The sequence below is a fragment of the Melospiza melodia genome, chromosome 4 (assembly GCF_035770615.1).
Source record: "Melospiza melodia melodia isolate bMelMel2 chromosome 4, bMelMel2.pri, whole genome shotgun sequence".
NCBI lineage: Eukaryota > Metazoa > Chordata > Aves > Passeriformes > Passerellidae > Melospiza > Melospiza melodia.
This window is the reverse complement of record NC_086197.1, coordinates 39,558,327-39,701,757: the sequence shown is the minus strand read 5'-3', so window position 1 is coordinate 39,701,757 and position 143,431 is coordinate 39,558,327.

The window sequence follows — 143,431 nt, the reverse complement described above, 5'->3', positions numbered from 1 at the left end:
TTTTGTTTTCCAGGGAAAAGTGCCGTTGTTTGTGTTTGGGGGCCTGTGGGTGGGAGTGACCGGCTGGCTCCTTAGAATCCACGATACGCAGGATGGTTCCCAGACCAGAGGTGGCACCAGTGCCAAGTCGGGCCAGTTTGATGGTGCAAAGTGGCTCCTGCAATCTGCCATCCAGAAGCGGGGTAGCTTACTTTTGTTTGCCAGGGAAACGGGCCGAGTTTTGTGTCTGGGAGCCTATGGCTTGCAGTGACCGGCTAGGTCCTGAAAAGGTACGATAGGCAGGATGGTGACCAGATCCATGGTGGCACCAGTGCCAAGTTGGGCTGGTTTGATAGTACCAAGTGGCTCCTGCAATCTGCCATCAAAAAGTTGTCAGGCGAGTTTTGTTTTCCAGGGAAAAGCGCTGTGGTTTGTGTTTGGGGGCCTGTGGCTGGGAGTGGCCGGCTGGCTCCTTAGAATCCACGATACGCAGGATGGTTCCCAGACCAGAGGTGGCACCAGTGCCAAGTCGGGCTGGTTTGATGGTGAAAAGTGGCTCCTGCAATCTGCCATCCAGAAGCGGGATAACTTACTTTTGTTTGCCAGGGAAACGGGCCAAGGTTTTTGTCTGGGGGCCTAAGGATGGGAGTGACCGGCTGGCTCCTGAAAAGCTACGATAGGCAGGATGGTGACCAGACCCATGGTGGCACCAGTGTCAAGTTGGGCTGGTTTGATAGTACCAAGTGGCTCCGGCAATCTGCCATCAAAATTTGGCAGGCGAGTTTGGTTTTCCAGGGAAAAGCGCCGTTGTTTTTGTTTGGGGGCCTGTGGGTGGGAGTGGCCAGATGGCTAATTAGAATCCACGATACGCAGCATGGTTCCCAGACCTGAGGTGGCACCAGTGCCAAGTCGGGCTGGTTTGATACTATCAAGTGCGTCCTGCAATCTGCCATCCAGAAGCGGGGTAGCTTACTTTTGTTTGCCAGGGAAACGGGCCGAGGTTTGTGTCTGGGGGCCTATGGCTGGGAGTGACCGGCTGGCTCCTGAAAAGCTACGATAGGCAGGATGGTGACCAGACCCATGGTGGCACCAGTGCCAAGTTGGGCTGATTTGATAGTAGCAAGTGGCTCCTGCAATCTGCCATCTAAAAGTTGGCAGGCGAGTTTTGTTTTCCAGGGAAAAGCGCCGTTGTTTTTGTTTGGGGGCCTGTGGGTGGGAGTGGCCGGCTGGCTCCTTAGAATCCACGATACGCAGGATGGTTCCCAGACCAGAGGTGGCACCAGTGCCAAGTCGGGCTAGTTTGATGGTGAAAAGTGGCTCCTGCAATCTGCCATCCAGAAGCGGGATAACTTACTTTTGTTTGCCAGGGAAACGGGCCGAGGTTTTTGTCTGGGGGCCTATGGCTGGGAGTGACCGGCTGGCTCCTGAAAAGCTACGATAGGCAGGATGGTGACCAGACCCATGGTGGCACCAGTGCCAAGTTGGGCTGATTTGATAGTACCAAGTGGCTCCTGCAATCTGCCATCAAAAAGTTGGCAGGCGAGTTTTGTTTTCCAGGGAAAAGCGCCGTTGTTTGTGTCTGGGGGCCTGTGGCTGGGAGTGGCCAGCTGGCTCCTTACAATGAACGATACGCAGGATGGTTCCCAGACCTAAGGTGGCACCAGTGCCAAGTCGGGCTAGTTTGATGGTGCAAAGTGGCTCCTGCAATCTGCCATCCAGAAGCGGGGTAGCTTACTTTTGTTTGCCAGGGAAACGGGCCGAGGATTTTCTCTGGGGGCCTATGGCAGGGAGGGACCGGCTGGCTCCTGAAAAGCTACGATAGGCAGGATGGTGACCAGACCCATGGTGGCACCAGTGCCAAGTTGGGCTGATTTGATAGTAGCAAGTGGCTCCTGCAATCTGCCATCAAAATGTTGGCAGGCGAGTTTTGTTTTCCAGGGAAAAGCGCCGTTGTTTGTGTTTGGTGGCCTGTGGCTGGGAGTGACCGGCTGGCTCCTTAGAATCCACGATACTCAGGATGGTTCCCAGACCCAAGGTGGCACCAGTGCCAAGTTGGGCTGGTTTGATAGTACCAAGTGGTTCCTGCAATCTGCCATCCAGAAGCGGGGCAGCTTACTTTTGTTTGCCAGGGAAACGGGCCGAGGTTTTTCTCTGGGGGCCTATGGCTTGGAGTGACCGGCTAGGTCCTGAAAAGCTACGATAGGCAGGATGGTGACCAGATCCATGGTGGCACCAGTGCCAAGTTGGGCTGGTTTGATAGTACCAAGTGGCTCCTGCAATCTGCCATCAAAAAGCTGGCAGGCGAGTTTTGTTTTCCAGGGAAAAGCGCTGTGGTTTGTGTTTGGGGGCCTGTGGCTGGGAGTGGCCGGCTGGCTCCTTAGAATCCACGATACGCAGGATGGTTCCCAGACCAGAGGTGGCACCAGTGCCAAGTCGGGCTGGTTTGATGGTGAAAAGTGGCTCCTGCAATCTGCCATCCAGAAGCGGGATAACTTACTTTTGTTTGCCAGGGAAACGGGCCAAGGTTTTTGTCTGGGGGCCTATGGCTGGGAGTGACCGGCTGGCTCCTGAAAAGCTACGATAGGCAGGATGGTGACCAGACCCATGGTGGCACCAGTGTCAAGTTGGGCTGGTTTGATAGTACCAAGTGGCTCCGGGAATCTGCCATCAAAATTTGGCAGGCGAGGTTTGTTTTCCAGGGAAAAGCGCCGTTGTTTTTGTTTGGGGGCCTGTGGGTGGGAGTGGCCAGATGGCTAATTAGAATCCACGATACGCAGCATGGTTCCCAGACCTGAGGTGGCACCAGTGCCAAGTCGGGCTAGTTTGATGGTGCAAAGTGGCTCCTGCAATCTGCCATCCAGAAGCGGGGCAGCTTACTTTTGTTTGCTAGGGAAACGGGCCGAGTATTGTTTCTGGGGGCCTATGGCTGCGAGTGACCGGCTGGCTCCTGAAAAGCTACGATAGGCAGGATGGTGACCAGACCCATGGTGGCACCAGTGCCAAGTTGGGCTGATTTGATAGTAGCAAGTGGCTCCTGCAATCTGCCATCAAAAAGTTGGCAGGCGAGTTTTGTTTTCCAGGGAAAAGCGCCGTTGTTTGTGTTTGGGGGCCTGTGGCTGGGAGTGGCCGGCTGGCTCCTTAGAACCACGATACGCAGGATGGTTCCCAGACCAGAGGTGGCACCAGTGCCAAGTCGGGCTGGTTTGATAGTACCAAGTGGTTCCTGCAATCTGCCATCCAGAAGCGGGGCAGCTTACTTTTGTTTGCCAGGGAAACGGGCCGAGCTTTGTGTCTGGGGGCCTATGGCAGGGAGTGACCGGCTGGCTCCTGAAAAGCTACGATAGGCAGGATGGTGACCAGACCCATGGTGGCACCAGTGCCAAGTTGGGCTGATTTGATAGTACCAAGTGGCTCCTGCAATCTGCCATCAAAAAGTTGGCAGGCGAGTTTTGTTTTCCAGGGAAAAGCGCCGTTGTTTGTGTTTGGGGGCCTGTGGGTGGGAGTGGCCGGCTGGCTCCTTAGAATCCACGATACGCAGCATGGTTCCCAGACCAGAGGTGGCACCAGTGCCAAGTTGGGCTGGTTTGATAGTACCAAGTGCGTCCTGCAATCTACCATCCAGAAGCGGAGCAGCTTACTTTTGTTTGCCAGGGAAACGGGCCGAGGTTTGTGTCTCAGGGCCTATGGCTGGGAGTGACCGGCTGGCTCCTGAAAAGCTACGATAGGCAGGATGGTGACCAGACCCATGGTGGCACCAGTGCCAAGTTGGGCTGGTTTGATAGTACCAAGTGGCTCCTGCAATCTGCCATCAAAAAGTTGGCAGGCGAGTTTGTTATCCAGGGAAAAGCGCCGTTGTTTGTGTTTGGGGGCCTCTGGCTGGGAGTGGCCGGCTGGCTCCTTAGAATCCACGATACGCAGGATGGTTCCCAGACCAGAGGTGGCACCAGTGCCAAGTCGGGCTGGTTTGATGGTGAAAAGTGGCTCCTGCAATCTGCCATCCAGAAGCGGGATGACTTACTTTTGCTTGCCAGGGAAACGGGCCGAGGTTTTTGTCTGGGGGCCTATGGCTGGGAGTGACCGGCTGGCTCCTGAAAAGCTACGATAGGCAGGATGGTGACCAGACCCATGGTGGCACCAGTGCCAAGTTGGGCTGGTTTGATAGTACCAAGTGGCTCCTGCAATCTGCCATCAAAAAGTTGGCAGGCGAGTTTTGTTTTCCAGGGAAAAGTGCCGTTGTTTGTGTTTGGGGGCCTGTGGGTGGGAGTGACCGGCTGGCTCCTTAGAATCCACGATACGCAGGATGGTTCCCAGACCAGAGGTGGCACCAGTGCCAAGTCGGGCTAGTTTGATGGTGCAAAGTGGCTCCTGCAATCTGCCATCCAGAAGCGGGGTAGCTTACTTTTGTTTGCCAGGGAAACGGGCCGAGTTTTGTGTCTGGGGGCCTATGGCTGCGAGTGACCGGCTGGCTCCTGAAAAGCTACGATAGGCAGGATGGTGACCAGACCCATGGTGGCACCAGTGCCAAGTTGGGCTGATTTGATAGTAGCAAGTGGCTCCTGCAATCTGCCATCAAAAAGTTGGCAGGCGAGTTTTGTTTTCCAGGGAAAAGCGCCGTTGTTTGTATTTGGGGGCCTGTGGCTGGGAGTGGCCGGCTGGCTCCTTTGAACCCACGATACGCAGGATGGTTCCCAGACCCAAGGTGGCACCAGTGCCAAGTCGGGCTGGTTTGCTACTTCCAAGTGCGTCCTGCAATCTGCCATCCAGAAGCGGGGCAGCTTAATTTTGTTTGCCAGGGAAACGGGCCGTGGGTTTTGTTTGGGGGCCTATGGCTGAGAGTGGCCGGCTGGCTCCTGAAAATCCACGCTAGGCAGCATGGTTCCCAGATGCAAGGTGGCACCATTGCCAAGTCGGGCTGGTTTGATGGTGCAAAGTGGCTCCTGCAATCTGCCATCCAGAAGCGGGGCAGCTGATTTTTGTTTGCAAGAGAAAAATTCCGTGGATTGTTTTTGGGGGCATATTGCTGGGAGTGGCCGGCTGGCTCCTTAAAATGCTCGATACGCATGATGGTTCCCAGGTCCAAGGTGTCACCACTACCAAGTCGGCCTGCGGTTTTAGTATCAAGTTCATCCTGCAATTTGCCATCCAGAAGAGGGGCAGTTGAGTTTTGTTTGCCAGAGAAACGGGCCGAGGTTTCTGTTTGGGGACATATGGCTGAGAGTGGCCGGCTGGCCCCTGAATATCCACGATACACAGCATGGTTCCCAGATCCAAGGTGGCACCAGTGCCAAGTTGGGCTGGTTTGATAGTCCCAAGTGTCTCCTGCAATCTGCCATCCAGAAGCGGGGCAGCTTACTTTTGTTTGCCAGAGAAATAGGCCTAGGTTTTTGTCTGGGGGCCTGTGGCTAGGAGTGGCCGGCTGGCTCCTAAGAATCCACGATACGCAGGATGTTTCCCAGACCCAAGGTGGCACCAGTGCCAAGTCGGGCTGGTTTGATAGTACCAAGTGGCTCCTGCAAACTCCATCAAAAAGTTGGCAGGCGTGTTTTGTTTTCCAGGGAACAGCGCCGTTGATTTTGTTTGGGGGCCTGTGGCTGGGAGTGGCCGGCTGGCTCCTTAGAATCCACGATACGCAGGATGGTTCCCAGACCCAAGGTGGCACCAGTGCCAAGTCGGGCTGGTTTGATTACACCAAGTGGCTCCTGCAATCTGCCATCCAGAAGTGAGGCAGCTAAGTTTTGTTTGCCAGAAAAAAGGGCCGTGGTTTTTGTTGGGGGCCTGTGGCTGGGAGTGGCCGGCTGGCTCCTTAGAATCCACGATAGGCAGGATGGTTCCCAGACCCAAGGTGGAACCAGTGCCAAGTCGGGCTGGTTTGATAGTACCAAGTGGCTCCTGCAATCTGCCATCCAGAAGCGGTGCAGTTGAGTTTTGTTTGCCAGAGAAAAGGGCCGTGGGTTGTGTTTGGGGGCATATGGCTGGGAGTGGCCGGCTGTCTCATTAAAAAGATCGATACGCAGGATGCTTCCCAGACCCAAGGTGGCACCAGTGCCAAGTCGGGCTGTTTTTATAGTACCAAGTGCGTCCTGCAATTTGCCATCCAGAAGAGGGGCAGTGGAGTTTTGTTTGCCAGAGAATAGCGCCGTTGTTTGTGTTTGGGGGCTTGTGGCTGGGAGTGGCCGACTGGCGCCTTAGAATCTGTGTTACGCAGCATGGTTCCCAGACCAGAGGTGGCACCAGTGCCAAGTTGGGCTGGTTTGATAGTACCAAGTGGCTCCTGCAATCTGCCATCCAGAAGCGGGGCAGCTTACTTTTGTTTGCCAGGGAAACGGGCCGAGGTTTGTGTCTGGGGGCCTATGGCTGGGAGTGACCGGCTGGCTCCTGAAAAGCTACGATAGGCAGGATGGTGACCAGACCCATGGTGGCACCAGTGCCAAGTTGGGCTGATTTGATATTACCAAGTGGCTCCTGCAATCTGCCATGAAAAAGTTGGCAGGCGAGTTTTGTTTTCCAGGGAAAAGCGCCGTTGTTTCTGTTTGGGGGCCTGTGGCTGGGAGTGGCCGACTGGCTCCTTAGAATCCACGATACGCGGCATGGTTCCCAGACCAGAGGTGGCACCAGTGCCAAGTTGGGCTGGTTTGATAGTACCAAGTGCGTCCTGCAATCTGCCATCCAGAAGCGGGGCAGCTTACTTTTGTTTGCCAGGGAAACGGGCCGAGGTTTGTGTCTCAGGGCCTATGGCTGGGAGTGACCGGCTGGCTCCTGAAAAGCTACGATAGGCAGGATGGTGACCAGACCCATGGTGGCACCAGTGCCAAGTTGGGCTGGTTTGATAGTACCAAGTGGCTCCTGCAATCTGCCATCAAAAAGTTGGCAGGCGAGTTTGTTATCCAGGGAAAAGCGCCGTTGTTTGTGTTTGGGGGCCTGTGGCTGGGAGTGGCCGGCTGGCTCCTTAGAATCCACGATACGCAGGATGGTTCCCAGACCAGAGGTGGCACCAGTGCCAAGTCGGGCTGGTTTGATGGTGAAAAGTGGCTCCTGCAATCTGCCATCCAGAAGCGGGATAACTTACTTTTGTTTGCCAGGGAAACGGGCCGAGGTTTTTGTCTGGGGGCCTATGGCTGGGAGTGACCGGCTGGCTCCTGAAAAGCTACGATAGGCAGGATGGTGACCAGACCCATGGTGGCACCAGTGCCAAGTTGGGCTGGTTTGATAGTACCAAGTGGCTCCTGCAATCTGCCATCAAAATGTTGGCAGGCGAGTTTTGTTTTCCAGGGAAAAGTGCCGTTGTTTGTGTTTGGGGTCCTGTGGGTGGGAGTGACCGGCTGGCTCCTTAGAATCCACGATACGCAGGATGGTTCCCAGACCAGAGGTCGCACCAGTGCCAAGTCGGGCCAGTTTGATGGTGCAAAGTGGCTCCTGAAATCTGCCATCCAGAAGCGGGGTAGCTTACTTTTGTTTGCCAGGGAAACGGGCCGAGTTTTTTGTCTGGGGGCCTATGGCTGCGAGTGACCGGCTGGCTCCTGAAAAGCTACGATAGGCAGGATGGTGACCAGACCCATGGTGGTACCAGTGCCAAGTTGGGCTGATTTGATAGTAGCAAGTGGCTCCTGCAATCTGCCAACAAATTGTTGGCAGGCGAGTTTTGTTTTCCAGGGAAAAGCGCCGTTGTTTGTGTTTGGTGGCCTGTGGCTGGGAGTGACCGGCTGGCTCCTTAGAATCCACGATACGCAGGATGGTTCCCAGACCCAAGGTGGCACCAGTGCCAAGTTGGGCTGGTTTGATAGTACCAAGTGGTTCCTGCAATCTGCCATCCAGAAGCGGGGCAGCTTACTTTTGTTTGCCAGGGAAACGGGCCGAGGTTTTTCTCTGGGGGCCTATGGCTTGGAGTGACCGGCTAGGTCCTGAAAAGCTACGATAGGCAGGATGGTGACCAGATCCATGGTGGCACCAGTGCCAAGTTGGGCTGGTTTGATAGTACCAAGTGGCTCCTGCAATCTGCCATCAAAATGTTGGCAGGCGAGTTTTGTTTTCCAGGGAAAAGCGCTGTGGTTTGTGTTTGGGGGCCTGTGGCTGGGAGTGGCCGGCTGGCTCCTTAGAATCCACGATACGCAGGATGGTTCCCAGACCAGAGGTGGCACCAGTGCCAAGTCAGGCTGGTTTGATGGTGAAAAGTGGCTCCTGCAATCTGCCATCCAGAAGCGGGATAACTTACTTTTGTTTGCCAGGGAAACGGGCCAAGGTTTTTGTCTGGGGGCCTATGGCTGGGAGTGACCAGCTGGCTCCTGAAAAGCTACGATAGGCAGGATGGTGACCAGACCCATGGTGGCACCAGTGTCAAGTTGGGCTGGTTTGATAGTACCAAGTGGCTCCGGCAATCTGCCATCAAAATTTGGCAGGCAAGGTTTGTTTTCCAGGGAAAAGCGCCGTTGTTTTTGTTTGGGGGCCTGTGGGTGGGAGTGGCCAGATGGCTAATTAGAATCCACGATACGCAGCATGGTTCCCAGACCTGAGGTGGCACCAGTGCCAAGTCGGGCTGGTTTGATACTATCAAGTGCGTCCTGCAATCTGCCATCCAGAAGCGGGGTAGCTTACTTTTGTTTGCCAGGGAAACGGGCCGAGATATTTGTCTGGGGGCCTATGGCTGGGAGTGACCGGCTGGCTCCTGAAAAGCTACGATAGGCAGGATGGTGACCAGACCCATGGTGGCACCAGTGCCAAGTTGGGCTGGTTTGATAGTACCAAGTGGCTCCTGCAATCTGCCATCAAAAAGTTGGCAGGCGAGTTTTGTTTTCCAGGGAAAAGCGCCGTTGTTTTTGTTTGGGGGCCTGTGGGTGGGAGTGGCCGGCTGGCTCCTTAGAATCCACGATACGCAGGATGGTTCCCAGACCAGAGGTGGCACCAGTGCCAAGTCGGGCTAGTTTGATGGTGCAAAGTGGCTCCTGCAATCTGCCATCCAGAAGCGGGGCAGCTTACTTTTGTTTGCCAGGGAAACGGGCCGAGTATTGTTTCTGGGAGCCTATGGCTGCGAGTGACCGGCTGGCTCCTGAAAAGCTACGATAGGCAGGATGGTGACCAGACCCATGGTGGCACCAGTGCCAAGTTGGGCTGATTTGATAGTACCAAGTGGCTCCTGCAATCTGCCATCAAAAAGTTGGCAGGCGAGTTTTGTTTTCCAGGGAAAAGCGCCGTTGTTTGTGTTTGGGGGCCTGTGGCTGGGAGTGGACGGATGGCTCCTTAGAATCCACGATACACAGCATGGTTCCCAGACCAGAGGTGGCACCAGTGCCAAGTCGGGCTAGTTTGATGGTGCAAAGTGGTTCCTGCAATCTGCCATCCTGAAGCGGGGCAGCTTACTTTTGTTTGCCAGGGAAACGGGCCGAGGTTTGTGTCTGGGGGCCTATGGCTGGGAGTGACCGGCTGGCTCCTGAAAAGCTACGATAGGCAGGATGGTGACCAGACCCATGGTGGCACCAGTGCCAAGTTGGGCTGATTTGATAGTACCAAGTGGCTCCTGCAATCTGCCATCAAAAAGTTGTCAGGCGAGTTTTGTTTTCCAGGGAAAAGCGCCGTTGTTTGTGTTTGGGGGCCTGTGGCTGGGAGTGGCCGGCTGGCTCCTTAGAATCCACGATACGCAGGATGGTTCCCAGACCAGAGGTGGCACCAGTGCCAAGTTGGGCTGGTTTGATAGTACCAAGTGCGTCCTGCAATCTACCATCCAGAAGCGGAGCAGCTTACTTTTGTTTGCCAGGGAAACGGGCCGATGTTTGTGTCTCAGGGCCTATGGCTGGGAGTGACCGGCTGGCTCCTGAAAAGCTACGATAGGCAGGATGGTGACCAGACCCATGGTGGCACCAGTGCCAAGTTGGGCTGGTTTGATAGTACCAAGTGGCTCCTGCAATCTGCCATCAAAAAGTTGGCAGGCGAGTTTGTTATCCAGGGAAAAGCGCCATTGTTTGTGTTTGGGGGCCTCTGGCTGGGAGTGGCCGGCTGGCTCCTTAGAATCCACGATACGCAGGATGGTTCCCAGACCAGAGGTGGCACCAGTGCCAAGTCGGGCTGGTTTGATGGTGAAAAGTGGCTCCTGCAATCTGCCATCCAGAAGCGGGATAACTTACTTTTGTTTGCCAGGGAAACGGGCCGAGGTTTTTGTCTGGGGGCCTATGGCTGGGAGTGACCGGCTGGCTCCTGAAAAGCTACGATAGGCAGGATGGTGACCAGACCCATGGTGGCACCAGTGCCAAGTTGGGCTGGTTTGATAGTACCAAGTGGCTCCTGCAATCTGCCATCAAAATGTTGGCAGGCGAGTTTTGTTTTCCAGGGAAAAGTGCCGTTGTTTGTGTTTGGGGTCCTGTGGGTGGGAGTGACCGGCTGGCTCCTTAGAATCCACGATACGCAGGATGGTTCCCAGACCAGAGGTCGCACCAGTGCCAAGTCGGGCCAGTTTGATGGTGCAAAGTGGCTCCTGAAATCTGCCATCCAGAAGCGGGGTAGCTTACTTTTGTTTGCCAGGGAAACGGGCCGAGTTTTTTGTCTGGGGGCCTATGGCTGCGAGTGACCGGCTGGCTCCTGAAAAGCTACGATAGGCAGGATGGTGACCAGACCCATGGTGGTACCAGTGCCAAGTTGGGCTGATTTGATAGTACCAAGTGGCTCCTGCAATCTGCCATCAAAAAGTTGGCAGGCGAGTTTTGTTTTCCAGGGAAAATCGCCGATGTTTGTGTCTGGGGGCCTGTGGCTGGGAGTGGCCGGCTGGCTCCTTAGAATGAACGATACGCAGGATGGTTCCCAGACCTGAGGTGGCACCAGTGCCAAGTCGGGCTAGTTTGATGGTGCAAAGTGGCTCCTGCACTCTGCCATCCAGAAGCGGGGTAGCTTACTTTTGTTTGCCAGGGAAACGGGCCGAGGTTTTTCTCTGGGGGCCTATGGCAGGGAGGGACCGGCTGGCTCCTGAAAAGCTACGATAGGCAGGATGGTGACCAGACCCATGGTGGCACCAGTGCCAAGTTGGGCTGATTTGATAGTAGCAAGTGGCTCCTGCAATCTGCCAACAAATTGTTGGCAGGCGAGTTTTGTTTTCCAGGGAAAAGCGCCGTTGTTTGTGTTTGGTGGCCTGTGGCTGGGAGTGACCGGCTGGCTCCTTAGAATCCACGATACGCAGGATGGTTCCCAGACCCAAGGTGGCACCAGTGCCAAGTTGGGCTGGTTTGATAGTACCAAGTGGTTCCTGCAATCTGCCATCCAGAAGCGGGGCAGCTTACTTTTGTTTGCCAGGGAAACGGGCCGAGGTTTTTCTCTGGGGGCCTATGGCTTGGAGTGACCGGCTAGGTCCTGAAAAGCTACGATAGGCAGGATGGTGACCAGATCCATGGTGGCACCAGTGCCAAGTTGGGCTGGTTTGATAGTACCAAGTGGCTCCTGCAATCTGCCATCAAAAAGTTGGCAGGCGAGTTTTGTTTTCCAGGGAAAAGCGCTGTGGTTTGTGTTTGGGGGCCTGTGGCTGGGAGTGGCCGGCTGGCTCCTTAGAATCCACGATACGCAGGATGGTTCCCAGACCAGAGGTGGCACCAGTGCCAAGTCAGGCTGGTTTGATGGTGAAAAGTGGCTCCTGCAATCTGCCATCCAGAAGCGGGATAACTTACTTTTGTTTGCCAGGGAAACGGGCCAAGGTTTTTGTCTGGGGGCCTATGGCTGGGAGTGACCAGCTGGCTCCTGAAAAGCTACGATAGGCAGGATGGTGACCAGACCCATGGTGGCACCAGTGTCAAGTTGGGCTGGTTTGATAGTACCAAGTGGCTCCGGCAATCTGCCATCAAAATTTGGCAGGCAAGGTTTGTTTTCCAGGGAAAAGCGCCGTTGTTTTTGTTTGGGGGCCTGTGGGTGGGAGTGGCCAGATGGCTAATTAGAATCCACGATACGCAGCATGGTTCCCAGACCTGAGGTGGCACCAGTGCCAAGTCGGGCTGGTTTGATACTATCAAGTGCGTCCTGCAATCTGCCATCCAGAAGCGGGGTAGCTTACTTTTGTTTGCCAGGGAAACGGGCCGAGATATTTGTCTGGGGGCCTATGGCTGGGAGTGACCGGCTGGCTCCTGAAAAGCTACGATAGGCAGGATGGTGACCAGACCCATGGTGGCACCAGTGCCAAGTTGGGCTGGTTTGATAGTACCAAGTGGCTCCTGCAATCTGCCATCAAAAAGTTGGCAGGCGAGTTTTGTTTTCCAGGGAAAAGCGCCGTTGTTTTTGTTTGGGGGCCTGTGGGTGGGAGTGGCCGGCTGGCTCCTTAGAATCCACGATACGCAGGATGGTTCCCAGACCAGAGGTGGCACCAGTGCCAAGTCGGGCTAGTTTGATGGTGCAAAGTGGCTCCTGCAATCTGCCATCCAGAAGCGGGGCAGCTTACTTTTGTTTGCCAGGGAAACGGGCCGAGTATTGTTTCTGGGAGCCTATGGCTGCGAGTGACCGGCTGGCTCCTGAAAAGCTACGATAGGCAGGATGGTGACCAGACCCATGGTGGCACCAGTGCCAAGTTGGGCTGATTTGATAGTACCAAGTGGCTCCTGCAATCTGCCATCAAAAAGTTGGCAGGCGAGTTTTGTTTTCCAGGGAAAAGCGCCGTTGTTTGTGTTTGGGGGCCTGTGGCTGGGAGTGGACGGATGGCTCCTTAGAATCCACGATACACAGCATGGTTCCCAGACCAGAGGTGGCACCAGTGCCAAGTCGGGCTAGTTTGATGGTGCAAAGTGGTTCCTGCAATCTGCCATCCTGAAGCGGGGCAGCTTACTTTTGTTTGCCAGGGAAACGGGCCGAGGTTTGTGTCTGGGGGCCTATGGCTGGGAGTGACCGGCTGGCTCCTGAAAAGCTACGATAGGCAGGATGGTGACCAGACCCATGGTGGCACCAGTGCCAAGTTGGGCTGATTTGATAGTACCAAGTGGCTCCTGCAATCTGCCATCAAAAAGTTGTCAGGCGAGTTTTGTTTTCCAGGGAAAAGCGCCGTTGTTTGTGTTTGGGGGCCTGTGGCTGGGAGTGGCCGGCTGGCTCCTTAGAATCCACGATACGCAGGATGGTTCCCAGACCAGAGGTGGCACCAGTGCCAAGTTGGGCTGGTTTGATAGTACCAAGTGCGTCCTGCAATCTACCATCCAGAAGCGGAGCAGCTTACTTTTGTTTGCCAGGGAAACGGGCCGATGTTTGTGTCTCAGGGCCTATGGCTGGGAGTGACCGGCTGCCTCCTGAAAAGCTACGATAGGCAGGATGGTGACCAGACCCATGGTGGCACCAGTGCCAAGTTGGGCTGGTTTGATAGTACCAAGTGGCTCCTGCAATCTGCCATCAAAAAGTTGGCAGGCGAGTTTGTTATCCAGGGAAAAGCGCCATTGTTTGTGTTTGGGGGCCTCTGGCTGGGAGTGGCCGGCTGGCTCCTTAGAATCCAAAATACGCAGGATGGTTCCCAGACCAGAGGTGGCACCAGTGCCAAGTCGGGCTGGTTTGATGGTGAAAAGTGGCTCCTGCAATCTGCCATCCAGAAGAGGGGCAGTTGAGTTTTGTTTGCCAGAGAAACGGGCCGAGGTTTCTGTTTGGGGACATATGGCTGAGAGTGGCCGGCTGGCCCCTGAATATCCACGATACACAGCATGGTTCCCAGATCCAAGGTGGCACCAGTGCCAAGTTGGGCTGGTTTGATAGTACCAAGTGTCTCCTGCAATCTGCCATCCAGAAGCGGGGCAGCTTACTTTTGTTTGCCAGAGAAATAGGCCTAGGTTTTTGTCTGGGGGCCTGTGGCTAGGAGTGGCCGGCTGGCTCCTAAGAATCCACGATACGCAGGATGTTTCCCAGACCCAAGGTGGCACCAGTGCCAAGTCGGGCTGGTTTGATAGTACCAAGTGGCTCCTGCAAACTCCATCAAAAAGTTGGCAGGCGTGTTTTGTTTTCCAGGGAACAGCGCCGTTGATTTTGTTTGGGGGCCTGTGGCTGGGAGTGGCCGGCTGGCTCCTTAGAATCCACGATACGCAGGATGGTTCCCAGACCCAAGGTGGCACCAGTGCCAAGTCGGGCTGGTTTGATTACACCAAGTGGCTCCTGCAATCTGCCATCCAGAAGTGAGGCAGCTAAGTTTTGTTTGCCAGAAAAAAGGGCCGTGGTTTTTGTTGGGGGCCTGTGGCTGGGAGTGGCCGGCTGGCTCCTTAGAATCCACCATACGCAGGATGGTTCCCAGACCCAAGGTGGCACCAGTGCCAAGTCGGGCTGGTTTGATAGTACCAAGTGGCTCCTGCAATCTGCCATCCAGAAGCGGTGCAGTTGAGTTTTGTTTGCCAGAGAAAAGGACCGTGGGTTGTGTTTGGGGGCATATGGCTGGGAGTGGCCGGCTGTCTCATTAAAAAGATCGATACGCAGGATGGTTCCCAGACCCAAGGTGGCACCAGTGCCAAGTCGGGCTGTTTTTATAGTACCAAGTGCGTCCTGCAATTTGCCATCCAGAAGAGGGGCAGTGGAGTTTTGTTTGCCAGAGAATAGCGCCGTTGTTTGTGTTTGGGGGCTTGTGGCTGGGAGTGGCCGACTGGCGCCTTAGAATCTGTGTTACGCAGCATGGTTCCCAGACCAGAGGTGGCACCAGTGCCAAGTTGGGCTGGTTTGATAGTACCAATTGGCTCCTGCAATCTGCCATCCAGAAGCGGGGCAGCTTACTTTTGTTTGCCAGGGAAACGGGCCGAGGTTTGTGACTGGGGACCTATGGCTGGGAGTGACCGGCTGGCTCCTGAAAAGCTACGATAGGCAGGATGGTGACCAGACCCATGGTGGCACCAGTGCCAAGTTGGGCTGGTTTGATAGTACCAAGTGGCTCCTGCAATCTGCCATCAAAAAGTTGTCAGGCGAGTTTTGTTTTCCAGGGAAAAGCGCCGTTTTTTGTATTTGGGGGCCTGTGGCTGGGAGTGGCCGGCTGGCTCCTTTGAACCCACGATACGCAGGATGGTTCCCAGACCCAAGGTGGCACCAGTGCCAAGTCGGGCTGGTTTGATACTACCAAGTGCGTCCTGCAATCTGCCATCCAGAAGCGGGGCAGCTTAATTTTGTTTGCCAGGGAAACGGGCCGTGGGTTTTGTTTGGGGGCCTATGGCTGAGAGTGGCCGGCTGGCTCCTGAAAATCCACGCTAGGCAGCATGGTTCCCAGATGCAAGGTGGCACCAGTGCCAAGTCGGGCTGGTTTGATGGTGCAAAGTGGCTCCTGCAATCTGCCATCCAGAAGCGGGGCAGCTGATTTTTGTTTGCCAGAGAAAAATTCCGTGGATTGTTTTTGGGGGCATATTGCTGGGAGTGGCCGGCTGGCTCCTTAAAATGCTCGATACGCATGATGGTTCCCAGGTCCAAGGTGTCACCACTACCAAGTCGGCCTGCGGTTTTAGTATCAAGTTCATCCTGCAATTTGCCATCCAGAAGAGGGGCAGTTGAGTTTTGTTTGCCAGAGAAACGGGCCGAGGTTTCTGTTTGGGGACATATGGCTGAGAGTGGCCGGCTGGCCCCTGAATATCCACGATACACAGCATGGTTCCCAGATCCAAGGTGGCACCAGTGCCAAGTTGGGCTGGTTTGATAGTACCAAGTGTCTCCTGCAATCTGCCATCCAGAAGCGGGGCAGCTTACTTTTGTTTGCCAGAGAAATAGGCCTAGGTTTTTGTCTGGGGGCCTGTGGCTAGGAGTGGCCGGCTGGCTCCTAAGAATCCACGATACGCAGGATGTTTCCCAGACCCAAGGTGGCACCAGTGCCAAGTCGGGCTGGTTTGATAGTACCAAGTGGCTCCTGCAAACTCCATCAAAAAGTTGGCAGGCGTGTTTTGTTTGCCAGGGAACAGCGCCGTTGATTTTGTTTGGGGGCCTGTGGCTGGGAGTGGCCGGCTGGCTCCTTAGAATCCACGATACGCAGGATGGTTCCCAGACCCAAGGTGGCACCAGTGCCAAGTCGGGCTGGTTTGATTACACCAAGTGGCTCCTGCAATCTGCCATCCAGAAGTGAGGCAGCTAAGTTTTGTTTGCCAGAAAAAAGGGCCGTGGTTTTTGTTGGGGGCCTGTGGCTGGGAGTGGCCGGCTGGCTCCTTAGAATCCACCATACGCAGGATGGTTCCCAGACCCAAGGTGGCACCAGTGCCAAGTCGGGCTGGTTTGATAGTCCCAAGTGGCTCCTGCAAACTGCCATCCAGAAGCGGGGCAGCTGAGTTTTGTTTGCCAGGGAAATGGGCCGTTGTTTGTGTTTGGGGGCCTGTGGCTGGGAGTGTTCGGCTGGTTCCTGAATATGTACGATACGCAGGATTGTTCCCAGACCCAAGGTGGCACCAGTGCCAAGTCGGGCTGGTTTGATGGTGCAAAGTGGCTCCTGCAAACTGCCATCCAGACGCGGGGCAGCGGATTTTTGTTTCCATGAGAAATGGTCCGTGGTTTGTTTTTGGGGGTATATGGCTGGGCCTGGCCGGCTGGCTCCTTAAAAAGCTCGATATGCAGGATGGTTCCCTGACACAAGGTGGCACCAGTGCCACGTCGGGCGGTTTTCGTAGTACAAAGTGCGTCCTAAAATTTGCCATCCAGAAGAGGGGCAGTTGAGTTTTGTTTGCCAGAGAAAAGGTCCGTGGTTTGTTTTTGGGGGCATATGGCTGAGAGTGGCTGGCTGGCCCCTGAAAATCCACGATACACAGGATGGTTCCCAGACCCAAGGTGGCACCTGTGCCAAGTCGGGCTGATTTGATAGTACTAAGTAGCTCCTGCAATCTGCCATCCAGAAGCGGGACAGCTTACTTTTGTTTGCCAGGGAAACGGGCCGAGGTTTGTGTTTGGGGGCCTATGGCTGAGAGTGACCGGCTGGCTCCTGAAAAGCTACAATAGGCAGGATGGTGACCAGACCCATGGTGGCACCAGTGCCAAGTTGGGCTGGTTTGATAGTACCAAGTGGTTCCTGCAATCTGCCATCCAGAAGCAGGGCAGCTGAGTTTTGTTTGCCAGAGAAAAGGGCCTTGGTTTGTGTTTGGGGGCATATGGCTGGGTGTGGCCAGCTGGCTCCTTAAAATGCACGATATGCAACATGGCTCCCAGACCCAAGGTGGCACCAGTGCCAAGTTGGGCTGGTTTGATAGTACCAAGTGGCTCCTGCAATCTTCCATGATCACGTGGAGAAATACTTTCTGGTTTCAGCCTCATGCTCTTTCTTCTCTCCCTCAACTTCTCTATCACCTCTCATCTGGTTCACATGCGCTGTCTTCAAGGTCCACAGGCTACTTTTCACAGAATCTTCTGGCCTGATGAAGTAAGAATGATGAATAGAACAGAGCTGGGATCTATTTTCCAGTTTGGATAAAATGCATTCTGCACACAAATCCAAGGAGAACGTGCTGCCCCAATGCCCAGAAAATCTTTCACTCCTGCTAGTGTTCTACGTCAACCGCAACTTAGTCTGAAAGAAAAGCTTTTTCTCTGAGAGCATCTGAGAGGTTTGCATGAAGCACTGATATCTGACATATGCAATTTTGAATAGGAGAGGAAAAAGAAAATGGCAAGGAGTTTTTAATTTTAGTGGTTTCAATTTTAATTTCCGTGCACTTTTTCAAAACTTGTCAGCTCAAATGCCCATCAACATCTTTTAGTCATCTGTAAGTCAGTATTCATATAAAATGTGCTTCAAATCCAAAGAATTTCAAATTTGCACTCCAAGCTTCTATGCCTAGATTTATGATTTCCTACACATATTAGATGAAAGGAAGGCCTTTTTTACTGTGGGAGTGCTGGAACACTGGAACAGGTTGCCCAGAGAAGTTGTGGGTGTCCCATCCCTGAAAGTATTCAAGGTCACCTTGGACGGGGCTTGGAGCAGCAACAAAGGAGAAGCTTGATGGTAGAGAAACAAAGTTGGACTATAGAAGAAACTCGGATTGAAGTATAGGATCAAGTTTTCTCTCAGCTCTTGGGGTAAATTCAAAGTTGTACAAAATGACATTTATCTGTGCTATTCACTACTGTAACAGAAAGTTTCATGAAAACTGTACAGAAGATAGTAAATTTTAAAAGAGATAAGAATTACAGCATAAAATCCATGGGATAGGTTACAACATGAGACACTCTCTAAGAGAAAATCTCTTTGTTTCAGCACTTCATCGGGGTAAGATTTCATGAAGTGCCAAAGAAGGCGGCAAAATATCATTCGGGACATTATTTACTGGAATTCAGCCTGGCCATTAGTAGGAACTGCCTTTGAACATATCATGTAGATATACCACACACACTTTCCCTTCACTGAAAAATTACTGTTTACAACAAATAAGCAATTGACGATCAAAATTGATTGAAAGCATCTTAAACATGTCAAGTATTTCATTGTAGATGATCTGTGATCCAAATGCTTCTTCCACCTTCGAGAGGGACAGAAGAATTCTTCCATATCATGATGGTTTAAAATTGTATCAACCAATGTTTTCTGCTGAAAAGATATCATCTATTTTTTTCTATTTTTGGAAGAAAATATTCCTAGACATACAACAGGTGAGAACTAAGTAATTTTAAAGAAACAAATGAAATGAAAATATTCTGTAAATAGAATGAAATGAAAAGCTGTGTTTTAAATAGGAGCTAAATATTAAACAGAATTTTTGTACCAGGCATTTGAATTACTGCACCAGCTCTTTTGCCCATCAAGAGAGGCATTTAGCATTTCAGTCTTTTCCAAGGTGTTCATGATCTGCTATGCTGATCTCTGTGTGTGCCTAGGTGTGTGTGGAGGGGGGGGCATATGAAGGGGAGTGTGTATGTTTGCTTTACAATTGTTGTGGCAGATTCATGCCTCAGCTCCACATTTTGTTTTAAAAAGGTCACACCGAGTGGATATGAAGTTTACTATCAACAAGAGATCGATTCCCAAATCATCCATTTGACTCTCCCTTATAAATCATGTGCTTTGTTGCATATTTTATCAAATATACTTTCAAGCCAGATGGAGGAAGGAGGATGTGGGAATCCCTCCACCATCTTGCAACTTTTATGTAAGTAGGTTTTCAAGAAAATCATCATTTCTCTTTTAAATATGTCTGGAACAGGCATGATGGTAGTGTCAACCTGTTGGAGTTTTTGTTGCTGGAAGAAGTTGTACAAAAGGATTGGTTTTTACATTGACCAGTTACTGAATCAAGCGCAGGAATACATTGGAAATTTAGCTGGGGGTTCCTTTTCCCAGCAGACTACTTCTAGAACGAGCTTGTACACTGAAGCTGACTCTTTTGCTCTCTTTTTGTTTCTTTCCTATTTTCTTGGCTTCTTTGCCACTATCTAGACAATTTTGGAACTTTGTTCCCAACTAAAATGGTTTCAATAGTCTGATTGTGATCATACATTTTTACAAGGAATTTTTAAAATCTTTCCTCGAGTCCAGAAAGTCAAGGACTTAGATCTTTTTCTTCCCTTATCAATATTGCCATGAAATTGATAAATAAAGACCAACTCTTTATTTTTGTTTTTAACCCACGTAGATAATTCCCATCCATTAATCCATTTTGTGGACCAATAGCTGCCATTCTGATGGAAGCTGTCACTTCTTAACAATAGGCATTCTGTGACTATGTTGACTGCACTTTGGGTGAAGATCCTAACTGGTCTTAGATATACATAGGGAGAAATTTGCTCAGCCAGTGTCAGTCTTAAGCATGCGTATCAGAAGATCTTTCTAGAGCTGGGAATTTTCCCATGAAAGGGATTCAGTTAGGGAAGAGACACTTGTGCCAGAGTTTTACATTCTTCTTGAACACTGCTTAAGGAACTTAGATGCCATGTCCATTTGGATCTCTGTCTGCACAGAACTTTGTCATGCCAGCGCTTTGAAATGCATCTTGAAGAGAATTCACTAGCACAGAATGAAAGAGAGTGGAAGGGGTTGGTGGGGCTAACCAGGCCCAACCCCCCTGCCTAAACCAGGATACCTAGAGCCTCTTGCCCAGGATTCTATCTGGGTGTACTTTTAATGTCTTCAAAGATCCAGGCTCCACAATCTTTCTGGGCAGTCTGTGCCGTGGTTCAGTCACCCTGACAGTAAAGAAACATTTACTGATGTTCAAAGGCAATCTCCTGTATTTCAGTGTGTGCCCACTGCCTCTTGTCTTTTCCCTCAGCATCACTGAAAAGACACTGATTCCCTCCCCTTTGCACTATTGCTTCCATATGTATGTGTGATGCCATGTAGAGGTATGTCAAAAACCTCCCTGAAGCCCAGGCAGATAATATTCCCTTCATCTACCAGTCAAGTTGATTCATCAGAGGAGTTTAAAGTGATGTTCAGCATGAAATTCCCCTGAAAAATCATGCTAACTACATTATTTGGTCATCTGTCATGTGCCTGGCAAGGATTTCCAGGAAGAGCTGCTTCATCAACTTCCTGGGGATAAAAAAGAGGCTGGCTGGTTTGTACTATGGCGAGTCCTCTTAATTGCCTTTTTTGAAGATGGGTGTCATTTGCTAACATCCACTCTTTAGCTCCTCTTCTCATCTACACCTCGGCAAAAAGCTTTTCCACTATGTCTGGCTAGGAAAAACTGTGCCAGCACAGAAAACATCTCCCATCGTGTTCTAGAAGTTGCACGGATGTCTGCCAAGTGTTTGGCAGGAAGAAAAGAAAAGTTGTCCAAAACAGCTTCCAATCGAATGTTCCTGTGATTGGAAAAGTCAGGAGAGTGAAAAGGTACTGTTTTCTATCAGTTGGCAAGGTGCGCACACAATCCCAGTGTTGTACAGCTTGCTTCTTCACCTTCCCGAAGCTGCCGCTCTCGCCGGCTGCCGGAGCCCAGGAAGCGGCTTATTCGCGCAAAGACGATTGTGCCGCTCACAGTGCTCTCCTTAGCGCGGCTTCTGCCGAAAGACGCCCGGCAGCGGCTCTTACCTCCGGAGAGCATCCTACCTTCGTCTTTAGCTCCTCTTCTCATCTACACCTCGGCAAAACGCTTTTCCACTATGTCTGGCTAGGAAAAACTGTGCCAGCACAGAAAACATCTCCCATCGTGTTCTAGAAGTTGCACGGATGTCTGCCAAGTGTTTGGCAGGAAGAAAAGAAAAGTTGTCCAAAACAGCTTCCAATCGAATGTTCCTGTGATTGGAAAAGTCAGGAGAGTGCAAAGGTACTGTTTTCTATCAGTTGGCAAGGTGCGCACACAATCCCAGTGTTGTACAGCTTGCTTCTTCACCTTCCCGAAGCTGCCGCTCTCGCCGGCTCCCGGAACCGAAGAAGCGGCTTCTTCGCGCAAAGACGATTGTGCCGCTCACAGGGCTCTCCTTAGCGCGGCTTCTGCCGAAAGACGCCCGGCAGCGGCTCTTACCTCCGGAGAGCATCCTACCTTCGTCTTTCGCGTCTTTTGTAGTCTACATCTTAGCAAAACGCTTCTCCACTATGTCTGGCTAGGAAAAACTGTGCCAGCACAGAAAACATCTCCCATCGTGTTCTAGAAGTTGCACGGATGTCTGCCAAGTGTTTGGCAGGAAGAAAAGAAAAGTTGTCCAAAACAGCTTCCAATCGAATGTTCCTGTGATTGGAAAAGTCAGGAGAGTGCAAAGGTACTGTTTTCTATCAGTTGGCAAGGTGCGCACACAATCCCAGTGTTGTACAGCTTGCTTCTTCACCTTCCCGAAGCTGCCGCTCTCGCCGGCTCCCGGAACCGAAGAAGCGGCTTCTTCGCGCAAAGACGATTGTGCCGCTCACAGTGCTCTCCTTAGCGCGGCTTCTGCCGAAAGACGCCCGGCAGCGGCTCTTACCTCCGGAGAGCATCCTACCTTCGTCTTTCGCGTCTTATGTAGTCTACACCTCGGCAAAACGCTTCTCCACTATGTCTGGCTAGGAAAAACTGTGCCAGCACAGAAAACATCTCCCATCGTGTTCTAGAAGTTGCACGGATGTCTGCCAAGTGTTTGGCAGGAAGAAAAGAAAAGTTGTCCAAAACAGCTTCCAATCGAATGTTCCTGTGATTGGAAAAGTCAGGAGAGTGCAAAGGTACTGTTTTCTATCAGTTGGCAAGGTGCGCACACAATCCCAGTGTTGTACAGCTTGCTTCTTCACCTTCCCGAAGCTGCCGCTCTCGCCGGCTGCCGGAGCCCAAGAAGCGGCTTCTTCGCGCAAAGACGATTGTGCCGCTCACAGTGCTCTCCTTAGCGCGGCTTCTGCCGAAAGACGCCCGGCAGCGGCTCTTACCTCCGGAGAGCATCCTACCTTCGTCTTTCGCGTCTTTTGTAGTCTACATCTTAGCAAAACGCTTCTCCACTATGTCTGGCTAGGAAAAACTGTGCCAGCACAGAAAACATCTCCCATCGTGTTCTAGAAGTTGCACGGATGTCTGCCAAGTGTTTGGCAGGAAGAAAAGAAAAGTTGTCCAAAACAGCTTCCAATCGAATGTTCCTGTGATTGGAAAAGTCAGGAGAGTGCAAAGGTACTGTTTTCTATCAGTTGGCAAGGTGCGCACACAATCCCAGTGTTGTACAGCTTGCTTCTTCACCTTCCCGAAGCTGCCGCTCTCGCCGGCTGCCGGAGCCCAAGAAGCGGCTTCTTCGCGCAAAGACGATTGTGCCGCTCACAGTGCTCTCCTTAGCGCGGCTTCTGCCGAAAGACGCCCGGCAGCGGCTCTTACCTCCGGAGAGCATCCTACCTTCGTCTTTCGCGTCTTATGTAGTCTACACCTCGGCAAAAAGCTTTTCCACTATGTCTGGCTAGGAAAAACTGTGCCAGCACAGAAAACATCTCCCATCGTGTTCTAGAAGTTGCACGGATGTCTGCCAAGTGTTTGGCAGGAAGAAAAGAAAAGTTGTCCAAAACAGCTTCCAATCGAATGTTCCTGTGATTGGAAAAGTCAGGAGAGTGCAAAGGTACTGTTTTCTATCAGTTGGCAAGGTGCGCACACAATCCCAGTGTTGTACAGCTTGCTTCTTCACCTTCCCGAAGCTGCCGCTCTCGCCGGCTGCCGGAGCCCAAGAAGCGGCTTCTTCGCGCAAAGACGATTGTGCCGCTCACAGTGCTCCCCTTAGCGCGGCTTCTGCCGAAAGACGCCCGGCAGCGGCTCTTACCTCCTGAGAGTGGCAGCTTCGGGAAGGTGAAGAAGCAAGCTGTACAACACTGGGATTGTGTGCGCACCTTGCCAACTGATAGAAAACAGTACCTTTGCACTCTCCTGACTTTTCCAATCACAGGAACATTCGATTGGAAGCTGTTTTGGACAACTTTTCTTTTCTTCCTCCCAAACACTTGGCAGACATATCTGCAACTTCTAGAAAACGATGGGAGATGTTTTCTGGGCTGGCACGGTTTTTCCTAGCCAGACATAGTGGAAAAGCGTTTTGCTAAGATGTAGACTACATAAGACGCGAAAGACGAAGGTAGGATGCTCTCCGGAGGTAAGAGCCGCTGCCGGGCGTCTTTCGGCAGAAGCCGCGCTAAGGAGAGCCCTGTGAGCGGCACAATCGTCTTTGCGCGAAGAAGCCGCTTCTTCGGTTCCGGGAGCCGGCGAGAGCGGCAGCTTCGGGAAGGTGAAGAAGCAAGCTGTACAACACTGGGATTGTGTGCGCACCTTGCCAACTGATAGAAAACAGTACCTTTGCACTCTCCTGACTTTTCCAATCACAGGAACATTCGATTGGAAGCTGTTTTGGACAACTTTTCTTTTCTTCCTGCCAAACACTTGGCAGACATCCGTGCAACTTCTAGAACACGATGGGAGATGTTTTCTGTGCTGGCACAGTTTTTCCTAGCCAGACATAGTGGAAAAGCGTTTTGCTAAGATGTAGACTACAAAAGACGCGAAAGACGAAGGTAGGATGCTCTCCGGAGGTAAGAGCCGCTGCCGGGCGTCTTTCGGCAGAAGCCGCGCTAAGGAGAGCACTGTGAGCGGCACAATCGTCTTTGCGCGAAGAAGCCGCTTCTTGGGCTCCGGCAGCCGGCGAGAGCGGCAGCTTCGGGAAGGTGAAGAAGCAAGCTGTACAACACTGGGATTGTGTGCGCACCTTGCCAACTGATAGAAAACAGTACCTTTGCACTCTCCTGACTTTTCCAATCACAGGAACATTCGATTGGAAGCTGTTTTGAACAACTTTTCTTTTCTTCCTGCCAAACACTTGGCAGACATCCGTGCAACTTCTAGAACACGATGGGAGATGTTTTCTGTGCTGGCACAGTTTTTCCTAGCCAGACATAGTGGAAAAGCGTTTTGCCGAGGTGTAGACTACATAAGACGCGAAAGACGAAGGTAGGATGCTCTCCGGAGGTAAGAGCCGCTGCCGGGCGTCTTTCGGCAGAAGCCGCGCTAAGGAGAGCCCTGTGAGCGGCACAATCGTCTTTGCGCGAAGAAGCCGCTTCTTGGGCTCCGGCAGCCGGCGAGAGCGGCAGCTTCGGGAAGGTGAAGAAGCAAGCTGTACAACACTGGGATTGTGTGCGCACCTTGCCAACTGATAGAAAACAGTACCTTTGCACTCTCCTGACTTTTCCAATCACAGGAACATTCGATTGGAAGCTGTTTTGGACAACTTTTCTTTTCTTCCTGCCAAACACTTGGCAGACATCCGTGCAACTTCTAGAACACGATGGGAGATGTTTTCTGTGCTGGCACAGTTTTTCCTAGCCAGACATAGTGGAAAAGCGTTTTGCCGAGGTTTAGACTACATAAGACGCGAAAGACGAAGGTAGGATGCTCTCCGGAGGTAAGAGCCGCTGCCGGGCGTCTTTCGGCAGAAGCCGCGCTAAGGAGAGCACTGTGAGCGGCACAATCGTCTTTGCGCGAAGAAGCCGCTTCTTGGGCTCCGGCAGCCGGCGAGAGCGGCAGCTTCGGGAAGGTGAAGAAGCAAGCTGTACAACACTGGGATTGTGTGCGCACCTTGCCAACTGATAGAAAACAGTACCTTTTCACTCTCCTGACTTTTCCAATCACAGGAACATTCGATTGGAAGCTGTTTTGGACAACTTTTCTTTTCTTCCTGCCAAACACTTGGCAGACATCCGTGCAACTTCTAGAACATGATGGGAGATGTTTTCTGTGCTGGCACAGTTTTTCCTAGCCAGACATAGTGGAGAAGCGTTTTGCTAAGATGTAGACTACAAAAGACGCGAAAGACGAAGGTAGGATGCTCTCCGGAGGTAAGAGCCGCTGCCGGGCGTCTTTCGGCAGAAGCCGCGCTAAGGAGAGCACTGTGAGCGGCACAATCGTCTTTGCGCGAAGAAGCCGCTTCTTCGGTTCCGGGAGCCGGCGAGAGCGGCAGCTTCGGGAAGGTGAAGAAGCAAGCTGTACAACACTGGGATTGTGTGCGCACCTTGCCAACTGATAGAAAACAGTACCTTTGCACTCTCCTGACTTTTCCAATCACAGGAACATTCGATTGGAAGCTGTTTTGGACAACTTTTCTTTTCTTCCTGCCAAACACTTGGCAGACATCCGTGCAACTTCTAGAACACGATGGGAGATGTTTTCTGTGCTGGCACAGTTTTTCCTAGCCAGACATAGTGGAAAAGCTTTTTGCCGAGGTGTAGACTACATAAGACGCGAAAGACGAAGGTAGGATGCTCTCCGGAGGTAAGAGCCGCTGCCGGGCGTCTTTCGGCAGAAGCCGCGCTAAGGAGAGCCCTGTGAGCGGCACAATCGTCTTTGCGCGAAGAAGCCGCTTCTTGGGCTCCGGCAGCCGGCGAGAGCGGCAGCTTCGGGAAGGTGAAGAAGCAAGCTGTACAACACTGGGATTGTGTGCGCACCTTGCCAACTGATAGAAAACAGTACCTTTGCACTCTCCTGACTTTTCCAATCACAGGAACATTCGATTGGAAGCTGTTTTGGACAACTTTTCTTTTCTTCCTGCCAAACACTTGGCAGACATCCGTGCAACTTCTAGAACACGATGGGAGATGTTTTCTGTGCTGGCACAGTTTTTCCTAGCCAGACATAGTGGAGAAGCGTTTTGCTAAGATGTAGACTACAAAAGACGCGAAAGACGAAGGTAGGATGCTCTCCGGAGGTAAGAGCCGCTGCCGGGCGTCTTTCGGCAGAAGCCGCGCTAAGGAGAGCACTGTGAGCGGCACAATCGTCTTTGCGCGAAGAAGCCGCTTCTTGGGTTCCGGGAGCCGGCGAGAGCGGCAGCTTCGGGAAGGTGAAGAAGCAAGCTGTACAACACTGGGATTGTGTGCGCACCTTGCCAACTGATAGAAAACAGTACCTTTGCACTCTCCTGACTTTTCCAATCACATGAACATTCGATTGGAAGCTGTTTTGGACAACTTTTCTTTTCTTCCTGCCAAACACTTGGCAGACATCCGTGCAACTTCTAGAACACGATGGGAGATGTTTTCTGTGCTGGCACAGTTTTTCCTAGCCAGACATAGTGGAAAAGCGTTTTGCCGAGGTGTAGATGAGAAGAGGAGCTAAAGACGAAGGTAGGATGCTCTCCGGAGGTAAGAGCCGCTGCCGGGCGTCTTTCGGCAGAAGCCGCGCTAAGGAGAGCACTGTGAGCGGCACAATCGTCTTTGCGCGAAGAAGCCGCTTCTTGGGCTCCGGCAGCCGGCGAGAGCGGCAGCTTCGGGAAGGTGAAGAAGCAAGCTGTACAACACTGGGATTGTGTGCGCACCTTGCCAACTGATAGAAAACAGTACCTTTGCACTCTCCTGACTTTTCCAATCACAGGAACATTCGATTGGAAGCTGTTTTGGACAACTTTTCTTTTCTTCCTGCCAAACACTTGGCAGACATCCGTGCAACTTCTAGAACACGATGGGAGATGTTTTCTGTGCTGGCACAGTTTTTCCTAGCCAGACATAGTGGAAAAGCGTTTTGCTAAGATGTAGACGACAACAGAGGCTAAAGAGTGGATGTTAGCAAATGACACCCATCTTCAAAAAAGGCAATTAAGAGGACTCGCCATAGTACAAACAAGCCAGCCTCTTTTTTATCCCCAGGAAGTTGATGAAGCAGCTCTTCCTGGAAATCCTTGCCAGGCACATGACAGATGACCAAATAATGTAGTTAGCATGATTTTTCAGGGGAATTTCATGCTGAACATCACTTTAAACTCCTCTGATGAATCAACTTGACTGGTAGATGAAGGGAATATTATCTGCCTGGGCTTCAGGGAGGTTTTTGACATACCTCTACATGGCATCACACATACATATGGAAGCAATAGTGCAAAGGGGAGGGAATCAGTGTCTTTTCAGTGATGCTGAGGGAAAAGACAAGAGGCAGTGGGCACACACTGAAATACAGGAGATTGCCTTTGAACATCAGTAAATGTTTCTTTACTGTCAGGGTGACTGAACCACGGCACAGACTGCCCAGAAAGATTGTGGAGCCTGGATCTTTGAAGACATTAAAAGTACACCCAGATAGAATCCTGGGCAAGAGGCTCTAGGTATCCTGGTTTAGGCAGGGGGGTTGGGCCTGGTTAGCCCCACCAACCCCTTCCACTCTCTTTCATTCTGTGCTAGTGAATTCTCTTCAAGATGCATTTCAAAGCGCTGGCATGACAAAGTTCTGTGCAGACAGATATCCAAATGGACATGGCATCTAAGTTCCTTAAGCAGTGTTCAAGAAGAATGTAAAACTCTGGCACAAGTGTCTCTTCCCTAACTGAATCCCTTTCATGGGAAAATTCCCAGCTCTAGAAAGATCTTCTGATACGCATGCTTAAGACTGACACTGGCTGAGCAAATTTCTCCCTATGTATATCTAAGACCAGTTAGGATCTTCACCCAAAGTGCAGTCAACATAGTCACAGAATGCCTATTGTTAAGAAGTGACAGCTTCCATCAGAATGGCAGCTATTGGTCCACAAAATGGATTAATGGATGGGAATTATCTACGTGGGTTAAAAACAAAAATAAAGAGTTGGTCTTTATTTATCAATTTCATGGCAATATTGATAAGGGAAGAAAAAGATCTAAGTCCTTGACTTTCTGGACTCGAGGAAAGATTTTAAAAATTCCTTGTAAAAATGTATGATCACAATCAGACTATTGAAACCATTTTAGTTGGGAACAAAGTTCCAAAATTGTCTAGATAGTGGCAAAGAAGCCAAGAAAATAGGAAAGAAACAAAAAGAGAGCAAAAGAGTCAGCTTCAGTGTACAAGCTCGTTCTAGAAGTAGTCTGCTGGGAAAAGGAACCCCCAGCTAAATTTCCAATGTATTCCTGCGCTTGATTCAGTAACTGGTCAATGTAAAAACCAATCCTTTTGTACAACTTCTTCCAGCAACAAAAACTCCAACAGGTTGACACTACCATCATGCCTGTTCCAGACATATTTAAAAGAGAAATGATGATTTTCTTGAAAACCTACTTACATAAAAGTTGCAAGATGGTGGAGGGATTCCCACATCCTCCTTCCTCCATCTGGCTTGAAAGTATATTTGATAAAATATGCAACAAAGCACATGATTTATAAGGGAGAGTCAAATGGATGATTTGGGAATCGATCTCTTGTTGATAGTAAACTTCATATCCACTCGGTGTGACCTTTTTAAAACAAAATGTGGAGCTGAGGCATGAATCTGCCACAACAATTGTAAAGCAAACATACACACTCCCCTTCATATGCCCCCCCCTCCACACACACCTAGGCACACACAGAGATCAGCATAGCAGATCATGAACACCTTGGAAAAGACTGAAATGCTAAATGCCTCTCTTGATGGGCAAAAGAGCTGGTGCAGTAATTCAAATGCCTGGTACAAAAATTCTGTTTAATATTTAGCTCCTATTTAAAACACAGCTTTTCATTTCATTCTATTTACAGAATATTTTCATTTCATTTGTTTCTTTAAAATTACTTAGTTCTCACCTGTTGTATGTCTAGGAATATTTTCTTCCAAAAATAGAAAAAAATAGATGATATCTTTTCAGCAGAAAACATTGGTTGATACAATTTTAAACCATCATGATATGGAAGAATTCTTCTGTCCCTCTCGAAGGTGGAAGAAGCATTTGGATCACAGATCATCTACAATGAAATACTTGACATGTTTAAGATGCTTTCAATCAATTTTGATCGTCAATTGCTTATTTGTTGTAAACAGTAATTTTTCAGTGAAGGGAAAGTGTGTGTGGTATATCTACATGATATGTTCAAAGGCAGTTCCTACTAATGGCCAGGCTGAATTCCAGTAAATAATGTCCCGAATGATATTTTGCCGCCTTCTTTGGCACTTCATGAAATCTTACCCCGATGAAGTGCTGAAACAAAGAGATTTTCTCTTAGAGAGTGTCTCATGTTGTAACCTATCCCATGGATTTTATGCTGTAATTCTTATCTCTTTTAAAATTTACTATCTTCTGTACAGTTTTCATGAAACTTTCTGTTACAGTAGTGAATAGCACAGATAAATGTCATTTTGTACAACTTTGAATTTACCCCAAGAGCTGAGAGAAAACTTGATCCTATACTTCAATCCGAGTTTCTTCTATAGTCCAACTTTGTTTCTCTACCATCAAGCTTCTCCTTTGTTGCTGCTCCAAGCCCCGTCCAAGGTGACCTTGAATACTTTCAGGGATGGGACACCCACAACTTCTCTGGGCAACCTGTTCCAGTGTTCCAGCACTCCCACAGTAAAAAAGGCCTTCCTTTCATCTAATATGTGTAGGAAATCATAAATCTAGGCATAGAAGCTTGGAGTGCAAATTTGAAATTCTTTGGATTTGAAGCACATTTTATATGAATACTGACTTACAGATGACTAAAAGATGTTGATGGGCATTTGAGCTGACAAGTTTTGAAAAAGTGCACGGAAATTAAAATTGAAACCACTAAAATTAAAAACTCCTTGCCATTTTCTTTTTCCTCTCCTATTCAAAATTGCATATGTCAGATATCAGTGCTTCATGCAAACCTCTCAGATGCTCTCAGAGAAAAAGCTTTTCTTTCAGACTAAGTTGCGGTTGACGTAGAACACTAGCAGGAGTGAAAGATTTTCTGGGCATCGGGGCAGCACGTTCTCCTTGGATTTGTGTGCAGAATGCATTTTATCCAAACTGGAAAATAGATCCCAGCTCTGTTCTATTCATCATTCTTACTTCATCAGGCCAGAAGATTCTGTGAAAAGTAGCCTGTGGACCTTGAAGACAGCGCATGTGAACCAGATGAGAGGTGATAGAGAAGTTGAGGGAGAGAAGAAAGAGCATGAGGCTGAAACCAGAAAGTATTTCTCCACGTGATCATGGAAGATTGCAGGAGCCACTTGGTACTATCAAACCAGCCCAACTTGGCACTGGTGCCACCTTGGGTCTGGGAGCCATGTTGCATATCGTGCATTTTAAGGAGCCAGCTGGCCACACCCAGCCATATGCCCCCAAACACAAACCAAGGCCCTTTTCTCTGGCAAACAAAACTCAGCTGCCCTGCTTCTGGATGGCAGATTGCAGGAACCACTTGGTACTATCAAACCAGCCCAACTTGGCACTGGTGCCACCATGGGTCTGGTCACCATCCTGCCTATTGTAGCTTTTCAGGAGCCAGCCGGTCACTCTCAGCCATAGGCCCCCAAACACAAACCTCGGCCCGTTTCCCTGGCAAACAAAAGTAAGCTGTCCCGCTTCTGGATGGCAGATTGCAGGAGCTACTTAGTACTATCAAATCAGCCCGACTTGGCACAGGTGCCACCTTGGGTCTGGGAACCATCCTGTGTATCGTGGATTTTCAGGGGCCAGCCAGCCACTCTCAGCCATATGCCCCCAAAAACAAACCACGGACCTTTTCTCTGGCAAACAAAACTCAACTGCCCCTCTTCTGGATGGCAAATTTTAGGACGCACTTTGTACTACGAAAACCGCCCGACGTGGCACTGGTGCCACCTTGTGTCAGGGAACCATCCTGCATATCGAGCTTTTTAAGGAGCCAGCCGGCCAGGCCCAGCCATATACCCCCAAAAACAAACCACGGACCATTTCTCATGGAAACAAAAATCCGCTGCCCCGCGTCTGGATGGCAGATTGCAGGAGCCACTTTGCACCATCAAACCAGCCCGACTTGGCACTGGTGCCACCTTGGGTCTGGGAACAATCCTGCGTATCGTACATATTCAGGAACCAGCCGAACACTCCCAGCCACAGGCCCCCAAACACAAACAACGGCCCATTTCCCTGGCAAACAAAACTCAGCTGCCCCGCTTCTGGATGGCAGTTTGCAGGAGCCACTTGGGACTATCAAACCAGCCCGACTTGGCACTGGTGCCACCTTGGGTCTGGGAACCATCCTGCGTATGGTGGATTCTAAGGAGCCAGCCGGCCACTCCCAGCCACAGGCCCCCAACAAAAACCACGGCCCTTTTTTCTGGCAAACAAAACTTAGCTGCCTCACTTCTGGATGGCAGATTGCAGGAGCCACTTGGTGTAATCAAACCAGCCCGACTTGGCACTGGTGCCACCTTGGGTCTGGGAACCATCCTGCGTATCGTGGATTCTAAGGAGCCAGCCGGCCACTCCCAGCCACAGGCCCCCAAACAAAATCAACGGCGCTGTTCCCTGGAAAACAAAACACGCCTGCCAACTTTTTGATGGAGTTTGCAGGAGCCACTTGGTACTATCAAACCAGCCCGACTTGGCACTGGTGCCACCTTGGGTCTGGGAAACATCCTGCGTATCGTGGATTCTTAGGAGCCAGCCGGCCACTCCTAGCCACAGGCCCCCAGACAAAAACCTAGGCCTATTTCTCTGGCAAACAAAAGTAAGCTGCCCCGCTTCTGGATGGCAGATTGCAGGAGACACTTGGTACTATCAAACCAGCCCAACTTGGCACTGGTGCCACCTTGGATCTGGGAACCATGCTGTGTATCGTGGATATTCAGGGGCCAGCCGGCCACTCTCAGCCATATGTCCCCAAACAGAAACCTCGGCCCGTTTCTCTGGCAAACAAAACTCAACTGCCCCTCTTCTGGATGGCAAATTGCAGGATGAACTTGATACTAAAACCGCAGGCCGACTTGGTAGTGGTGACACCTTGGACCTGGGAACCATCATGCGTATCGAGCATTTTAAGGAGCCAGCCGGCCACTCCCAGCAATATGCCCCCAAAAACAATCCACGGAATTTTTCTCTGGCAAACAAAAATCAGCTGCCCCGCTTCTGGATGGCAGATTGCAGGAGCCACTTGGTGTAATCAAACCAGCCCGACTTGGCACTGGTGCCACCTTGGGTCTGGGAACCATCCTGCGTATCGTGGATTCTAAGGAGCCAGCCGGCCACTCCCAGCCACAGGCCCCCAAACAAAATCAACGGCGCTGTTCCCTGGAAAACAAAACACGCCTGCCAACTTTTTGATGGAGTTTGCAGGAGCCACTTGGTACTATCAAACCAGCCCGACTTGGCACTGGTGCCACCTTGGGTCTGGGAAACATCCTGCGTATCGTGGATTCTTAGGAGCCAGCCGGCCACTCCTAGCCACAGGCCCCCAGACAAAAACCTAGGCCTATTTCTCTGGCAAACAAAAGTAAGCTGCCCCGCTTCTGGATGGCAGATTGCAGGAGACACTTGGTACTATCAAACCAGCCCAACTTGGCACTGGTGCCACCTTGGATCTGGGAACCATGCTGTGTATCGTGGATATTCAGGGGCCAGCCGGCCACTCTCAGCCATATGTCCCCAAACAGAAACCTCGGCCCGTTTCTCTGGCAAACAAAACTCAACTGCCCCTCTTCTGGATGGCAAATTGCAGGATGAACTTGATACTAAAACCGCAGGCCGACTTGGTAGTGGTGACACCTTGGACCTGGGAACCATCATGCGTATCGAGCATTTTAAGGAGCCAGCCGGCCACTCCCAGCAATATGCCCCCAAAAACAATCCACGGAATTTTTCTCTGGCAAACAAAAATCAGCTGCCCCGCTTCTGGATGGCAGATTGCAGGAGCCACTTTGCACCATCAAACCAGCCCGACTTGGCACTGGTGCCACCTTGCATCTGGGAACCATGCTGCCTAGCGTGGATTTTCAGGAGCCAGCCGGCCACTCTCAGCCATAGGCCCCCAAACAAAACCCACGGCCCGTTTCCCTGGCAAACAAAATTAAGCTGCCCCGCTTCTGGATGGCAGATTGCAGGACGCACTTGGTAGTATCAAACCAGCCCGACTTGGCACTGGTGCCACCTTGGGTCTGGGAACCATCCTGCGTATCGTGGGTTCAAAGGAGCCAGCCGGCCACTCCCAGCCACAGGCCCCCAAATACAAACAACGGCGCTTTTCCCTGGAAAACAAAACTCGCCTGACAACTTTTTGATGGCAGATTGCAGGAGACACTTGGTACTATCAAACCAGCCCAACTTGGCACTGGTGCCACCATGGGTCTGGTCACCATCCTGCCTATCGTAGCTTTTCAGGAGCAAGCAAGCCACCCCCAGCCAGAGGCCCCTAGACAAATATTTCGGCCCGTTTCCCTGGCAAACAAAAGTAAGCTACCCCGCTTCTGGATGGCAGATTGCAGGAGCCACTTTGCACCATCAAACTAGCCCGACTTGGCACTGGTGCCACCTCAGCTCTGGGAACCATCCTGCGTATCGTTCATTGTAAGGAGCCAGCCGGCCACTCCAGCCACAGGCCCCCAGACACAAACAACGGCGCTTTTCCCTGGAAAACAAAACTCGCCTGCCAACTTTTTGATGGCAGATTGCAGGAGCCACTTGGTACTATCAAACCAGCCCAACTTGGCACTGGTGCCACCATGGGTCTGGTCACCATCCTGCCTATCGTAGCTTTTCAGGAGCCAGCCGGTCACTCCCAGCCATAGGCCCCAGACACAAAACTCGGCCCGTTTCCCTGGCAAACAAAACTAAGCTACCCCGCTTCTGGATGGCAGATTGCAGGAGCCACTTTGCACCATCAAACTAGCCCGACTTGGCACTGGTGCCACCTCTGGTCTGGGAACCATCCTGCGTATCGTGGATTCTAAGGAGCCAGCCGGTCACTCCCACCCACAGGCCCCCAAACACAAACAACGGCACTTTTCCCTGGAAAACAAAACTCGCCTGCCAACTTCTTGATGGCAGATTGCAGGAGCCACTTGGTACTATCAAACCAGCCCAACTTGGCACTCGTGCCACCATGGGTCTGGTCACCATCCTGCCTATCGTAGCTTTTCAGGAGCCAGCCGGTCACTCCCAGCCATAGGCCCCCAGACAAAAACCTCGGCCCGTTTCCCTGGCAAACAAAAGTAAGCTGCCCCGCTTCTGGATGGCAGATTGCAGGAGCCACTTTTCACCATCAAACCAGCCCGACTTGGCACTGGTGCCACCTCTGGTCTGGGAACCATCCTGCGTATCATGGATTCTAAGGAGCCAGCCGGCCACTCCCAGCCAGAGGCCCCCAAACAAAAACAACGGCGCTTTTCCCTGGATAACAAACTCGCCTGCCAACTTTTTGATGGCAGATTGCAGGAGCCACTTGGTACTATCAAACCAGCCCAACTTGGCACTTGTGCCACCATGGGTCTGGTCACCATCCTGCCTATCGTAGCTTTTCAGGAGCCAGCCGGTCACTCCCAGCCATAGGCCCTGAGACACAAACCTCGGCCCGTTTCCCTGGCAAACAAAAGTAAGCTGCCCCGCTTCTGGATGGTAGATTTTAGGACGCACTTGGTAGTATCAAACCAGCCCAACTTGGCACTGGTGCCACCTCTGGTCTGGGAACCATCCTGCGTATCGTGGATTCTAAGGAGCCAGCCGGCCACTCCCAGCCACAGGCCCCCAAACACAAACAACGGCGCTTTTCCCTGGAAAACAAAACTCGCCTGCCCACTTTGTGATGGCAGATTGCAGGAGCCACTTGGTACTATCAAATCAGCCCAACTTGGCACTGGTGCCACCATGGGTCTGGTCACCATCCTGCTTATCGTAGCTTTTCAGGAGCCAGCCGGGCACTCCCAGCCATAGGCCCCCAGACACAAACCTCGGCCCGTTTCCCTGGCAAACAAAAGTAAGCTGCCCCGCTTCTGGATGGCAGATTGCAGGAACCACTTTGCACCATCAAACTAGCCCGACTTGGCACTGGTGCCACCTCTGGTCTGGGAACCATGCTGTGTATCGTGGATTCTAAGGAGCCATCCGTCCACTCCCAGCCACAGGCCCCCAAACACAAACAACGGCGCTTTTCCCTGGAAAACAAAACTCGCCTGCCAACTTTTTGATGGCAGATTGCAGGAGCCACTTGGTACTATCAAACCAGCCCAACTTGGCACTGGTGCCACCATGGGTCTGGTCACCATCCTGCCTATCGTAGCTTTTCAGGAGCCAGCCGGTCACTCCCAGCCATAGGCCCCCAGACACACACCTCGGCCCGTTTCCCTGGCAAACAAAAGTAAGCTGCCCCGCTTCTGGATGGCAGATTGCAGGACGCACTTGGTAGTATCAAACCAGCCCGACTTGGCACTGGTGCCACCTCTGGTCTGGGAACCATCCTGCGTATCGTGGATTCTAAGCAGCCAGCCGGCCACTCCCAGCCACAGGCCCCCAAACAGAAACAACGGCGCTTTTCCCTGGAAAACAAAACTCGCCTGCCAACATTTTGATGGCAGATTGCAGGAGCCACTTGGTACTATCAAATCAGCCGAACATGGCACTGGTGCCACCATGCGTTTGGTCACCATCCTGCCTATCGTAGCTTTTCAGGAGCCAGACGGTCACTCCCAGCTATAGGCCCCCACACAAAAACCTCGGCCCGTTTCCCTGGCATACAAAAGTAAGCTGCCCCGCTTCTGGATGGCAGATTGCAGGAACCACTTGGTACTATCAAACCAGCCCGACTTGGCACTGGTGCCACCTCTGGTCTGGGAACCATCCTGCGTATCGTGGTTCTAAGGAGCCATCTGTCCACTCCCAGCCACAGGCCCCCAAACACAAACAACGGCGCTTTTCCCTGGAAAACAAAACTCGCCTGCCAACTTTTTGATGGCAGATTGCAGGAGCCACTTGGTACTATCAAATCACCCCAACTTGGCACTGGTGCCACCATGGGTCTGGTCACCATCCTGCCTATCGTAGCTTTTCAGGAGCCAGCCGGTCACTCGCAGCCATAGGCCCCCAGAAACAATACTCGGCCCGTTTCCCTGGCAAACAAAAGTAAGCTGCCCCGCTTCTGGATGGCAGATTGCAGGAGCCACTTTGCACCATCAAACTAGCCCGACTTGGCACTGGTGCCACCTCTGGTCTGGGAACCATCCTGCGTATCGTGGATTCTAAGGAGCCAGCCGGCCACTCCCACCCACAGGCCCCCAAACAAAAACAACGGCGCTTTTCCCTGGAAAACAAAACTCGCCTGCCAATTTTTTGATGGCAGATTGCAGGAGCCACTTGGTACTATCAAACCAGCCCAACTTGGCACTGGTGCCACCATGGGTCTGGTCACCATCCTGCCTATCGTAGCTTTTCAGGAGCCAGCCGGTCACTCCCAGCCATAGGCCCCCAGACACAAACCTCGGCCCGTTTCCCTGGCAAACAAAAGTAAGCTACCCCGCTTCTGGATGGCAGATTGCAGGACGCACTTGATAGTATCAAACCAGCCCGACTTGGCACTGTTGCCACCTCAGGTCTGGGAACCATGCTGCGTATCGTGGGTTCAAAGGAGCCAGCCGGCCACTCCCAGCCACAGGCCCCCAAATACAAACAACGGCGCTTTTCCCTGGAAAACAAAACTCGCCTGACAACTTTTTGATGGCAGATTGCAGGAGACACTTGGTACTATCAAACCAGCCCAACTTGGCACTGGTGCCACCATGGGTCTGGTCACCATCCTGCCTATCGTAGCTTTTCAGGAGCCAGCCAGCCACCCCCAGCCAGAGGCCCCTAGACAAATATTTCGGCCCGTTTCCCTGGCAAACAAAAGTAAGCTACCCCGCTTCTGGATGGCAGATTGCAGGAGCCACTTTGCACCATCAAACTAGCCCGACTTGGCACTGGTGCCACCTCAGCTCTGGGAACCATCCTGCGTATCGTTCATTGTAAGGAGCCAGCCGGCCACTCCAGCCACAGGCCCCCAGACACAAACAACGGCGCTTTTCCCTGGAAAACAAAACTCGCCTGCCAACTTTTTGATGGCAGATTGCAGGAGCCACTTGGTACTATCAAACCAGCCCAACTTGGCACTGGTGCCACCATGGGTCTGGTCACCATCCTGCCTATCGTAGCTTTTCAGGAGCCAGCCGGTCACTCCCAGCCATAGGCCCCAGACACAAAACTCGGCCTGTTTCCCTGGCAAACAAAACTAAGCTACCCCGCTTCTGGATGGCAGATTGCAGGAGCCACTTTGCACCATCAAACTAGCCCGACTTGGCACTGGTGCCACCTCTGGTCTGGGAACCATCCTGCGTATCGTGGATTCTAAGGAGCCAGCCGGTCACTCCCACCCACAGGCCCCCAAACACAAACAACGGCACTTTTCCCTGGAAAACAAAACTCGCCTGCCAACTTTTTGATGGCAGATTGCAGGAGCCACTTGGTACTATCAAACCAGCCCAACTTGGCACTGGTGCCACCATGGGTCTGGTCACCATCCTGCCTATCGTAGCTTTTCAGGAGCCAGCCGGTCACTCCCAGCCATAGGCCCCCAGACAAAAACCTCGGCCCGTTTCCCTGGCAAACAAAAGTAAGCTGCCCCGCTTCTGGATGGCAGATTGCAGGAGCCACTTTTCACCATCAAACCAGCCCGACTTGGCACTGGTGCCACCTCTGGTCTGGGAACCATCCTGCGTATCATGGATTCTAAGGAGCCAGCCGGCCACTCCCAGCCAGAGGCCCCCAAACAAAAACAACGGCGCTTTTCCCTGGATAACAAACTCGCCTGCCAACTTTTTGATGGCAGATTGCAGGAGCCACTTGGTACTATCAAACCAGCCCAACTTGGCACTTGTGCCACCATGGGTCTGGTCACCATCCTGCCTATCGTAGCTTTTCAGGAGCCAGCCGGTCACTCCCAGCCATAGGCCCTGAGACACAAACCTCGGCCCGTTTCCCTGGCAAACAAAAGTAAGCTGCCCCGCTTCTGGATGGTAGATTTTAGGACGCACTTGGTACTATCAAACCAGCCCAACTTGGCACTGGTGCCACCTCTGGTCTGGGAACCATCCTGCGTATCGTGGATTCTAAGGAGCCAGCCGGCCACTCCCAGCCACAGGCCCCCAAACACAAACAACGGCGCTTTTCCCTGGAAAACAAAACTCGCCTGCCAACTTTGTGATGGCAGATTGCAGGAGCCACTTGGTACTATCAAATCAGCCCAACTTGGCACTGGTGCCACCATGGGTCTGGTCACCATCCTGCTTATCGTAGCTTTTCAGGAGCCAGCCGGGCACTCCCAGCCATAGGCCCCCAGACACAAACCTCGGCCCGTTTCCCTGGCAAACAAAAGTAAGCTGCCCCGCTTCTGGATGGCAGATTGCAGGAACCACTTTGCACCATCAAACTAGCCCGACTTGGCACTGGTGCCACCTCTGGTCTGGGAACCATGCTGTGTATCGTGGATTCTAAGGAGCCATCCGTCCACTCCCAGCCACAGGCCCCCAAACACAAACAACGGCGCTTTTCCCTGGAAAACAAAACTCGCCTGCCAACTTTTTGATGGCAGATTGCAGGAGCCACTTGGTACTATCAAACCAGCCCAACTTGGCACTGGTGCCACCATGGGTCTGGTCACCATCCTGCCTATCGTAGCTTTTCAGGAGCCAGCCGGTCACTCCCAGCCATAGGCCCCCAGACACAAACCTCGGCCCGTTTCCCTGGCAAACAAAAGTAAGCTGCCCCGCTTCTGGATGGCAGATTGCAGGACGCACTTGGTAGTATCAAACCAGCCCGACTTGGCACTGGTGCCACCTCTGGTCTGGGAACCATCCTGCGTATCGTGGATTCTAAGCAGCCAGCCGGCCACTCCCAGCCACAGGCCCCCAAACACAAACAACGGCGCTTTTCCCTGGAAAACAAAACTCGCCTGCCAACATTTTGATGGCAGATTGCAGGAGCCACTTGGTACTATCAAATCAGCCGAACATGGCACTGGTGCCACCATGCGTTTGGTCACCATCCTGCCTATCGTAGCTTTTCAGGAGCCAGACGGTCACTCCCAGCTATAGGCCCCCAGACAAAAACCTCGGCCCGTTTCCCTGGCATACAAAAGTAAGCTGCCCCGCTTCTGGATGGCAGATTGCAGGAACCACTTGGTACTATCAAACCAGCCCGACTTGGCACTGGTGCCACCTCTGGTCTGGGAACCATCCTGCGTATCGTGGTTCTAAGGAGCCATCTGTCCACTCCCAGCCACAGGCCCCCAAACACAAACAACGGCGCTTTTCCCTGGAAAACAAAACTCGCCTGCCAACTTTTTGATGGCAGATTGCAGGAGCCACTTGGTACTATCAAACCAGCCCAACTTGGCACTGGTGCCACCATGGGTCTGGTCACCATCCTGCCTATCGTAGCTTTTCAGGAGCCAGCCGGTCACTCGCAGCCATAGGCCCCCAGAAACAATACTCGGCCCGTTTCCCTGGCAAACAAAAGTAAGCTGCCCCGCTTCTGGATGGCAGATTGCAGGAGCCACTTTGCACCATCAAACTAGCCCGACTTGGCACTGGTGCCACCTCTGGTCTGGGAACCATCCTGCGTATCGTGGATTCTAAGGAGCCAGCCGGCCACTCCCACCCACAGGCCCCCAAACAAAAACAACGGCGCTTTTCCCTGGAAAACAAAACTCGCCTGCCAATTTTTTGATGGCAGATTGCAGGAGCCACTTGGTACTATCAAACCAGCCCAACTTGGCACTGGTGCCACCATGGGTCTGGTCACCATCCTGCCTATCGTAGCTTTTCAGGAGCCAGCCGGTCACTCCCAGCCATAGGCCCCCAGACACAAACCTCGGCCCGTTTCCCTGGCAAACAAAAGTAAGCTACCCCGCTTCTGGATGGCAGATTGCAGGACGCACTTGATAGTATCAAACCAGCCCGACTTGGCACTGTTGCCACCTCAGGTCTGGGAACCATGCTGCGTATCGTGGATTCTAATTAGCCATCTGGCCACTCCCACCCACAGGCCCCCAAACAAAAACAACGGCGCTTTTCCCTGGAAAACAAACCTCGCCTGCCAAATTTTGATGGCAGATTGCCGGAGCCACTTGGTACTATCAAACCAGCCCAACTTGACACTGGTGCCACCATGGGTCTGGTCACCATCCTGCCTATCGTAGCTTTTCAGGAGCCAGCCGGTCACTCCCAGCCATAGGCCCCCAGACAAAAACCTTGGCCCGTTTCCCTGGCAAACAAAAGTAAGTTATCCCGCTTCTGGATGGCAGATTGCAGGAGCCACTTTTCACCATCTAACCAGCCCGACTTGGCACTGGTGCCACCTCTGGTCTGGGAACCATCCTGCGTATCGTGGATTCTAAGGAGCCAGCCGGTCACTCCCAGCCACAGGCCACCAAACACAAACAACGGCGCTTTTCCCTGGAAAACAAAACTCGCCTGCCAACATTTTGATGTCAGATTGCAGGAGCCACTTGGTACTATCAAATCAGCCCAACTTGGCACTGGTGCCACCATGGGTCTGGTCACCATCCTGCCTATCGTAGCTTTTCAGGAGCCAGCCGGTCCCTCCCTGCCATAGGCCCCCAGAGAAAAACCTCGGCCCGTTTCCCTGGCAAACAAAAGTAAGCTACCCCGCTTCTGGATGGCAGATTGCAGGAGCCACTTTGCACCATCAAACTAGCCCGACTTGGCACTGGTGCCACCTCAGGTCTGGGAACCATCCTGCGTATCGTTCATTGTAAGGAGCCAGCCGGCCACTCCCAGCCACAGGCCCCCAAACACAAACAACGGCGCTTTTCCCTGGAAAACAAAACTCGCCTGCCAACATTTTGATGGCAGATTGCAGGAGCCACTTGGTACTATCAAATCAGCCCAACTTGGCACTGGTGCCACCATGGGTCTGGTCACCATCCTGCCTATCGTAGCTTTTCAGGAGCCAGCCGGTCACTCGCAGCCATAGGCCCCCAGACACAAACCTCGGCCCGTTTCCCTGGCAAACAAAAGTAAGTTATCCCGCTTCTGGATGGCAGATTGCAGGAGCCACTTTTCACCATCAAACCAGCCCGACTTGGCACTGGTGCCACCTCTGTTCTGGGAACCATGCTGCGTATCGTGGATTCTAAGGAGCCAGCCGGCCACTCCCACCCACAGGCCCCCAAACACAAACAACGGCGCTTTTCCCTGGATAACAAACTCGCCTGCCAACTTTTTGATGGCAGATTGCAGGAGCCACTTGGTACTATCAAATCACCCCAACTTGGCACTGGTGCCACCATGGGTCTGGTCACCATCCTGCCTATCGTAGCTTTTCAGGAGCCAGGAGGTCACTCCCAGCCATAGGCCCCCAGACACAAACCTCGGCCCGTTTCCCTGGCAAACAAAAGTAAGCTGCCCCGCTTCTGGATGGCAGATTGCAGGACGCACTTGGTAGTATCAAACCAGCCCGACTTGGCACTGGTGCCACCTCTGGTCTGGGAACCATCCTGCGTATCGTGGTTCTAAGGAGCCATCCGTCCACTCCCAGCCACAGGCCCCCAAACACAAACAACGGCGCTTTTCCCTGGAAAACAAAACTCGCCTGCCAACTTTTTGATGGCAGATTGCAGGAGCCACTTGGTACTATCAAATCAGCCCAACTTGGCACTGGTGCCACCATGGGTCTGGTCACCATCCTGCCTATCGTAGCTTTTCAGGAGCCAGGCGGTCACTCCCAGCCATAGGCCCCCAGACACAAACCTCGGCCCGTTTCCCTGGCAAACAAAAGTAAGCTGCCCCGCTTCTGGATGGCAGATTGCAGGACGCACTTGGTAGTATCAAACCAGCCCGACTTGGCACTGGTGCCACCTCTGGTCTGGGAACCATCCTGCGTATCGTGGTTCTAAGGAGCCATCCGCCACTCCCAGCCACAGGCCCCCAAACACAAACAACGGCGCTTTTCCCTGGAAAACAAAACTCGCCTGCCAACTTTTTGATGGCAGATTGCAGGAGCCACTTGGTACTATCAAATCAGCCCAACTTGGCACTGGTGCCACCATGGGTCTGGTCACCATCCTGCCTATCGTAGCTTTTCAGGAGCCAGCCGGTCACTCGCAGCCATAGGCCCCCAGAAACAATACTCGGCCCGTTTCCCTGGCAAACAAAAGTAAGCTGCCCCGCTTCTGGATGGCAGATTGCAGGAGCCACTTTGCACCATCAAACTAGCCCGACTTGGCACTGGTGCCACCTCAGGTCTGGGAACCATCCTGCGTATCGTGGATTCTAAGGAGCCAGCCGGCCACTCCCACCCACAGGCCCCCAAACAAAAACAACGGCGCTTTTCCCTGGAAAACAAAACTCGCCTGCCAATTTTTTGATGGCAGATTGCAGGAGCCACTTGGTACTATCAAACCAGCCCAACTTGGCACTGGTGCCACCATGGGTCTGGTCACCATCCTGCCTATCGTAGCTTTTCAGGAGCCAGCCGGTCACTCCCAGCCATAGGCCCCCAGACACAAACCTCGGCCCGTTTCCCTGGCAAACAAAAGTAAGCTACCCCGCTTCTGGATGGCAGATTGCAGGACGCACTTGATAGTATCAAACCAGCCCGACTTGGCACTGTTGCCACCTCAGGTCTGGGAACCATGCTGCGTATCGTGGATTCTAATTAGCCATCTGGCCACTCCCACCCACAGGCCCCCAAACAAAAACAACGGCGCTTTTCCCTGGAAAACAAACCTCGCCTGCCAAATTTTGATGGCAGATTGCCGGAGCCACTTGGTACTATCAAACCAGCCCAACTTGACACTGGTGCCACCATGGGTCTGGTCACCATCCTGCCTATCGTAGCTTTTCAGGAGCCAGCCGGTCACTCCCAGCCATAGGCCCCCAGACAAAAACCTTGGCCCGTTTCCCTGGCAAACAAAAGTAAGTTATCCCGCTTCTGGATGGCAGATTGCAGGAGCCACTTTTCACCATCTAACCAGCCCGACTTGGCACTGGTGCCACCTCTGGTCTGGGAACCATCCTGCGTATCGTGGATTCTAAGGAGCCAGCCGGTCACTCCCAGCCACAGGCCACCAAACACAAACAACGGCGCTTTTCCCTGGAAAACAAAACTCGCCTGCCAACATTTTGATGTCAGATTGCAGGAGCCACTTGGTACTATCAAATCAGCCCAACTTGGCACTGGTGCCACCATGGGTCTGGTCACCATCCTGCCTATCGTAGCTTTTCAGGAGCCAGCCGGTCCCTCCCTGGCATAGGCCCCCAGAGAAAAACCTCGGCCCGTTTCCCTGGCAAACAAAAGTAAGCTACCCCGCTTCTGGATGGCAGATTGCAGGAGCCACTTTGCACCATCAAACTAGCCCGACTTGGCACTGGTGCCACCTCAGGTCTGGGAACCATCCTGCGTATCGTTCATTGTAAGGAGCCAGCCGGCCACTCCCAGCCACAGGCCACCAGACACAAACAACGGCGCTTTTCCCTGGAAAACAAAACTCGCCTGCCAACATTTTGATGGCAGATTGCAGGAGCCACTTGGTACTATCAAATCAGCCCAACTTGGCACTGGTGCCACCATGGGTCTGGTCACCATCCTGCCTATCGTAGCTTTTCAGGAGCCAGCCGGTCACTCGCAGCCATAGGCCCCCAGACACAAACCTCGGCCCGTTTCCCTGGCAAACAAAAGTAAGTTATCCCGCTTCTGGATGGCAGATTGCAGGAGCCACTTTTCACCATCAAACCAGCCCGACTTGGCACTGGTGCCACCTCTGTTCTGGGAACCATGCTGCGTATCGTGGATTCTAAGGAGCCAGCCGGCCACTCCCACCCACAGGCCCCCAAACACAAACAACGGCGCTTTTCCCTGGATAACAAACTCGCCTGCCAACTTTTTGATGGCAGATTGCAGGAGCCACTTGGTACTATCAAATCACCCCAACTTGGCACTGGTGCCACCATGGGTCTGGTCACCATCCTGCCTATCGTAGCTTTTCAGGAGCCAGGAGGTCACTCCCAGCCATAGGCCCCCAGACACAAACCTCGGCCCGTTTCCCTGGCAAACAAAAGTAAGCTGCCCCGCTTCTGGATGGCAGATTGCAGGACGCACTTGGTAGTATCAAACCAGCCCGACTTGGCACTGGTGCCACCTCTGGTCTGGGAACCATCCTGCGTATCGTGGTTCTAAGGAGCCATCCGCCACTCCCAGCCACAGGCCCCCAAACACAAACAACGGCGCTTTTCCCTGGAAAACAAAACTCGCCTGCCAACTTTTTGATGGCAGATTGCAGGAGCCACTTGGTACTATCAAATCAGCCCAACTTGGCACTGGTGCCACCATGGGTCTGGTCACCATCCTGCCTATCGTAGCTTTTCAGGAGCCAGCCGGTCACTCGCAGCCATAGGCCCCCAGACACACACCTCGGCCCGTTTCCCTGGCAAACAAAAGTAAGCTGCCCCGCTTCTGGATGGCAGATTGCAGGAGCCACTTTGCACCATCAAACTAGCCCGACTTGGCACTGGTGCCACCTCAGGTCTGGGAACCATCCTGCGTATCGTGGATTCTAAGGAGCCAGCCGGCCACTCCCACCCACAGGCCCCCAAACAAAAACAACGGCGCTTTTCCCTGGAAAACAAAACTCGCCTGCCAATTTTTTGATGGCAGATTGCAGGAGCCACTTGGTACTATCAAACCAGCCCAACTTGGCACTGGTGCCACCATGGGTCTGGTCACCATCCTGCCTATCGTAGCTTTTCAGGAGCCAGACGGTCACTCCCAGCCATAGGCCCCCAGACACAAACCTCGGCCCGTTTCCCTGGCAAACAAAAGTAAGCTACCCCGCTTCTGGATGGCAGATTGCAGGACGCACTTGATAGTACCAAACCAGCCCGACTTGGCACTGGTGCCACCTCAGGTCTGGGAACCATGCTGCGTATCGTGGATTCTAATTAGCCATCTGGCCACTCCCACCCACAGGCCCCCAAACAAAAACAACGGCGCTTTTCCCTGGAAAACAAACCTCGCCTGCCAAATTTTGATGGCAGATTGCCGGAGCCACTTGGTACTATCAAACCAGCCCAACTTGACACTGGTGCCACCATGGGTCTGGTCACCATCCTGCCTATCGTAGCTTTTCAGGAGCCAGCCGGTCACTCCCAGCCATAGGCCCCCAGACAAAAACCTTGGCCCGTTTCCCTGGCAAACAAAAGTAAGTTATCCCGCTTCTGGATGGCAGATTGCAGGAGCCACTTTTCACCATCAAACCAGCCCGACTTGGCACTGGTACCACCTCTGGTCTGGGAACCATCCTGCGTATCGTGGATTCTAAGGAGCCAGCCGGCCACTCCCAGCCACAGGCCCCCAAACACAAACCACAGCGCTTTTCCCTGGAAAACAAAACTCGCCTGCCCACTTTTTGATGGCAGATTGCAGGAGCCACTTGGTACTATCAAACCGGCCCAACATGGCACTGGTGCCACCATGGATCTGGTCACCATCCTGCCTATCGTAGCTTTTCAGGACCTAGCCGGTCACTCCAAGCCATAGGCCCCCAGAGAAAAACCTCGGCCCGTTTCCCTGGCAAACAAAAGTAAGCTGCCCCGCTTCTGGATGGCAGATTGCAGGAACCACTTGGTACAATCAAACCAGCCCAACTTGGCACTGGTGCCACCTTGGGTCTGGGAACCATCCTGCGTATCGTGGATTCTAAGGAGCCAGCCGGTCACTCCCAGCCACAGGCCACCAAACACAAACAACGGCGCTTTTCCCTGGAAAACAAAACTCGCCTGCCAACATTTTGATGGCAGATTGCAGGAGCCACTTGCTACTATCAAATCAGCCCAACTTGGCACTGGTGCCACCATGGGTCTGGTCACCATCCTGCCTATCGTAGCTTTTCAGGAGCCAGCCGGTCCCTCCCTGCCATAGGCCCCCAGAAAAAAACCTCGGCCCGTTTCCCTGGCAAACAAAAGTAAGCTACCCCGCTTCTGGATGGCAGATTGCAGGAGCCACTTTGCACCATCAAACTAGCCCGACTTGGCACTGGTGCCACCTCAGGTCTGGGAACCATCCTGCGTATCGTTCATTGTAAGGAGCCAGCCGGCCACTCCCAGCCACAGGCCCCCAGACAAAAACAACGGCGCTTTTCCCTGGAAAACAAAACTCGCCTGCCAAATTTTTGATGGCAGATTGCAGGAGCCACTTGGTACTATCAAATCAGCCCAACTTGGCACTGGTGCCACCATGGGTCTTGTCACCATCCTGCCTATCGTAGCTTTTCAGGAGCCAGCCGGTCACTCCCAGCCATAGGCCCCCAGACACAAAACTCGGCCCGTTTCCCTGGCAAACAAAAGTAAGCTACCCCGCTTCTGGATGGCAGATTGCAGGAGCCACTTTGCACCATCAAACTGGCCCGACTTGGCACTGGTGCGACCTCTGGTCTGGGAACCATCCTGCGTATCGTGGATTCTAAGGAGCCAGCCGGTCACTCCCACCCACAGGCCCCCAAACACAAACAACGGCACTTTTCCCTGGAAAACAAAACTCGCCTGCCAACATTTTGATGGCAGATTGCAGGAGCCACTTGGTACTATCAAACCAGCCCAACTTGGCACTGGTGCCACCATGGGTCTGGTCACCATCCTGCCTATCGTAGCTTTTCAGGAGCCAGCCGGTCACTCGCAGCCATAGGCCCCCAGACAAAAACCTCGGCCCGTTTCCCTGGCAAACAAAAGTAAGTTATCCCGCTTCTGGATGGCAGATTGCAGGAGCCACTTTTCACCATCAAACCAGCCCGACTTGGCACTGGTGCCACCTCTGGTCTGGGAACCATCCTCCGTATCGTGGATTCTAAGGAGCCAGCCGGCCACTCCCAGCCACAGGCCCCCAAACACAAACAACGGCGCTTTTCCCTGGATAACAAACTCGCCTGCCAACTGTTTGATGGCAGATTGCAGGAGCCACTTGGTACTATCAAACCAGCCCAACTTGGCACTGGTGCCACCATGGGTCTGGTCACCATCCTGCCTATCGTAGCTTTTCAGGAGCCAGGCGGTCACTCCCAGCCATAGGCCCTGAGACACAAACCTCGGCCCGTTTCCCTGGCAAACAAAAGTAAGCTGCCCCGCTTCTGGATGGCAGATTGCAGGACGCACTTGGTACTATCAAACCAGCCCAACTTGGCACGGGTGCCACCTCTGGTCTGGGAACCATGCCGCGTATCGTGGATTCTAAGGAGCCAGCCGGCCACTCCCAGCCACAGGCCCCCAAACAGAAACAACGGCGCTTTTCCCTGGAAAACAAAACTCGCCTGACAAATTTTTCATGGCAGATTGCAGGAGCCACTTGGTACTATCAAATCAGCCCAACTTGGCACTGGTGCCACCATGGGTCTGGTCACCATCCTGCCTATCGTAGCTTTTCAGGAGCCAGCCGGTCACTCCCAGCCATAGGCCCCCAGACACACACCTTGGCCCGTTTCCCTGGCAAACAAAAGTAAGCTGCCCCGCTTCTGGATGGCAGATTGCAGGAGCCACTTGGTACTATCAAACCAGCCCAACTTGGCACTGGTGCCACCTCTGGTCTGGGAACCATGCTGCGTAACACAGATTCTAAGGCGCCAGTCGGCCACCCCCAGCCACAAGCCCCCAAACACAAACAACGGCGCTATTCTCTGGCAAACAAAACTCCACTGCCCCTCTTCTGGATGGCAAATTGCAGGACGCACTTGGTACTATAAAAACAGCCCGACTTGGCACTGGTGCCACCTTGGGTCTGGGAACCATCCTGCGTATCGATCTTTTTAATGAGACAGCCGGCCACTCCCAGCCATATGCCCCCAAACACAACCCACGGCCCTTTTCTCTGGCAAACAAAACTCAACTGCACCGCTTCTGGATGGCAGATTGCAGGAGCCACTTGGTACTATCAAACCAGCCCGACTTGGCACTGGTGCCACCTTGGGTCTGGGAACCATCCTGCGTATGGTGGATTCTAAGGAGCCAGCCGGCCACTCCCAGCCACAGGCCCCCAACAAAAACCACGGCCCTTTTTTCTGGCAAACAAAACTTAGCTGCCTCACTTCTGGATGGCAGATTGCAGGAGCCACTTGGTGTAATCAAACCAGCCCGACTTGGTACTGGTGCCACCTTGGGTCTGGGAACCATCCTGCATATCGTGGATTCTAAGGAGCCAGCCGGCCACTCCCAGCCACAGGCCCCCAAACAAAATCAACGGCGCTGTTCCCTGGAAAACAAAACACGCCTGCCAACTTTTTGATGGAGTTTGCAGGAGCCACTTGGCACTATCAAACCAGCCCGACTTGGCACTGGTGCCACCTTGGGTCTGGGAAACATCCTGCGTATTGTGGATTCTTAGGAGCCAGCCGGCCACTCCTAGCCACAGGCCCCCAGACAAAAACCTAGGCCTATTTCTCTGGCAAACAAAAGTAAGCTGCCCCGCTTCTGGATGGCAGATTGCAGGAGACACTTGGTACTATCAAACCAGCCCAACTTGGCACTGGTGCCACCTTGGATCTGGGAACCATGCTGTGTATCGTGGATATTCAGGGGCCAGCCGGCCACTCTCAGCCATATGTCCCCAAACAGAAACCTCGGCCCGTTTCTCTGGCAAACAAAACTCAACTGCCCCTCTTCTGGATGGCAAATTGCAGGATGAACTTGATACTAAAACCGCAGGCCGACTTGGTAGTGGTGACACCTTGGACCTGGGAACCATCATGCGTATCGAGCATTTTAAGGAGCCAGCCGGCCACTCCCAGCAATATGCCCCCAAAAACAATCCACGGAATTTTTCTCTGGCAAACAAAAATCAGCTGCCCCGCTTCTGGATGGCAGATTGCAGGAGCCACTTTGCACCATCAAACCAGCCCGACTTGGCACTGGTGCCACCTTGCATCTGGGAACCATGCTGCCTAGCGTGGATTTTCAGGAGCCAGCCGGCCACTCTCAGCCATAGGCCCCCAAACAAAACCCACGGCCCGTTTCCCTGGCAAACAAAATTAAGCTGCCCCGCTTCTGGATGGCAGATTGCAGGACGCACTTGGTAGTATCAAACCAGCCCGACTTGGCACTGGTGCCACCTTGGGTCTGGGAACCATCCTGCGTATCGTGGGTTCAAAGGAGCCAGCCGGCCACTCCCAGCCACAGGCCCCCAAATACAAACAACGGCGCTTTTCCCTGGAAAACAAAACTCGCCTGACAACTTTTTGATGGCAGATTGCAGGAGCCACTTGGCACTATCAAACCAGCCCAACTTGGCACTGGTGCCACCATGGGTCTGGTCACCATCCTGCCTATCGTAGCTTTTCAGGAGCCAGCCAGCCACCCCCAGCCAGAGGCCCCTAGACAAATATTTCGGCCCGTTTCCCTGGCAAACAAAAGTAAGCTACCCCGCTTCTGGATGGCAGATTGCAGGAGCCACTTTGCACCATCAAACTAGCCCGACTTGGCACTGGTGCCACCTCAGCTCTGGGAACCATCCTGCGTATCGTTCATTGTAAGGAGCCAGCCGGCCACTCCAGCCACAGGCCCCCAGACACAAACCACAGCGCTTTTCCCTGGAAAACAAAACTCGCCTGCCAACTTTTTGATGGCAGATTGCAGGAGCCACTTGGTACTATCAAATCAGCCCAACTTGGCACTGGTGCCACCATGGGTCTGGTCACCATCCTGCCTATCGTAGCTTTTCAGGAGCCAGCCGGTCACTCCCAGCCATAGGCCCCCAGACACAAAACTCGGCCCGTTTCTCTGGCAAACAAAAGTAAGCTACCCCGCTTCTGGATGGCAGATTGCAGGAGCCACTTTGCACCATCAAACTAGCCCGACTTGGCACTGGTGCCACCTCTGGTCTGGGAACCATCCTGCGTATCGTGGATTCTAAGGAGCCAGCCGGTCACTCCCACCCACAGGCCCCCAAACACAAACAACGGCACTTTTCCCTGGAAAACAAAACTCGCCTGCCAACTTTTTGATGGCAGATTGCAGGAGCCACTTGGTACTATCAAACCAGCCCAACTTGGCACTGGTGCCACCATGGGTCTGGTCACCATCCTGCCTATCGTAGTTTTCAGGAGCCAGCCGGTCACTCCCAGCCATAGGCCCTGAGACACAAACCTCGGCCCGTTTCCCTGGCAAACAAAATTAAGCTGCCCCGCTTCTGGATGGTAGATTGCAGGACGCACTTGGTACTATCAAACCAGCCCAACTTGGCACTGGTGCCACCTCTGGTCTGGGAACCATCCTGCGTATCGTGGATTCTAAGGAGCCAGCCGGCCACTCCCAGCCACAGGCCCCCAAACACAAACAACGGCGCTTTTCCCTGGAAAACAAAACTCGCCTGCCAACATTTTGATGGCAGATTGCAGGAGCCACTTGGTACTATCAAACCAGCCCAACTTGGCACTGGTGCCACCATGGGTCTGGTCACCATCCTGCCTATTGTAGCTTTTCAGGAGCCAGCCGGTCACTCCCAGCCATAGGCCCCCAGACACAAACCTCGGCCCGTTTCCCTGGCAAACAAAAGTAAGCTGCCCCGCTTCTGGATGGCAGATTGCAGGAACCACTTTGCACCATCAAACTAGCCCGACTTGGCACTGGTGCCACCTCTGGTCTGGGAACCATGCTGTGTATCGTGGATTCTAATTAGCCATCCGTCCACTCCCAGCCACAGGCCCCCAAACACAAACAACGGCGCTTTTCCCTGGAAAACAAAACTCGCCTGCCAACTTTTTGATGGCAGATTGCAGGAGCCACTTGGTACTATCAAACCAGCCCAACTTGGCACTGGTGCCACCATGGGTCTGGTCACCATCCTGCCTATCGTAGCTTTTCAGGAGCCAGCCGGTCACTCCCAGCCATAGGCCCCCAGACACAAAGCTCGGCCCGTTTCCCTGGCAAACAAAAGTAAGCTGCCCCACTTCTGGATGGCAGATTGCAGGACGCACTTGGTAGTATCAAACCAGCCCGACTTGGCACTGGTGCCACCTCTGGTCTGGGAACCATCCTGCGTATCGTGGATTCTAAGCAGCCAGCCGGCCACTCCCAGCCACAGGCCCCCAAACACAAACAACGGCGCTTTTCCCTGGAAAACAAAACTCGCCTGCCAACTTTTTGATGGCAGATTGCAGGAGCCACTTGGTACTATCAAATCAGCCTAACTTGGCACTGGTGCCACCATGCGTTTGGTCACCATCCTGCCTATCGTAGCTTTTCAGGAGCCAGACGGTCACTCCCAGCTATAGGCCCCCAGACAAAAACCTCGGCCCATTTCCCTGGCATACAAAAGTAAGCTGCCCCGCTTCTGGATGGCAGATTGCAGGAACCACTTGGTACTATCAAACCAGCCCGACTTGGCACTGGTGCCACCTCTGGTCTGGGAACCATCCTGCGTATCGTGGTTCTAAGGAGCCATCCGTCCACTCCCAGCCACAGGCCACCAAACACAAACAACGGCGCTTTTCCCTGGAAAACAAAACTCGCCTGCCAACTTTTTGATGGCAGATTGCAGGAGCCACTTGGTACTATCAAATCACCCCAACTTGGCACTGGTGCCACCATGGGTCTGGTCACCATCCTGCCTATCGTAGCTTTTCAGGAGCCAGCCGGTCACTCGCAGCCATAGGCCCCCAGAAACAATACTCGGCCCGTTTCCCTGGCAAACAAAAGTAAGCTGCCCCGCTTCTGGATGGCAGATTGCAGGAGCCACTTTGCACCATCAAACTAGCCCGACTTGGCACTGGTGCCACCTCTGGTCTGGGAACCATCCTGCGTATCGTGGATTCTAAGGAGCCAGCCGGCCACTCCCACCCACAGGCCCCCAAACAAAAACAACGGCGCTTTTCCCTGGAAAACAAAACTTGCCTGCCAATTTTTTGATGGCAGATTGCAGGAGCCACTTGGTACTATCAAACCAGCCCAACTTGGCACTGGTGCCACCATGGGTCTGGTCACCATCCTGCCTATCGTAGCTTTTCAGGAGCCAGCCGGTCACTCCCAGCCATAGGCCCCCAGACACAAACCTCGGCCCGTTTCCCTGGCAAACAAAAGTAAGCTACCCCGCTTCTGGATGGCAGATTGCAGGACGCACTTGATAGTATCAAACCAGCCCGACTTGGCACTGGTGCCACCTCAGGTCTGGGAACCATGCTGCGTATCGTGGATTCTAATTAGCCATCTGGCCACTCCCACCCACAGGCCCCCAAACAAAAACAACGGCGCTTTTCCCTGGAAAACAAACCTCGCCTGCCAAATTTTTATGGCAGATTGCCGGAGCCACTTGGTACTATCAAACCAGCCCAACTTGACACTGGTGCCACCATGGGTCTGGTCACCATCCTGCCTATCGTAGCTTTTCAGGAGCCAGCCGGTCACTCCCAGCCATAGGCCCCCAGACAAAAACCTTGGCCCGTTTCCCTGGCAAACAAAAGTAAGTTATCCCGCTTCTGGATGGCAGATTGCAGGAGCCACTTTTCACCATCAAACCAGCCCGACTTGGCACTGGTGCCACCTCTGGTCTGGGAACCATCCTGCGTATCGTGGATTCTAAGGAGCCAGCCGGCCACTCCCAGCCACAGGCCCCCAAACACAAACCACAGCGCTTTTCCCTGGAAAACAAAACTCGCCTGCCAACTTTTTGATGGCAGATTGCAGGAGCCACTTGGTACTATCAAACCAGCCCAACTTGGCACTGGTGCCACCATGGGTCTGGTCACCATCCTGCCTATCGTAGCTTTTCAGGACCTAGCCGGTCACTCCAAGCCATAGGCCCCCAGAGAAAAACCTCGGCCCGTTTCCCTGGCAAACAAAAGTAAACTGCCCCGCTTCTGGATGGCAGATTGCAGGAACCAATTGGTACTATCAAACCAGCCCAACTTGGCACTGGTGCCACCTTGGGTCTGGGAACCATCCTGCGTATCGTGGATTCTAAGGAGCCAGCCGGTCACTCCCAGCCACAGGCCACCAAACACAAACAACGGTGCTTTTCCCTGGAAAACAAAACTCGCCTGCCAACATTTTGATGGCAGATTGCAGGAGCCACTTGGTACTATCAAACCAGCCCAACTTGGCACTGGTGCCACCATGGGTCTGGTCACCATCCTGCCTATCGTAGCTTTTCAGGAGCCAGCCGGTCCCTCCCTGCCATAGGCCCCCAGAGAAAAACCTCGGCCCGTTTCCCTGGCAAACAAAAGTAAGCTACCCCGCTTCTGGATGGCAGATTGCAGGAGCCACTTTGCACCATCAAACTAGCCCGACTTGGCACTGGTGCCACCTCAGGTCTGGGAACCATCCTGCGTATCGTTCATTGTAAGGAGCCAGCCGGCCACTCCCAGCCACAGGCCCCCAGACACAAACAACGGCGCTTTTCCCTGGAAAACAAAACTCGCCTGCCAACTTTTTGATGGCAGATTGCAGGAGCCACTTGGTACTATCAAATCAGCCCAACTTGACACTGGTGCCACCATGGGTCTGGTCACCATCCTGCCTATCGTAGCTTTTCAGGAGCCAGCCGGTCACTCACAGCCATAGGCCCCCAGACACAAAACTCGGCCCGTTTCCCTGGCAAACAAAAGTAAGCTACCCTGCTTCTGGATGGCAGATTGCAGGAGCCACTTTGCACCATCAAACTGGCCCGACTTGGCACTGGTGCGACCTCTGGTCTGGGAACCATCCTGCATATCGTGGATTCTAAGGAGCCAGCCGGTCACTCCCACCCACAGGCCCCCAAACACAAACAACGGCACTTTTCCGTGGAAAACAAAACTCGCCTGCCAACATTTTGATGGCAGATTGCAGGAGCCACTTGGTACTATCAAACCAGCCCAACTTGGCACTGGTGCCACCATGGGTCTGGTCACCATCCTGCCTATCGTAGCTTTTCAGGAGACAGCCGGTCACTCCCAGCCACAGGCCCCCAGATAAAAACCTCGGCCCGTTTCCCTGGCAAACAAAAGTAAGTTATCCCGCTTCTGGATGGCAGATTGCAGGAGCCACTTTTCACCATCAAACCAGCCCGACTTGGCACTGGTGCCACCTCAGGTCTGGGAACCATCCTGCGTATCGTGGATTCTAAGGAGCCAGCCGGCCACTCCCAGCCACAGGCCCCCAAACACAAACAACGGCGCTTTTCCCTGGATAACAAACTCGCCTGCCAACTTTTTGATGGCAGATTGCAGGAGCCACTTGGTACTATCAAACCAGCCCAACTTGGCACTGGTGCCACCATGGGTCTGGTCACCATCCTGCCTATCGTAGCTTTTCAGGAGCCAGGCGGTCACTCCCAGCCATAGGCCCCCAGACACAAACCTCGGCCCGTTTCCCTGGCAAACAAAAGTAAGCTGCCCCGCTTCTGGATGGCAGATTGCAGGAACCACTTGGTAGTATCAAACCAGCCCAACTTGGCACTGGTGCCACCTCTGGTCTGGGAACCATCCTGCGTATCGTAGTTCTAAGGAGCCATCCGTCCACTCCCAGCCACAGGCCCCCAAACACAAACAACGGCGCTTTTCCCTGGAAAACAAAACTCGCCTGCCAACTTTTTGATGGCAGATTGCAGGAGCCACTTGGTACTATCAAATCAGCCCAACTTGGCACTGGTGCCACCATGGGTCTGGTCACCATCCTGCCTATCGTAGCTTTTCAGGAGCCAGCCGGTCACTCGCAGCCATAGGCCCCCAGAAACAATACTCGGCCCGTTTCCCTGGCAAACAAACGTAAGCTGCCCCGCTTCTGGATGGCAGATTGCAGGAGCCACTTTGCACCATCAAACTAGCCCGACTTGGCACTGGTGCCACCTCTGGTCTGGGAACCATCCTGCGTATCGTGGATTCTAAGGAGCCAGCCGGCCACTCCCACCCACAGGCCCCCAAACAAAAACAACGGCGCTTTTCCCTGGAAAACAAAACTCGCCTGCCAATTTTTTGATGGCAGATTGCAGGAGCCACTTGGTACTATCAAACCAGCCCAACTTGGCACTGGTGCCACCATGGGTCTGGTCACCATCCTGCCTATCGTAGCTTTTCAGGAGCCAGCCGGTCACTCCCAGCCATAGGCCCCCAGACACAAACCTCGGCCCGTTTCCCTGGCAAACAAAAGTAAGCTACCCCGCTTCTGGATGGCAGATTGCAGGACGCACTTGATAGTATCAAACCAGCCCGACTTGGCCCTGGTGCCACCTCTGGTCTGGGAACCATGCTGCGTATCGTGGATTCTAATTAGCCATCTGGCCACTCCCAGCCACAGGCCCCCAAACAAAAACAACGGCGCTTTTCCCTGGAAAACAAACCTCGCCTGCCAAATTTTGATGGCAGATTGCAGGAGCCACTTGGTACTATCAAACCAGCCCAACTTGACACTGGTGCCACCATGGGTCTGGTCACCATCCTGCCTATCGTAGCTTTTCAGGAGCCAGCCGGTCACTCCCAGCCATAGGCCCCCAGACAAAAACCTTGGCCCGTTTCCCTGGCAAACAAAAGTAAGTTATCCCGCTTCTGGATGGCAGATTGCAGGAGCCACTTTTCACCATCAAACCAGCCCGACTTGGCACTGGTGCCTCCTCTGGTCTGGGAACCATCCTGCGTATCGTGGATTCTAAGGAGCCAGCCGGCCACTCCCAGCCACAGGCCCCCAAACACAAACCACAGCGCTTTTCCCTGGAAAACAAAACTCGCCTGCCAACTTTTTGATGGCAGATTGCAGGAGCCACTTGGTACTATCAAACCAGCCCAACTTGGCACTGGTGCCACCATGGATCTGGTCACCATCCTGCCTATCGTAGCTTTTCAGGACCTAGCCGGTCACTCCAAGCCATAGGCCCCCAGAGAAAAACATCGGCCCGTTTCCCTGGCAAACAAAAGTAAGCTGTCCCGCTTCTGGATGGCAGATTGCAGGAACCACTTGGTACTATCAAACCAGCCCAACTTGGCACTGGTGCCACCTTGGGTCTGGGAACCATCCTGCGTATCGTGGATTCTAAGGAGCCAGCCGGTCACTCCCAGCCACAGGCCACCAAACACAAACAACGGCGCTTTTCCCTGGAAAACAAAACTCGCCTGCCAACATTTTGATGGCAGATTGCAGGAGCCACTTGCTACTATCAAATCAGCCCAAATTGGCACTGGCGCCACCATGGGTCTGGTCACCATCCTGCCTATCGTAGCTTTTCAGGAGCCAGCCGGTCCCTCCCTGCCATAGGCCCCCAGAGAAAACCTCGGCCCGTTTCCCTGGCAAACAAAAGTAACCTACCCCGCTTCTGGATGGCAGATTGCAGGAGCCACTTTGCACCATCAAACTAGCCCGACTTGGCACTGGTGCCACCTCAGGTCTGGGAACCATCCTGCGTATCGTTCATTGTAAGGAGCCAGCCGGCCACTCCCAGCCACAGGCCCCCAGACACAAACAACGGCGCTTTTCCCTGGAAAACAAAACTCGCCTGCCAACTTTTTGATGGCAGATTGCAGGAGCCACTTGGTACTATCAAACCAGCCCAACTTGGCACTGGTGCCACCATGGGTCTGGTCACCATCCTGCCTATCGTAGCTTTTCAGGAGCCAGCCGGTCACTCACAGACATAGGCCCCCAGATACAAAACTCGGCCCGTTTCCCTGGCAAACAAAAGTAAGCTACCCCGCTTCTGGATGGCAGATTGCAGGAGCCACTTTGCACCATCAAACTGGCCCGACTTGGCACTGGTGCGACCTCTGGTCTGGGAACCATCCTGCGTATCGTGGATTCTAAGGAGCCAGCCGGTCACTCCCACCCACAGGCCCCCAAACACAAACAACGGCACTTTTCCCTGGAAAACAAAACTCGCCTGCCAACATTTTGATGGCAGATTGCAGGAGCCACTTGGTACTATCAAACCAGCCCAACTTGGCACTGGTGCCACCATGGGTCTGGTCACCATCCTGCCTATCGTAGCTTTTCAGGAGCCAGCCGGTCACTCCCAGCCATAGGCCCCCAGACAAAAACCTCGGCCCGTTTCCCTGGCAAACAAAAGTAAGTTATCCCGCTTCTGGATGGCAGATTGCAGGAGCCACTTTTCACCATCAAACCAGCCCGACTTGGCACTGGTGCCACCTCTGGTCTGGGAACCATCCTGCGTATCGTGGATTCTAAGGAGCCAGCCGGCCACTCCCAGCCACAGGCCCCCAAACAAAAACAACGGCGCTTTTCCCTGGATAACAAACTCGCCTGCCAACTTTTTGATGGCAGATTGCAGGAGCCACTTGGTACTATCAAACCAGCCCAACTTGGCACTGGTGCCACCATGGGTCTGGGAACCATCCTGCCTATCGTAGCTTTTCAGGAGCCAGGCGGTCACTCCCAGCCATAGGCCCTGAGACACAAACCTCGGCCCGTTTCCCTGGCAAACAAAAGTAAGCTACCCCGCTTCTGGATGGCAGATTGCAGGACGCACTTGGTACTATCAAACCAGCCCAACTTGGCACTGGTGCCACCTCTGGTCTGGGAACCATGCCGCGTATCGTGGATTCTAAGGAGCCAGCCGGCCACTCCCAGCCACAGACCCCCAAACAGAAACAACGGCGCTTTTCCCTGGAAAACAAAACTCGCCTGCCAACTTTTTCATGGCAGATTGCAGGAGCCACTTGGTACTATCAAACCAGCCCAACTTGGCACTGGTGCCACCATGGGTCTGGGCATCATCCTGCCTATCGTAGCTTCTCAGGAGCCAGCCGGTCACTCGCAGCCATAGGCCCCCAGAAACAATACTCGGCCCGTTTCCCTGGCAAACAAAAGTAAGCTGCCCCGCTTCTGGATGGCAGATTGCAGGACGCACTTGATAGTATCAAACCAGCCCGACTTGGCACTGGTGCCACCTCTGGTCTGGGAACCATCCTGCGTATCGTGGATTCTAAGCAGCCAGCCGGCCACTCCCAGCCACAGGCCCCCAAACACAAACAACGGCGCTTTTCCCTGGAAAACAAAACTCGCCTGCCAACATTTTGATGGCAGATTGCAGGAGCCACTTGGTACTATCAAATCAGCCCAACTTGGCACTGGTGCCACCATGCGTTTGGTCACCATCCTGCCTATCGTAGCTTTTCAGGAGCCAGACGGTCACTCCCAGCCATAGGCCCCCAGACAAAAACCTCGGCCCGTTTCCCTGGCATACAAAACTAAGCTGCCCCGCTTCTGGATGGCAGATTGCAGGAACAACTTGGTACTATCAAACCAGCCCGACTTGGCACTGGTGCCACCTCTGGTCTGGGAACCATCCTGCGTATCGTGGTTCTAAGGAGCCATCCGTCCACTCCCAGCCACAGGCCCCCAAACACAAACAACGGCGCTTTTCCCTGGAAAACAAAACTCGCCTGCCAACATTTTGATGGCAGATTGCAGGAGCCACTTGGTACTATCAAACCAGCCCAACTTGGCACTGGTGCCACCATGGGTCTGGTCACCATCCTGCCTATCGTAGCTTTTCAGGACCTAGCCGGTCACTCCAAGCCATAGGCGCCCAGACAAAAAGCTCGGCCCTTTTCCCTGGCAAACAAAGTAAGCTGCCCCGCTTCTGGATGGCAGATTGCAGGAACCACTTGGTAGTATCAAACCAGCCCGACTTGGCACTGGTGCCACCTTGGGTCTGGGAACCATCCTGCGTATCGTGGATTCTAAGGAGCCAGCCGGTCACTCCCAGCCACAGGCCCCCAAACACAAACAACGGCGCTTTTCCCTGGAAAACAAAACTCGCCTGCCAACTTTTTGATGGCAGATTGCAGGAGCCACTTGCTACTATCAAATCAGCCCAACTTGGCACTGGTGCCACCATGGGTCTGGTCACCATCCTGCCTATCGTAGCTTTTCAGGTGACAGCCGGTCCCTCCCTGCCATAGGCCCCCAGAGAAAAACCTCGGCCCGTTTCCCTGGCAAACAAAAGTAAGCTACCCCGCTTCTGGATGGCAGATTGCAGGAGCCACTTTGCACCATCAAACTAGCCCGACTTGGCACTGGTGCCACCTCAGGTCTGGGAACCATCCTGCGTATCGTTCATTCTAAGGAGCCAGCCGGCCACTCCAGCCACAGGCCCCCAGACACAAACAACGGCGCTTTTCCCTGGAAAACAAAACTCGCCTGCCAACTTTTAGATGGCAGATTGCAGGAGCCACTTGGTACTATCAAATCAGCCCAACTTGGCACTGGTGCCACCATGGGTCTGGTCACCATCCTGCCTATCGTAGCTTTTCAGGACCTAGCAGGTCACTCCCAGCCATAGGCGCCCAGACACAAAGCTCGGCCCGTTTCCCTGGCAAACAAAAGTAAGCTGCCCCGCTTCTGGATGGCAGATTTCCGGAGCCACTTGGTACTATCAAACCAGCCCGACTTGGCACTGGTGCCACCTCTGGTCTGGGAACCATGCTGCGTATCGTGGATTCTAAGGAGCCAGCCGGCCACTCCCAGCCACAGGCCCCCAAACACAAACAACGGCGCTTTTCCCTGGAAAACAAAACTCGCCTGCCAACATTTTGATGGCAGATTGCAGGAGCCACTTGCTACTATCAAATCAGCCCATCTTGGCACTGGTGCCACCATGGGTCTGGTCACCATCCTGCCTATCGTAGCTGTTCAGGCGCCAGCCGGTCACTCCCAGCCATAGGCCCCCAGAGAAAAACCTCGGCCCGTTTCCCTGGCAAACAAAAGTAAGCTGCCCCACTTCTGGATGGCAGATTGCAGGAGCCACTTTGCACCATCAAACCAGCCCAACTTGGCACTGGTGCGACCTCTGGTCTGGGAACCATCCTGCGTATCGTGGATTCCAATTAGCAAGCCGGCCCCTCCCAGCCACAGGCCTCCAAACAAAAACAACGGCGCTTTTCCCTGGAAAACAAAACTCGCCTGCCAACTTTTTGATGGCAGATTGCAGGAGCCACTTGGTACTATCAAACCAGCCCAACTTGGCACTGGTGCCACCATGGGTCTGCTCACCATCCTGCCTATCGTAGCTTTTCAGGACCTAGACGGTCACTCCCAGCCATAGGCCCCGTGACACAAAGCTCGGCCCGTTTCCCTGGCAAACAAAAGTAAGCTGTCCCGCTTCTGGATGGCAGATTGCAGGACGCACTTGGTAGTATCAAACCAGCCCGACTTGGCACTGGTGCCACCTCTGGTCTGGGAACCATCCTGCGTATCGTGGATTCTAAGCAGCCAGCCGGCCACTCCCAGCCACAGGCCCCAAAACACAAACAACGGCGCTTTTCCCTGGAAAACAAAACTCGCCTGCCAACATTTTGATGGCAGATTGCAGGAGCCACTTGGTACTATCAAACCAGCCCAACTTGGCACTGGTGCCACCATGGGTCTGGTCACCATCCTGCCTATCGTAGCTTTTCAGGAGCCAGCCGGTCACTCCCAGCCATAGGCCCCCAGACACAAACCTCGGCCCGTTTCCCTGGCAAACAAAAGTAACCTACCCCGCTTCTGGATGGCAGATTGCAGGAACCACTTTGCACCATCAAACTAGCCCGACTTGGCACTGGTGCCACCTCTGGTCTGGGAACCATGCTGCGTATCGTGGATTCTAAGGAGCCATCCGTCCACTCCCAGACACAGGCCCCCAAACAAAAACAACGGCGCTTTTCCCTGGAAAACAAAACTCGCCTGCCAACTTTTTGATGGCAGATTGCAGGAGCCACTTGGTACTATCAAACCAGCCCAACTTGGCACTGGTGCCACCATGGGTCTGGGCACCATCCTGCCTATCGTAGCTTTTCAGGAGCCAGCCGGTCACTCGCAGCCATAGGCCCCCAGAAACAATACTCGGCCCGTTTCCCTGGCAAACAAAAGTAAGCTGCCCCGCTTCTGGATGGCAGATTGCAGGACGCACTTGATAGTATCAAACCAGCCCGACTTGGCACTGGTGCCACCTCTGGTCTGGGAACCATCCTGCGTATCGTGGATTCTAAGCAGGCAGCCGGCCACTCCCAGCCACAGGCCCCCAAACACAAACAACGGCGCTTTTCCCTGGAAAACAAAACTCGCCTGCCAACATTTTGATGGCAGATTGCAGGAGCCACTTGGTACTATCAAATCAGCCCAACTTGGCACTGGTGCCACCATGCGTTTGGTCACCATCCTGCCTATCGTAGCTTTTCAGGAGCCAGCCGGTCACTCCCAGCCATAGGCCCCCAGACAAAATCCTCGGCCCGTTTCCCTGGCATACAAAACTAAGCTGCCCCGCTTCTGGATGGCAGATTGCAGGAACAACTTGGTACTATCAAACCAGCCCGACTTGGCACTGGTGCCACCTCTGGTCTGGGAACCATCCTGCGTATCGTGGTTCTAAGGAGCCATCCGTCCACTCCCAGCCACAGGCCCCCAAACACAAACAACGGCGCTTTTCCCTGGAAAACAAAACTCGCCTGCCAACATTTTGATGGCAGATTGCAGGAGCCACTTGGTACTATCAAATCAGCCCAACTTGGCACTGGTGCCACCATGGGTCTGGTCACCATCCTGCCTATCGTAGCTTTTCAGGACCTAGCCGGTCACTCCAAGCCATAGGCGCCCAGACAAAAAGCTCGGCCCGTTTCCCTGGCAAACAAAGTAAGCTGCCCCGCTTCTGGATGGCAGATTGCAGGAACCACTTGGTACTATCAAACCAGCCCGACTTGGCACTGGTGCCACCTTGGGTCTGGGAACCATCCTGCGTATCGTGGATTCTAAGGAGCCAGCCGGTCACTCCCAGCCACAGGCCCCCAAACACAAACAACGGCGCTTTTCCCTGGAAAACAAAACTCGCCTGCCAACTTTTTGATGGCAGATTGCAGGAGCCACTTGCTACTATCAAATCAGCCCAACTTGGCACTGGTGCCACCATGGGTCTGGTCACCATCCTGCCTATCGTAGCTTTTCAGGAGACAGCCGGTCCCTCCCTGCCATAGGCCCCCAGAGAAAAACCTCGGCCCGTTTCCCTGGCAAACAAAAGTAAGCTACCCCGCTTCTGGATGGCAGATTGCAGGAGCCACTTTGCACCATCAAACTAGCCCGACTTGGCACTGGTGCCACCTCAGGTCTGGGAACCATCCTGCGTATCGTTCATTCTAAGGAGCCAGCCGGCCACTCCAGCCACAGGCCCCCAGACACAAAAAACGGCGCTTTTCCCTGGAAAACAAAACTCGCCTGCCAACTTTTAGATGGCAGATTGCAGGAGCCACTTGGTACTATCAAATCAGCCCAACTTGGCACTGGTGCCACCATGGGTCTGGTCACCATCCTGCCTATCGTAGCTTTTCAGGACCTAGCAGGTCACTCCCAGCCATAGGCGCCCAGACACAAAGCTCGGCCCGTTTCCCTGGCAAACAAAAGTAAGCTGCCCCGCTTCTGGATGGCAGATTGCAGGACGCACTTGGTACTATCAAACCAGCCCGACTTGGCACTGGTGCCACCTCTGGTCTGGGAACCATGCTGCGTATCGTGGATTCTAAGGAGCCAGCCGGCCACTCCCAGCCACAGGCCCCCAAACACAAACAACGGCGCTTTTCCCTGGAAAACAAAACTCGCCTGCCAACATTTTGATGGCAGATTGCAGGAGCCACTTGCTACTATCAAATCAGCCCATCTTGGCACTGGTGCCACCATGGGTCTGGTCACCATCCTGCCTATCGTAGCTGTTCAGGAGCCAGCCGGTCACTCGCAGCCATAGGCCCCCAGAGAAAAACCTCGGCCCGTTTCCCTGGCAAACAAAAGTAAGCTGCCCCACTTCTGGATGGCAGATTGCAGGAGCCACTTTGCACCATCAAACCAGCCCAACTTGGCACTGGTGCCACCTCTGGTCTGGGAACCATCCTGCGTATCGTGGATTCCAATTAGCAAGCCGGCCACTCCCAGCCACAGGCCTCCAAACAAAAACAACGGCGCTTTTCCCTGGAAAACAAAACTCGCCTGCCAACTTTTTGATGGCAGATTGCAGGAGCCACTTGGTACTATCAAACCAGCCCAACTTGGCACTGGTGCCACCATGGGTCTGCTCACCATCCTGCCTATCGTAGCTTTTCAGGAGCCAGCCGGTCACTCCCAGCCATAGGCCCCGTGACACAAAGCTCGGCCCGTTTCCCTGGCAAACAAAAGTAAGCTGTCCCGCTTCTGGATGGCAGATTGCAGGACGCACTTGGTAGTATCAAACCAGCCCGACTTGGCACTGGTGCCACCTCTGGTCTGGGAACCATCCTGCGTATCGTGGATTCTAAGCAGCCAGCCGGCCACTCCCAGCCACAGGCCCCAAAACACAAACAACGGCGCTTTTCCCTGGAAAACAAAACTCGCCTGCCAACATTTTGATGGCAGATTGCCGGAGCCACAGGGTACTATCAAACCAGCCCAACTTGACACTGGTGCCACCATGGGTCTGGTCACCATCCTGCCTATCGTAGCATTTCAGGAGCCAGCCGGTCACTCCCAGCCATAGGCCCCCAGACAAAAACCTTGGCCCGTTTCCCTGGCAAACAGAATAAGTTATCCCGCTACTGGATGGCAGATTGCAGGAGCCACTTTTCACCATCAAACCAGCCCGACTTGGCACTGGTGCCACCTCAGGTCTGGGAACCATGCTGCGTATCGTGGATTCTAAGGAGCCAGCCGGCCACTCCCAGCCACAGGCCCCCAAACACAAACAACGGCGCATTTCCCTGGATAACAAACTCGCCTGCCAACTTTTTGTTGACAGATTGCAGGAGCCACTTGGTACTATCAAACCAGCCCAACTTGGCACTGGTGCCACCATGGGTCTGGTCACCATCCTGCCTATCGTAGCTTTTCAGGAGCCAGCCGGTCACTCCCAGCCATAGGCCCCGAGACACAAACCTCGGCCCGTTTCCCTGGCAAACAAAAGTAAGCTACCCCGCTTCTGGATGGCAGATTGCAGGACGCACTTGGTACTATCAAACCAGCCCAACTTGGCACTGGTGCCACCTCTGGTCTGGGAACCATCCTGCGTATCGTGGATTCTAAGGAGCCAGCCGGCCACTCCCAGCCACAGGCCCCCAAACAAAAACAACGGCGCTTTTCCCTGGAAAACAAAACTCGCCTGCCAACATTTTGATGGCAGATTGCAGGAGCCACTTGGTACTATCAAACCAGCCCAACTTGACACTGGTGCCACCATGGGTCTGGTCACCATCCTGCCTATCTTAGCTTTTCAGTAGCCAGCCGGTCACTCCCAGCCATAGGCCCCCAGACACAAACCTCGGCCCGTTTCCCTGGCAAACAAAAGTAAGCTGCCCCGCTTCTGGATGGCAGATTGCAGGACGCACTTGGTACTATCAAACCAGCCCAACTTGGCACTGGTGCCACCTTGGGTCTGGGAACCATCCTGCGTATCGTGGATTCTAAGGAGCCAGCCGGTCACTCCCAGCCACAGGCCCCCAAACACAAACCACAGCGCTTTTCCCTGGAAAACAAAACCCGCGTGCCGACATTTTGATGGCAGATTGCAGGAGCCACTTGCTACTATCAAACCAGCCCAACTTGGCACTGGTGCCACCATGGGTCTGGTCACCATCCTGCCTATCGTAGCTTTTCAGGAGCCAGCCGGTCACTCCCAGCCATAGGCCCCCAGACACAAAGCTCGGCCCGTTTCCCTGGCAAACAAAAGTAAGCTGCCCCGCTTCTGCATGGCAGATTGCAGGAGCCACTTGGTACTATCAAACCAGCCCAACTTGGCACTGGTGCCACCATGGGTCTGGTCACCATCCTGCCTATCGTGGATTCTAATTAGCCATCCGTCCACTCCCAGCCACAGGCCCCCAAACAAAAACAACGGCGCTTTTCCCTGGAAAACAAAACTCGCCTGCCAAATTTTTGATGGCAGATTGCAGGAGCCACTTGGTACTATCAAACCAGCCCAACTTGACACTGGTGCCACCATGGGTCTGGTCACCATCCTGCCTATCGTAGCTTTTCAGGAGCCAGCCGGTCACTCCCAGCCATAGGCCCCCAGACACAAAGCTCGGCCCGTTTCCCTGGCAAACAAAAGTAAGCTGCCCCGCTTCTGGATGGCAGATTGCAGGAACCACTTGGTACTATCAAACCAGCCCAACTTGGCACTGGTGCCACCTTGGGTCTGGGAACCATCCTGCGTATCGTGGATTCTAAGGAGCCAGCCGGTCACTCCCAGCCACAGGCCCCCAAACACAAACCACAGCGCTTTTCCCTGGAAAACAAAACTCGTCTGCCAACTTTTTGATGGCAGATTGCCAGAGCCACTTGGTACTATCAAACCAGCCCAACTTGGCACTGGTGCCACCTTGGGTCTGGGAACCATGCTGCGTATCGTGGATTATAAGGAGCCAGCCGGCCACTCCCAGCCACAGGCCCCCAAACACAAACCACAGCGCTTTTCCCTGGAAAACAAAACCCGCCTGCCGACATTTTGATGGCAGATTGCAGGAGCCACTTGCTGCTATCAAATCAGCCCAACTTGGCACTGGTGCCACCATGGGTCTGGTCACCATCCTGCCTATCGTAGCTTTTCAGGAGCCAGCCGGTCACTCCCAGTCATAGGCCCCCAGACACAAAGCTCGGCCCGTTTCCCTGGCAAACAAAAGTAAGCTGCCCCGCTTCTGGATGGCAGATTGTAGGACGCACTTGGTACTATCAAACCAGCCCGACTTGGCACTGGTGCCACCTCTGGTCTGGGAACTATGGTGCGTATCGTGGATTCTAAGGAGCCAGCCGGCCACTCCCAGCCATAGGCACCCAAACACAAATAACGGCGCTTTTCCCTGGAAAACAAAACTCGCCTGCCAACTTTTTGATGGCAGATTGCAGGAGCCACTTGGTACTATCAAACCAGCTCAACTTGGCACTGGTGCCACCATGGGTCTGGGAACAATCCTGCCTATCGTAGCTTTTCAGGAGCCAGCCGGTCACTCCCAGCCATAGGTCCCCAGTCACAAACCTCGGCCCGTTTCCCTGGCAAACAAAAGTAAGCTGCCCCGCTTCTGGATGGCAGATTGCAGGAGCTATTTCGTACTATCAAACCAGCCCGACTTGGCACTGGTGCCACCTCAGGTCTGGGAACCATCCTGCGTATCGTGGATTCTAAGGAGCCAGCCGGCCACTCCCAGCCACAGGCCCCCAAACACAAACAACGGCGCTTTTCCCTGGAAAACAAAACTCGCCTGCCAAATTTTGACGGCAGATTGCAGGAGCCACTTGGTACTATCAAATCAGCCCAACTTGGGACTGGTGCCACCATGGGTCTGGTCACCATCCTGCCTATCGTAGCTTTTCAGGAGCCAGCCGGTCACTCCCAGCCATAGGCCCCCAGACAAAAACCTCGGCCCGTTTCCCTGGCAAACAAAAGTAAGCTGACCCGCTTCTGGATGGCAGATTGCAGGAACCACTTGGTACTATCAAACCAGCAAAACTTGGCACTGGTGCCACCTTGGGTCTGGATACCATGCTGCGTATCGTGGATTCTAAGGAGCCAGCTGGCCACTCCCAGCCACAGGCCCCCAAACACAAACAACGGCGCTTTTCCCTGGAAAACAAAACTCTCCTGCCAACTTTTTGATGGGAGATTGCAGGAGCCACTTGGTTTTATCAAATCAGACCAACTTGGCACTGGTGCCACCATGGGTCTGGTCACCATCCTGCCTATCGTAGCTTTTCAGGAGCCAGCCGGTCACTCCCAGCCATAGGCCCCCAGACACAAACCTCGGCCCGTTTCCCTGACAAACAAAAGTAAGTTATCCCGCTCCTGGATGGCAGATTCCAGGAGCCACTTGGTACTATCAAACCAGCCCGACTTTGCACTGGTGCCACCATGGGTCTGGTCACCATCCTGCGTATCGTGGATTCTAATTAGCCATCCGTCCACTCCCAGCCACAGGCCCCCAAACAAAAACAACGGCGCTTTTCCCTGGAAAACAAAACTCGTCTGCTAACTTTTTGATGGCAGATTGCCAGAGCCACTTGGTACTATCAAACCAGCCCAACTTGGCACTGGTGCCACCTTGGGTCTGGGAACCATGCTGCGTATCATGGATTATAAGGAGCCAGCCGGCCACTCCCAGCCACAGGCCCCCAAACACAAACCACAGCGCTTTTCCCTGGAAAACAAAATTCGCCGGCCAACTTTTTGATGGCAGATTGCAGGAGCCACTTGGTACTATCAAATCAGCCCAACTTGGCACTGGTGCCACCATGGGTCTGGTCACCATCCTGCCTATCGTAGCTTTTCAGGAGCCAGCCGGTCACTCCAAGCCATAGGCGCAAAGACACAATGCTCTGCCCTTTTCCCTGGCAAACCAAAGTAAGCTGCCCCGCTTCTGGATGGCAGATTGCAGGAACCACTTGGTACTATAAAACCAGCCCGACTTGGCACTGGTGCCACCTCTGGTCTGGGAACCATGCTGCGTATCGTGGATTCTAAGGAGCCAGCCGGCCACTCCCATTTAAAGGCCCCCAAACACAAACAACGGCGCTTTTCCCTGGAAAACAAAACTCGCCTGCCAACTTTTTGATGGCAGATTGCAGGAGCCACTTGGTACTATCAAACCAGCCCAACTTGGCACTTGTGCCACCATGGGTCTGGTCACCATCCTGCCTACCTTAGCTTTTCAGGACCTAGCCGGTCACTCCCAGCCATAGGCCCCCAGACACAAAGCTCGACCCGTTTCCCTGGCAAACAAAAGCAAGCTGTCCCGCTTCTGGATGGCAGATTGTAGGACGCACTCGGTACTATCAAACCAGCCCGACTTGGCACTGGTGCCACCTCTGGTCTGGGAACCATCCTGCGTATCCTGGATTCTAAGGAGCCAGCCGGCCACTCCCAGACATAGGCACCCAAACACAAACAACGGCGCTTTTCCCTGGAAAACAAAACTCGCCTGCCAACTTTTTGATGGCAGATTGCAGGAGCCACTTGGTACTATCAAACCAGCCCAACTTGGCACTTGTGCCACCATGGGTCTGCTCACCATTCTGCCTATCATAGCTTTTCAGGGGGCAGCCGGTCACTCCCAGCCATAGGCCCCCAGACAAAAAGCTCGGCCCGTTTCCCTGGCAAACAAAAGTAAGCTGCCCCGCTTCTGGATGGCAGATTGCAGGACGCACTTGGTGCTATCAAACCAGCCCGACTTGGCACTGGTGCCACCTCAGGTCTGGGAACCATCCTGCGTATCGTGGATTCTAAGGAGCCAGCCGGCCACTCCCAGCCACAGGCCCCCAAACACAAACAACGGCGCTTTTCCCTGGAAAACAAAACTCGCCTGCCGACATTTTGATGGCAGATTGCAGGAGCCACTTGGTACTATCAAACCAGCCCAACTTGGCACTGGTGCCACCATGGGTCTGGTCACCATCCTGCCTATCGTAGCTTTTCAGGAGCCAGCCGGTCACTCCCAGCCATAGGCCCCGAGACACAAAGCTAAGCCCTTTTCCCTGGCAAACAAAAGTAATCTGCCCCGCTTCTGGATGGCAGATTGCAGGAGCCACTTTGCACCATCATACTAGCCCGACTTGGCACTGGTGCCACCTTGGGTCTGGGAACCATCCTGCGTATCGTGGATTCTAAGGAGCCAGCCGGCCACTCCCAGCCACAGGCCCCCAACAAAAACCACGGCCCTTTTTTCTGGCAAACAAAACTTAGCTGCCTCAGGATGAACTTGATACTAAAACCGCAGGCCGACTTGGTAGTGGTGACACCTTGGACCTGGGAACCATCATGCGTATCGAGCATTTTAAGGAGCCAGCCGGCCACTCCCAGCAATATGCCCCCAAAAACAATCCACGGAATTTTTCTCTGGCAAACAAAAATCAGCTGCCCCGCTTCTGGATGGCAGATTGCAGGAGCCACTTTGCACCATCAAACCAGCCCGACTTGGCACTGGTGCCACCTTGCATCTGGGAACCATGCTGCCTAGCGTGGATTTTCAGGAGCCAGCCGGCCACTCTCAGCCATAGGCCCCCAAACAAAACCCACGGCCCGTTTCCCTGGCAAACAAAATTAAGCTGCCCCGCTTCTGGATGGCAGATTGCAGGACGCACTTGGTAGTATCAAACCAGCCCGACTTGGCACTGGTGCCACCTTGGGTCTGGGAACCATCCTGCGTATTGTGGGTTCAAAGGAGCCAGCCGGCCACTCCCAGCCACAGGCCCCCAAATACAAACAACGGCGCTTTTCCCTGGAAAACAAAACTCACCTGACAACTTTTTGATGGCAGATTGCAGGAGCCACTTGGTACTATCAAACCAGCCCAACTTGGCTCTGGTGCCACCATGGGTCTCGGAACAATCCTGCCTATCGTAGCTTTTCAGGAGCCAGCCGGTCACTCCCAGCCATAGGTCCCCAGTCACAAACCTCGGCCCGTTTCCCTGGCAAACAAAAGTAAGCTGCCCCGCTTCTGGATGGCAGATTGCAGGAGCCACTTGGTACTATCAAACCAGCCCAACTTGGCACTGGTGCCACCTCTGGTCTGGGAACCATGCTGCGTAACACAGATTCTACGGCGCCAGTCGGCCACTCCCAGCCACAAGCTCCCAAACACAAACAACGGCGCTATTCTCTGGCAAACAAAACTCCACTGCCCCTCTTCTGGATGGCAAATTGCAGGACGCACTTGGTACTATAAAAACAGCCCGACTTGGCACTGGTGCCACCTTGGGTCTGGGAACCATCCTGCGTATCGATCTTTTTAATGAGACAGCCGGCCACTCCCAGCCATATGCCCCCAAACACAACCCACGGCCCTTTTCTCTGGCAAACAAAACTCAACTGCACCGCTTCTGGATGGCAGATTGCAGGAGCCACTTGGTACTATCAAACCAGCCCGACTTGGCACTGGTGCCACCTTGGGTCTGGGAACCATCCTGCGTATGGTGGATTCTAAGGAGCCAGCCGGCCACTCCCAGCCACAGGCCCCCAACAAAAACCACGGCCCTTTTTTCTGGCAAACAAAACTTAGCTGCCTCACTTCTGGATGGCAGATTGCAGGAGCCACTTGGTGTAATCAAACCAGCCCGACTTGGCACTGGTGCCACCTTGGGTCTGGGAACCATCCTGCGTATCGTGGATTCTAAGGAGCCAGCCGGCCACTCCCAGCCACAGGCCCCCAAACAAAATCAACGGCGCTGTTCCCTGGAAAACAAAACACGCCTGCCAACTTTTTGATGGAGTTTGCAGGAGCCACTTGGCACTATCAAACCAGCCCGACTTGGCACTGGTGCCACCTTGGGTCTGGGAAACATCCTGCGTATCGTGGATTCTTAGGAGCCAGCCGGCCACTCCTAGCCACAGGCCCCCAGACAAAAACCTAGGCCTATTTCTCTGGCAAACAAAAGTAAGCTGCCCCGCTTCTGGATGGCAGATTGCAGGAGACACTTGGTACTATCAAACCAGCCCAACTTGGCACTGGTGCCACCTTGGATCTGGGAACCATGCTGTGTATCGTGGATATTCAGGGGCCAGCCGGCCACTCTCAGCCATATGTCCCCAAACAGAAACCTCGGCCCGTTTCTCTGGCACACAAAACTCAACTGCCCCTCTTCTGGATGGCAAATTGCAGGATGAACTTGATACTAAAACCGCAGGCCGACTTGGTAGTGGTGACACCTTGGACCTGGGAACCATCATGCGTATCGAGCATTTTAAGGAGCCAGCCGGCCACTCCCAGCAATATGCCCCCAAAAACAATCCACGGAATTTTTCTCTGGCAAACAAAAATCAGCTGCCCCGCTTCTGGATGGCAGATTGCAGGAGCCACTTTGCACCATCAAACCAGCCCGACTTGGCACTGGTGCCACCTTGCATCTGGGATCCATGCTGCCTAGCGTGGATTTTCAGGAGCCAGCCGGCCACTCTCAGCCATAGGCCCCCAAACAAAACCCACGGCCCGTTTCCCTGGCAAACAAAATTAAGCTGCCCCGCTTCTGGATGGCAGATTGCAGGACGCACTTGGTAGTATCAAACCAGCCCAACTTGGCACTGGTGCCACCTTGGGTCTGGGAACCATCCTGCGTATCGTGGGTTCAAAGGAGCCAGCCGGCCACTCCCAGCCACAGGCCCCCAAATACAAACAACGGCGCTTTTCCCTGGAAAACAAAACTCGCCTGTCAACTTTTTGATGGCAGATTGCAGGAGCCACTTGGTACTATCAAACCAGCCCAACTTGGCACTGGTGCCACCTCTGGTCTGGGAACCATGCTGCGTAACACAGATTCTAAGGCGCCAGTCGGCCACTCCCAGCCACAAGCCCCCAAACACAAACAACGGCGCTATTCTCTGGCAAACAAAACTCCACTGCCCCTCTTCTGGATGGCAAATTGCAGGACGCACTTGGTACTATAAAAACAGCCCGACTTGGCACTGGTGCCACCTTGGGTCTGGGAACCATCCTGCGTATCGATCTTTTTAATGAGACAGCCGGCCACTCCCAGCCATATGCCACCAAACACAACCCACGGCCCTTTTCTCTGGCAAACAAAACTCAACTGCACCGCTTCTGGATGGCAGATTGCAGGAGCCACTTGGTACTATCAAACCAGCCCGACTTGGCACTGGTGCCACCTTGGGTCTGGGAACCATCCAGCCTATCGTGGATTTTAAGGAGCCAGCCAGCCACTCCCAGCCACAGGCCCCGAACAAAAACCAGGGCCCTTTTTTCTGGCAAACAAAACTTAGCTGCCTCACTTCTGGATGGCAGATTGCAGGAGCCACTTGGTGTAATCAAACCAGCCCGACTTGGCACTGGTGCCACCTTGGGTCTGGGAAACATCCTGCGTATCGTGGATTCTAAGGAGCCAGCCGGCCACTCCCAGCCACAGGTCCCCAAACAAAATCAACGGCGCTGTTCCCTGGAAAACAAAACACGTCTGCCAACATTTTGATGGAGTTTGCAGGAGCCACTTGGTACTATCAAACCAGCCCGACTTGGCACTGGTGCCACCTTGGGTCTGGGAAACATCCTGCGTATCGTGGATTCTAAGGAGCCAGCCGGCCACTCCTAGACACAGGCCCCCAGACAAAAACCTAGGCCTATTTCTCTGGCAAACAAAAGTAAGCTGCCCCGCTTCTGGATGGCAGATTGCAGGAGACACTTGGGACTATCAAACCAGCCCAACTTGGCACTGGTGCCACCTTGGATCTGGGAACCATGCTGTGTATCGTGGATATTCAGGGGCCAGCCGGCCACTCTCAGCCATATGTCCCCAAACAGAAACCTCGGCCCGTTTCTCTGGCAAACAAAACTCAACTGCCCCTCTTCTGGATGGCAAATTGCAGGATGAACTTGATACTAAAACCGCAGGCCGACTTGGTAGTGGTGACACCTTGGACCTGGGAACCATCATGCATATCGAGCATTTTAAGGAGCCAGCCGGCCACTCCCAGCAATATGCCCCCAAAAACAATCCACGGAATTTTTCTCTGGCAAACAAAAATCAGCTGCCCCGCTTCTGGATGGCAGATTGCAGGAGCCACTTTGCACCATCAAACCAGCCCGACTTGGCACTGGTGCCACCTTGCATCTGGGAACCATGCTGCCTAGCGTGGATTTTCAGGAGCCAGCCGGCCACTCTCAGCCATAGGCCCCCATACAAAACCCACGGCCCGTTTCCCTGGCAAACAAAATTAAGCTGCCCCGCTTCTGGATGGCAGATTGCAGGACGCACTTGGTAGTATCAAACCAGCCCGACTTGGCACTGGTGCCACCTTGGGTCTGGGAACCATGCTGCGTATCATGGATTTTCAGGAGCCAGCCGTCCACTGCCAGCCACAGGCCCCGAAACACAAACAACAGCCTTTTTCTCTGGCAAACAAAATTCAGCTGCCCCGCTTCTGGATGGCAGATTGCAGGAACCACTTGGTACTAACAAACTAGCCCGACTTGGCACTGGTGCCACCTTGGGTCTGGGAACCATCCTGCGTATCGTGGATTCTAAGGAGCCAGCTGGCCACTCCCAGCCACAGGCCCCAAAACACACACAACGGTGCTTTTCCCTGGAAAACAAAACTCGCCTGCCAAACATTTGATGGCAGATTGCAGGAGCCACTTGGTACTATCAAACCAGCCCAACTTGGCACAGGTGCCACCATGGGTCTGGTCACCATCCTGCCTATCGTAGCTTTTCAGGTGCCAGCCAGCCACCCCCAGCCAGAGGACCCTAGACAAATATTTCGGCCCGTTTCCCTGGCAAACAAAAGTAAGCTACCCCGCTTCTGGATGGCAGATTGCAGGAGCCACTTTGCACCATCAAACCAGCCCAACTTGGCACTGGTGCCGCCTCTGGTCTGGGAACCATCCTGCGTATCGTGGATTCTAAGGAGCCATCTGGCCACTCCCAGCCACAGGCCCCCAAACACAAACAACGGCGCTTTTCCCTGGAAAACAAAACTCGCCTGCCAACTTTTTGATGGCAGATTGCCGGAGCCACTTGGTACTATCAAACCAGCCCAACTTGGCACTGGTGCCACCATGGGTCTGGTCACCATCCTGCCTATCGTAGCTTTTCAGGAGCCAGCCGGTCACTCCCAGCCATAGGCCCCCAGACACAAACCTCGGCCCGTTTCCCTGGCAAACAAAAGTAAGCTGCCCCGCTTCGGCATGGCAGATTGCAGGAGCTATTTAGTACTATCAAACCAGCCCGACTTGGCACTGGTGACACCTCTGGTCTGGGAACCATCCTGTGTATCGTGGATTTTCAGGGGCCAGCCGGCCACTCTCAGCCATATGCCCCCAAAAACAAACCACGGCCCTTTTCTCTGGTAAACAAAACTCAACTGCCCCTCTTCTGGATGGAAATTTTAGGACGCACTTTGTACTACGAAAACCGCCCAACGTGGCACTGGTGCCACCTTGTGTCAGGGAACCATCCTGCATATCGAGCTTTTTAAGGAGCCAGCCGGCCACGCCCAGCCATATACCCCCAAAAAAAAACCACGGACCATTTCTCATGGAAACAAAAATCCGCTGCCCCGCGTCTGGATGGCAGATTGCAGGAGCCACTTTGCACCATCAAACCAGCCCGACTTGGCACTGGTGCCACCTTGGGTCTGGGAACAATCCTGCATATCGTGGATTCTAAGGAGCCAGCCGGCCACTCCCAGCCACTGGCCCCCAAACACAAACAACGGCGCTTTTCCCTGGAAAACAAAACTCGCCTGCCAGCTTTTTGATGGCAGATTGCAGGAGCCACTTGGTACTATCAAATCATCCCAACTTGGCACTGGTGCCACCATGGGTCTGGTCACCATCCTGCCTATCGTAGCTTTTCAGGAGCCAGCCGGTCACTCCCAGCCATAGGCCCCCAGACAAATATCTCGGCCCGTTCCCCTGGCAAACAAAAGTAAGCTGCCCCGCTTCTGGATGGCAGATTACAGCAGCCACATGGTACTATCAAACCAGGCCAACATGGCACTGGTGCCACCTTGGCTCTGGGAACCATCCTGCCTATCGTGGATTTTCAGGGGCCAGCCGGCCACTCTCAGCCATATGCCCCCAAACACATACCACGGCCCTTTGCTCTGGCAAACAAAACTCAACTGCCCCTCTTCTGGATGGCAAATTGCAGGACGCACTTGGTACTACGAAAACAGCCCGACTTGGCAGTGATGCCACCTTGGGTCAGTGAAGAATCCTGCGTATCGATCTTTTTAAGGAGCCAGCCGGCCACGTCCAGCCATATACCCCCAAAAAAAAACCACGGAACTTTTCTCCAGCAAACAAAAATCCGCTGCCCCGCGTCTGAATGGCAGATTTCAGGAGCTATTTAGTATTATCAAACCAGCCCGACTTGGCACTGGTGCCACCATGAGTCTGGTAACCATCATGCCTATCGTAGCTTTTCAGGAGCCAGCCAGTCACTCCCAGCCATAGGCCCCCAGACACAAACCTCGGCCCGTTTCCCTGGCAAACAAAAGTAAGCTGACCCGCTTCTGGATGGCAGATTGCAGGAGCCACTTGGTACTATCAAACCAGCCCAACTTGGCACTGGTGCCACCTTGGCTCTGGGAACCATCCTGCGTATCCTGGGTTCAAAGGATGCAGCCGGTCACTCCCAGCCACAGGCCTCTAAACAAGAACAACGGCGCTTTTCCCTGGAAAACAAAAGTCGCCTGACAACTTTTTGATGGCAGATTGCAGGAGCCACTTGGTACTATCAAACCAGCCCAACTTGACACTGGTGCCACCATGGGTCTGGTCACCATCCTGCCTATCGTAGCTTTTCAGGAGCCAGCCGGTCACTCCCAGCCATAGGCCCCCAGACACAAAGCTCGGCCCGTTTCCCTGGCAAACAAAAGTAAGCTGCCCCGCTTCTGGATGGCAGATTGCAGGACGCACTTGGTACTATCAAACCAGCCCAACTTGGCACTGGTGCCACCTTGGGTCTGGGAACCATCCTGCGTATCGTGGATTCTAAGGAGCCAGCTGGCCACTCCCAGCCACAGGCCCCCAAACACAAACAACGGTGCTTTTCCCTGGAAAACAAAACTCACCTGCCAACTTTTTGATGGCAGATTGCAGGAGCCACTTGGTACTATCAAACCAGCCCAACTTGGCACTGGTGCCACCATGGGTCTGGTCACCATCCTGCCTATCGTAGCTTTTCAGGAGCCAGCCGGTCACTCCCAGCCATAGGCCCCCAGACACAAAGCTCTACCCGTTTCCCTGGCAAACAAAAGTAAGCTGCCCCGCTTCTGGATGGCAGATTGCAGGACGCACTTGGTACTATAAAACCAGCCCGACTTGGCACTGGTGCCACCTCAGGTCTGGGAACCATCCTGCGTATCGTGGATTCTAAGGAGCCAGCCGGCAACTCCCAGCCACAGGCCCCCAAACACAAACAACGGCGCTTTTCCCTGGAAAACAAAACTCGCTTGCCAACTTTTTGATGGCAGATTGCAGGAGCCACTTGGTACTATCAAACCACCCCAACTTGGCAACAAGTGGTTCCTGCAATCTGACATCCAGAAGCGGGGCAGCTTACTTTTGTTTGCCAGGGAAATGGACCGTTGTTTGTGTTTGGGGGCGTATGGCTGGGAGTGGCCGACTGGCTCCTTAAAATCCACGATACGCAGCATGGTTCCCAGACCAGAGGTGGCACCAGTGCCAAGTCGGGCTGGTTTGATGGTACAAAGTGGCTCCTGCAATCTGCCATCCAGAAGCGGGGCAGCTTACTTTTGTTTGCCAGGGAAACGGGCCGGGCTTTCTGTCTCGGGGCCTATGGCTGGGAGTGACCGGCTGGCTCCTGAAAAGCTACGATAGGCAGGATGGTGACCAGACCCATGGTGGCACCAGTGCCAAGTTGGGCTGGTTTGATAGTACCAAGTGGCTCCTGCAATCTGCCATCAAAAAGTTGGCAGGCGAGTTTTGTTTTCCAGGGAAAAGCGCCATTGTTTGTGTTTGGGGACCTGTGGTTGGGAGTGCCCGGCTGGCTCCTTAGAAACCACGTTACGCAGCATGGTTACCAGACAAGAGGTGCCACCAGTGCCAAGTTGTGCTGGTTTGATACTGCCAAGTGGTTCCTGCAATCTGCCATCCAGAAACGGGGCAGCTTACTTTTGTTTGCCACGGAAACGGGCCGTTGTTTGTGTTTGGGGGCCTGTGGCTGGGAGTGGCCGACTGGCTCCTTAGAATCCACGATACGCAGGATGGGTCCCAGACCAGAGGTGGCACCAGTGCCAAGTTCGGCTGGTTTGATAGTACCAAGTGGCTCCTGTAATCTGCCATCAAATAGTTGGTAGGCGAGTTTTGTTTTCCAGGGAAAAGCGCCGTTGTTTGTGTTTGGGGGCCTGTGGTAGGGAGTGGCCGGCTGGCTAATTAGAATCCACGATACGCAGGATGGTTCCCAGACCAGAGGTGGCACAAGCGCCAAGACGGGCTAGTTTGATGGTGCAAAGTGGCTCCTGCAATCTGCCATCCAGAAGCGGGGTAGCTTACTTTTGTTTGCCAGGGAAACGGGCCGAGCTTTTTGTCTGGGGGCCTATGGCGGGGAGTGACCGGCTGGCTCCTGAAAAGCTAAGATAGGCAGGATGGTGACCAGACCCATGGTGGCACCAGTGCCAAGTTGGGCTGATTTGATAAAACCAAGTGGCTCCTGCAATCTGCCATCAAAAAGTTGGCAGGAGAGTTTTGTTTTCCAGGGAAAAGCGCCGTTGTTTGTGTTTGGGGGCCTGTGGCTGGGAGTGGCCGGCTGGCTCCTTAGAATCCACGATACGCAGCATGGTATCCAGACCCAAGGTGGCACCAGTGGCAAGTTTTGCTGGTTTGATAGTACCAAGTGGTTCCTGCAATCTGCCATCCAGAAGCAGGGCAGCTTACTTTTGTTTGCCAGGGAAACGGGCCGAGGTTTTTGTCTGGGGGCCTATGGCTGGGAGTGACCGGCTGGCTCCTGAAAAGCTACGATAGGCAGGATGGTGACCAGACCCATGGTGGCACCAGTCCCAAGTTGGGCTGATTTGATAGTACCAAGTGGCTCCTGCAATCTGCCGTCAAAATTTGGCAGGCGAGTTTTTATTTTCCAGGGAAAAGCGCCGTTGTTTGTGTTTGGGGGCCTGTGGCTGGGAGTGGCCGGCTGGCTGCTTAGAATCCACGATACGCAGGATGGTTCCCAGACCCAAGGTGGCACCAGTGCCAAGTCGGGCTAGTATGATGGTGCAAAGTGGCTCCTGCAATCTGCCATCCAGAAGCGGGGCAGCTTACTTTTGTTTGCCAGGGAAACGGTCCGAGCTTTGTGTCTCGGGGCCTATGGCTGGGAGTGACCGGCTGGCTCCTGAAAAGCTACGATAGGCAGGATGGTGACCAGACCCATGGTGGCACCAGTGCCAAGTTGGGCTGGTTTGATAGTACCAAGTGGCTCCTGCAATCTGCCATCAAAATGTCGGCAGGCGAGTTTTGTTTTCCAGGGAAAAGCGCCGTTGTTTGTGTTTGGGGGCCTGTGGCTGGGAGTGGCCGGCTGGCTCCTTAGAATCCACGATACGCAGGATGGTTCCCAGACCTGAGGTGGCACCAGTGCCAAGTCGGGCTGGTTTGATGGTGCAAAGTGGCTCCTGCAATCTGCCATCCAGAAGCGGGGCAGCTTACTTTTGTTTGCCAGGGAAACGGGCCGAGCTTTGTGTCAGGGGGCCTATGGCTGGGAGTGACCGGCTGGCTCCTGAAAAGCTACGATAGGCAGGATGGTGACCAGACCCATGTTGGCACCAGTGCCATGTTCGGCTGATTTCATAGCACCAAGTGGCTCCTGCAATCTGCCATCAAAAAGTCGGCAGGCGAGTTTTGTTTTCCAGGGAAAAGCGCCGTTGTTTTTGTCTGCGGGCCTGTGGCTGGAGTGGCCGGCTGGCTCCTTAGAATCCACGATACGCAGCATGGTTCCCAGACCCAAGGTGGCACCAGTGCCAAGTTGGGCTGGTTTGATAGTACCAAGTGGTTCCTGCAATCTGCCATCAAAAAGTTGGCAGGCGAGTTTTGTTTTCCAGGGAAAAGCGTCGTTGTTTGTGTTTGGGGGCCTGTGGCTGGGAGTGGCCGGCTGGCTCCTTAGAATCCACGATACGCAGGATGGTTCCCAGACCCAAGGTGGCACCAGTCCCAAGTTGGGCTGGTTTGATAGTACCAAGTGTTTCCTGCAATCTGCCATCCAGAAGCGGGGCAGCTTACTTTTGTTTGCCAGGGAAACGGGCCAAGGTTTTTGTCTGGGGGCCTATGGCTGGGAGAGACCGGCTGGCTCCTGAAAGGCTACGATAGGCAGGATTGTGACCAGACCCATGGTGGCACCAGTGCCAAGTTGGGCTGGTTTGATAGTACCAAGTGGCTCCTGCAATCTGCCATCAAAAACTTGGCAGGCGAGTTTTGTTTCCCAGGGAAAAGCGCCGTTGTTTGTGTTTGGGGGCCTGTGGCTGGGAGTGGCCGGCTGGCTAATTAGAATCCACGACAGGCAGGATGGTTCCCAGACCAGAGGTGACACCAGTGCCAAGTCGGGCTAGTTTGATGGTGAAAAGTGGCTCCTGCAATCTGCCATCCAGAAGCGGGTTAACTTACTTTTGTTTGCCAGGGAAAAGGGCCGAGGTTTTTGTCTGGGGGCCTATGGCTGGGAGTGACCGGCTGTCTCCTGAAAAGCTACGATAGGCAGGATGGTGACCAGACCCATGGTGGCACCAGTCCCAAGTTGGGCTGATTTGATAGTACCAAGTGGCTCCTGCAATCTGCCATCAAAAAGTTGGCAGGCGAGTTTGTTATCCAGGGAAAAGCGCCGTTGTTTTTGTTTGGGGGCCTGTGGCTGGGAGTGGCCGGATGGCTAATTAGAATCCACGATACGCAGCATGGTTCCCAGACCTGAGGTGGCACCAGTGCCAAGTTGGGCTGGTTTGATACTACCAAGTGCGTCCTGCAATCTGCCATCCAGAAGCGGGGCAGCTTACTTTTGTTTGCCAGGGAAACGGGCCGAGGTTTTGTCTGGGGGCCTATGGCAGGGAGTGACCGGCTGGCTCCTGAGAAACTACGATAGGCAGGATAGTGACCAGACCCATGGTGGCACCAGTGCCAAGTTGGGCTGGTTTGATAGTACCAAGTGGCTCCTGCAATCTGCCATCAAAATGTTGGCAGGCGAGTTTTGTTTTCCAGGGAAAAGCGCCGTTGTTTGTGTTTGGGGGCCTGTGGCTGGGAGTGGCCGGCTGGCTCCGTAGAATCCAAAATACGCAGGATGGTTCCCAGACCTGAGGTGGCACCAGTGCCAAGTTGGGCTGGTTTGATTGTAGCAAATGGTTCCTGCAATCTGCCATCCAGAAGCGGGGCAGCTTACTTTTGTTTGCCAGGGAAACGGGCCGAGCTTTGTGTCTGGGGGCCTATGGCTGGGAGTGACCGGCTGGCTCCTGAAAAGCTACGATAGGCAGGATGGTGACCAGACCCATGGTGGCACCAGTGCCATGTTCGGCTGATTTCATAGTACCAAGTGGCTCCTGCAATCTGCCATCAAAATGTTGGCAGGCGAGTTTTGTTTTCCAGGGAAAAGCGCCGTTGTTTGTGTCTGCGGGCCTGTGGCTGGAGTGGCCGGCTGGCTCCTTAGAATCCACAATACGCAGCATGGTTCCCAGACCCAAGGTGGCACCAGTGCCAAGTTGGGCTGGTTTGATAGTACCAAGTGGTTCCTGCAATCTGCCATCAAAAAGTTGTCAGGCGAGTTTTGTTTTCCAGGGAAAATCGCCGTTGTTTTTGTTTGGGGGCCTGTGGCTGGGAGTGGCCGGCTGGCTCCTTAGGATCCACGATACCCAGGTGGTACCCAGACCAGAGGTGGCACCAGTACCAAGTCGGGCTTGTTTGATGGTGCAAAGTGACTCCTGCAATCTGCCATCCAGAAGCGGGGTAGCTTACTTTTGTTTGCCAGGGAAACGGGTAGAGCTTTGTGTCTGGGGGCCTATGGCTGGGAGTGACCGGCTGGCTCCTGAAAAGCTACGATAGGCAGGATGGTGACCAGACCCATGGTGGCACCAGTGCCAAGTTGGGCTGGTTTGATAGTACCAAGTGGCTCCTGCAATCTGCCATCAAAAAGTTGTCAGGCGAGTTTTGTTTTCCAGGGAAAAGCGCCGTTGTTTGTGTTTGGGGGACTGTTGGTGGGAGTGGCCGGCTGGCTCCTTAGAACACACGATACGCAGGATGGTTCCCAGACCCAAGGTGGCACCAGTGCCACGTCGGGCTGGTTTGATGGTGAAAAGTGGCTCCTGCAATCTGCCATCCTGAAGCGGGGTAGCTTACTTTTGTGTGCCAGGGAAACGGGCCGAGGTTTATGACTGGGGGCCTAGGGCTAGGAGTGACCGGCTGGCTCCTGAAAAGCAACAATAGGCAGGATGGTGAGCAGACCCAAGGTGGCACCAGTGCCAAGTTGGGCTGGTTTGATGGTACCAACTGGCTCCTGCAATCTGCCATCTAAAAGTTGTCAGGCGAGTTTTGTTTTCCAGGGAAAAGCGCCGTTGATTTTGTTTGGAGGCCTGTGGCTAGCAGTGGCTGCCTGTCGTCTTAGAATCCGGGTTACGCAGCATGGTTCCCAGAGCCAAGGTGGCACCAGTGCCAAGTTGGGCTGGTTTGATGGTGCAAAGTGGCTCCTGCAATCTGCCATCCAGAAGTGCGGTAGCTTACTTTTGTGTGCCAGGGAAACAGGCCGAGGTTTGTGTCTGGGGGCCTATGGCTGGGAGTGACCGGCTGGCTCCTGAAAAGCTACGATAGGCAGGATGGTGACCAGACCCATGGTGGCACCAGTGCCAAGTTGGGCTGATTTGATAGTACCAAGTGGCTCCTGCAATCTGCCATCAAAAAGTTGGCAGGCGAGTTTTGTTTTCCAGGGAAAAGCGCCGTTGTGTGTGTTTTGGGGCCTGTGGCTGGGAGTGGCCAGCTGGCTCCTTAGAATCCACGATACGCAGGATGGTTCCCAGACCCAAGGTGGCACCAGTGCCAAGTCGGGCTGGTTTGTTAGTACCAAGTGGTTCCTGCAATCTGCCATCCAGAAGCGGGGCAGCTGAATTTTGTTTGCCAGAGAAAAAGGCTGTTGTTTGTGTTTCGGGGCCTGTGGCTGGCAGTGGACGGCTGGCTCCTGAAAATCCATGATACGCAGCATGGTTCCCAGACCCAAGGTGGCACCAGTGCCAAGTTTTGCTGGTTTGATAGTACCAAGTGGTTCCTGCAATCTGCCATCCAGAAGCAGGGCAGCTTACTTTTGTTTGCCAGGGAAACGGGCCGAGGTTTTTGTCTGGGGGCCTATGGCTGGGAGTGACCGGCTGGCTCCTGAAAAGCTACGATAGGCAGGATGGTGACCAGACCCATGGTGGCACCAGTCCCAAGTTGGGCTGATTTGATAGTACCAAGTGGCTCCTGCAATCTGCCGTCAAAATTTGGCAGGCGAGTTTTTATTTTCCAGGGAAAAGCGCCGTTGTTTTTGTTTGGGGGCCTGTGGCTGGGAGTGGCCGGCTGGCTGCTTAGAATCCACGATACGCAGGATGGTTCCCAGACCCAAGGTGGCACCAGTGCCAAGTCGGGCTAGTATGATGGTGCAAAGTGGCTCCTGCAATCTGCCATCCAGAAGCGGGGCAGCTTACTTTTGTTTGCCAGGGAAACGGTCCGAGCTTTGTGTCTCGGGGCCTATGGCTGGGAGTGACCGGCTGGCTCCTGAAAAGCTACGATAGGCAGGATGGTGACCAGACCCATGGTGGCACCAGTGCCAAGTTGGGCTGGTTTGATAGTACCAAGTGGCTCCTGCAATCTGCCATCAAAATGTCGGCAGGCGAGTTTTGTTTTCCAGGGAAAAGCGCCGTTGTTTGTGTTTGGGGGCCTGTGGCTGGGAGTGGCCGGCTGGCTCCTTAGAATCCACGATACGCAGGATGGTTCCCAGACCCAAGGTGGCACCAGTCCCAAGTTGGGCTGGTTTGATAGTACCAAGTGTTTCCTGCAATCTGCCATCCAGAAGCGGGGCAGCTTACTTTTGTTTGCCAGGGAAACGGGCCGAGGTTTGTGTCTGGGGGCCTATGGCTGGGAGTGACCGGCTGGCTCCTGAAAGGCTACGATAGGCACGATTGTGACCAGACCCATGGTGGCACCAGTGCCAAGTTGGGCTGGTTTGATAGTACCAAGTGGCTCCTGCAATCTGCCATCAAAAACTTGGCAGGCGAGTTTTGTTTCCCAGGGAAAAGCGCCGTTGTTTGTGTGTGGGGGCCTGTGGCTGGGAGTGGCCGGCTGGCTAATTAGAATCCACGACAGGCAGGATGGTTCCCAGACCAGAGGTGACACCAGTGCCAAGTCGGGCTAGTTTGATGGTGAAAAGTGGCTCCTGCAATCTGCCATCCACAAGCGGGTTAACTTACTTTTGTTTGCCAGGGAAAAGGGCCGAGGTTTTTGTCTGGGGGCCTATGGCTGGGAGTGACCGGCTGTCTCCTGAAAAGCTACGATAGGCAGGATGGTGACCAGACCCATGGTGGCACCAGTGCCAAGTTGGGCTGGTTTGATAGTACCAAGTGGCTCCTGCAATCTGCCATCAAAAAGTTGGCAGGCGAGTTTGTTATCCAGGGAAAAGCGCCGTTGTTTTTGTTTGGGGGCCTGTGGCTGGGAGTGGCCGGATGGCTAATTAGAATCCACGATACGCAGCATGGTTCCCAGACCTGAGGTGGCACCAGTGCCAAGTTGGGCTGGTTTGATACTACCAAGTGCGTCCTGCAATCTGCCATCCAGAAGCGGGGCAGCTTACTTTTGTTTGCCAGGGAAACGGGCCGAGGTTTTGTCTGGGGGCCTATGGCAGGGAGTGACCGGCTGGCTCCTGAGAAACTACGATAGGCAGGATAGTGACCAGACCCATGGTGGCACCAGTGCCAAGTTGGGCTGGTTTGATAGTACCAAGTGGCTCCTGCAATCTGCCATCAAAATGTTGGCAGGCGAGTTTTGTTTTCCAGGGAAAAGCGCCGTTGTTTGTGTTTGGGGGCCTGTGGCTGGGAGTGGCCGGCTGGCTCCGTAGAATCCAAAATACGCAGGATGGTTCCCAGACCTGAGGTGGCACCAGTGCCAAGTTGGGCTGGTTTGATTGTAGCAAATGGTTCCTGCAATCTGCCATCCAGAAGCGGGGCAGCTTACTTTTGTTTGCCAGGGAAACGGGCCGAGCTTTGTGTCTGGGGGCCTATGGCTGGGAGTGACCGGCTGGCTCCTGAAAAACTACGATAGGCAGGATGGTGACCAGACCCATGGTGGCACCAGTGCCATGTTCGGCTGATTTCATAGTATCAAGTGGCTCCTGCAATCTGCCATCAAAATGTTGGCAGGCGAGTTTTGTTTTCCAGGGAAAAGCGCCGTTGTTTGTGTCTGCGGGCCTGTGGCTGGAGTGGCCGGCTGGCTCCTTAGAATCCACAATACGCAGCATGGTTCCCAGACCCAAGGTGGCACCAGTGCCAAGTTGGGCTGGTTTGATAGTACCAAGTGGTTCCTGCAATCTGCCATCAAAAAGTTGTCAGGCGAGTTTTGTTTTCCAGGGAAAATCGCCGTTGTTTTTGTTTGGGGGCCTGTGGCTGGGAGTGGCCTTCTGGCTCCTTAGGATCCACGATACCCAGGTGGTACCCAGACCAGAGGTGGCACCAGTACCAAGTCGGGCTTGTTTGATGGTGCAAAGTGACTCCTGCAATCTGCCATCCAGAAGCGGGGTAGCTTACTTTTGTTTGCCAGGGAAACGGGTAGAGCTTTGTGTCTGGGGGCCTATGGCTGGGAGTGACCGGCTGGCTCCTGAAAAGCTACGATAGGCAGGATGGTGACCAGACCCATGGTGGCACCAGTGCCAAGTTGGGCTGGTTTGATAGTACCAAGTGGCTCCTGCAATCTGCCATCAAAAAGTTGTCAGGCGAGTTTTGTTTTCCAGGGAAAAGCGCCGTTGTTTGTGTTTGGGGGACTGTTGGTGGGAGTGGCCGGCTGGCTCCTTAGAACACACGATACGCAGGATGGTTCCCAGACCCAAGGTGGCACCAGTGCCACGTTGGGCTGGTTTGATGGTGAAAAGTGGCTCCTGCAATCTGCCATCCTGAAGCGGGGTAGCTTACTTTTGTGTGCCAGGGAAACGGGCCGAGGTTTATGACTGGGGGCCTAGGGCTAGGAGTGACCGGCTGGCTCCTGAAAAGCAACAATAGGCAGGATGGTGAGCAGACCCAAGGTGGCACCAGTGCCAAGTTGGGCTGGTTTGATGGTACCAACTGGCTCCTGCAATCTGCCATCTAAAAGTTGTCAGGCGAGTTTTGTTTTCCAGGGAAAAGCGCCGTTGATTTTGTTTGGAGGCCTGGGGCTGGCAGTGGCTGCCTGCCGTCTTAGAATCCGGGTTACGCAGCATGGTTCCCAGAGCCAAGGTGGCACCAGTGCCAAGTTGGGCTGGTTTGATGGTGCAAAGTGGCTCCTGCAATCTGCCATCCAGAAGTGCGGTAGCTTACTTTTGTGTGCCAGGGAAACAGGCCGAGGTTTGTGTCTGGGGGCCTATGGCTGGGAGTGACCGGCTGGCTCCTGAAAAGCTACGATAGGCAGGATGGTGACCAGACCCATGGTGGCACCAGTGCCAAGTTGGGCTGGTTTGATAGTACCAAGTGGCTCCTGCAATCTGCCATCAAAAAGCTGGCAGGCGAGTTTTGTTTTCCAGGGAAAAGCGCCGTTGTGTGTGTTTTGGGGCCTGTGGCTGGGAGTGGCCAGCTGGCTCCTTAGAATCCACGATACGCAGGATGGTTCCCAGACCCAAGGTGGCACCAGTGCCAAGTCGGGCTGGTTTGTTAGTACCAAGTGGTTCCTGCAATCTGCCATCCAGAAGCGGGGCAGCTGAATTTTGTTTGCCAGAGAAAAAGGCTGTTGTTTGTGTTTCGGGGCCTGTGGCTGGCAGTGGACGGCTGGCTCCTGAAAATCCATGATACGCAGCATGGTTCCCAGACCCAAGGTGGCACCAGTGCCAAGTTTTGCTGGTTTGATAGTACCAAGTGGTTCCTGCAATCTGCCATCCAGAAGCAGGGCAGCTTACTTTTGTTTGCCAGGGAAACGGGCCGAGGTTTTTGTCTGGGGGCCTATGGCTGGGAGTGACCGGCTGGCTCCTGAAAAGCTACGATAGGCAGGATGGTGACCAGACCCATGGTGGCACCAGTCCCAAGTTGGGCTGATTTGATAGTACCAAGTGGCTCCTGCAATCTGCCGTCAAAATTTGGCAGGCGAGTTTTTATTTTCCAGGGAAAAGCGCCGTTGTTTGTGTTTGGGGGCCTGTGGCTGGGAGTGGCCGGCTGGCTGCTTAGAATCCACGATACGCAGGATGGTTCCCAGACCCAAGGTGGCACCAGTGCCAAGTCGGGCTAGTATGATGGTGCAAAGTGGCTCCTGCAATCTGCCATCCAGAAGCGGGGCAGCTTACTTTTGTTTGCCAGGGAAACGGTCCGAGCTTTGTGTCTCGGGGCCTATGGCTGGGAGTGACCGGCTGGCTCCTGAAAAGCTACGATAGGCAGGATGGTGACCAGACCCATGGTGGCACCAGTGCCAAGTTGGGCTGGTTTGATAGTACCAAGTGGCTCCTGCAATCTGCCATCAAAATGTCGGCAGGCGAGTTTTGTTTTCCAGGGAAAAGCGCCGTTGTTTGTGTTTGGGGGCCTGTGGCTGGGAGTGGCCGGCTGGCTCCTTAGAATCCACGATACGCAGGATGGTTCCCAGACCTGAGGTGGCACCAGTGCCAAGTCGGGCTGGTTTGATGGTGCAAAGTGGCTCCTGCAATCTGCCATCCAGAAGCGGGGCAGCTTACTTTTGTTTGCCAGGGAAACGGGCCGAGCTTTGTGTAAGGGGGCCTATGGCTGGGAGTGACCGGCTGGCTCCTGAAAAGCTACGATAGGCAGGATGGTGACCAGACCCATGGTGGCACCAGTGCCATGTTCGGCTGATTTCATAGTACCAAGTGGCTCCTGCAATCTGCCATCAAAAAGTCGGCAGGCGAGTTTTGTTTTCCAGGGAAAAGCGCCGTTGCTTTTGTCTGCGGGCCTGTGGCTGGAGTGGCCGGCTGGCTCCTTAGAATCCACGATACGCAGCATGGTTCCCAGACCCAAGGTGGCACCAGTGCCAAGTTGGGCTGGTTTGATAGTACCAAGTGGTTCCTGCAATCTGCCATCAAAAAGTTGGCAGGCGAGTTTTGTTTTCCAGGGAAAAGCGTCGTTGTTTGTGTTTGGGGGCCTGTGGCTGGGAGTGGCCGGCTGGCTCCTTAGAATCCACGATACGCAGGATGGTTCCCAGACCCAAGGTGGCACCAGTCCCAAGTTGGGCTGGTTTGATAGTACCAAGTGTTTCCTGCAATCTGCCATCCAGAAGCGGGGCAGCTTACTTTTGTTTGCCAGGGAAACGGGCCGAGGTTTGTGTCTGGGGGCCTATGGCTGGGAGTGACCGGCTGGCTCCTGAAAGGCTACGATAGGCAGGATTGTGACCAGACCCATGGTGGCACCAGTGCCAAGTTGGGCTGGTTTGATAGTACCAAGTGGCTCCTGCAATCTGCCATCAAAAACTTGGCAGGCGAGTTTTGTTTCCCAGGGAAAAGCGCCGTTGTTTTTGTTTGGGGGCCTGTGGCTGGGAGTGGCCGGCTGGCTAATTAGAATCCACGACAGGCAGGATGGTTCCCAGACCAGAGGTGACACCAGTGCCAAGTCGGGCTAGTTTGATGGTGAAAAGTGGCTCCTGCAATCTGCCATCCAGAAGCGGGTTAACTTACTTTTGTTTGCCAGGGAAAAGGGCCGAGGTTTTTGTCTGGGGGCCTATGGCTGGGAGTGACCGGCTGTCTCCTGAAAAGCTACGATAGGCAGGATGGTGACCAGACCCATGGTGGCACCAGTGCCAAGTTGGGCTGGTTTGATAGTACCAAGTGGCTCCTGCAATCTGCCATCAAAAAGTTGGCAGGCGAGTTTGTTATCCAGGGAAAAGCGCCGTTGTTTTTGTTTGGGGGCCTGTGGCTGGGAGTGGCCGGATGGCTAATTAGAATCCACGATACGCAGCATGGTTCCCAGACCTGAGGTGGCACCAGTGCCAAGTTGGGCTGGTTTGATACTACCAAGTGCGTCCTGCAATCTGCCATCCAGAAGCGGGGCAGCTTACTTTTGTTTGCCAGGGAAACGGGCCGAGGTTTTGTCTGGGGGCCTATGGCAGGGAGTGACCGGCTGGCTCCTGAGAAACTACGATAGGCAGGATAGTGACCAGACCCATGGTGGCACCAGTGCCAAGTTGGGCTGGTTTGATAGTACCAAGTGGCTCCTGCAATCTGCCATCAAAATGTTGGCAGGCGAGTTTTGTTTTCCAGGGAAAAGCGCCGTTGTTTGTGTTTGGGGGCCTGTGGCTGGGAGTGGCCGGCTGGCTCCGTAGAATCCAAAATACGCAGGATGGTTCCCAGACCTGAGGTGGCACCAGTGCCAAGTTGGGCTGGTTTGATTGTAGCAAATGGTTCCTGCAATCTGCCATCCAGAAGCGGGGCAGCTTACTTTTGTTTGCCAGGGAAACGGGCCGAGCTTTGTGTCTGGGGGCCTATGGCTGGGAGTGACCGGCTGGCTCCTGAAAAGCTACGATAGGCAGGATGGTGACCAGACCCATGGTGGCACCAGTGCCATGTTCGGCTGATTTCATAGTACCAAGTGGCTCCTGCAATCTGCCATCAAAATGTTGGCAGGCGAGTTTTGTTTTCCAGGGAAAAGTGCCGTTGTTTGTGTCTGCGGGCCTGTGGCTGGAGTGGCCGGCTGGCTCCTTAGAATCCACAATACGCAGCATGGTTCCCAGACCCAAGGTGGCACCAGTGCCAAGTTGGGCTGGTTTGTTAGTACCAAGTGGTTCCTGCAATCTGCCATCAAAAAGTTGTCAGGCGAGTTTTGTTTTCCAGGGAAAATCGCCGTTGTTTTTGTTTGGGGGCCTGTGGCTGGGAGTGGCCGGCTGGCTCCTTAGGATCCACGATACCCAGGTGGTACCCAGACCAGAGGTGGCACCAGTACCAAGTCGGGCTTGTTTGATGGTGCAAAGTGACTCCTGCAATCTGCCATCCAGAAGCGGGGTAGCTTACTTTTGTTTGCCAGGGAAACGGGTAGAGCTTTGTGTCTGGGGGCCTATGGCTGGGAGTGAGCGGCTGGCTCCTGAAAAGCTACGATAGGCAGGATGGTGACCAGACCCATGGTGGCACCAGTGCCAAGTTGGGCTGGTTTGATAGTACCAAGTGGCTCCTGCAATCTGCCATCAAAAAGTTGTCAGGCGAGTTTTGTTTTCCAGGGAAAAGCGCCGTTGTTTTTGTTTGGGGGACTGTTGGTGGGAGTGGCCGGCTGGCTCCTTAGAACACACGATACGCAGGATGGTTCCCAGACCCAAGGTGGCACCAGTGCCACGTCGGGCTGGTTTGATGGTGAAAAGTGGCTCCTGCAATCTGCCATCCTGAAGCGGGGTAGCTTACTTTTGTGTGCCAGGGAAACGGGCCGAGGTTTATGACTGGGGGCCTAGGGCTAGGAGTGACCGGCTGGCTCCTGAAAAGCAACAATAGGCAGGATGGTTCCCAGACCCAAGGTGGCACCAGTGCCAAGTTGGGCTGGTTTGATGGTACCAACTGGCTCCTGCAATCTGCCATCTAAAAGTTGTCAGGCGAGTTTTGTTTTCCAGGGAAAAGCGCCGTTGATTTTGTTTGGAGGCCTGTGGCTGGCAGTGGCTGCCTGTCGTCTTAGAATCCGGGTTACGCAGCATGGTTCCCAGAGCCAAGGTGGCACCAGTGCCAAGTTGGGCTGGTTTGATGGTGCAAAGTGGCTCCTGCAATCTGCCATCCAGAAGTGCGGTAGCTTACTTTTGTGTGCCAGGGAAACAGGCCGAGGTTTGTGTCTGGGGGCCTATGGCTGGGAGTGACCGGCTGGCTCCTGAAAAGCTACGATAGGCAGGATGGTGACCAGACCCATGGTGGCACCAGTGCCAAGTTGGGCTGGTTTGATAGTACCAAGTGGCTCCTGCAATCTGCCATCAAAAAGTTGGCAGGCGAGTTTTGTTTTCCAGGGAAAAGCGCCGTTGTGTGTGTTTTGGGGCCTGTGGCTGGGAGTGGCCAGCTGGCTCCTTAGAATCCACGATACGCAGGATGGTTCCCAGACCCAAGGTGGCACCAGTGCCAAGTCGGGCTGGTTTGTTAGTACCAAGTGGTTCCTGCAATCTGCCATCCAGAAGCGGGGCAGCTGAATTTTGTTTGCCAGAGAAAAAGGCTGTTGTTTGTGTTTCGGGGCCTGTGGCTGGCAGTGGACGGCTGGCTCCTGAAAATCCATGATACGCAGCATGGTTCCCTGACCCAAGGTGGCACCAGTGCCAAGTAGGGCTGGTTTCATAGTACCCAGTGGCTCTTGCAATCTACCATCCAGAAGAGGGGCAGTTGAGTTTTGTTTTCCAGAGAAAAGGGCCGTGGTTTGTGTTTGGGGCCTATGGCTGAGAGTGACCGGCTGGCTCCTGAAAAGCTACGATAGGCAGGAAGGTGACCAGACCCATGGTGGCACCAGTGCCAAGTCGGGCTGGTTTGATAATACTAAATAGCTCCTGCAATCTGCCATCCAGACGCGGGGCAGCGGATTTTTGCTTGCTGGAGAAAAGTTCCGTGGGTTTTTTTTGGGGGTATATGGCTGGACGTTGCCGGCTGACTCCTTAAAAACATCGATACGCAGGATGGTTCCCTGACCCAAGGTGGCATCACTGCCAAGTCGGGCTGTTTTCGTAGTACCAAGTGCGTCCTGCAATTTGCCATCCAGAAGAGGGGCAGTTGAGTTTTGTTTACCAGAGAAAAGGGCCGTGGTTTGTGTTTGGGGGCATATGGCTGAGAGTGGCCGGCTGGCGCCTGAAAATCCACGATAGGCAGGATGGTTCCCAGAGCCAAGGTGGCACCAGTGCCATGTTGGCCTGGTTTGATAGTACCATGTGGCTCCTGCAATCTGCCATCCAGAAGCGGGGCAGCTTACATTTGTTTGCCAGGGAAACGGGCCGAGGTATTTGTCTGGGGGCCTATGGCTGGGAGTGACCGCCTGGCTCCTGAAAATCTACGATAGGCAGGATGGTGACCAGACCCATGGTGGCACCAGTGCCAAGTTGGGCTGGTTTGATAGTACCAAGTGGCTCCTGCAATCTGCCATCCAGAAGCGGGGTAGCTTACTTTTGTTTGCCAGGGAAACGGGCAGAGCTTTCTGTCTGGGGGCCTATGGTTGGGAGTAACCGGCTGGCTCCTGAAAAGCTACGATAGGCAGGATGGTTCCCAGATCCAAGATGGCACCAGTGCCAAGTCGGGGTGGTTTGATGGTGCAAAGTGGCTCCTGCAATCTGCCATCCTGACGCGGGGCAGCGGATTTTTGTTTCCAAGAGAAATGGTCCGTGGTTTGTTTTTGGGGCTATATGGCTGTGCGTGGCCTGCTGGCTCCTTAAAAAGCTACGATAGGCAGGATGGTTCCCTGACCCAAGGTGGCACCAGTGCCAAGTCGGGCGGTATTCGTAGTACAAAGTGCGTCCTAAAATTTGCCATCCAGAAGAGGGGCAGTTGAGTTTTGTTTACCAGAGAAAAGGGCCGTGGTTTGTTTTTGGGGGCATATGGCTGATAGTGGCCGTCTGGCGCCTGAAAATCCACGATAGGCAGGATGGTTCCCAGACCAGAGGTGGCACCAGTGCCAAGTCGGGCTGGTTTGATAGTACTAAATAGCACCTGCAATCTGCCATGCAGAAGCGGGGCAGCTTACTTTTGTTTGCCAGGGAAACGGGCCGAGGTTTGTGTCTGGGGGCCTATGGCTGGGAGTGACCGCCTGGCTCCTGAAAAGCTACGATAGGCAGGATGGTGACCAGACCCATGGTGGCACCAGTGCCAAGTTGGGCTGGTTTGATAGTACCAAGTGGCTCCTGCAATCTGCCATCAAATGTTGGCAGGCCAGTTTTGTTTTCCAGGGAAAAGCGCCGTTGTTTGTGTTTGGGGGACTGTGGCTGGGAGTGGCCGGCTGGCTCCTTAGAACACACGATACGCAGGATGGTTCCCAGACCCAAGGTGGCACCAGTGCCACGTCGGGCTGGTTTGATGGTGAAAAGTGGCTCCTGCAATCTGCCATCCTGAAGCGGGGTAGCTTACATTTTTGTGCCAGGGAAACGGGCCGAGGTTTATGACTGGGGGCCTAGGGCTAGAAGTGACCGGCTGGCTCCTGAAAAGCAACAATAGGCAGGATGGTTCCCAGACCCAAGGTGGCACCAGTGCCAAGTTGGGCTGGTTTGATGGTACCAACTGGCTCCTGCAATCTGCCATCTAAAAGTTGTCAGGCGAGTTTTGTTTTCCAGGGAAAAGCGCCGTTGATTTTGTTTGGAGGCCTGTGGCTGGCAGTGGCTGCCTGTCGTCTTAGAATCCGGGTTACGCAGCATGGTTCCCAGAGCCAAGGTGGCACCAGTGTCAAGTTGGGCTGGTTTGATTGTACCAAGTGGCTCCTGCAATCTGCCATCCAGAAGCGGGGCAGCTTACTTTTGTTTGCCAGGGAAACGGGCCGAGGTATTTTTCTGGGGACCTATGGCTGGGAGTGACGGGCTGGCTCCTGAAAAGCTACAATAGGCAGGATGGTGACCAGACCCATGGTGGCACCAGTGCCAAGTTGGGCTGGTTTGATAGTACCAAGTGGCTCCTGCAATCTGCCATCAAAAAGTTGGCAGGTCAGTTTTGTTTTCCAGGGAAAAGCGCCGTTGTTTCTGTTTGGGGGACTGTGGCTGGGAGTGGCCGGCTGGCTCCTTAGAACACAGGATACGCAGGATGGTTCCCAGACCCAAGGTGGCACCAGTGCCAAGTCGGGCTGGTTTGATAGCACCAAGTGGCTCCTGCAATCTGCCATCCAGAAGCGGGGCAGCTTACTTTTGTTTTCCAGGGAAACGGACCGAGGTTTTTTTCTGGGGGCCTATGGCTGGGAGTGACCGGCTGGCTCCTGAAAAGCTACGATAGGCAGGATGGTGACCAGACCCATGGTGGCACCAGTGCCAAGTTGGGCTGGTTTGATAGTACCAAGTGGCTCCTGCAATCTGCCATCAAAATGTTGGCAGGCGAGTTTTGTTTTCCAGGGAAAAGCGCCGTTGTGTGTATTTTGGGGCCTGTGGCTGGGAGTGGCCAGCTGGCTCCTTAGAATCCACGATACGCAGGATGGTTCCCAGACCCAAGGTGGCACCAGTGCCAAGTCGGGCTGGTTTGTTAGTACCAAGTGGTTCCTGCAATCTGCCATCCAGAAGCGGGGCAGCTGAATTTTGTTTGCCAGAGAAAAAGGCTGTTGTTTGTGTTTCGGGGCCTGTGGCTGGCAGTGGACGGCTGGCTCCTGAAAATCCATGATACGCAGCATGGTTCCCAGACCCAAGGTGGCACCAGTGCCAAGTAGGGCTAGTTTCATAGTACCCAGTGGCTCCTGCAATCTGCCATCCAGAAGAGGGGCAGTTGAGTTTTGTTTTCCAGAGAAAAGGGCCGTGGTTTCTGTTTGGGGCCTATGGCTGAGAGTGACCGGCTGGCCCCTGAAAATCCACGATAGGAAGGATGGTTCCCAGATCCAAGGTGGCAGCAGTGCCATGTTGTGCTGGTGTGATAGTCCCAAGTGGCTCCTGCAATCTGCCATCCAGAAGTGGGGCAGCTGAATTTTGTTTGCCAGAGAAAAAGGCTGTGGTTTTTGTTTGGGGGCCTATGGCTGGGAGTGGCCGGCTGGCTCCTGAAAATCCATGATACGCAGGATGGTTCCCAGACCCAAGGTGGCACCAGTGCCAAGTGGGGCTGGTTTCACAGTGTCAAGTGCCTCCTGCAATTTCCCATCCAGAAGCGGGGCAGCTGAGTTTTGTTTGCCTGTGAAACGGGCCGTTGTTTTTGATTGGGGTCTGTGGCCGAGAATGTTCAGCTGGCTCCTGACAATCCACAATACGCAGGATGGTTCCCAGACCCAAGGTGGCACCAGTGCCAAGTCTTGCTGGTTTGATAGTACCAAGTGGCTCCTGCAATCTGCCATCCAGAAGCGGTGCAGCTGAGTTTTGTTTGCCAGAGGAAAGGGCCGTGGGTTGTGTTTGGGGGCATATGGCTGGGAGTGGCCGGCTGTCTCATTAAAAAGATCGATACGCAGGATGGTTCCCAGACCCAAGGTGGCACCAGTGCCAAGTCGGGCTGTTTTTATAGTACCAAGTGCGTCCTGCAATTTGCCATCCAGAAGAGGGGCAGTGGAGTTTTGTTTGCCAGAGAATAGCGCGGTTGTTTGTGTTTGGGGGCTTGTGGCTGGGAGTGGCCGACTGGCGCCTTAGAATCTGCGATACGCAGCATGGTTCCCAGACCCAAGGTGGCACCAGTGCCAAGTCGGGCTGGTTTGATAGTACCAAGTGGCTCCTGCAATCTGCCATCCAGAAGCGGGGCAGCTTACTTTTGTTTGCCAGGGAAACGGGCCGAGGTTTGTGACTGGGGGCCTATGGCTGGGAGTGACCGGCTGGCTCCTGAAAAGCTACAATAGGCAGGATGGTTACCAGACCCATGGTGGCACCAGTGCCAAGTTGGGCTGGTTTGATAGTACCAAGTTGCTCCTGCAATCTGCCATCAAAAAGTTGGCAGGCGAGTTTTGTTTTCCAGGGAAAAGCGCCGTTGTTTGTATTTGGGGGCCTGTGGCTGGGAGTGGCCGGCTGGCTCCTTAGAATCCACGATACGCAGGATGGTTCCCAGACCCAAGGTGGCACCAGTGCCAAGTCGGGCTGGTTTGATACTACCAAGTGTTTCCTGCAATCTGCCATCCAGAAGCGGGGCAGCTTACTTTTGTTTGCCAGGGAAACGGGCCGTGGGTTTTGTTTGGGGGCATATAGCTGAGAGTGGCCGGCTGGCCCCTGAAAATCCACGCTAGGCAGCATGGTTCCAGGATGCAAGGTGGCACCAGTGCCAAGTCGGGCTGGTTTGATGGTGCAAAGTGGCTCCTGCAATCTGCCATCCAGAAGCGGGGCAGCTGATTTTTGTTTGCCAGAGAAAAATTCCGTGGATTGTTTTTGGGGGCATATTGCTGGGAGTGGCCGGCTGGCTCCTTAAAATGCTCGATACGCATGATGGTTCCCAGGCCCAAGGTGTCACCACTACCAAGTCGGCCTGCGGTTTTAGTATCAAGTTCATCTTGCAATTTGCCATCCAGAAGAGGGGCAGTTGAGTTTTGTTTGCCAGAGAAACGGGCCGAGGTTTCTGTTTGGGGGCATATGGCTGAGAGTGGCCGGCTGGCCCCTGAAAATCCACGATACACAGCATGGTTCCCAGATCCAAGGTGGCACCAGTGCCAAGTTGGGCTGGTTTGATAGTCCCAAGTGTCTCCTGCAATCTGCCATCCAGAAGCGGGGCAGCTTACTTTTGTTTGCCAGAGAAATAGGCCTAGGTTTTTGTTTGGGGGCCTGTGGCTAGGAGTGGCCGGCTGGCTCCTAAGAATCCACGATACGCAGGATGTTTACCAGACCCATGGTGGCACCAGTGCCAAGTTGGGCTGGTTTGATAGTACCAAGTGGCTCCTGCAAACTCCATCAAAAAGTTGGCAGGCGTGTTTTGTTTTCCAGGGAACAGCGCCGTTGATTTTGTTTGGGGGCCTGTGGCTGGGAGTGGCCGGCTGGCTCCTTAGAATCCACGATACGCAGGATGGTTCCCAGACCCAAGGTGGCACCAGTGCCAAGTCGGGCTGGTTTGATTACACCAAGTGACTCCTGCAATCTGCCATCCAGAAGTGAGGCAGCTAAGTTTTGTTTGCGAGAAAAAAGGGCCGTGGTTTTTGTTGGGGGCCTGTGGCTGGGAGTAGCCGGCTGGCTCCTTAAAATCCACGATAGGCAGGATGGTTCCCAGACCCAAGGTGGCACCAGTGCCAAGTCGGGCTGGTTTGATAGTACCAAGTGGCTCCTGCAATCTGCCATCCAGAAGCGGGGCAGCTGAGTTTTTATTGCCAGAGAAAAAGGCTGTGGTTTTTGTTTGGGGGCCTGTGGCTGGCAGTGGCCGGCTGGCTCCTGAAAATCCACGATACGCAGCATGGTTCCCAGACCCAAGGTGGCACCAGTACAAAGTGGGGCTCGTTTGACAGTGTCAAGTGCCTCCTGCAATCTCCCATCCAGAAGCGGGGCAGCTGAGTTTTTTTTGCCAGGGAAACGGACCTTTGTTTTTGATTGGGGTCTGTGGCCGAGAGTGGTCGGCTGTCTCCTGACAATCCACAATACGCAGGATGGTTCCCAGACCAAAGGTGGCACCAGTGCCAAGTCGGGCTGGTTTGATAGTACCAAGTGTCTCCTGCACTCTGCCATCCAGAAGCGGGGCAGCTGAGTTTTGTTTGCCAGAGAAAAGGGCCGTGGGTTGTGTTTGGGGGCATATGGCTGGGAGTGGCCACCTGGCTCCTTAAAATGCACGATACGCCGCATGGTAACCAGACGCAAGGTGGCACCAGTGCCAAGTCGGGCTGTTTTTGTAGTACCCAGTGGCTCCTGCAATTTGCCATCCAGAAGCGGGGCAGCTAAATTTTGTTTGCTAGAGAAAAGGGCTGTGGTTTGTGTTTGGGGGCCTATGGCCGAGAGTGGTAGGCTGGCCCCTGAAAATCAACAATAGGCAGGATGGTTCCCAGATACAAGGTGGCACCAGTGCCAAGTAAGGCTGGTTGTATGGTTCAAAGTGACTCCTGCAATCTGCCATCCAGAAGCGGGACAGCTGAGTTTTTTGCCAGAGAAAAGGTCCGTGGTTTCTTTTTGGGGCATACGGCTGGGAATTGCCGGCTGGCTCCTTAAAATGCCCGATACGCAGGATGGTTCCCAGAGCCAAGGTGGCACCACTGCCAAGTCGGGCTCTTTTTGTAGTACCAAGTGCGTCCTGCAATTTGCCATCCAGAAGAGGGGCAGTTGAGTTTTGTTTGCCAGAGAAAAGGGCCGAGGTTTGTGTTTGGGAGCATATGGCTGGGAATGACCGGCTGGCCCCTGAAAATCCACGATACGCCGGATGGTTCCCAGATCCAAGATGGTACCATTACCAAGTCGGGCTGCTTTGATAGTCCCAAGTGGCTCCTGCAAACTGCCACACAAGAAGCGGGGCAGCTGAGTTTTGTTTGCCAGGGAAATGGGCCGTTGTTTGTGTTTGGGGGCCTGTGGCTGGGAGTGTTCGGCTGGTTCCTGAATATGTACGATACGCAGGATTGTTCCCAGATCCAAGGTGGCAGCAGTGCCATGTTGTGCTGGTGTGATAGTCCCAAGTGGCTCCTGCAATCTGCCATCCAGAAGTGGGGCAGCTGATTTTTGTTTGCCAGAGAAAAGGTCCGTGGTTTGTGTTTGGGGGCATATGGCTGAGAGTGGCCGGCTGGCCCCTGAAAATCCACGATACACAGGATGGTTCCCAGATCCAAGGTGGCACCTGTGCCAAGTCGGGCTGATTTGATAGTACTAAGTAGCTCCTGCAATCTGCCATCCAGAAGCGGGGCAGCTTACTTTTGTTTGCCAGGGAAACGGGCCGAGGTTTCTGTTTGGGGGCCTATGGCTGGGAGTGACCGGCTGGCTCCTGAAAAGCTACAATAGGCAGGATGGTTCCCAGAGCCAAGGTGGCACCAGTGCCAAGTTGGGCTGGTTTGATAGTACCAAGTGGCTCCTGCAATCTGCCATCCAGAAGCGGGGCAGCTTACTTTTGTTTGCCAGAGAAATAGGCCTAGGTTTTTGTCTGGGGGCCTGTGGCTAGGAGTGGCCGGCTGGCTCCTTAGAATCCACGATACGCAGGATGTTTCTCAGACCCAAGGTGACACCAGTGCCAAGTCGGGCTGGTTTGATAGTACCAAGTGGCTCCTGCAAACTCCATCAAAAAGTTGGCAGGCGTGTTTTGTTTTCCAGGGAACAGCGCCGTTGATTTTGTTTGGGGGCCTGTGGCTGGGAGTGGCCGGCTGGCTCCTTAGAATCCACGATACGCAGGATGGTTCCCAGACCCAAGGTGGCACCAGTGCCAAGTCGGGCTGGTTTGATTACACCAAGTGGCTCCTGCAATCTGCCATCCAGAAGTGAGGCAGCTAAGTTTTGTTTGCCAGAAAAAAGGGCCGTGGTTTTTGTTGGGGGCCTGTGGCTGGGAGTGGCCGGCTGGCTCCTTAGAATCCACCATATGCAGGATGGTTCCCAGACCCAAGGTGGCACCAGTGCCAAGTCGGGCTGGTTTGATAGTCCCAAGTGGCTCCTGCAAACTGCCATCCAGAAGCGGGGCAGCTGAGTTTTGTTTGCCAGGGAAATGGGCCGTTGTTTGTGTTTGGGGGCCTGTGGCTGGGAGTGTTCGGCTGGTTCCTGAATATGTACGATACGCAGGATTGTTCCCAGACCCAAGGTGGCACCAGTGCCAAGTCGGGCTGATTTGATGGTGCAAAGTGGCTCCTGCAATCTGCCATCCAGACGCGGGGCAGCGGATTTTTGTTTCCATGAGAAATGATCCGTGGTTTGTTTTTGGGGGTATATGGCTGGGCCTGGCCGGCTGGCTCCTTAAAAAGCTCGATATGCAGGATGGTTCCCTGACACAAGGTGGCACCAGTGCCACGTCGGGCGGTTTTCGTAGTACAAAGTGCGTCCTAAAATTTGCCATCCAGAAGAGGGGCAGTTGAGTTTTGTTTGCCAGAGAAAAGGTCCGTGGTTTGTTTTTGGGGGCATATGGCTGAGAGTGGCTGGCTGGCCCCTGAAAATCCACGATACACAGGATGGTTCCCAGATCCAAGGTGGCACCTGTGCCAAGTCGGGCTGATTTGATAGTACTAAGTAGCTCCTGCAATCTGCCATCCAGAAGCGGGGCAGCTTACTTTTGTTTGCCAGGGAAACGGGCCGAGGTTTGTGTTTGGGGGCCTATGGCTGAGAGTGACCGGCTGGCTCCTGAAAAGCTACAATAGGCAGGATGGTGACCAGACCCATGGTGGCACCAGTGCCAAGTTGGGCTGGTTTGATAGTACCAAGTGGTTCCTGCAATCTGCCATCCAGAAGCAGGGCAGCTGAGTTTTGTTTGCCAGAGAAAAGGGCCTTGGTTTGTGTTTGGGGGCATATGGCTGGGTGTGGCCAGCTGGCTCCTTAAAATGCACGATATGCAACATGGCTCCCAGACCCAAGGTGGCACCAGTGCCAAGTTGGGCTGGTTTGATAGTACCAAGTGGCTCCTGCAATCTTCCATGATCACGTGGAGAAATACTTTCTGGTTTCAGCCTCATGCTCTTTCTTCTCTCCCTCAACTTCTCTATCACCTCTCATCTGGTTCACATGCGCTGTCTTCAAGGTCCACAGGCTACTTTTCACAGAATCTTCTGGCCTGATGAAGTAAGAATGATGAATAGAACAGAGCTGGGATCTATTTTCCAGTTTGGATAAAATGCATTCTGCACACAAATCCAAGGAGAACGGGCTGCCCCGATGCCCAGAAAATCTTTCACTCCTGCTAGTGTTCTACGTCAACCGCAACTTAGTCTGAAAGAAAAGCTTTTTCTCTGAGAGCATCTGAGAGGTTTGCATGAAGCACTGATATCTGACATATGCAATTTTGAATAGGAGAGGAAAAAGAAAATGGCAAGGAGTTTTTAATTTTAGTGGTTTCAATTTTAATTTCCGTGCACTTTTTCAAAACTTGTCAGCTCAAATGCCCATCAACATCTTTTAGTCATCTGTAAGTCAGTATTCATATAAAATGTGCTTCAAATCCAAAGAATTTCAAATTTGCACTCCAAGCTTCTATGCCTAGATTTATGATTTCCTACACATATTAGATGAAAGGAAGGCCTTTTTTACTGTGGGAGTGCTGGAACACTGGAACAGGTTGCCCAGAGAAGTTGTGGGTGTCCCATCCCTGAAAGTATTCAAGGTCACCTTGGACGGGGCTTGGAGCAGCAACAAAGGAGAAGCTTGATGGTAGAGAAACAAAGTTGGACTATAGAAGAAACTCGGATTGAAGTATAGGATCAAGTTTTCTCTCAGCTCTTGGGGTAAATTCAAAGTTGTACAAAATGACATTTATCTGTGCTATTCACTACTGTAACAGAAAGTTTCATGAAAACTGTACAGAAGATAGTAAATTTTAAAAGAGATAAGAATTACAGCATAAAATCCATGGGATAGGTTACAACATGAGACACTCTCTAAGAGAAAATCTCTTTGTTTCAGCACTTCATCGGGGTAAGATTTCATGAAGTGCCAAAGAAGGCGGCAAAATATCATTCGGGACATTATTTACTGGAATTCAGCCTGGCCATTAGTAGGAACTGCCTTTGAACATATCATGTAGATATACCACACACACTTTCCCTTCACTGAAAAATTACTGTTTACAACAAATAAGCAATTGACGATCAAAATTGATTGAAAGCATCTTAAACATGTCAAGTATTTCATTGTAGATGATCTGTGATCCAAATGCTTCTTCCACCTTCGAGAGGGACAGAAGAATTCTTCCATATCATGATGGTTTAAAATTGTATCAACCAATGTTTTCTGCTGAAAAGATATCATCTATTTTTTTCTATTTTTGGAAGAAAATATTCCTAGACATACAACAGGTGAGAACTAAGTAATTTTAAAGAAACAAATGAAATGAAAATATTCTGTAAATAGAATGAAATGAAAAGCTGTGTTTTAAATAGGAGCTAAATATTAAACAGAATTTTTGTACCAGGCATTTGAATTACTGCACCAGCTCTTTTGCCCATCAAGAGAGGCATTTAGCATTTCAGTCTTTTCCAAGGTGTTCATGATCTGCTATGCTGATCTCTGTGTGTGCCTAGGTGTGTGTGGAGGGGGGGGCATATGAAGGGGAGTGTGTATGTTTGCTTTACAATTGTTGTGGCAGATTCATGCCTCAGCTCCACATTTTGTTTTAAAAAGGTCACACCGAGTGGATATGAAGTTTACTATCAACAAGAGATCGATTCCCAAATCATCCATTTGACTCTCCCTTATAAATCATGTGCTTTGTTGCATATTTTATCAAATATACTTTCAAGCCAGATGGAGGAAGGAGGATGTGGGAATCCCTCCACCATCTTGCAACTTTTATGTAAGTAGGTTTTCAAGAAAATCATCATTTCTCTTTTAAATATGTCTGGAACAGGCATGATGGTAGTGTCAACCTGTTGGAGTTTTTGTTGCTGGAAGAAGTTGTACAAAAGGATTGGTTTTTACATTGACCAGTTACTGAATCAAGCGCAGGAATACATTGGAAATTTAGCTGGGGGTTCCTTTTCCCAGCAGACTACTTCTAGAACGAGCTTGTACACTGAAGCTGACTCTTTTGCTCTCTTTTTGTTTCTTTCCTATTTTCTTGGCTTCTTTGCCACTATCTAGACAATTTTGGAACTTTGTTCCCAACTAAAATGGTTTCAATAGTCTGATTGTGATCATACATTTTTACAAGGAATTTTTAAAATCTTTCCTCGAGTCCAGAAAGTCAAGGACTTAGATCTTTTTCTTCCCTTATCAATATTGCCATGAAATTGATAAATAAAGACCAACTCTTTATTTTTGTTTTTAACCCACGTAGATAATTCCCATCCATTAATCCATTTTGTGGACCAATAGCTGCCATTCTGATGGAAGCTGTCACTTCTTAACAATAGGCATTCTGTGACTATGTTGACTGCACTTTGGGTGAAGATCCTAACTGGTCTTAGATATACATAGGGAGAAATTTGCTCAGCCAGTGTCAGTCTTAAGCATGCGTATCAGAAGATCTTTCTAGAGCTGGGAATTTTCCCATGAAAGGGATTCAGTTAGGGAAGAGACACTTGTGCCAGAGTTTTACATTCTTCTTGAACACTGCTTAAGGAACTTAGATGCCATGTCCATTTGGATCTCTGTCTGCACAGAACTTTGTCATGCCAGCGCTTTGAAATGCATCTTGAAGAGAATTCACTAGCACAGAATGAAAGAGAGTGGAAGGGGTTGGTGGGGCTAACCAGGCCCAACCCCCCTGCCTAAACCAGGATACCTAGAGCCTCTTGCCCAGGATTCTATCTGGGTGTACTTTTAATGTCTTCAAAGATCCAGGCTCCACAATCTTTCTGGGCAGTCTGTGCCGTGGTTCAGTCACCCTGACAGTAAAGAAACATTTACTGATGTTCAAAGGCAATCTCCTGTATTTCAGTGTGTGCCCACTGCCTCTTGTCTTTTCCCTCAGCATCACTGAAAAGACACTGATTCCCTCCCCTTTGCACTATTGCTTCCATATGTATGTGTGATGCCATGTAGAGGTATGTCAAAAACCTCCCTGAAGCCCAGGCAGATAATATTCCCTTCATCTACCAGTCAAGTTGATTCATCAGAGGAGTTTAAAGTGATGTTCAGCATGAAATTCCCCTGAAAAATCATGCTAACTACATTATTTGGTCATCTGTCATGTGCCTGGCAAGGATTTCCAGGAAGAGCTGCTTCATCAACTTCCTGGGGATAAAAAAGAGGCTGGCTCGTTTGTACTATGGCGAGTCCTCTTAATTGCCTTTTTTGAAGATGGGTGTCATTTGCTAACATCCACTCTTTAGCTCCTCTTCTCATCTACACCTCGGCAAAAAGCTTTTCCACTATGTCTGGCTAGGAAAAACTGTGCCAGCACAGAAAACATCTCCCATCGTGTTCTAGAAGTTGCACGGATGTCTGCCAAGTGTTTGGCAGGAAGAAAAGAAAAGTTGTCCAAAACAGCTTCCAATCGAATGTTCATGTGATTGGAAAAGTCAGGAGAGTGCAAAGGTACTGTTTTCTATCAGTTGGCAAGGTGCGCACACAATCCCAGTGTTGTACAGCTTGCTTCTTCACCTTCCCGAAGCTGCCGCTCTCGCCGGCTGCCGGAGCCCAAGAAGCGGCTTCTTCGCGCAAAGACGATTGTGCCGCTCACAGGGCTCTCCTTAGCGCGGCTTCTGCCGAAAGACGCCCGGCAGCGGCTCTTACCTCCGGAGAGCATCCTACCTTCGTCTTTCGCGTCTTTTGTAGTCTACATCTTAGCAAAACGCTTTTCCACTATGTCTGGCTAGGAAAAACTGTGCCAGCACAGAAAACATCTCCCATCGTGTTCTCGAAGTTGCACGGATGTCTGCCAAGTGTTTGGCAGGAAGAAAAGAAAAGTTGTCCAAAACAGCTTCCAATCGAATGTTCCTGTGATTGGAAAAGTCAGGAGAGTGCAAAGGTACTGTTTTCTATCAGTTGGCAAGGTGCGCACACAATCCCAGTGTTGTACAGCTTGCTTCTTCACCTTCCCGAAGCTGCCGCTCTCGCCGGCTCCCGGAACCGAAGAAGCGGCTTCTTCGCGCAAAGACGATTGTGCCGCTCACAGGGCTCTCCTTAGCGCGGCTTCTGCCGAAAGACGCCCGGCAGCGGCTCTTACCTCCGGAGAGCATCCTACCTTCGTCTTTCGCGTCTTATGTAGTCTACATCTTAGCAAAACGCTTTTCCACTATGTCTGGCTAGGAAAAACTGTGCCAGCACAGAAAACATCTCCCATCGTGTTCTAGAAGTTGCACGGATGTCTGCCAAGTGTTTGGCAGGAAGAAAAGAAAAGTTGTCCAAAACAGCTTCCAATCGAATGTTCCTGTGATTGGAAAAGTCAGGAGAGTGCAAAGGTACTGTTTTCTATCAGTTGGCAAGGTGCGCACACAATCCCAGTGTTGTACAGCTTGCTTCTTCACCTTCCCGAAGCTGCCGCTCTCGCCGGCTGCCGGAGCCCAAGAAGCGGCTTCTTCGCGCAAAGACGATTGTGCCGCTCACAGTGCTCTCCTTAGCGCGACTTCTGCTGAAAGACGCCCGGCAGCGGCTCTTACCTCCGGAGAGCATCCTACCTTCGTCTTTCGCGTCTTATGTAGTCTACACCTCGGCAAAAAGCTTTTCCACTATGTCTGGCTAGGAAAAACTGTGCCAGCACAGAAAACATCTCCCATCGTGTTCTAGAAGTTGCACGGATGTCTGCCAAGTGTTTGGCAGGAAGAAAAGAAAAGTTGTCCAAAACAGCTTCCAATCGAATGTTCCTGTGATTGGAAAAGTCAGGAGAGTGCAAAGGTACTGTTTTCTATCAGTTGGCAAGGTGCGCACACAATCCCAGTGTTGTACAGCTTGCTTCTTCACCTTCCCGAAGCTGCCGCTCTCGCCGGCTGCCGGAGCCCAAGAAGCGGCTTCTTCGCGCAAAGACGATTGTGCCGCTCACAGTGCTCTCCTTAGCGCGGCTTCTGCCGAAAGACGCCCGGCAGCGGCTCTTACCTCCGGAGAGCATCCTACCTTCGTCTTTCGCGTCTTTTGTAGTCTACATCTTAGCAAAACGCTTTTCCACTATGTCTGGCTAGGAAAAACTGTGCCAGCACAGAAAACATCTCCCATCGTGTTCTAGAAGTTGCACGGATGTCTGCCAAGTGTTTGGCAGGAAGAAAAGAAAAGTTGTCCAAAACAGCTTCCAATCGAATGTTCCTGTGATTGGAAAAGTCAGGAGAGTGCAAAGGTACTGTTTTCTATCAGTTGGCAAGGTGCGCACACAATCCCAGTGTTGTACAGCTTGCTTCTTCACCTTCCCGAAGCTGCCGCTCTCGCCGGCTGCCGGAGCCCAGGAAGTGGCTTCTTCGCGCAAAGACGATTGTGCCGCTCACAGTGCTCTCCTTAGCGCGGCTTCTGCTGAAAGACGCCCGGCAGCGGCTCTTACCTCCGGAGAGCATCCTACCTTCGTCTTTCGCGTCTTATGTAGTCTACACCTCGGCAAAAAGCTTTTCCACTATGTCTGGCTAGGAAAAACTGTGCCAGCACAGAAAACATCTCTCATCGTGTTCTAGAAGTTGCACGGATGTCTGCCAAGTGTTTGGCAGGAAGAAAAGAAAAGTTGTCCAAAACAGCTTCCAATCGAATATTCCTGTGATTGGAAAAGTCAGGAGAGTGCAAAGGTACTGTTTTCTATCAGTTGGCAAGGTGCGCACACAATCCCAGTGTTGTACAGCTTGCTTCTTCACCTTCCCGAAGCTGCCGCTCTCGCCGGCTGCCGGAGCCCAAGAAGCGGCTTCTTCGCGCAAAGACGATTGTGCCGCTCACAGTGCTCCCCTTAGCGCGGCTTCTGCCGAAAGACGCCCGGCAGCGGCTCTTACCTCCTGAGAGTGGCAGCTTCGGGAAGGTGAAGAAGCAAGCTGTACAACACTGGGATTGTGTGCGCACCTTGCCAACTGATAGAAAACAGTACCTTTGCACTCTCCTGACTTTTCCAATCACAGGAACATTCGATTGGAAGCTGTTTTGGACAACTTTTCTTTTCTTCCTGCCAAACACTTGGCAGACATCCGTGCAACTTCTAGAACACGATGGGAGATGTTTTCTGTGCTGGCACAGTTTTTCCTAGCCAGACATAGTGGAAAAGCGTTTTGCTAAGATGTAGACTACAAAAGACGCGAAAGACGAAGGTAGGATGCTCTCCGGAGGTAAGAGCCGCTGCCGGGCGTCTTTCGGCAGAAGCCGCGCTAAGGAGAGCCCTGTGAGCAGCACAATCGTCTTTGCGCGAAGAAGCCGCTTCTTCGGTTCCGGGAGCCGGCGAGAGCGGCAGCTTCGGGAAGGTGAAGAAGCAAGCTGTACAACACTGGGATTGTGTGCGCACCTTGCCAACTGATAGAAAACAGTACCTTTGCACTCTCCTGACTTTTCCAATCACAGGAACATTCGATTGGAAGCTGTTTTGGACAACTTTTCTTTTCTTCCTGCCAAACACTTGGCAGACATCCGTGCAACTTCTAGAACACGATGGGAGATGTTTTCTGTGCTGGCACAGTTTTTCCTAGCCAGACATAGTGGAAAAGCGTTTTGCTAAGATGTAGACTACAAAAGACGCGAAAGACGAAGGTAGGATGCTCTCCGGAGGTAAGAGCCGCTGCCGGGCGTCTTTCGGCAGAAGCCGCGCTAAGGAGAGCACTGTGAGCGGCACAATCGTCTTTGCGCGAAGAAGCCGCTTCTTCGGTTCCGGGAGCCGGCGAGAGCGGCAGCTTCGGGAAGGTGAAGAAGCAAGCTGTACAACACTGGGATTGTGTGCGCACCTTGCCAACTGATAGAAAACAGTACCTTTGCACTCTCCTGACTTTTCCAATCACAGGAACATTCGATTGGAAGCTGTTTTGGACAACTTTTCTTTTCTTCCTGCCAAACACTTGGCAGACATCCGTGCAACTTCTAGAACACGATGGGAGATGTTTTCTGTGCTGGCACAGTTTTTCCTAGCCAGACATAGTGGAAAAGCGTTTTGCCGAGGTGTAGATGAGAAGAGGAGCTAAAGACGAAGGTAGGATGCTCTCCGGAGGTAAGAGCCGCTGCCGGGCGTCTTTCGGCAGAAGCCGCGCTAAGGAGAGCACTGTGAGCGGCACAATCGTCTTTGCGCGAAGAAGCCGCTTCTTGGGCTCCGGCAGCCGGCGAGAGCGGCAGCTTCGGGAAGGTGAAGAAGCAAGCTGTACAACACTGGGATTGTGTGCGCACCTTGCCAACTGATAGAAAACAGTACCTTTGCACTCTCCTGACTTTTCCAATCACAGGAACATTCGATTGGAAGCTGTTTTGGACAACTTTTCTCTTCTTCCTGCCAAACACTTGGCAGACATCCGTGCAACTTCTAGAACACGATGGGAGATGTTTTCTGTGCTGGCACAGTTTTTCCTAGCCAGACATAGTGGAAAAGCTTTTTGCTGAGGTGTAGATGAGAAGAGGAGCAAAAGAGTGGATGTTAGCAAATGACACCCATCTTCAAAAAAGGCAATTAAGAGGACTCGCCATAGTACAAACCAGCCAGCCTCTTTTTTATCCCCAGGAAGTTGATGAAGCAGCTCTTCCTGGAAATCCTTGCCAGGCACATGACAGATGACCAAATAATGTAGTTAGCATGATTTTTCAGGGGAATTTCATGCTGAACATCACTTTAAACTCCTCTGATGAATCAACTTGACTGGTAGATGAAGGGAATATTATCTGCCTGGGCTTCAGGGAGGTTTTTGACATACCTCTACATGGCATCACACATACATATGGAAGCAATAGTGCAAAGGGGAGGGAATCAGTGTCTTTTCAGTGATGCTGAGGGAAAAGACAAGAGGCAGTGGGCACACACTGAAATACAGGAGATTGCCTTTGAACATCAGTAAATGTTTCTTTACTGTCAGGGTGACTGAACCACGGCACAGACTGCCCAGAAAGATTGTGGAGCCTGGATCTTCGAAGACATTAAAAGTACACCCAGATAGAATCCTGGGCAAGAGGCTCTAGGTATCCTGGTTTAGGCAGGGGGGTTGGGCCTGGTTAGCCCCACCAACCCCTTCCACTCTCTTTCATTCTGTGCTAGTGAATTCTCTTCAAGATGCATTTCAAAGCGCTGGCATGACAAAGTTCTGTGCAGACAGAGATCCAAATGGACATGGCATCTAAGTTCCTTAAGCAGTGTTCAAGAAGAATGTAAAACTCTGGCACAAGTGTCTCTTCCCTAACTGAATCCCTTTCATGGGAAAATTCCCAGCTCTAGAAAGATCTTCTGATACGCATGCTTAAGACTGACACTGGCTGAGCAAATTTCTCCCTATGTATATCTAAGACCAGTTAGGATCTTCACCCAAAGTGCAGTCAACATAGTCACAGAATGCCTATTGTTAAGAAGTGACAGCTTCCATCAGAATGGCAGCTATTGGTCCACAAAATGGATTAATGGATGGGAATTATCTACGTGGGTTAAAAACAAAAATAAAGAGTTGGTCTTTATTTATCAATTTCATGGCAATATTGATAAGGGAAGAAAAAGATCTAAGTCCTTGACTTTCTGGACTCTAGGAAAGATTTTAAAAATTCCTTGTAAAAATGTATGATCACAATCAGACTATTGAAACCATTTTAGTTGGGAACAAAGTTCCAAAATTGTCTAGATAGTGGCAAAGAAGCCAAGAAAATAGGAAAGAAACAAAAAGAGAGCAAAAGAGTCAGCTTCAGTGTACAAGCTCGTTCTAGAAGTAGTCTGCTGGGAAAAGGAACCCCCAGCTAAATTTCCAATGTATTCCTGCGCTTGATTCAGTAACTGGTCAATGTAAAAACCAATCCTTTTGTACAACTTCTTCCAGCAACAAAAACTCCAACAGGTTGACACTACCATCATGCCTGTTCCAGACATATTTAAAAGAGAAATGATGATTTTCTTGAAAACCTACTTACATAAAAGTTGCAAGATGGTGGAGGGATTCCCACATCCTCCTTCCTCCATCTGGCTTGAAAGTATATTTGATAAAATATGCAACAAAGCACATGATTTATAAGGGAGAGTCAAATGGATGATTTGGGAATCGATCTCTTGTTGATAGTAAACTTCATATCCACTCGGTGTGACCTTTTTAAAACAAAATGTGGAGCTGAGGCATGAATCTGCCACAACAATTGTAAAGCAAACATACACACTCCCCTTCATATGCCCCCCCCTCCACACACACCTAGGCACACACAGAGATCAGCATAGCAGATCATGAACACCTTGGAAAAGACTGAAATGCTAAATGCCTCTCTTGATGGGCAAAAGAGCTGGTGCAGTAATTCAAATGCCTGGTACAAAAATTCTGTTTAATATTTAGCTCCTATTTAAAACACAGCTTTTCATTTCATTCTATTTACAGAATATTTTCATTTCATTTGTTTCTTTAAAATTACTTAGTTCTCACCTGTTGTATGTCTAGGAATATTTTCTTCCAAAAATAGAAAAAAATAGATGATATCTTTTCAGCAGAAAACATTGGTTGATACAATTTTAAACCATCATGATATGGAAGAATTCTTCTGTCCCTCTCGAAGGTGGAAGAAGCATTTGGATCACAGATCATCTACAATGAAATACTTGACATGTTTAAGATGCTTTCAATCAATTTTGATCGTCAATTGCTTATTTGTTGTAAACAGTAATTTTTCAGTGAAGGGAAAGTGTGTGTGGTATATCTACATGATATGTTCAAAGGCAGTTCCTACTAATGGCCAGGCTGAATTCCAGTAAATAATGTCCCGAATGATATTTTGCCGCCTTCTTTGGCACTTCATGAAATCTTACCCCGATGAAGTGCTGAAACAAAGAGATTTTCTCTTAGAGAGTGTCTCATGTTGTAACCTATCCCATGGATTTTATGCTGTAATTCTTATCTCTTTTAAAATTTACTATCTTCTGTACAGTTTTCATGAAACTTTCTGTTACAGTAGTGAATAGCACAGATAAATGTCATTTTGTACAACTTTGAATTTACCCCAAGAGCTGAGAGAAAACTTGATCCTATACTTCAATCCGAGTTTCTTCTATAGTCCAACTTTGTTTCTCTACCATCAAGCTTCTCCTTTGTTGCTGCTCCAAGCCCCGTCCAAGGTGACCTTGAATACTTTCAGGGATGGGACACCCACAACTTCTCTGGGCAACCTGTTCCAGTGTTCCAGCACTCCCACAGTAAAAAAGGCCTTCCTTTCATCTAATATGTGTAGGAAATCATAAATCTAGGCATAGAAGCTTGGAGTGCAAATTTGAAATTCTTTGGATTTGAAGCACATTTTATATGAATACTGACTTACAGATGACTAAAAGATGTTGATGGGCATTTGAGCTGACAAGTTTTGAAAAAGTGCACGGAAATTAAAATTGAAACCACTAAAATTAAAAACTCCTTGCCATTTTCTTTTTCCTCTCCTATTCAAAATTGCATATGTCAGATATCAGTGCTTCATGCAAACCTCTCAGATGCTCTCAGAGAAAAAGCTTTTCTTTCAGACTAAGTTGCGGTTGACGTAGAACACTAGCAGGAGTGAAAGATTTTCTGGGCATTGGGGCAGCACGTTCTCCTTGGATTTGTGTGCAGAATGCATTTTATCCAAACTGGAAAATAGATCCCAGCTCTGTTCTATTCATCATTCTTACTTCATCAGGCCAGAAGATTCTGTGAAAAGTAGCCTGTGGACCTTGAAGACAGCGCATGTGAACCAGATGAGAGGTGATAGAGAAGTTGAGGGAGAGAAGAAAGAGCATATGGCTGAAACCAGAAAGTATTTCTCCACGTGATCATGGAAGATTGCAGGAGCCACTTGGTACTATCAAACCAGCCCGACTTGGCACTGGTGCCACTATGGGTCTGGGAGCCATGTTGCATATCGTGCATTTTAAGGAGCCAGCTGGCCACACACAGCCATATGCCCCCAAACACAAACCAAGCCCTTTTCTCTGGCAAACAAAACTCAGCTGCCCTGCTTCTGGATGGCAGATTGCAGGAGCCACTTGGTACTATCAAACCAGCCCAACTTGGCACTGGTGCCACCTTGGCTCTGGGAACCATCCTGCCTATTGTAGCTTTTCAGGAGCCAGCCGGTCACTCTCAGCCATAGGCCCCCAAACACAAACCTCGGCCCGTTTCCCTGGCAAACAAAAGTAAGCTGCCCCGCTTCTGGATGGCAGATTGCAGGAGCTACTTAGTACTATCAAATCAGCCCGACTTGGCACAGGTGCCACCTTGGATCTGGGAACCATCCTGTGTATCGTGGATTTTCAGGGGCCAGCCGGCCACTCTCAGCCATATGCCCCCAAACACAAACCACGGACCTTTTCTCTGGCAAACAAAAATCAGCTGCCCCACTTCTGGATGGCAGATTGCAGGAGTCACTTTGAACCATACAACCAGCCTTACTTGGCACTGGTGCCACCTTGTATCTGGGAACCATCCTGCCTATCGTTGATTTTCAGGGGCCAGCCTACCGCTCTCGGCCATAGGCCCCCAAACACAAACCACAGCCCTTTTCTCTAGCAAACAAAATTTAGCTGCCCCGGTTCTGGATGGCAAATTGCAGGAGCCACAGGGTACTACAAAAACAGCCCGACTTGGCACTGGTGCCACCTTGCGTCTGGTTACCATGCGGCGTATCGTGCATTTTAAGGAGCCAGGTGGCCACTCCCAGCCATATGCCCCCAAACACAACCCACGGCCCTTTTCTCTGGCAAACAAAACTCAGCTGCCCCGCTTCTGGATGGCAGAGTGCAGGAGCCACTTGGTACTATCAAACCAGCCCGACTTGGCACTGGTGCCACCTTTGGTCTGGGAACCATCCTGCGTATTGTGGATTGTCAGGAGACAGCCGACCACTCTCGGCCACAGACCCCAATCAAAAACAAAGGTCCGTTTCCCTGGCAAAAAAAACTCAGCTGCCCCGCTTCTGGATGGGAGATTGCAGGAGGCACTTGACACTGTCAAAAGAGCCCCACTTTGTACTGGTGCCACCTTGGGTCTGGGAACCATGCTGCGTAACATGGATTTTCAGGAGCCAGCCGGCCACTCCCAGCCATAGGCCCCCAAACAAAAACCACAGCCTTTTTCTCTGGCAAACAAAACTCAGCTGCCCCGCTTCTGGATGGCAGATTGCAGGAGCCACTTGGTACTATCAAACCAGCCCGACTTGGCACTGGTGACACCTTGGGTCTGGGAACCATCCTGCCTATCGTGGATTTTAAGGAGCCAGCCGGCTACTCCCAGCCACAGGCCCCCAACAAAAACCACGGCCCTTTTTTCTCGCAAACAAAACTTAGCTGCCTCACTTCTGGATGGCAGATTGCAGGAGTCACTTGGTGTAATCAAACCAGCCCGACTTGGCACTGGTGCCACCTTGGTCTGGGAACAATCCTGCGTATCGTGGATTCTAAGGAGCCAGCCGGCCACTCCCAGCCACAGGCCCCCAAACAAAATCAACGGCGCTGTTCCCTGGAAAACAAAACACGCCTGCCAACTTTTTGATGGAGTTTGCAGGAGCCACTTGGTACTATCAAACCAGCCCAACTTGGCACTGGTGCCACCATGGGTCTGGTAAACATCCTGCGTATCGTGGATTCTTAGGAGCCAGCCGGCCACTCCTAGCCACAGGCCCCCAAACAAAAACCTAGGCCTATTTCTCTGGCAAACAAAAGTAAGCTGCCCCGCTTCTGGATGGCAGATTGCAGGAGACACTTGGGACTATCAAACCAGCCCAACTTGGCACTGGTGCCACCTTGGATCTGGGAACCATGTTGTGTATCGTGGATTTTCAGGGGCCAGCCGGCCACTCTCAGCCATATGCCCCCAAACAGAAACCTCGGCCCGTTTCTCTGGCAAACAAAACTCAACTGCCCCTCTTCTGGATGGCAAATTGCAAGATGAACTTGATACTAAAACCGCAGGCCGACTTGGTAGTGGTGACACCTTGGGCCTGGGAACCATCATGCGTATCGAGCATTTTAAGGAGCCAGCCGGCCACTCCCAGCAATATGCCCCCAAAAACAATCCACGGAATTTTTCTCTGGCAAACAAAAATCAGCTGCCCCGCTTCTGGATGGCAGATTGCAGGAGCCACTTTGACCCATCAAACCAGCCCGACTTGGCACTGCTGCCACCTTGCATCCTGGAACCATGCTGCCTAGCGTGGATTTTCAGGGGCCAGCCGGCCACTCTCAGCTATATGCCCCCAAACAAAACCCACGGCCCGTTTCCCTGGCAAACAAAAGTAAGCTGCCCCGCTTCTGGATGGCAGATTGCAGGAATCACTTGGTAGTATCAAACCAGCCCGACTTGGCACTGGTGCCACCTTGGGTCTGGGAACCATCCTGCGTATCGTGTGTTCTAAGGAGCCAGCCGGCCACTCCCAGCCACAGGCCCCCAAATACAAACAACGGCGCTTTTCCCTGGAAAACAAAACTCGCCTGCCAACTTTTTGATGGCAGATTGCAGGAGCAACTTGGTACTATCAAACCAGCCCAACTTGGCACTGGTGCCACCATGGGTCTGGTAAGCATCCTGCCTATTGTAGCTTTCCAGGAGCCAGCCGGTCACTCCCAGCCATAGGCCCCCAGTCACAAACCTCGGCCCGTTTCCCTGGCAAACAAAAGTAAGCTGCCCCGCTTCTGGATGGCAGATTGCAGGAGCCACTTGGTACTATCAAACCAGCCCGACTTGGCACTGGTGCCACCTTGGGTCTGGGAACCATGCTGCGTATCGCAGATTCTAAGGCGCCAGTCGGCCACTCCCAGCCACAAGCCCCCAAACACAAACAACGGCGCTTTTCTCTGGCAAACAAAACTCAACTGCCCCTCTTCTGGATGGCAAATTGCAGGACGCACTTGGTACTATCAAACCAGCACGACTTGGCACTGGTGCCACCTTGGGTCTGGGAACCATCCTGCGTATTGTGGATTGTCAGGAGACAGCTGGACACTCTCGGCCACAGACCCCAATCAAAAACAACGGCCCGTTTCACAGGCAAACAAAACTCAGCTGCCCCGCTTCTGGATGGGAGATTGCAGGAGGCACTTGACACTGTGAAACCAGCCCCACTTGGCACTGGTGCCACCTTGGGTCTGGGAACCATGCTGCGTATCATGGATTTTCAGGAGCCAGCCGGCCACTCCCAGCCATAGGCCCCCAAACAAAAACCACAGCCTTTTTCTCTGGCAAACAAAATTCAGCTGCCCCGCTTCTGGATGGCAGATTGCAGGAGCCACTTGGGACTATCACACCAGCACAACATGGCACTGGTGCCACCTTGGATCTGGGAATCATCCTTCCTATCGTGGATTTTCAGGGGCCAGCCGGTCACTCTCAGCCATAGGCCCCAAACACAAACCACGGCCCTTTTCTCTGGAAAACAAAACTCAACTGCCCCTCTTCTGGATGGCAGATTGCAGGAGCCACTGGGTACTATGAAACCAGCCCTACTTGGCACTGGTGCCACCTTGGGTCTGGGAACCATGCTGCGTATCATGGATTTTCAGGAGCCAGCCGTCCACTGCCAGCCACAGGCCCCGAAACACAAACAACAGCCTTTTTCTCTGGCAAACAAAATTCAGCTGCCCCGCTTCTGGATGGCAGATTGCAGGAACCACTTGGTACTAACAAACCAGCCCGACTTGGCACTGGTGCCACCTTGGGTCTGGGAACCATCCTGCGTATCGTGGATTCTAAGGAGCCAGCCGGCCACTCCCTGCCACAGGCCCCAAAATACACACAACGGCGCTTTTCCCTGGAAAACAAATCTTGCCTGCCAACTTTTTGATGGCAGATTGCAGGAGCCACTTGGTACTATCAAACCAGCCCAACTTGGCACTGGTGCCACCATGGGTCTGGTCACCATCCTGCCTATCGTAGCTTTTCAGGAGCCAGCCGGTCACTCCCAGCCATAGGCCCCCAGACAAAAACCTCGGTCCGTTTCCCTGGAAAACAAAAGTAAGCTGCCCCGCTTCTGGATGGCAGATTGCAGGAGCCACTTGGTGCTATCAAACCAGCCCGACTTGGCACTGGTGCCACCTTGGGTCTGGGAACCATCCTGCGTATCGTGGATTCTAAGGAGCCAGCTGTCCAGGCCCAGCCACAGGCCCCAAAACACACACAACGGCGCTTTTCCCTGGAAAACAACCTCGCCTGCCAACTTTTTGATGGCAGATTGCAGGAGCCACTTGGTACTATCAAACCAGCCCAACTTGCCACTGGTGCCACCATGGGTCTGGTCACCATCCTGCCTATCGTAGCTTTTCAGGAGCCAGCCTGTCACTCCCTGCCATAGGCCCCGAGACACAAAGCTCGGCCCGTTTCCCTGGCAAACAAAAGTAAGCTGCCCCGCTTCTGGATGGCAGATTGCAGGAGCCACTTGGTACTATCAAACCAGCCCGACTTGGCACTGGTACCACCTTGGGTCTGGGAACCATCCTGCCTATCGTGGATTTTAAGGAGCCAGCCGGCTACTCCCAGCCACAGGCCCCCAACAAAAACCACGGCCCTTTTTTCTGGCAAACAAAACTTAGCTGCCTCACTTATGGATGGCAGATTGCAGGAGCCACTTGGTGTAATCAAACCAGCCCGACTTGGCACTGGTGTCACCTTGGGTCTGGGAACCATCCTGCGTATCGTGGATTCTAAGGAGCCAGCCGGCCACTCCCAGCCACAGGCCCCCAAACAAAATCAACGGCGCTGTTCCCTGGAAAACAAAACACGCCTGCCAACTTTTTGATGGAGTTTGCAGGAGCCACTTGGTACTATCAAACCAGCCCAACTTGGCACTGGTGCCACCATGGGTCTGGTAAACATCCTGCGTATCGTGGATTCTTAGGAGCCAGCAGGCCACTCCTAGCCACAGGCCCCCAAACAAAAACCTAGGCCTATTTCTCTGGCAAACAAAAGTAAGCTGCCCCGCTTCTGGATGGCAGATTGCAGGAGACACTTGGGACTATCAAACCAGCCCAACTTGGCACTGGTGCCACCTTGGATCTGGGAACCATGTTGTGTATCGTGGATTTTCAGGGGCCAGCCGGCCACTCTCAGCCATATGTCCCCAAACAGAAACCTCGGCCCGTTTCTCTGGCAAACAAAACTCAACTGCCCCTCTTCTGGATGGCAAATTGCAGGATGAACTTGATACTAAAACCGCAGGCCGACTTGGTAGTGGTGACACCTTGGGCCTGGGAACCATCATGCGTATCGAGCATTTTAAGGAGCCAGCCGGCCACTCCCAGCAATATGCCCCCAAAAACAATCCACGGAATTTTTCTCTGGCAAACAAAAATCAGCTGCCCCGCTTCTGGATGGCAGATTGCAGGAGCCACTTTGCACCATCAAACCAGCCCGACTTGGCACTGGTGCCACCTTGCATCTGGGAACCATGCTGCCTAGCGTGGATTTTCAGGGGCCAGCGGGCCACTCTCAGCTATATGCCCCCAAACAAAACCCACGGCCCGTTTCCCTGGCAAACAAAAGTAAGCTGCCCTGCTTCTGGATGGCAGATTGCAGGAACCACTTGGTACTATCAAACCAGCACGACTTGGCACTGGTGCCACCTTGGGTCTGGGAACCATCCTGCGTATCGTGGATTCTAAGGAGCCAGCCGGCCACTCCCAGCCACAGGCCCCCAAACACAAACAACGGCGCTTTTCCCTGGAAAACAAAACTCGCCTGCCAACTTTTTGATGGCAGATTGCAGGAGCAACTTGGTACTATCAAACCAGCCCAACTTGGCACTGGTGCCACCATGGGTCTGGTCACCATCCTGCCTATTGTAGCTTTCCAGGAGCCAGCCGGTCACTCCCAGCCATAGGCCCCCAAACACAAACCTCGGCCCGTTTCCCTGGCAAACAAAAGTAAGCTGCCCCGCTTCTGGATGGCAGATTGCAGGAGCCACTTGGTACTATCAAACCAGCCCAACTTGGAACTGGTGCCAGCTTGGGTCTGGGAACCATGCTGCGTATCGCAGATTCTAAGGCGCCAGTCGGCCACTCCCAGCCACAAGCCCCCAAACACAAACAACGGCGCTTTTCTCTGGCAAACAAAACTCAACTGCCCCTCTTCTGGATGGCAAATTGCAGGACGCACTTGGTACTATAAAAACAGCCCGACTTGGCACTGGTGCCACCTTGGGTCTGGGAACCATCCTGCGTATCGATCTTTTTAATGAGACAGCCGGCCACTCCCAGCCATATGCCCCCAAACACAACCCACGGCCCTTTCCTCTGGCAAACAAAACTCAGCTGCACCGCTTCTGGATGGCAGATTGCAGGAGCCACTTGGTACTATCAAACCAGCAAGACTTGGCACTGGTGCCACCTTGGGTCTGGGAACCATCCTGCGTATTGTGGATTGTCAGGAGCCAGCTGAACATTCTCGGCCACAGACCCCAATCAAAAACAACGGCCCGTTTCACAGGCAAACAAAACTCAGCTGCCCCGCTTCTGGATGGGAGATTGCAGGAGGCACTTGACACTGTGAAACCAGCCCCACTTGGCACTGGTGCCACCTTGGGTCTGGGAACCATGCTGCGTATCATGGATTTTCAGGAGCCAGCCGGCCACTCCCAGCCATAGGCCCCCAAACAAAAACCACAGCCTTTTTCTCTGGCAAACAAAATTCAGCTGCCCCACTTCTGGATGGCAGATTGCAGGAGCCACTTGGGACTATCACACCAGCACAACATGGCACTGCTGCCACCTTGGATCTGGGAACCATCCTTCCTATCGTGGATTTTCAGGGGCCAGCCGGTCACTCTCAGCCATAGGCCCCAAACACAAACCACGGCCCTTTTCTCTGGAAAACAAAACTCAACTGCCCCTCTTCTGGATGGCAGATTGCAGGAGCCACTGGGTACTATGAAACTAGCCCTACTTGGCACTGGTGCCACCTTGGGTCTGGGAACCATGCTGCGTATCATGGATTTTCAGGAGCCAGCCGTCCACTGCCAGCCACAGGCCCCGAAACACAAACAACAGCCTTTTTCTCTGGCAAACAAAATTCAGCTGCCCCGCTTCTGGATGGCAGATTGCAGGAACCACTTGGTACTAACAAACCAGCCCGACTTGGCACTGGTGCCACCTTGGGTCTGGGAACCATCCTGCGTATCGTGGATTCTAAGGAGCCAGCAGGCCACTCCCAGCCACAGGCCCCAAAATACACACAACAGCGCTTTTCCCTGGAAAACAAAACTCGCCTGCCAACTTTTTGATGGCAGATTGCAGGAGCCACTTGGTACTATCAAACCAGCCCAACTTGGCACTGGTGTCACCATGGGTCTGGTCACCATCCTGCCTATCGTAGCTTTTCAGGAGCCAGCCGGTCACTCCCAGCCATAGGCCCCCAGAAAAAAACCTCGGTCCGTTTCCCTGGAAAACAAAAGTAAGCTGCCCCGCTTCTGGATGGCAGATTGCAGGAGCCACTTGGTCCTATCAAACCAGCCCGACTTGGCACTGGTGCCACCTTGGGTCTGGGAACCATCCTGCGTATCCTGTGTTCTAAGGAGCCAGCCGGCCACTCCCAGCCACAGTCCCCCAAACACAAACAACGGCGCTTTTACCTGGAAAACAAAACTGACCTGCCAACTTTTTGATGGCAGATTGCAGGTGCTATTTAGTACTATCAAACCAGCCCGACTTGGCACTGGTGCCACCTCTGGTCTGGGAACCATCCTGCCTATCGTGGATTTTCAGGGGCCAGACGGCCACTATCAGCCATATGCCCCCAAAAACAAACCACGGGCTTTTCTCTGGTAAACAAAACTCAACTGCCCCTCCTCTGGATGGCAAATTTTAGGACGCACTTTTTACTACGAAAACCGCCCGACTTGGCACTGGTGCCACCTTGGGTCTGGGAACCATCCTGCCTATCGTAGCTTTTCAGGAGCCAGCCGGTCACTCCCAGCCATAGGTCCCCAGACAAATACCTCAGCCCGTTTCCCTGGCAAACAAAAGTAAGCTGCCCCGCTTCTGGATGGCAGATTGCAGGAGCCACTTGGTACTATCAAACCAGCCCAACTTGACAATGGTGCCACCTTGGCTCTGGGAACCATGCTGCGTAACCCGGATTCTAAGACGACAGGCAGCCACTGCCAGCCACAGGCCTCCAAACAAAATCAACGGCGCTTTTCCCTGGAAAACAAAACTCGCCTGACAACTTTTAGATGGCAGATTGCAGGAGCCAGTTGGTACCATCAAACCAGCCCAACTTGGCACTGGTGCCACCTTGGGTCTGGGAACCATCCTGCCTATTGTTGCTTTTCAGGAGCCAGCCGGTCACTTCTAGCCCTAGGCCCCCAGTCATAAACCTCGGCCCGTTTCCCTGGCACAAAAATGTAAGCTACCCCGCTTCAGGATGGCAGATTGCAGGAGCCACTTTTCACCATCAAACCAGCCCGACGTGGCACTGGTGCCACCTTGGGTCTGGGAACCATCCTGCGTATCGTGTGTTCTAAGGAGCCAGCCGGCCACTCCCACCCACAGTCCCCCAAACACAAACAACGGCGCTTTTCCCTGGAAAACAAAACTGGCCTGCCAACTTTTTGATGGCAGATTGCAGGAGCCACTTGGTACTATCAAACCAGCCCAACTTGGCACTGGTGCCACCATGGGTCTGGTAACCATCCTGCCTATCGTAGCTTTTCAGGAGCCAGCCGGTCACTCCCAGCCATAGGCCCCCAGACACAAACCTCGGCCCGTTTCCCTGGCAAACAAAAGTAAGCTGCCCCGCTTCTGCATGGCAGATTGCAGGTGCTATTTAGTACTATCAAACCAGCCCGACTTGGCACTGGTGCCACCTCTGGTCTGGGAACCATCCTGCCTATCGTGGATTTTCAGGCGCCAGACGGCCACTATCAGCCATATGCCCCCAAAAACAAACCACGGCCCTTTTCTCTGGTAAACAAAACTCAACTGCCCCTCTTCTGGATGGCAAATTTTAGGACGCACTTTGTACTACGAAAAACGCCCGACTTGGCACTGCTGCCACCTTGGGTCAGGGAACCATCCTGCCTATCGTAGCTTTTTAAGGAGCCAGCAGGCCACGCCCAGCCATATAGCCCCAAAAACAAACCACGGACCATTTCTCTTGGAAACAAAAATCCGCTGCCCCGCGTCAGGATGGCAGATTGCAGGAGCCACTTTGCACCATCAAACCACCCCGACTTGGCACTGGTGCCAGCTTGGATCTGGGAACCATCCTGCCTATCGTAGCTTTTCAGGAGCCAGCCGGTTACTCCCAACCATAGGCCCCCAGACAGAAAGCTCTGCCCGTTTCCCTGGCAAACAAAAGTAAGCTACCCCGCTTCTGGATGGCAGATTGCAGGAGCCACTTGGTACTATCAAACCAGCCCAACTTGGCACTGGTGCCACCATGGGTCTGGTCACCATCCTGCCTATCGTAGCTTTTCAGGAGCCAGGCGGTCACTCCCAGCCATAGGCCACCAGACAAATACCTCGGCCCGTTTCCCTGGCAAACAAATGTAAGCTGCCCCGCTTCTGGATGGCAGATTGCAGGAGCCACATGGTACTATCAAACCAGGCCAACATGGCACTGGTGCCACCTTGGCTCTGGGAACCATCCTGCCTATCGTGGATTTTCAGGCGCCAGCCGGCCACTCTCAGCCATATGCCCCAAAACACAAACCACGGCTCTTTTCTCTGGTAAACAAAACTCAACTGCCCTCTTCTGGATGGCAAATTGCAGGACGCACTTGGTACTACGAAAACAGCCCGACTTGGCAGTGATGCCACCTTGGGTCAGGGAACCATCCTGCGTATCGATGTTTTTAAGGAGTCAGCCGGCAACGTCCAGCCATATACCCCCAAAAAAAACCCACGGAACTTTTCTCCAGCAAGCAAAAATCCGCTGCCCCGCGTCTGGATGGCAGATTGCAGGAGCTATTTAGTATTATCAAACCAGCCCGACTTGGCACTGGTGCCACCATGGGTCTGGTCACCATCCTGCCTATCGTAGCTTTTCAGGAGCCAGCCGGTCACTCTCAGCCATAGGCCCCAAACACAAACCACGGCCCTTTTCTCTGGAAAACAAAACTCAACTGCCCCTCTTCTGGATGGCAGATTGCAGGAGCCACTGGGTACAATGAAACCAGCCCTACTTGGCACTGGTGCCACCTTGGGTCTGGGAACCATGCTGCGTATCATGGATTTTCATGAGCCAGCCGTCCACTGCCAGCCACAGGCCCCGAAACACAAACAACAGCCTTTTTCTCTGGCAAACAAAATTCAGCTGCCCCGCTTCTGGATGGCAGATTGCAGGAACCACTTGGTACTAACAAACCAGCCCGACTTGGCACTGGTGCCACCTTGGGTCTGGGAACCATCCTGCGTATCGTGGATTCTAAGGAGCCAGCTGGCCACTCCAAGCCACAGGCCCCAAAACACACACAATGGCGCTTTTCCCTGGAAAACAAAACTCGCCTGCCAACTTTTTGATGGCAGATTGCAGGAGCCACTTGGTACTATCAAACCAGCCCAACTTGGCACTGGTGCCACCATGGGTCTGGTCACCATCCTGCCTATCGTAGCTTTTCAGGAGCCAGCCGGTCACTCCCAGCCATAGGCCCCCAGACACAAACCTCGGCCTGTTTCCCTGGCACACAAAAGTAAGCTACAGCACTTCTGGATGGCAGATTGCAGGAGCCACTTTGCACCATCAAACCAGCCCAACTTGGCACTGGTGCCACCTTGGCTCTGGGAACCATGCTGCGTAACCCGGATTCTAAGACGACAGGCAGCCACTGCCAGCCACAGGCCTCCAAACAAAATCAACGGCGCTTTTCCCTGGAAAACAAAACTCGCCTGACAACTTTTAGATGGCAGATTGCAGGAGCCAGTTGGTACCATCAAACCAGCCCAACTTGGCACTGGTGCCACCTTGGGTCTGGGAACCATCCTGCCTATTGTTGCTTTTCAGGAGCCAGCCGGTCACTCCTAGCCCTAGGCCCCCAGTCATAAACCTCGGCCCGTTTCCCTGGCACACAAAAGTAAGCTACCCCGCTTCAGGATGGCAGATTGCAGGAGCCACTTTTCACCATCAAACCAGCCCGACGTGGCACTGGTGCCACCTTGGGTCTGGGAACCATCCTGCGTATCGTGTGTTCTAAGGAGCCAGCCGGCCACTCCCACCAACAGTCCCCCAAACACAAACAACGGCGCTTTTCCCTGGAAAACAAAACTCGCCTGACAACTTTTTGATGGCAGATTGCAGGAGCCACTTGGTACTATCAAACCAGCCCAACTTGGCACTGGTGCCACCATGGGTCTGGTAACCATCCTGCCTATCGTAGCTTTTCAGGAGCCAGGCGGTCACTCCCAGCCATAGGCCCCCAGACACAAACCTCGGCCCGTTTCCCTGGCAAACAAAAGTAAGCTGCCCCGCTTCTGCATGGCAGATTGCAGGTGCTATTTAGTACTATCAAACCAGCCCGACTTGGCACTGGTGCCACCTCTGGTCTGGGAACCATCCTGCCTATCGTGGATTTTCAGGCGCCAGACGGCCACTATCAGCCATATGCCCCCAAAAACAAACCACGGCCCTTTTCTCTGGTAAACAAAACTCAACTGCCCCTCTTCTGGATGGCAAATTTTAGGACGCACTTTGTACTACGAAAAACGCCCGACTTGGCACTGCTGCCACCTTGGGTCAGGGAACCATCCTGCCTATCGTAGCTTTTTAAGGAGCCAGCAGGCCACGCCCAGCCATATAGCCCCAAAAACAAACCACGGACCATTTCTCTTGGAAACAAAAATCCGCTGCCCCGCGTCAGGATGGCAGATTGCAGGAGCCACGTTGCACCATCAAACCACCCCGACTTGGCACTGGTGCCATCTTGGATCTGGGAACCATCCTGCCTATCGTAGCTTTTCAGGAGCCAGCCGGTTACTCCCAACCATAGGCCCCCAGACAGAAAGCTCTGCCCGTTTCCCTGGCAAACAAAAGTAAGCTACCCCGCTTCTGGATGGCAGATTGCAGGAGCCACTTGGTACTATCAAACCAGCCCAACTTGACACTGGTGCCACTTTGGGTCTGGGAACCATGCTGCGTAACGTAGATTCTAAGGCGCCAGGCGGCCACTCCCAGCCACAGGCCCCCAAATACAAACAACGGCGCTTTTCCCTGGAAAACAGAACTCGCCTGCCAGCTTTTTGATGGCAGATTGCAGGAGCCACTTGGCACTATCAAATCATCCCAACCAGGCACTGGTGCCACTATGGGTCTGGGGACCATCCTGCCAATTGTACCATTTCAGGAGCCAGCCGGTCACTCCCAGCCATAGGCCCCCATCACAAACCTCGGACCGTTTCCCTGGCAAACAAAATTAAGCTGCCCCGATTCTGGATGGCAGATTGCAGGAGCCACTTGGTAGTGTCAAAACAGCCCGACTTGGCACTGGTGCCACCTTGGGTCTGGGAACCATCCTGCGTATCGTGGATTCTAAGCAGCCACCCGGCCACTCCGTGCCACAGGCGCCCAAACACAAACAACGGCGCTTTTCCCTGGAAAACAAAACTCGCCTGCCAACATTTTGATGGCAGATTGCAGGAGCTACTTGGTACTATCAAACCAGCCCAACTTGGCACTAGTGCCACCATGGGTCTGGTCACCATCCTGCCTATCGTAGCTTTTCAGGAGCCAGCCGGTCCCTCCCAGCCATAAACCCTTAGACACAAACCTCGGCCCGTTTCCCTGGAAAACAAAAGTAAGCACCCCCGATTCTGGATGGCAGATTGCAGGAGCCACTTGGTAGTATCAAATTAGCCCAACTTGGCACTGGTGCCATCATGGGTCTGGTAAACATCCTGCCTATCTTAGCTTTTCAGGAGCCGGCCGGTCACTCCCTGCCATAGGCCCCCAGAGAAATACCTCGGCCCGTTTCCCTGGCAAACAAAAGTAAGCTGCCCCTCTTCTGGATGGCAGATTGCAGGAACCACTTGCTACTATCAAACCAGCCCAACTTGGCACTGGTGCCACCTTGGCTCTGGGAACCATCCTGCGTAACGTAGATTCTAAGAGGACAGGCGGACACTCCCAGCCACAGGCCTCTAAACAAAAACAACGACGCGTTACCCTGGAAAACAAAACTCGCCTGCCAACTTTTTGATGGCAGATTGCAGGAGCCACTTGGTACTATCAAACCAGCCCAACTTGGCGCTGGTGCCACCATGGGTCTGGTCACCATCCTGCCTATCGTAGCTTTTCAGGAGCCAGCCGGTCACTCCCAGCCATAGGCCCCCAGACAAATACCTCGGCCCGTTTCCCTGGCAAACAAAAGTAAGCTGCCCCGCTTCTGGATGGCAGATTGCAGGAGCCACATGGTACTATCAAACCAGGCCAACATGGCACTGGTGCCACCTTGGCTCTGGGAACCATCCTGCCTATCGTGGATTTTCAGGCGCCAGCCGGCCACTCTCAGCCATATGCCCCAAACACAAACCACGGCCCTTTTCTCTGGTAAACAAAACTCAACTGCCCCTCTTCTGGATGGCAAATTGCAGGAGCCACTTGGTACTACGAAAACAGCCCGACTTGGCAGTGATGCCACCTTGGGTCAGGGAACCATCCTGCGTATCGATGTTTTTAAGGAGTCAGCCGGCAACGTCCAGCCATATACCCCCAAAAAAAACCCACGGAACTTTTCTCCAGCAAGCAAAAATCCGCTGCCCCGCGTCTGGATGGCAGATTGCAGGAGCTATTTAGTATTATCAAACCAGCCCGACTTGGCACTGGTGCCACCATGGGTCTGGTCACCATCCTGCCTATCGTAGCTTTTCAGGAGCCAGCCGGTCACTCTCAGCCATAGGCCCCAAACACAAACCACGGCCCTTTTCTCTGGAAAACAAAACTCAACTGCCCCTCTTCTGGATGGCAGATTGCAGGAGCCACTGGGTACAATGAAACCAGCCCTACTTGGCACTGGTGCCACCTTGGGTCTGGGAACCATGCTGCGTATCATGGATTTTCATGAGCCAGCCGTCCACTGCCAGCCACAGGCCCCGAAACACAAACAACAGCCTTTTTCTCTGGCAAACAAAATTCAGCTGCCCCGCTTCTGGATGGCAGATTGCAGGAACCACTTGGTACTAACAAACCAGCCCGACTTGGCACTGGTGCCACCTTGGGTCTGGGAACCATCCTGCGTATCGTGGATTCTAAGGAGCCAGCTGGCCACTCCCAGCCACAGGCCCCAAAACACACACAATGGCGCTTTTCCCTGGAAAACAAAACTCGCCTGCCAACTTTTTGATGGCAGATTGCAGGAGCCACTTGGTACTATCAAACCAGCCCAACTTGGCACTGGTGCCACCATGGGTCTGGTCACATTCCTGCCTATCGTAGCTTTTCAGGAGCCAGCCGGTCACTCCCAGCCATAGGCCCCCAGACACAAACCTCGGCCTGTTTCCCTGGCACACAAAAGTAAGCTACAGCACTTCTGGATGGCAGATTGCAGGAGCCACTTTGCACCATCAAACCAGCCCAACTTGGCACTGGTGCCACCTTGGCTCTGGGAACCATGCTGCGTAACCCGGATTCTAAGACGACAGGCAGCCACTGCCAGCCACAGGCCTCCAAACAAAATCAACGGCGCTTTTCCCTGGAAAACAAAACTCGCCTGACAACTTTTAGATGGCAGATTGCAGGAGCCAGTTGGTACCATCAAACCAGCCCAACTTGGCACTGGTGCCACCTTGGGTCTGGGAACCATCCTGCCTATTGTTGCTTTTCAGGAGCCAGCCGGTCACTCCTAGCCCTAGGCCCCCAGTCATAAACCTCGGCCCGTTTCCCTGGCACACAAAAGTAAGCTACCCCGCTTCAGGATGGCAGATTGCAGGAGCCACTTTTCACCATCAAACCAGCCCGACGTGGCACTGGTGCCACCTTGGGTCTGGGAACCATCCTGCGTATCGTGTGTTCTAAGGAGCCAGCCGGCCACTCCCACCAACAGTCCCCCAAACACAAACAACGGCGCTTTTCCCTGGAAAACAAAACTCGCCTGACAACTTTTTGATGGCAGATTGCAGGAGCCACTTGGTACTATCAAACCAGCCCAACTTGGCACTGGTGCCACCATGGGTCTGGTAACCATCCTGCCTATCGTAGCTTTTCAGGAGCCAGGCGGTCACTCCCAGCCATAGGCCCCCAGACACAAACCTCGGCCCGTTTCCCTGGCAAACAAAAGTAAGCTGCCCCGCTTCTGCATGGCAGATTGCAGGTGCTATTTAGTACTATCAAACCAGCCCGACTTGGCACTGGTGCCACCTCTGGTCTGGGAACCATCCTGCCTATCGTGGATTTTCAGGCGCCAGACGGCCACTATCAGCCATATGCCCCCAAAAACAAACCACGGCCCTTTTCTCTGGTAAACAAAACTCAACTGCCCCTCTTCTGGATGGCAAATTTTAGGACGCACTTTGTACTACGAAAAACGCCCGACTTGGCACTGCTGCCACCTTGGGTCAGGGAACCATCCTGCCTATCGTAGCTTTTTAAGGAGCCAGCAGGCCACGCCCAGCCATATAGCCCCAAAAACAAACCACGGACCATTTCTCTTGGAAACAAAAATCCGCTGCCCCGCGTCAGGATGGCAGATTGCAGGAGCCACGTTGCACCATCAAACCACCCCGACTTGGCACTGGTGCCATCTTGGATCTGGGAACCATCCTGCCTATCGTAGCTTTTCAGGAGCCAGCCGGTTACTCCCAACCATAGGCCCCCAGACAGAAAGCTCTGCCCGTTTCCCTGGCAAACAAAAGTAAGCTACCCCGCTTCTGGATGGCAGATTGCAGGAGCCACTTGGTACTATCAAACCAGCCCAACTTGACACTGGTGCCACTTTGGGTCTGGGAACCATGCTGCGTAACGTAGATTCTAAGGCGCCAGGCGGCCACTCCCAGCCACAGGCCCCCAAATACAAACAACGGCGCTTTTCCCTGGAAAACAGAACTCGCCTGCCAGCTTTTTGATGGCAGATTGCAGGAGCCACTTGGCACTATCAAATCATCCCAACCAGGCACTGGTGCCACTATGGGTCTGGGGACCATCCTGCCAATTGTACCATTTCAGGAGCCAGCCGGTCACTCCCAGCCATAGGCCCCCATCACAAACCTCGGACCGTTTCCCTGGCAAACAAAATTAAGCTGCCCCGATTCTGGATGGCAGATTGCAGGAGCCACTTGGTAGTGTCAAAACAGCCCGACTTGGCACTGGTGCCACCTTGGGTCTGGGAACCATCCTGCGTATCGTGGATTCTAAGCAGCCACCCGGCCACTCCGTGCCACAGGCGCCCAAACACAAACAACGGCGCTTTTCCCTGGAAAACAAAACTCGCCTGCCAACATTTTGATGGCAGATTGCAGGAGCTACTTGGTACTATCAAACCAGCCCAACTTGGCACTAGTGCCACCATGGGTCTGGTCACCATCCTGCCTATCGTAGCTTTTCAGGAGCCAGCCGGTCCCTCCCAGCCATAAACCCTTAGACACAAACCTCGGCCCGTTTCCCTGGAAAACAAAAGTAAGCACCCCCGATTCTGGATGGCAGATTGCAGGAGCCACTTGGTAGTATCAAATTAGCCCAACTTGGCACTGGTGCCATCATGGGTCTGGTAAACATCCTGCCTATCTTAGCTTTTCAGGAGCCGGCCGGTCACTCCCTGCCATAGGCCCCCAGAGAAATACCTCGGCCCGTTTCCCTGGCAAACAAAAGTAAGCTGCCCCTCTTCTGGATGGCAGATTGCAGGAACCACTTGCTACTATCAAACCAGCCCAACTTGGCACTGGTGCCACCTTGGCTCTGGGAACCATCCTGCGTAACGTAGATTCTAAGAGGACAGGCGGACACTCCCAGCCACAGGCCTCTAAACAAAAACAACGGCGCGTTACCCTGGAAAACAAAACTCGCCTGCCAACTTTTTGATGGCAGATTGCAGGAGCCACTTGGTACTATCAAACCAGCCCAACTTGGCGCTGGTGCCACCATGGGTCTGGTCACCATCCTGCCTATCGTAGCTTTTCAGGAGCCAGCCGGTCACTCCCAGCCATAGGCCCCCAGACAAATACCTCGGCCCGTTTCCCTGGCAAACAAAAGTAAGCTGCCCCGCTTCTGGATGGCAGATTGCAGGAGCCACATGGTACTATCAAACCAGGCCAACATGGCACTGGTGCCACCTTGGCTCTGGGAACCATCCTGCCTATCGTGGATTTTCAGGCGCCAGCCGGCCACTCTCAGCCATATGCCCCAAACACAAACCACGGCCCTTTTCTCTGGTAAACAAAACTCAACTGCCCCTCTTCTGGATGGCAAATTGCAGGAGCCACTTGGTACTACGAAAACAGCCCGACTTGGCAGTGATGCCACCTTGGGTCAGGGAACCATCCTGCGTATCGATGTTTTTAAGGAGTCAGCCGGCAACGTCCAGCCATATACCCCCAAAAAAAACCCACGGAACTTTTCTCCAGCAAGCAAAAATCCGCTGCCCCGCGTCTGGATGGCAGATTGCAGGAGCTATTTAGTATTATCAAACCAGCCCGACTTGGCACTGGTGCCACCATGGGTCTGGTCACCATCCTGCCTATCGTAGCTTTTCAGGAGCCAGCCGGTCACTCTCAGCCATAGGCCCCAAACACAAACCACGGCCCTTTTCTCTGGAAAACAAAATTCAACTGCCCCTCTTCTGGATGGCAGATTGCAGGAGCCACTGGGTACTATGAAACCAGCCCGACTTGGCACTGGTGCCACCTTGGGTCTGGGAACCATGCTGCGTATCATGGATTTTCAGGAGCCAGCCATCCACTGCCAGCCACAGGCCCCGAAACACAAACAACAGCCTTTTTCTCTGGCAAACAAAATTCAGCTGCCCCGCTTCTGGATGGCAGATTGCAGGAACCACTTGGTACTAACAAACCAGCCCGACTTGGCACTGGTGCCACCTTGGGTCTGGGAACCATCCTGCGTATCGTGGATTCTAAGGAGCCAGCTGGCCACTCCCACCCACAGGCCCCAAAACACACACAACGGCGCTTTTCCCTGGAAAACAAAACTCGCCTGCCAACATTTTGATGGCAGATTGCAGGAGCCACTTGGTACTATCAAACCAGCCCAACTTGGCACTGGTGCCACCATGGGTCTGGTCACCATCCTGCCTATCGTAGCTTTTCAGGAGCCAGCCGGTCACTCCCAGCCATAGGCCCCCAGACACAAAGCTCGGCCCGTTTCCCTGGCAAACAAAAGTAAGCTGCCCCGCTTCTGGATGGCAGATTGCAGGATCCACTTGTTATTATCAAACCAGCCCGACTTGGTACTGGTGCCACCTCTGGTCTGGGAACCATCCTGGGTATCGTGGATCCTAAGGAGCCAGCCGGCCACTCCCAGCCACAGGCCCCCAAACAAAAACAACGGCGATTTTCCCTGGAAAACAAAACTCGCCTGACAACTTTTTGATGGCAGATTGCAGGAACCACTTGGTACTATCAAACCAGCCCAACTTGGCACTGGTGCCACCTTGGGTCTGGGAACCATGCTGCGTATTGTGGATTCTAAGGAGCCAGCCGGCCACTCCAGCCACAGGCCCGCAGACACAAACAACGGCGCTTTTCCCTGGAAAACAAAACTCGCCTGCCGACTTTTTGATGGCAGATTGCAGGAGCCACTTGGTACTATGAAATCAGCCGAACATGGCACTGGTGCCAGCATGGGTCTGGTCACCATCCTGCCTATCGTAGCTTTTCAGGAGCCAGCCGGTCACTCCCAGCCATAGGCCCCCAGACACAAAGCTCGGCCCGTTTCCCTGGCAAACAAAAGTAAGCTGCCCCGCTTCTGGATGGTAGATTGCAGGAACCATTTGCTACAATCAAACCAGCCCAACTTGGCACTGGTGCCACCTCAGGTCTGGGAACCATCCTGCGTATTTTGGATTCTAAGGAGCCAACCGGCCACTCCCAGCCACAGGCCCCCAAACAAAAACAACGGCGCTTTTCCCTGGAAAACAAGACTCGCCTGCCAACTTTTTGATGGCAGATTGCAGGAGCCACTTGGTACTATCAAACCAGCCCAACTTGGCACTGGTGCCACCATGGGTCTGGTCACCATCCTGCCTATCGTAGTTTTTCAGGAGCCAGCCGGTCACTCCCTGCCATAGGCCCCCAGACAAAACCTCGGCCCGTTTCCCTGGCAAACAAAAGTAAGCTGCCCCGCTTCTGGATGGCAGATTGCAGGACGCACTTGGTAGTATCAAACCAGTCCAACTTGGCACTGGTGCCACCTTGGCTCTGGGAACCATGCTGCGTATCGTGGATTCTAATTAGCCATCCGGCCACTCCCAGCCACAGGCCCCCAAACAAAAACAACGGCGCTTTTCCCTGGATAACAAACTCGCCTGCCAACTTTTTGATGGCAGATTGCCGGAGCCACTTGGTACTATCAAACCAGCCCAACTTGGCACTGGTGCCACCATGGGTCTGGTCACCATCCTGCCTATCGTAGCCTTTCAGGAGCCAGCCGCTCACTCCCAGCCATAGGCCCCCAGACACAAACCTCGGCCCGTTTCCCTGGCAAACAAAAGTAAGCTGCCCCGCTTCTGGATGGCAGATTGCAGGAACCACTTGGTACTATCAAACCAGCCCAACTTGGGACTGGTGCCACCTTGGGTCTGGGAACCATCCTGCGTATCGTGGATTCTAAGGAGCCAGCCGGCCACTCCCAGCCACAGGCCCCCAAACACAAACAACGACGCTTTTCCCTGGAAAACAAAACTCGCCTGCCAACTTTTTGATGGCAGATTGCAGGAACCACTTGGTACTATCAAACCAGCCCGACTTGGCACTGGTGCCACCTTGGGTCTGGGAACCATGCTGCGTATCGTGGATTCTAAGGAGCCAGCCGGTCACTCCAGCCACAGGCCCGCAGACACAAACAACGGCGCTTTTCCCTGGAAAACAAAACTCGCCTGCCGACTTTTTGATGGCAGATTGCAGGAGCCACTTGGTACTATGAAATCAGCCGAACATGGCACTGGTGCCAGCATGGGTCTGGTCACCATCCTGCCTATCGTAGCTTTTCAGGAGCCAGCCGGTCACTCCCAGCCATAGGCCCCCTGACACAAAGCTCGGACCGTTTCCCTGGCAAACAAAAGTAAGCTGCCCCGCTTCTGGATGGCAGATTGCAGGAGCCACTTTGCACCATCATACTAGCCCGACTTGGCACTGGTGCCACCTTGGGTCTGGGAACCATCCTGCGTATCGTGGATTCTAAGGAGCCAGCCGGCCACTCCCAGCCACAGACCCCCAAACACAAACAACGGCGCTTTTCCCTGGAAAATAAAAACTCGCCTGCCAAATTTTGACGGCAGATTGCAGGAGCCACTTGGTACTATCAAATCAGCCCAACTTGGCACTGGTGCCACCATGGGTCTGGTCACCATCCTGCCTATCGTAGCTTTTCAGGAGCCAGCCGGTCACTCCCTGCCATAGGCCCCCAGACAAAAACCTCGGCCCGTTTCCCTGGCAAACAAAAGTAAGCTGCCCTGCTTCTGGATGGCAGATTGCAGGAACCACTTGGCACTATCAAACCAGCAAAACTTGGCACTGGTGCCACCTTGGGTCTGGATACCATGCTGCGTATCGTGGATTCTAAGGAGCCAGCCGGCCACTCCCAGCCACAGGCCCCCAAACACAAACAACGGCGCTTTTCCCTGGAAAACAAAACTCCCCTGCCAACTTTTTGATGGCAGATTGCAGGAGCCACTTGGTAGTATCAAATTAGCCCAACTTGGCACTGGTGCCATCATGGGTCTGGTAAACATCCTGCCTATCTTAGCTTTTCAGGAGCCGGCCGGTCACTCCCTGCCATAGGCCCCCAGAGAAATACCTCGGCCCGTTTCCCTGGCAAACAAAAGTAAGCTGCCCCTCTTCTGGATGGCAGATTGCAGGAACCACTTGCTACTATCAAACCAGCCCAACTTGGCACTGGTGCCACCTTGGCTCTGGGAACCATGCTGCGTAACGTAGATTCTAAGAGGACAGGCGGACACTCCCAGCCACAGGCCTCTAAACAAAAACAACGGCGCGTTACCCTGGAAAACAAAACTCGCCTGCCAACTTTTTGATGGCAGATTGCAGGAGCCACTTGGTACTATCAAACCAGCCCAACTTGGCGCTGGTGCCACCATGGGTCTGGTCACCATCCTGCCTATCGTAGCTTTTCAGGAGCCAGCCGGTCACTCCCAGCCATAGGCCCCCAGACAAACACCTCGGCCCGTTTCCCTGGCAAACAAAAGTAAGCTGCCCCGCTTCTGGATGGCAGATTGCAGGAACCACATGGTACTATCAAACCAGGCCAACATGGCACTGGTGCCACCTTGGCTCTGGGAACCATCCTGCCTATCGTGGATTTTCAGGCGCCAGCCGGCCACTCTCGGCCATATGCCCCAAAACACAAACCACGGCCCTTTTCTCTGGTAAACAAAACTCAACTGCCCCTCTTCTGGATGGCAAATTGCAGGAGCCACTTGGTACTACGAAAACAGCCCGACTTGGCAGTGATGCCACCTTGGGTCAGGGAACCATCCTGCGTATCGATGTTTTTAAGGAGTCAGCCGGCAACGTCCAGCCATATACCCCCAAAAAAAACCCACGGAACTTTTCTCCAGCAAGCAAAAATCCGCTGCCCCGCGTCTGGATGGCAGATTGCAGGAGCTATTTAGTATTATCAAACCAGCCCGACTTGGCACTGGTGCCACCATCGGTCTGGTCACCATCCTGCCTATCGTAGCTTTTCAGGAGCCAGCCGGTCACTCTCAGCCATAGGCCCCAAACACAAACCACGGACCTTTTCTCTGGAAAACAAAATTCAACTGCCCCTCTTCTGGATGGCAGATTGCAGGAGCCACTGGGTACTATGAAACCAGCCCGACTTGGCACTGGTGCCACCTTGGGTCTGGGAACCATGCTGCGTATCATGGATTATCAGGAGCCAGCCATCCACTGCCAGCCACAGGCCCCGAAACACAAACAACAGCCTTTTTCTCTGGCAAACAAAATTCAGCTGCCCCGCTTCTGGATGGCAGATTGCAGGAACCACTTGGTACTAACAAACCAGCCCGACTTGGCACTGGTGCCACCTTGGGTCTGGGAACCATCCTGCGTATCGTGGATTCTAAGGAGCCAGCTGGCCACTCCCACCCACAGGCCCCAAAACACACACAACGGCGCTTTTCCCTGGAAAACAAAACTCGCCTGCCAACTTTTTGATGGCAGATTGCAGGAGCCACTTGGTACTATCAAACCAGCCCAACTTGGCACTGGTGCCACCATGGGTCTGGGAACCATCCTGCCTATCGTAGCTTTTCAGGAGCCAGCCGGTCACTCCCAGCCATAGGCCCCCAGACACAAAGCTCGGCCCGTTTCCCTGGCAAACAAAAGTAAGCTGCCCCGCTTCTGGATGGTAGATTGCAGGAACCATTTGCTACAATCAAACCAGCCCAACTTGGCACTGGTGCCACCTCAGGTCTGGGAACCATCCTGCGTATTTTGGATTCTAAGGAGCCAGCCGGCCACTCCCAGCCACAGGCCCCCAAACAAAAACAACGGCGCTTTTCCCTGGATAACAAACTCGCCTGCCAACTTTTTGATGGCAGATTGCAGGAGCCACTTGGTACTATCAAACCAGCCCAATTAGGCACTGGTGCCACCATGGGTCTGGTCACCATCCTGCCTATCGTAGCTTTTCAGGAGCCAGCCGGTCACTCCCAGCCATAGGCCCCCAGACAAAAACCTCGGCCCTTTTCCCTGGCAAACAAAAGTCAGTTAACCCGCTTCTGGATGGCAGATTGCAGGAGCCACTTTTCACCATCAAACTAGCCCGACTTGGCACTGGTGTCACCTCTGGTCTGGGAACCATCCTGCCTGTCGTGGATTCTAATTAGCCAGCCGGCCACTCCCAGCCACAGGCCCCCAAACACAAACAACGGCGCTTTTCCCTGGGAAACAAAACTCGCCTGCCAAGTTTTTGATGGCAGATTGCAGGAGCCACTTGGTACTATCAAACCAGCCCAACTTGGCACTGGTGCCACCATGGGTCTGGTCACCATCCTGCCTATCGTAGCCTTTCAGGAGCCAGCCGGTCACTCCCAGCCATAGGCCCCCAGACACAAACCTCGGCCCGTTTCCCTGGCAAACAAAAGTAAGCTGCCCCGCTTCTGGATGGCAGATTGCAGGAACCACTTGGTACTATCAAACCAGCCCAACTTGGGACTGGTGCCACCTTGGGTCTGGGAACCATCCTGCGTATCGTGGATTCTAAGGAGCCAGCCGGCCACTCCCAGCCACAGGCCCCCAAACACAAACAACGACGCTTTTCCCTGGAAAACAAAACTCGCCTGCCAACTTTTTGATGGCAGATTGCAGGAACCACTTGGTACTATCAAACCAGCCCGACTTGGCACTGGTGCCACCTTGGGTCTGGGAACCATGCTGCGTATCGTGGATTCTAAGGAGCCAGCCGGTCACTCCAGCCACAGGCCCGCAGACACAAACAACGGCGCTTTTCCCTGGAAAACAAAACTCGCCTGCCGACTTTTTGATGGCAGATTGCAGGAGCCACTTGGTACTATGAAATCAGCCGAACATGGCACTGGTGCCACCATGGGTCTGGTCACCATCCTGCCTATCGTAGCTTTTCAGGAGCCAGCCGGTCACTCCCAGCCATAGGCCCCCTGACACAAAGCTCGGCCCGTTTCCCTGGCAAACAAAAGTAAGCTGCCCCGCTTCTGGATGGCAGATTGCAGGACGCACTTGGTACTATAAAACCAGCCCGACTTGGCACTGGTGCCACCTCTGGTCTGGGAACCATCCTGCGTATCGTGGATTCTAAGGAGCCAGCCGGCCACTCCCAGCCACAGGCCCCCAAACACAAACAACGGCGCTTTTCCCTGGAAAACAAAACTCGCCTGCCGACATTTTGATGGCAGATTGCAGGAGCCACTTGGTACTATCAAACCATCCGAACATGGCACTGGTGCCACCATGGGTCTGGTCACCATCCTGCCTATCGTAGCTTTTCAGGAGCCAGCCGGTCACTCCCAGCCATAGGCCCCCAGACACAAAGCTCGGACCGTTTCCCTGGCAAACAAAAGTAAGCTGCCCCGCTTCTGGATGGCAGATTGCAGGAGCCACTTTGCACCATCATACTAGCCCGACTTGGCACTGGTGCCACCTTGGGTCTGGGAACCATCCTGCGTATCGTGGATTCTAAGGAGCCAGCCGGCCACTCCCAGCCACAGGCCCCCAAACACAAACAACGGCGCTTTTCCCTGGAAAACAAAACTCTCCTGCCAACTTTTTGATGGCAGATTGCAGGAGCCACTTGGTTTTATCAAATCAGCCCAACTTGGCACTGGTGCCACCATGGGTCTGGGACCCATCCTGCGTATCATGGATTCTAAGGAGCCAGTCGGCCACTCCCAGCCACAGGCCCCCAAACACAAACAACGGCCCGTTTCCGTGGCAAACAAAAGTAAGCTGCCCCGCTTCTGGCTGGCAGATTGCAGGAACCACTTGGTAGTATCAAACCAGCACAACTTGGCACTGGTGGCACCTCTTGTCTGGTAACCATGCTGCGTATCGTGGTTTCTAAGGAGCCAGCCGGGCACTCCCAACCACAGGTCCCCAAACACAAACAATGGCGCTTTTCCCTGGAAAACAAAACTCGCCTGCCAAGTTTTTGATGGCAGATTGCAGGAGCCACTTGGTACTATCAAACCAGCCCAACTTGGCACTGGTGCCACCATGGGTCTGGTCACCATCCTGCCTATTGTAGCATTTCAGGAGCCAGCCGGTCACTCCCTGCCATAGGCCCCGAGACAGAAAGCCCGGCCCGTTTCCCTGGCAAACAAAAGTAAGCTGCCCCGCTTCTGGATGGCAGATTGCAGGAGCCACTTTGTACTATCAAACCAGCCCGACTTGGCACTGGTGCCAACTCTGGTCTGGGAACCATGCTGCGTATCGTGGATTTTAAGGAGCCAGTCGGCCACTCCCAGCCATACGCCTCCAAACACAAACAACGGTCCATTTCCCTGGCAAACAAAAGTAAGCTGCCCCGCTTCTGGATGTCAGATTGCAGGAACCACTTGTTGCCAAGTTGGGGTGGTTTGATAGTACCAAGTGGCTCCTGCAATCTGCCATCAAAAAGTTGGCAAGCGAGTTTTGTTTTCCAGGGAAAAGCGCCGTTGTTTGTGTTTGGGGGCCTGTGGCTGGGAGTGGCCAGCTGTCTCCTTAGAATCCACGATACGCAGGATGGGTCCCAGACCAGAGGTGGCACCAGTGCCAAGTCGGGCTGGTTTGATGGTGCAAAGTGACTCCTGCAATCTGCCATCCAGAAGCGGGGTAGCTTACTTTTGTTTGCCAGGGAAACGGGCCGAGGTTTGTGTCTGGGGACCTATGGCTGGGACTGACCGGCTGGCTCCTGAAAAGCTACGATAGGCAGGATGGTGACCAGACCCATGGTGGCACCAGTGCCAAGTTGGGCTGGTTTGATAGTACCAAGTGGCTCCTGCAATCTGCCATCAAAAAGTTGGCAGGTGAGTTTTGTTTTCCAGGGAAAAGCACCGTTGTTTGTGTTTGGGGGCCTGTGGCTGGGAGTGGCCAGCTGGCTCCTTAGAATCCACGATACGCAGGATGGTTCCCAGACCAGAGGAGGCACCAGTGCCATGTTGGCCTGGTTTGATAGTACCATGTGGCTCCTGCAATCTGCCATCCAGAAGCGGGGCTGCTTACTTTTGTTTGCCAGGGAAACCGGCCGAGATATTTTTCTGGGGGCCTATGGCTGGGAGTGAGCGGCTGGCTCCTGAAAAGCTACGATAGGCAGGATGGTGACCAGACCCATGGTGGCACCAGTGCCAAGTTGGGCTGGTTTGATAGTACCAAGTGGCTCCTGCATTCTGCCATCAAAAAGTTGTCAGGCGACTTTTGTTTTCCAGGGAAAAGCGCCGTTGTTCTTGTTTAGAGGCCTGTGGCTGGGAGTGGCCGGCTGCCTCCTTTGAACCCAGGATACGGAGGATGGTTCCCAGAGCCAAGGTGGCACCAGTCCCAAGTTGGGCTGGTTTGATAGTACGAAGTGGCTCCTGCAATCTGCCATCCAGAAGCGGGTCAGCTTACTTTTGTTTCCCAGGGAAACGGGCCGAGGTTTGTGTCTGGGGGCCTATGGCTGGGAGTGACCGGCTGGCTACTGAAAAGCTACGATAGGCAGGATGGTTACCAGACTCATGGTGGCACCAGTGCCAAGTCGGGCTTTTTTGATAATACTAAATAGCTCCTGAAATCTGCCATTCAGACGCGGGGCAGCGGATTTTTGTTTGCTGGAGAAAAGTTCCGTGGTTTTTTTTTGGGGGTATATGGCTGGACGTGGCCGGCTGGCTCCTTAAAAAGATCGATACGCAGGATTGTTCCCTGACCCAAGGTGGCATCACTGCCAAGTCGGGCTGTTTTCGTAGTACCAAGTGCGTCCTGCAATTTGCCATCCAGAAGAGGGGCAGTTGAGTTTTGTTTGCCAGAGCAAAGGGCCGTGGTATGTGTTTGGGGGCATATGGCTGAGAGTGGCCGGCTGGCCCCTGAAAATCCACGATAGGCAGGATGGTTCCCAGAGCCAAGGTGGCACCAGTGCCATGTTGGCCTGGTTTGATAGTACCATGTGGCTGCTGTAATCTGCCATCCAGAAGCGGGGCAGCTTACTTTTGTTTGCCAGGGAAACGGGCCGAGATATTTGTCTGGGGGCCTATGGCTGGGAGTGACCGGCTGGCTCCTGAAAAGCTACGATAGGCAGGATGGTTACCAGACCCATGGTGGCACCAGTACCAAGTTGGGCTGGTTTGATAGTACCAAGTGGCTCCTGCAATCTGCCATCAAAAATTTGGCAGGCGAGTTTTGTTTTCCAGGGAAAAGCGCCGTTGTTTTTGTTTAGAGGCCTGTGGCTGGGAGTGGCCGCCTGTCCTCGTAGAATCTACGTTACGCAGCATGGTTCCCAGAGCCAAGGTGGCACGAGGGCCAAGTCGGGCAGGTTTGATAGTACCAAATGCATCCTGCAATCTGCCATCCAAAAGCGGGGCAGTTTACTTTTGTTTGCCAGAGAAACGGGCCGAGGTTTGTGTCTGGGGGCCTATGGCAGGGAGTAACCGGCTGGCTCCTGAAAAGCTACGATAGGCAGGATGTTTACCAGACCCATGGTGGCACCAGTGCCAAGTTGGGCTGATTTGATAGCACCAAGTGGCTCCTGCAATCTGCCATCCAGAATCGGGGCAGCTTATTTTTGTTTTCCAGGGAAACGGGCCGAGGTTTGTGTCTGGGGGTCTATGGCTGGGAGTGACCGGCTGGCTCCTGAAAAGCTACGATAGGCAGGATGGTGACCAGACCCATGGTGGCACCAGTGCCAAGTTGGGCTGGTTTGATAGTACCAAGTGGCTCCTGCAATCTGCCATCAAAATGTTGGCAGGCGAGTTTTGTTTTCCAGGGAAAAGCGCCGTTGTTTTTGTTTGGGCGCCTGTGGCTCAGAGTGGCCAGGTGGCTGCTTAGAATCCACGATACGCAGGATGGTTCCCAGACCCAAGGTGGCACCAGTGCCAAGTCGGGCTGGTTTGACACTACCATGTGGCTCCTGCAATCTGCCATCCAGAATCGGGGCAGCCAAATTTTGTTTGCCAGGGAAACGGTCCGAGGTTTGTGTCTGGGGGACTATGGCTGGGAGTGACCGGCTGGCTCCTGAAATGCTACAATAGGCAGGATGGTTCCCAGACCCATAGTGGCACCAGTGCCAAGTTGGGATGATTTGATAGTACCAAGTGGCTCCTGCAATCTGCCATCAAAAAGCTGGCAGGCGAGTTTTGTTTTCCAGGGAAAAGCGCCGTTGTTTGTGTTTGGGGGCCTGTGGCTGGGAGTGGCCGGCTGGCTCCTTAGAATCCACGATATGCAGGATTGTTCCCAGACCCAAGGTGGCACCAGTGCCAAGTCGGGCTGGTTTGATGGTGCAAAGTGGCTCCTGCAATCTGCCATCCAGACGCGGGGCAGCGGATTTTTGTTTCCATGAGAAATGATCCGTGGTTTGTTTTTGGGGGTATATGGCTGGGCGTGGCCGGCTGGCCCCTTAAAAAGCTCGATATGCAGGATGGTTCCCTGACACAAGGTGGCACCAGTGCCACGTTTGGCGGTTTTCGTAGTACAAAGTGCGTCCTAAAATTTGCCATCCAGAAGAGGGGCAGTTGAGTTTTGTTTGCCAGAGAAAAGGGCCGTGGTTTGTTTTTAGGGGCATATGGCTGAGAGTGGCCGGCTGGCCCCTGAAAATCCACGATAGGCAGGATGGTTCCCAGACCAGAGGTGGCACCAGTGCCAAGTCGGGCTGGTTTGATAGTACTAAATAGCTCCTGCAATCTGCCATGCAGAAGCGGGGCAGCTTACTTTTGTTTGCCAGGGAAACGGGCCGAGGTTTGTGTCTGGGGGCCTATGGCTGGGAGTGACCGACTGGCTCCTGAAAAGCTACGATAGGCAGGATGGTGACCAGACCCATGGTGGCACCAGTGCCAAGTTGGGCTGGTTTGATAGTACCAAGTGGCTCCTGCAATCTGCCATCAAATAGTTGGCAGGCGAGTTTTGTTTTCCAGGGAAAAGCGCTGTTGTTTGTGTTTGGGGGCCTGTGGCTGGGAGTGGCCAGCTGGCTCCTTAGAACCCACGATACGCAGGATGGTTCCCAGACCAGAGGTGGCACCAGTGCCAAGTTGGGCTGGTTTGATGGTGGAAAGTGGCTCCTGCAATCTGCCATCCAGAAGCGGGGTAGCTTACTTTTGTTTGCCAGGGAAACGGGCCGAAATATTTGTCTAGGGGCCTCTGGCTGGGGGTGGCTGGCTGGCACCTGAAAGGCTACGATAGGCAGGATGTTTACCAGACCCATGGTGGCACCAGTGCCAAGTTGGGCTGGTTTGATAGTACCAAGTGGCTCCTGCAATCTGCCATCAAATGTTTGGCAGGCGAGTTTTGTTTTCCAGGGAAAAGCACCGTTGTGTGTGTTTGGGGGCCTGTGGCTGGGAGTGGCCAGCTGGCTCCTTAGAATCCACGATACGCAGGATGGTTCCCAGACCCAAGGTGGCACCAGTGCCAAGTCGGGCTGGTTTGTTAGTACCAAGTGGTTCCTGCAATCTGCCATCCAGAAGCGGGGCAGCTGAATTTTGTTTGCCAGAGAAAAAGGCTGTTGTTTGTGTTTCGGGGCCTGTGGCTGGCAGTGGACGGCTGGCTCCTGAAAATCCATGATACGCAGCATGGTTCCCAGACCCAAGGTGGCACCAGTGCCAAGTCGGGCTGGTTTGATACTACCAAGTGCGTCCTGCAATCTGCCATCCAGAAGCGGGGCAGCTTAATTTTGTTTGCCAGGGAAACGGGCCGTGGGTTTTGTATGGGGGCCTATGGCTGAGAGTGGCCGGCTGGCTCCTGAAAATCCACGCTAGGCAGCATGGTTCCCAGATGCAAGGTGGCACCAGTGCCAAGTCGGGCTGGTTTGATGGTGCAAAGTGGCTCCTGCAATCTGCCATCCAGAAGCGGGGCAGCTGATTTTTGTTTGCCAGAGAAAAATTCCGTGGATTGTTTTTGGGGGCATATTGCTGGGAGTGGCCGGCTGGCTCCTTAAAATGCTCGATACGCATGATGGTTCCCAGGCCCAAGGTGTCACCACTACCAAGTCGGCCTGCGGTTTTAGTATCAAGTTCATCCTGCAATTTGCCATCCAGAAGAGGGGCAGTTGAGTTTTGTTTGCCAGAGAAACGGGCCGAGGTTTCTGTTTGGGGACATATGGCTGAGAGTGGCCGGCTGGCCCCTGAATATCCACGATACACAGCATGGTTCCCAGATCCAAGGTGGCACCAGTGCCAAGTTGGGCTGGTTTGATAGTCCCAAGTGTCTCCTGCAATCTGCCATCCAGAAGCGGGGCAGCTTACTTTTGTTTGCCAGAGAAATAGGCCTAGGTTTTTGTCTGGGGGCCTGTGGCTAGGAGTGGCCGGCTGGCTCCTTAGAATCCACGATACGCAGGATGTTTCCCAGACCCAAGGTGGCACCAGTGCCAAGTCGGGCTGGTTTGATAGTACCAAGTGGCTCCTGCAAACTCCATCAAAATGTTGGCAGACGTGTTTTGTTTTCCAGGGAACAGCGCCGTTGATTTTGTTTGGGGACCTGTGGCTGGGAGTGGCCGGCTGGCTCCTTAGAATCCACGATACGCAGGATGGTTCCCAGACCCAAGGTGGCACCAGTGCCAAGTCGGGCTGGTTTGATTACACCAAGTGGCTCCTGCAATCTGCCATCCAGAAGTGAGGCAGCTAAGTTTTGTTTGCCAGAAAAAAGGGCCGTGGGTTGTGTTTGGGGGCATATGGCTGGGAGTGGCCGGCTGTCTCATTAAAAAGATCGATACGCAGGATGGTTCCCAGACCCAAGGTGGCACCAGTGCCAAGTCGGGCTGTTTTTATAGTACCAAGTGCGTCCTGCAATTTGCCATCCAGAAGAGGGGCAGTGGAGTTTTGTTTGCCAGAGAATAGCGCCGTTGTTTGTGTTTGGGGGCTTGTGGCTGGGAGTGGCCGACTGGCGCCTTAGAATCTGTGTTACGCAGCATGGTTCCCAGACCAGAGGTGGCACCAGTGCCAAGTTGGGCTGGTTTGATAGTACCAAGTGGCTCCTGCAATCTGCCATCCAGAAGCGGGGCAGCTTACTTTTGTTTGCCAGGGAAACGGGCCGAGGTATTTGTCTGGGGACCTATGGCTGGGAGTGACCGGCTGGCTCCTGAAAAGCTACGATAGGCAGGATGGTGACCAGACCCATGGTGGCACCAGTGCCAAGTTGGGCTGGTTTGATAGTACCAAGTGGCTCCTGCAATCTGCCATCAAAAAGTTATCAGGCCAGTTTTGTTTTCCAGGGAAAAGCGCCGTTGTTTGTGTTTGGGGGACTGTTGGTGGGAGTGGCCGGCTGGCTCCTTAGAACACACGATACGCAGGATGGTTCCCAGACCCAAGGTGGCACCAGTGCCAAGTCGGGCTGGTTTGATGGTGAAAAGTGGCTCCTGCAATCTGCCATCCTGAAGCGGGGTAGCTTACATTTGTGTGCCAGGGAAACGGGCCGAGGTTTATGACTGGGGGCCTAGGGCTAGAAGTTACCGGCTGGCTCCTGAAAAGCAACAGTAGGCAGGATGGTTCCCAGACCCAAGGTGGCACCAGTGCCAAGTTGGGCTGGTTTGATGGTACCAACTGGCTCCTGCAATCTGCCATCTAAAAGTTGTCAGGCGAGTTTTGTTTTCCAGGGAAAAGCGCCGTTGATTTTGTTTGGAGGCCTGTGGCTGGCAGTGGCTGCCTGTCGTCTTAGAATCCGGGTTACGCAGCATGGTTCCCAGAGCCAAGGTGGCACCGGTGTCAAGTTGGGCTGGTTTGATAGTACCAAGTGGCTCCTGCAATCTGCCATCCAGAAGCGGGGCAGCTTACTTTTGTTTGCCAGGGAAACGGGCCGAGGTATTTGTCTGGGGACCTATGGCTGGGAGTGACCGGCTGGCTCCTGAAAAGCTACGATAGGCAGGATGGTTCCCTGACCCAAGGTGGCACCAGTGCCAAGTCGGGCGGTTTTCGTAGTACAAAGTGCGTCCTAAAATTTGCCATCCAGAAGAGGGGCAGTTGAGTTTTGTTTACCAGAGAAAAGCCCGTGGTTTGTATTTGGGGGCATATGGCTGATAGTGGCCGTCTGGCCCCTGAAAATCCACGATAGGCAGGATGGTTCCCAGACCAGAGGTGGCACCAGTGCCAAGTCGGGCTGGTTTGATAGTACTAAATAGCACCTGCAATCTGCCATGCAGAAGCGGGGCAGCTTACTTTTGTTTGCCAGGGAAACGGGCCGAGGTTTGTGTCTGGGGGCCTATGGCTGGGAGTGACCGCCTGGCTCCTGAAAAGCTACGATAGGCAGGATGGTTACCAGACCCATGGTGGCACCAGTGCCAAGTTGGGCTGGTTTGATAGTACCAAGTGGCTCCTGCAATCTGCCATCAAAAAGTTGTCAGGCCAGTTTTGTTTTCCAGGGAAAAGCGCCGTTGTTTGTGTTTGGGGGACTGTGGCTGGGAGTGGCCGGCTGGCTCCTTAGAACACACGATACGCAGGATGGTTCCCAGACCCAAGGTGGCACCAGTGCCAAGTCGGGCTGGTTTGATGGTGAAAAGTGGCTCCTGCAATCTGCCATCCTGAAGCGGGGTAGCTTACATTTGTGTGCCAGGGAAACGGGCCGAGGTTTATGACTGGGGGCCTAGGGCTAGAAGTGACCGGCTGGCTCCTGAAAAGCAACAATAGGCAGGATGGTTCCCAGACCCAAGGTGGCACCAGTGCCAAGTTGGGCTGGTTTGATGGTACCAACTGGCTCCTGCAATCTGCCATCTAAAAGTTGTCAGGCGAGTTTTGTTTTCCAGGGAAAAGCGCCGTTGATTTTGTTTAGAGGCCTGTGGCTGGCAGTGGCTGCCTGTCGTCTTAGAATCCGGGTTACGCAGCATGGTTCCCAGAGCCAAGGTGGCACCAGTGTCAAGTTGGACTGGTTTGATTGTACCAAGTGGCTCCTGCAATCTGCCATCCAGAAGCGGGGCAGCTTACTTTTGTTTGCCAGGGAAACGGGCCGAGGTATTTGTCTGGGGGCCTATGGCTGGGAGTGACCGGCTGGCTCCTGAAAAGCTACGATAGGCAGGATGGTGACCAGACCCATGGTGGCACCAGTGCCAAGTTGGGCTGGTTTGATAGTACCAAGTGGCTCCTGCAATCTGCCATCAAAAAGTTGGCAGGTCAGTTTTGTTTTCCAGGGAAAAGCGCCGTTGTTTGTGTTTGGGGGACTGTGGCTGGGAGTGGCCGGCTGGCTCCTTAGAACACAGGATACGCAGGATGGTTCCCAGACCCAAGGTGGCACCAGTGCCAAGTCGGGCTGGTTTGATAGCACCACGTGGCTCCTGCAATCTGCCATCCAGAAGCGGGGCAGCTTACTTTTGTTTGCCAGGGAAACGGACCGAGGTTTTTTTCTGGGGGCCTATGGCTGGGAGTGACCGGCTGGCTCCTGAAAAGCTACGATAGGCAGGATGGTGACCAGACCCATGGTGGCACCAGTGCCAAGTTGGGCTGGTTTGATAGTACCAAGTGGCTCCTGCAATCTGCCATCAAAAAGTTGGCAGGCGAGTTTTGTTTTCCAGGGAAAAGCGCCGTTGTGTGTATTTTGGGGCCTGTGGCTGGGAGTGGCCAGCTGGCTCCTTAGAATCCACGATACGCAGGATGGTTCCCAGACCCAAGGTGGCACCAGTGCCAAGTCGGGCTGGTTTGTTAGTACCAAGTGGTTCCTGCAATCTGCCATCCAGAAGCGGGGCAGCTGAATTTTGTTTGCCAGAGAAAAAGGCTGTTGTTTGTGTTTCGGGGCCTGTGGCTGGCAGTGGACGGCTGGCTCCTGAAAATCCATGATACGCAGCATGGTTCCCAGACCCAAGGTGGCACCAGTGCCAAGTAGGGCTAGTTTCATAGTACCCACTGCCTCCTGCAATCTGCCATCCAGAAGAGGGGCAGTTGAGTTTTGTTTTCCAGAGAAAAGGGCCGTGGTTTGTGTTTGGGGCCTATGGCTGAGAGTGACCGGCTGGCCCCTGAAAATCCACGATAGGAAGGATGGTTCCCAGATCCAAGGTGGCAGCAGTGCCATGTTGTGCTGGTGTGATAGTCCCAAGTGGCTCCTGCAATCTGCCATCCAGAAGTGGGGCAGCTGAATTTTG